Genomic DNA, 120,551 nt, shown 5'->3' on the forward strand with positions numbered 1-120,551 from the left:
AAATTTTAACTATTACATTTTTAATAGTAAAATTGTAAAAATTAATTTCCTTTCCAAGAAAATTCAGATTTTTTTCCAGAAGATCACTCTGTTATGGCGATATTTTGATTCAGAGAATAGCAATTTTTAACTATCAAACATTCACCCTTTGACCAAAATATACATTCAGGTAGACTTCAAATTACATGCTGCAGGCGTAGCTACAGTCTAAAAATAGCTTGTATGCTCAACAGCAGGTGCCCCGACAGGATGGTTCTCATACTTTTGTGATTTATAGATACTTTGACTGTTATGGACATTGACTTGATTCATTTGTTGAAATACAGGTTTGGGAGGACCTTGATTCATGATCACATGCTCGAAACGAGGACTGTGCTGGAAACTCCGGGTTATGCGGTTGTCTTACCAGAATACACACTCTGCCAACCTCCACAGATAACACTTGGTTCTTTCCCGTAACCTCAATCATCCGAGACATAAGGAGGACTGTAGAGTTGTGGTCCTAACACGGGCCACGTGGGATGTGAACCGCTTCACCTCGGCAGCCACATGTGCAATTTCTGCAAACGACGAACGTCTTCTCCATCCCAGACGCGTGCCTCTCGGTCACTCACTCTAACCCACAGCTCCCTTGGGTCCGGCCTGCCACCCGGATCTCCCTCCGCCGTTTCCACCTTTCTAGAACGGGCTGCCCTCCCGCCCGGGCGCCTCCCATCAGGCGGTCCCTGCGAACTGGGCCGCCAGGAAGGACCACTGCGCAGACGAGCCCTGGTTTGGGGCCCTGAGCTCCCATCTGGGGCGCGTTCTCGGGGCGTGCCAGGAGACAGGTCCCCGTGGAACCGAGCCCGCCGCCGGGGCCGAGCCGACCTAGCCGCGGGGCGGAAGTGGCCGCCGGGGCCGGCAGGGGGCGCGCTGCCGCGGCCTGCGGCGCGTCTAGGCCCGAGCCGTTCCGGCTGCGCTCGGTGCCCACAAAGCGCCAGCTGAGGGGCCGCTGCGGCCGAGCGCGGCTGAGCCTGCCCGCCCCCGAGCTCCTCCGGCCGGCCGCCCCGCGCCCCTGCCGCGCCCCCGCGCCCGAGCACCGGGCCCACGGCCGCGCGAGAGCCGGGCGGGCGCGCCTGCGGAGAGGCCGGGGGCCGGCCTGCGTGGGGCCGCGCGGCGGCGGCGGCGACTCCGGCCGGGCCGGGCCGGGCAGCGCGGGGCCATGGCCGAGGCAGCGCCGGCTCCGGTAAGGCGGCCCGCGCACGAGCGCTGTGAGCCCGGGAGGGTTGGGGCGCCTGGGGCTCCGCGACCGGGCCCGAGCGAGGGAGGCGGGCGGAAGGCGGCGTGTCAGGCGCGGGGCCCCGAGCGGGGCGCGCCCGAGCGCAGACGGGCGCCCCGGGGGCCCCCGGGCCCGATGGCCGGGCGGGACGCCGCCGGCGCGGGGCTGGCAGGCTCGCTCCCTCCGCCCGAGAGGTCCCGCGCCGGGTGCGAGGCCCAGGGCTCCGCAGCCCTGCTGGAGGCTTCTAGCGGGGAGAGTCTGGGACGCTACCGAAAGAGGAATGAGTGAAGAGGGGCGCCTCGGCTCGGCGTCCGCCCGCCGCAGCCCGCCACGCGCAGGCCGCTGGGCTGGCGTGCCCGTCGGCCCCGGCGGCCCCGTGCTCGCAAGATCGCCCTCGGTGCCGTGCGCCCGGCCGCGCACAGCCGCAGGTGCGGCGGCCACGGTGACACTTAGGTGTGTCAAAGGACTGCGTGCGGCTCGGGAGCGCCGGGCCCGTAGCTGACAATGCCGGCCACGCAGGAGGGCCTCCGTCCGCGCTGCTGCCCGAGTGACCGGTGCGGGTTCCGAGGGTGGAGCACCGTCTCGTGTGGGTTCATTCAGCCGATGTCGGCGGCTGGCCCGCGGGTGCCGGGCGCTCCACCAGTTGCTAGTGCTGCGGAGACGACCGGGGCAGTCCCTGAGCCCAGACCCGGGTAGGACGAGCAGGGACCAGTCCAGTAACAGAGGACTGGAAAGTATGCCTTGGATTTACCGGTTTGAGAAGCCTTTGGTCACCCCAAGGAGAGCCGTTTTAGTGGGTCAGGAGCCAGACTGCTACGGAGGAGTGACATGAAAGTGAGAAAGGTGGAAGGGGAGGACGAAGAGGAAGCAGTGGCAAGGGGTGGGGAATAGAGCAGAGGGGAAAGCCATCCCTACCCTTGGACCTATTCTTCCTTTTCCAATCTTTTTTTTTTAAATATGGTAGAGATCATGTGTCTATGCTAGCCCTGCCCAGTAGAAACATAATGGAAGCCACATATAACTTTAAATTTTCTAGTAGTCGTGTTTAAAAAGTTTATAGAAATAACGTTAATTTTAATATTTTATTTAACTCAGTGCGTACAAAATATTTCAATGTGGAATCAATATTAAGAAATTAGGAAGTTTTACATTTTCTCCCCATACTGTGTCTTCAGAATCTTGAGTGTGTTTGATACTCATGGCACATCTCAATCAAAATAACCGCATTTCAAGTGCTCAGTAACCACCATATTGAACAGTGCAGGTTCATCTTATGGAGAAGAATCAAGAGATTGAAATATTGACCATAAAAGAAGAACAGTGTACCTAAAAATGTGGAAGGAGTTGGCATTCAGAGCTTAAGTGGAGAGATCAATTTTAAATAGGATGAACCTTTTTCCTGTAGGAAGAAAAGCAAGATTAAGTTACTGATCAGTTTGAAGTGGGAAGGAATGTGAAGAAAAAGAGGAGAAAATTGAGAGCGTTTGGTCTAAGTACTCTAATTTTCTTCTCAAAGTAGGAGTCCATGTCATCTTCTCAGGGAGAGGGGGCCTGCAGCGGACAAGAATCTCACTACTCAGCGCGTGTTCCCTGAGCCAGCAGCATCAGCATCACCTGGGAGCTTGTAAAAATGCAGAATCTCAATTTTCCTTCCAGACCTACTGAATCAAAGTCTACATTTTAACAAGATCTCCAGATGATCCTTATGCACATTCGTTTGAGAAGTGCTGTGCTAAAAGATTAAGGAGAGTGCTGGCGTGGGAGTTGTAGTGGCCACTGGACGGAAAGGGAAAAGAGACAGGCACCAGGCAGTGTTGAGCCCCCTCTGAGCTTAGAGACCGTTGGTGTGTGGTGACACCAGTTTACCCGGTTGTGTGACTTCCTTTAGCAGGGCTTACTAGCCTGTTTACAGGATCAGAATGAGAACCATCGGACTGATTCAAAGCTAGAGGTTAGCTGAGCAGGTGAGGCAGAAAGACACATGAGTAAAGGGGTCAAAGATGGCTGAAATGATCAAGGAAGAAAGCAAAGCCTAGATCAGGCTGACAAACCAGGAGCAAAGAGAATGGGCAAGGGTTTAGTGGGATTGCAGAGCAAGTGAAATGAGAATAAGGTGATGGGTGAGCTGGAGAGATGGGAGCTTGTGGCCAGAGAGCAGGTTATCAAATTCATAGAGTCAGAAGGCTTTGTAGGGGTCATCGTCGTCAAACCTCCTATTTTTTTGGTAGAGATTTCTTTTTTTTAAAATATGTTCTTTGTTTCAAAGTGCGTTCAATGTTGGGGCAAGCTATTATTTTCTTGGAAAGATCTAGTTCAAAAATTATTTATATAGGCCAATGTTTGCCTGCCTGAAAATTCCGTGTTGGTTCTAGTTCTGCCGTCTAGAGTAACACTGTAAGATTAAACAAGCCTGTTTTGCTTTCTGTTTTATAACCCTTAAATGTTCACAAATAGTTGTGTGTTTTCCAGACTCAACATTCTCTGCTTATTCAAGGTTTGCTGAATGGTATGGTTGTGGTTTGTAAGCAGGGTGGTGGACAGGGCCACAGCATAAGTCAATCAAAGGTTTATCAGAGGGCACTGAGCTCAGTGAAACCTGGAGAGATCCTGATGCATTTAGCCTTTTCTAGAGAGAGGGGATGCAGCAACAGTTGAGCCTCTGGACGCTGGCTCTAGGGCTTTGCATCCCAGGGAGTATGCCGGGCTGGTTCTTGATCCAGCTTCACTCATTCGCTGTCTTGCCTAATCCATCCCTGAACCACCAAAGCAGCTCTCTTGGCTCCTGATGTCGATGAGCTCCATAAAGAGGAGGCTTATACAGGTGGTACTAAAACTGTATTTAGATTAATCTCAGTTGGCCAGTTAAGCGGTCCTTATCTGATTTTATTTTGGATTAGGGCTGCTTCTAACACTCAGTGTCTTGTCTCATCTCTCCACTGCGCACAGACTTCTGAATGGGACTCCGAATGCCTTACGTCCCTGCAGCCCCTTCCTCTTCCCACGCCCCCAGCAGCAAATGAGGCACACCTGCAGACTGCAGCCATCTCCCTGTGGACAGTGGTGGCCGCCGTGCAGGCTATAGAGAGAAAGGTTGAGGTCCACAGCCGGCGACTCCTGCATCTAGAAGGACGGACAGGGACAGCAGAGAAGAAGCTGGCCAGCTGTGAAAAGACAGTGGCCGATCTTGGGAACCAGCTGGATGGCAAGTGGGCCGTGCTGGGGACCCTGCTGCAGGAGTACGGGCTGCTGCAGAGGCGGCTGGAGAACCTGGAGAATCTGCTGAGAAACAGGAACTTCTGGATCCTGCGGCTGCCCCCGGGTATTAAAGGGGATATCCCAAAGGTAATACCTTCGCTTCTAGATGGAAAGTGGTCTCACTAGTCCTTAGCCTAGTAGTAAGGGATAATCTTGGTCAGTCAGTTAGGCTGAAGGAACTATGAAGTTGTTTTGTGTTTCTCTATTTGGGAAGCATTCCATGTTTAATACAGAGATCATTGGAAAACTGTTTCCAGTCCAAAGTTGGCTATCTGATAGATGGATTTTCTTCTCTTTTGCTTTCTCCTGCCCATTATCCCCCGGTCACTTTTCTCTTTGTTAACCTGTCTGCCACGATCTTGGTGTGGAAACTAAATATCATTTAAATCAGTCAATTTGAATTTGTTGTCAATTCTGGTGAAAAGTTAGAGGGAAGACAAGGGAGGGGAGGTAGAGTAAATAGTTAACATAAGGGTTTGGGACCATCTGTGGGTCTGGGGCTGACGTAGATCCTGCCCGTCAGCATCCTTTGCAGAAGTGTGCCGCAATGCTGGGGCCCAGCCTTTCTGGAGGGAATAGCCCATAAAACAAAAGGGAAATAAACACTATTCCTCAACTGTGGAAGACAGCCTCGAGCCAGCTAGTTTCCAAGCATGCCTGCTTATTTATTCCTTCATTCAACAAATATTTCTTGAACACTTACTATTTGCTTGATGTCTACATCCTGAAGGCACAGCAGTGAACAATTCATGTAAGCTCCCTTGGAGCTTAAATTTTAGTGGATAAAGAAAGATAACATTAAAATCCATTTAAGCGCTTTGGTAAAAATATAAGTGCTATCTGATGATTTATTTTAGATTGGCTATCAGAGAAGTTCTCATAAAGGAGCTAATATTTAGGCTGAGACTAAATAACAGGAAGGATCCAGCTGTGAGAAGATCTGAGGAAGAGCTTTCTAGGCAGAAAGAATACCTAGTGCAAAGTCCCGAAGGCTCAAAGGGACTAGGGACACTGAGGGGAAGGAGGAAGGGCAGCCGGCTGTGTGCACTGAGTAAACAGGAGGCAGATCGTTTAGGGCAATGTGTTTCAGCCCTGGGTGTACATAGGATTCATCTGGGGAGCTTTTAAATTTTGATGGGCATCACACCTAGAGATTCTGATTTAATAGGTCCAGGATGGGGCCTAAGCATTAATAATTCTTGAAGCTCCGTAGATGATTGTAATAATGCAGCTAGAGTTTTGAACCACTGGGTCAGGCATTGGAGACCAAGGTAAGCAGTTGGGGTTTTATCTTAGGTGTAATGGGAGGAAATTGAAGGGTTTTAAGCAGAGGAGTTATACTGGTGTATATTTTGAAAGAACCACTTTGGCTGCCATGTGGAGAATGCATCATGGGGGTAAGAACAGGAGCAGGGAGGAAAACAATAGGCAGCTGTAATAGGGGTGAGAGTGGCCTGGATGAGGGTAGCAGTAGTGGAGATGGAGATAAGTGGACAGATTCGGGATGTTTTGATGGTAGAATTGACAGTAAGACTTACTGATGGGAAGTAGGGAAGGAGGAATTAAGAACAACAATAATTGTAAATTTAATGTGTGATAATTTACTTAGAATTTTACTGTTCTGAGTGCTTTAGTTATTTCATAAGAACCCTAACTTGGGTTCATATAGTTACTAAATATAAATAACAGAGTTGTCTTGTAACCCAGTTGGCTCCAGAGCACATGCTCTTAACACCTTAGGTTTAGTGACTCTTAGGCTTTTGGCTTGAAGAACCGGATGGATGGTGTTGGCATCTACTGAGATGGGGATATCTTGAGGCATGGGAAGGAATTAAGAGTTCTCTTTCGCAGTGTTAGGTTGGAAATGCCTGTGGCACATTCTGGAGAGATGTGAAGTGGTCCCTGAAGCTCAAAGGTGAGAAATATTTGGGAGTCGTTGATGTCCAGGTCATGTTGTAAGTCAAGAGGCTGGAAGTGATGACCTCAGGAAAGAAAGTGGGAAAGCAAGAGGAGTCCCAGGGCTCAGCTCCAGGGAAAGGAGGAGCCAGCAAAGGAGACTGAGGAGGAGTGGCCAGGGAGGCGGGAAAGGAAACAAAACAGGAAAGCATGTGGGGTCACAGGGACAAGGAGAAAAGCATTTCAAGGAGAGAGTTGTCATCTGGGTTGATATGTTACCGAGAGGTCTAGAAGGAAGACGATGGTGAATATGATTTGGCAACATAGACGTCGCTGGGAACCTTGCAAGAGTTGGTTCAGTGCAGTGAAGCTGGGGATGGAAGGCTGAATGGAGCTGGTGGAGGGGTGAATGGGAAGAGAAAAGGGAGAATGACAATAAAGGACTCTTTCAAGGGTTGTGAAGGGGAGCGGAGATGAGGGAGTTGGAAGGGATGTCAGAGGCAGTATCTGACAGAGAACCTGCCCCAGTGTTTTTATTTGTGTATCTGGAGCCCCCTAGAAGTTCTTTGGGAAAGTTTAAATTTGTATTTGCCGTAAGAATAGCAGAAAAGGGAAGTTAAAGTTACTTATGGTATTACCCGGATAAATGGGTAACATTCAACCTGTCCATCTTAAACTCCAAAATCATATAAAAATAATGTTGTGATTTCTTCATGAAATTAGAATATATTGAAGATTTACTAGATTGAAATACAGGAAGTAAACTTTTGTGTCCTTGCTTTGTTGCAAATGCTCTTATTCTGCCCTTACTTTGAATTTTAATTTTTTTTAATTTTGGTAAATATACATAAAATTTACCATTTTAACCATGGTTAAGGGTACAGTTCAGTGGCATTAAGTACATTCACATTGTTGTGCAAGCGTCACCACCATCCATCCCCAGGATTTCCCAAACTGAAACTCTGTACCCACTAAACAACTCCTCATTCCCGCTGCCCCCAGCCCCTGGCAGCCACCATTCTGCTTTCTGTCTCTGTGAATTTGACTACTCTAGGGACATCATATAAGTGAAATCACACAATTTTTGTCCTTTTGTGACTGGCTTGTTTCACTTGTGCATAACATCCTGCAGATGAATCCATGTTGCAGCAGGTCAGAATTTCCTTCCTTTTTCAGGCTCAATAATATTCCATTTGCCCTCAGAATTTTAAAAGTGTTGGTCCATTATCTCATAACACCAAATGCCATTGATAAAAAGTTTAATACCAAACTGATTATAATTTGTAAGAAACCCATTTTTTTTTCCCTGGAAGTTTTTATCTTCTATTTATATTTTTCTAAAATTTGTTGGCTATGGCTGGATATAGGTCTTTTAAAATTTGTTTTGGACCCTTGGTGTGACCCTTCATTCAGAAGAGTGGTATCTTTTCAGCTCTGGGAAATTTTCTTCTATGAATCTATTTTTATAATATTTCACACACCCTCCCCCATTTTTTCTATTCTCTTTCTGGAACTGCTGTTGACAGATGATGGATTATTGTCTTTGTTTCTTTAAATTTTCCTTAATATTTTTTACCTTTTTAACTACAGTTCCTTGACCTTTCCTTCCAGCATTTCTAATTTTTATTTTTAACAATTATATATTTAATTTTCAAGAATACTTATTTTCTGCTCCTTTTTTTAAAGCAGCCTGAATTTTTTTTATGGATGCAATATCTACTAAATTTCTTTGAGAATCTGAATTTCAGAGGGTTGTTTGATTTTTAGCTTATTGATTTTTTTCCCTCTAGGATCTTTTATAGTGTTTGTTCATCTTGGTGCTGTTAGCTTTTTAAAAAAAATCTTGAGTAATCTGTGATTGTTCATTCATATTTATAAGTGAAGGATTAGATTGATTACTTTGGTTAATTACAGGAAGCTGACATGTTTTCTCTGCCACCACTTTAGTCTCTTTAACCACAGGATCTTTCATTTGCAGGAGCGGGCTCCCTCCATAGGCGCTCCATGTAGGTGGGCTTCACTTTAAGGTGCTGTGGCCAGGAGCAAATAGGCAGTGCAGGGACCACCCGGAGGCCAGAAGGAGTAAGGCAGTACTCCAAGCCGTCAGCTCCCATACTGGGGTCCCCTGCTGTCCCAGGCAGGTTGTGAAATTTCCATAGAGATATGGTCTGTCATTTCAGCTTTGGGGTAAATGCTGCCGGCTCTGCCAGGGTTGATGAGGAGGACGAGAGAGGGGGTCCTGCTTCTAAAGATAGCCCTTCAAACGGCAGTTTACAGCCACTTTTACTCCGACTCAGGGTAGCTGCTGACTTCGAGCTTGGAATTCTCTGGATTCCTCCACTGCAGTCTTTCCCTGTGCATCAGGGAGATGCAGCTTCCTCGCGCACCTTAGACCCCAGCACACGCCCATCCTCCGGGTCTCAGTGAGACTCATCAAGAACTGTCTGGTGACGGCCTTCCTGCTCATTCTTGGCGGTGTTGTAGATATGTCCCCCATCTCAGCGCTGTGGTTTCAGTGGAGTCTGGGAGGGAAGAGAAGGACGTGTGTGCTTAGCTCACAGTCTTGGACCAGAAGCCCATCTGATCCTTGATTTCTGTGATCATTTTATCGTGAGTTTTTATTGTAAGCTATGACAGATCTCCTGTGTAGTGAGGTTAGATAAAAATTAAGTATTGAGTGTTTACACTTCCCTCAGCCTGATTTTAGGTGCTGAGCAGGATGTAAAAATGAGTAATTTATGGTTCTAGCCCCTAGGAACAAAATTTCTCGTTGAGGAAAAAGATGACACAAATGAAGCAGAAAGAAATAAAACTGCCTAATAGTATTGGACAGACCTTTGAATCTTAAAGGCTATGTTAAATTTATGAAGTATGTATATTTTTATTGAATTTTTTAATTTTGGAAAAGATACATGTATATACATCTTAGGGGGCCAGCCCCGTGGTGAAGTGGTTAAAGTTCCAGGTGCTCCGCTTTGGCAGCGCGGGTTCATAGCTTGGGCGTGGACCTACTTCACTGTCAGCCATGTGTAGAGGCATGCTACGTACAAAATGGAGGAAGGTTCGCACAGATGTTAGCTTAGGGCTAATCTTCCTCAAGCTAAAAGAAAAAAAAAAAGGAAGATTGGCAGCAGATGTTAGCTCAGGGCTAATCCTCCTCAGCGAAAAACCAGAAAAATGACAGTGTCCAAAACAAAGAAATCTACCTGTCTTTTAGGACTAGCTGAAGCCCCATCTCTTCCAGACTCATCCCAGTCCCATTATAGCTCTATTTTAAAAATTTCTTGTCCATGTTATTAATTTGAATACAGTCATACATTCCTTTTGGGCAGAAACCAAATTTTTTTTTTTTTTTTTTAAGATTGGCACCTGAGGGGCTGGCCCCGTGGTCGAGTGGTTAAGTTCGCGTGCTCCGCTGCAGGCGGCCCAGTGTTTCGTTGGTTCGAATCCTGGGCGTGGACATGGCACTGCTCATCAAACCGGGCTGAGGCAGTATCCCACATGCCACAACTAGAAGGACCCACAACGAAGAATATACAACTATGTACTGGGGGGCTTGGGGGAGAAAAAGGAAAAAAATAAAAATCTTTAAAGATTGGCACCTGAGCTAACAACTGTTGCCAATCTTTTTTTTTTTTCTGCTTTTTCTCCCCAAATCCCCTCAGTATATAGTTGTATATTTTTTTTTAGTTGTGGGTCCCTCTAGCTGTGACATGTGGGACGCCGCCTCAACATAGCCTGATGAGTGGTGCCATTTCTGCACCCAGGATCCGAACAGGTGAAACCCAGGGCCACCAAAGTGGAGCACGTGAACTTAACCACTTGGCCATGGGGCCGGCCCCCAGAAACCATATTTTTATAATCTTGGTGCTTCAGATAAACCTTGTACTCAATGGATATTAATATGTTGTGCTTTGTGAGTTAAATACTGCTTTGCATTTGTACCTATGTCTGCAAATGACTCTTTACATGTCCTTCACCCTCTCAAAACGCACAACCCTAAAGTTTATCACCTTTCTCCTTGAAAATATTGTCAACTCCCGGAGGTTGGATCTGTCTTAAGTTTTTCCTGTATCCTTTTAGGGTCCCGCACAGTTTTTTGTACCTAGTAGGCACTCAGTAAAGATTTCTTGAATGATTGAATTGCAGTGGGAGGGACTAACCCCGGTGTGATTGTAATTTCAGGTACCTGTGACATTTGATGATATCTCCATCTACTTTTCCACTCCAGAATGGGAAAAATTAGAAGAATGGCAAAAGGAACTTTACAAGAATATCATGAAGGGCAACTACGAGTCTCTCATCTCCATGGGTGAGGCTAAGTTGGCCCCTTGTGAATGAGGTGACAGCAGCTCCAGGAGGGCTCAGAACAGTCCCTTTTCCTCCAGTGGTCTTCATTCTCACTCTGTCCTCACACCCTTCAGATTCTGGTTCCAAGCTAAAGATTTCCAATTCACCCTTGCTAAATAGGAAATCAGCATCTCTCCTTTGCCAATTCACGGGATAGAGAGTGAAGTTCAGAGTTATGGGTGTGCCAGCTGCAGTGGTTTCCATGGGTATCCTTCACTTTGAAGGGTCCTTGATCTCTCCCCCTCTCCCCCACCCGAGGCACACTGTCGCTCTTACCCAGTGAAAGCAGCAGGTGGCGGTGCTGAAGTCGTACATGTACCTTTCCCACCCTTTACCTCTCCTCTTACCTGCTTGCCTGATAGATCTCTTCCATATTGGAGGTGGATGGATGGGGAAAGTGAAATAGAATATAAAAGTAATTCCCTGGGATTGTGGATCTCAAAGTCCTCAGCACAGCCTTCATGACAATTAGTAGCATCCTCATTGATCTCTTTGTCATACCCCTTTTCCCTTCTTCCTCTCCTAGATTATGCCATGAATCAACCTGATGTCTTATCTCAGATTCAGCCAGAAGGAGACCATAACACAGAGGACCAGGCAGGGCCAGAGGAAAGTGAGATTCCCACAGACCCCAGTGAAGGTAAGTGGGAGAAGAGATTATCTAGTCCTTGTCTCTCTTTCCTGGTCAGGGATGATGGCTCAGCACTAAGTAAGCAGGGCTTGGGGTCCTCGAGCCTCTTGGTGCTAAAGCAACTAGACTGTGAATGGATCATCAGGCATTTAAATAGGAGGGGGAGCTTAGAGATCACCTTGTCCAATGCCTTCACCCCCCAATACCACACATCTGAGGGCTATGACAAAGGTTCTGAGATGTAAATATTTAGAAAAAAGAATGTCCTTAGATGGCAGAGGAAGCAGTCATGCTCATCTGAAGGGAAGGGCTTGAGGGAATGTACACGTGGCCATTAAGTAGTGCTGGAGGAGCTGGGCGTCTGCGTGGTCCCTCAGAGATGCACTTAACCAGTGGACCCCGATGACATCCACCTGGGCAAAGCAGATTTTGCTTGGTTTGGGAGCCAGCTATCATTAATTAACTTGCCTTAATATTTTTAGTTGGCAGCTGCTTGATAATGTGTGGGAAAGACTACTAGCCACAGTGCAGCTGTATTATTTCTCTCAAGCCCCACCTCTGCTATCAGAAAAATCTCATACAGTTTTTGTTCTTTGCTTGATAGAAAGCTCATAGAAAGTTCATCCTGCAGACATCCCTATTAAATGAACTTCTCTTACAACCTACCTCCTGTCCCATGCACTATTTTTTTTCTAACATTTTATTATGAAAATTTTCAAACTATCGGAAAAGTTAAAACAATTTTACAGTGAACACCTACTTACTGCCTAGATTTTACGCTAATATTTTATCACATATATATCCATCTCTGCATTCCTCTATCCATCCATCAACCCATCTTTTTTTTTTTATTATTTAAAAAAAATTTTTTTTTTAAAGATTTTATTTTTTCCTTTTTCTCTCCAAAGCCCCCCCAGTACATAGTTGTATATTCTTCGTTGTGGGTCCTTCTAGTTGTGGCATGTGGGATGCTGCCTCAGCATGGTTTGATGAGCAGTGCCATGTCCGCGCCCAGGATTCGAACCAACGAAACACTGGGCCACCTGCAGCGGAGCACGCGAACTTAACCACTCGGCCATGGGGCCAGCCCCCCATCAACCCGTCTTATTTTCAACCTATTTCAAAGCCAACACAGACATCACATTTCTCTCTAAATAGTTCAGCATGAATATCATTAACCTAGAGTTCAATATTTGTGTATTTTTTTCCATTTGAGGTAAATTTTACATACAGTCAAGTGCTCAGATCTTAAGTGAACATTCTCTAAGTTTTGAGGAATGCATATATCTGCCACACATATTATTTCTAAGAACTGTGAGTGATTGTATTTAGGCAATGTAACAGGTGGAATTTGATTCATCTCTGTATCATGGATACAAATAATGATTCTAAAATCATATCACAAATAGAGATGGCTGACTTAATTCATTACTGGAAAGAACTCCTTAGTCTACTTTATTAGTTCCTGACATAGCCCTCGATAGTATAAATGAGTGTGTCATTTTTGGGGACGAATGGAAAAGATGTAGGTAAGTTGGTTTTGTAATGATACATGAAAGTGTCATTTAGCTGCCATCTTGTCAATTTATTTTTACCTTCGTTTTTATGACTCCATTTATGGGTAGTCAACCTATATACATTAATACATTTTTACTTAAAATTAACAAACACTGTAAGCATTGAATTTATTTAATACTCTGGTTTGATTCTTTAGAGTTTTAGCTTGCTTTGATGATTATCAACCTAGATATTTACCAGAACTTGAAGATAGGATTCATATGACTTGAACTGATCAATATGTAGAATTTTAAAAAAGCTCAGATGTGTCTATCCTTTAGAACCCTTTATATTTTCTCCCTTTTAGATTTAATTATATATTCATGGATTTTATTCATTTAATGCAATTTTTTTTTTTTTGGTTGCTCAAATTGTCAACTTGGCAAGTGAGAGGACTTTTAAACTGTCTCTTGTGTCCTTCCAGTACTGCCTCAGTACTTGTTTTCTTAAAAAAAAAAAATGTTCCAGAGTCTCCTCTCTGAGTAGAGTCTCACAGGACACACTTAATCCTCCAGCAAGGGGTTGTGATAACACATGCAGAGTGTCGTCTCCCAGAGAAGCTCCCTGGAGACTCAGTGCCCAAGGTTTTCACTGGAGCTGCTCATGGAAGCACCCTCTGCCTAGCACACACCACAATTCCAGACTCCCAGAAGGCAAGTGGAGGTTCAGCATAAACCACACTGTTTGTACCAACAGTTTAGGCCCTGTGAGGCACTCTTAACATTTAGGGAAAGTTTTACATCAGCACAGGGAACTGTTTGCCAGCCAAGGGCCAACCTCGTAAGCAGGCCTTTCTAAGTCTCAGCGTCTCAGGCCTGCTGTGTTGACACAGGCCTATTTTAGATTTTCTTTCTCATAACACATTAAAAAAGTCTGGGTTCCTTTCAGTGGAGAATAGTATTAAACTGTCTGGTCATTAAGGTTCATGAAAGATTGTTCCACACGAATACTAGGAAGAGGATACTAATGCTAGGCCACTTTAATGACAGAATTTATAAAATATCTTTCTGATAGATTATTCTCCACTTAACTCTAACCATTTAAATCATTTTTAAAATCTTGTTCTAATAAGGAAAAAAAGAATCAAAACTTTTATTTTTGAGCAGGCAGCTTCTCTCTTCTCTAACATCATCTTTTTTTAACCAATTTTAATACGCCATGGAATTTGTTGTTAGACCAGTGTGTTTATGTTAGAACATTGATGTACTTTTCGAAACCTGAATTTTCTAAAATACATTTGGATTTATCTATATTTCTTATAAAACCCATAATTTATGATTGTATTCCATTTTAGAGCTTTAACAACTGTGCATTATAATTAAATAAAAATATATAGGTAGAATAGATTTGGAGATAGTGATGGTACCATGTGGCATCCCCTCCTTTTTATGTCCAGATGTCATGGAATTAATTTTATACTCCAGGGGCCAGCCCAGTGGCGCAGCAGTTTGGTGTGCATGTTCCGCTTCAGCAGCCTGGGGTTCGCCGGTTTGGATCCCGGGTGTGGACACGGCACCGCTTGCCAAGCCATGCTGTGGCAGGCATCCCACATATAAAGTAGAGGAAGATGAGGCATGGAGATTAGCTCAGGGCCAGTCTTCCTCAGCAAAAAGGGGAGGATTGGCAGCAGATGTTAGCTCATGGCTAATCTTCCTCCAAAAAATAAAAATAAAAAATAGAGCATAAAATTTTTAAAATTTTTATTTTATTTTATCTCCATTACTTGAATCTGATGAGGGGAAAGAGAAATTGTATCCTCTTAGGGAATAGTCATTGATGCCTAGTATCTTAGATAAAACTGCAAACAATTAGTAGAGAATGGTAGTAAATGGGAGAATGTAGAAAAATACAAACACGAGATTTTCTGAAATTCTTTAACTCTATTACTAGGGCTAACTGCAGACCAGCTGTGTGTGTGTGGCCATTATTTGGTCACTGATAGTTTTAATATTGAACTCCAATTTTTTAGAATTTTTTGGAGAAAAAGTTTACCCAAGAAGTTCAGATAGAATAATTACTGAAAGTCCATTATCTAGGCCTTCTTCTAGTTCAGAAGCTATGGACTCAAGCCAAAATTCTAGAATGAGCCAAAAGTAAAATAAATTAACTTCTAAAACTTGTAGTCCTGGGGAGACTTCTTTGATCATTGTCATTTCAGGTACATTGTCATTATCCCATGTTTATCCCTGTTCACTCTGGTCCTAGACAAAATCAGTGATTAAGGCACATCTCAATATGATAATCTTTTTATCTTAGTTTAACCTCTTTGAGAGCAAGAATCATCCTGGACATGATAAAACTTAGGGGTTTTAACTTATTACACAAATACTTAACACATTCTTGCTATGTTACAGTTCCATACCTGTTTCACAAAAAGTTTAAAAGGTTTTATTTTTTTAACTGTGATAGTTTCATGTGTCAATTATTTTTTATTACCTGCTTAAGATGTCAGACCTCAGCACCAGTTTTAACTCGCTTAGTTTATAAACCTTCATAACATTCAGAACCTCGAGGTTCCAGCTCCTTTTTAAACAGCACGGGCCCTTATCTGTTTAAAACATACACACACACACACACACACACACAAAATCAGAGTTCCTCACAGTTAAAATAACATTCAACCAGTGTAGACATTAAAATTTTATATTTTCTTGTGATCGGCCTTTCTATTTTTCACCACCTCTCAAACCTAAAACCTCAGCATTTATCAACTTCCTCTTACTGATCAATATTGTTTTTCTCTATTCTCTAGCTTTCTCCAAAGGCTGCTGCTTGCATGAACCAATGATTTTCCCGTCACTTTGTGTCTCTTTAAGTATCCACTGTTGGGATTCCTCAGGCCTACGAGGAATGTGCTTTGGTGTGCCATTGTGGCGACCTGGCCAGCTTTTGCCCATACTGTCACGATACAGGTGTCTGTATCAGGCCATCTTAGTGTTCAAATGCTCCTGCTCCTTTTATTTCACTGCCAGAAGGTCCTCAGGTTGGACACTCCCACCAAACTGTAGCAGACACTGCTGTATTCTATGCATTCTATGATAGTAGTGCAGAGGACCAACTATTTAATAAAATAAAACTTAGTAGTGGGGCCAGCCCGGTGGCGCAGCGGTTAAGTGCGCATGTTCCGCTTCTCAGCAGCCTGGGGTTCGCCAGTTTGGATCCTGGGTGCGGACATGGCACTGCTTGGCAAAAGCTGCTTTCTTGGGTTAAGCCAGCTCCCTCCGACTGCAGACCTCAGGCATCCCACATATAAAATAGAGGAAGATGGGCACAGATGTTAGCTCAGGGCCAGTCTTCCTCAGCAAAAGGAGGAGGATTGGCAGCAGTTAGCTCAGGGCTAATCTTCCTCAAAAAAAACACAAAATTTAATAGTACTGATCTAGTTAACCGACCAGAGGCGCTTTCAGCATAATCATTCAAAAAGAGACATTAGGTTCCTGGGGCTTCCCAAGTTAACTGAAGACATACTCAGCCGGCAGGCTGTAATAACAACAGCTGCTTATGTTTCTGGAGAACTGCCTTGTTTTTTTTTAGCCCTCCATAGCTTTTACGGTTGGCTGCTGACTAATATAAGAAAAGATTGGAGGGGCTGGCCCCGTGGCCTAGTGGTTCAGCTCTCTCCGCTTCAGCGACCTGGGTTCGGTTCCTGGCTGTGGACCTCCACCACTTGTTGGTGACCACGCTATGGCAGTGAGCCACATAAAAAACAGGGGGATTGGCACAGATGTTAGCTCAGGGTGAATCTTCCTCAAGCAAAAAGAGGAAGATTGGCAACAGATGATAGGGCAAATCTTCCTTAGCAAAAAGAAAGATTGGAAAGAATCCAGATGCCCATCAGTAGGGGACTCTTGAGTAAACAATGGTATAGCTACATAGTACAGCTATAAAAAGGAATGAGAAAGATCTCTGTAGACTGCTGCAGACAGATACCCGGAATATATTGTTAAGTAAAAATTCCAGTTATAGAACAGTTTATGTCGTATGCCACATAAAGAAGGAAAATATGAAGATGTATAAAGTTTAAAATGAAACCCAACAAGAATGGTTACCTATACAGGGAGAGAGAGACTAGAGATGGAAGGTAGGGCTGTCTGAATGTACCTTATTTTATAGTTTGATTTTGGAGCCTTGTAAATATTTTACATAATTAAAAAAACAAATTTAAAAAATCAATACATGTTGAAATAACTAAACCATATATCAAGCTGGTGACATAAACACATAAAGTAGATTTCTTTCAAATGACTTTAAAACATAACTATAAATCCCTAGATGGATGTGTCCTAAAGACTAGAAGAACCACAAAACATCTTAAATTGTGTTCATTTTTTTGTTAATAATATTGGTATTATTTTGAAACATATATTCAGATAAAGCAAAGATTATGTTAATCTTATTATGAACCAAGATTTTCAGGATAAGAGAGAAAAGATACAAGTATAAAATCAAAAGATTTAATTAAAACCTTGTAATCTTAAATATGAATCATAAATATTAATATGAACTCAAATGACACTTTTCTTTTTCTAAAAGGTATGTATTTTATAGCTCTGTCCATTGAAAAGACTTAGAAGCAACAAGAACCTATTAGCGTTAGTATGCTTATCCCGAGTGTGGTCTCTAAATTCCATTTCTCAAAGAGATTGTTGATTGTGTGCTTGGAGCAGGAAATGTACCAGATGAACCTGGGACGGTTTGTCGTAGCAAAAATGAAGGAGACTAGGTGTTTGATGACATGAAAAGACATAGAGCTGATCTGAAGGGGCTCCTACTGGCCAAAGAAGGAACAGTTTGAGCACTAAAAAGAATGGCTGCAATGGATTGAAACTCATCAAATAACATTCTATGAGTTCATAATGATAAACAAACAAAAAATCAAAACCACGTGAATCACTTTTGGAGGTTTCTAAGGCACTATCATTATTCAGAAAATTGATGAAGGAAGCAGTTAAGCATTTTAAAAGTCTCATGTTTTGCATGAATAGAAAGTTCATCCTCTGGATGTCTGTTAAAAGAACCTCTTCCTTATACACAGTCTCCCCTGCCTGCTTTTTTCTTTATATATACGTGTGTATAAAAGCTGGGAGAAAAAAAAATAAGGTGGGACTATATTTAATACACTTCAGCCTTGTGGCTCAGAGTAGGAAGCTGAGAGGCAACCTGCCACGTACACTAAAACCTGTGTTTTTCCATCTGTGCAGTCTGACAGTCTTTGAGGCCTTACTCTTGTCTAACCTCTTATCTCTGCTTTGGGCACACATTTAGGTTTCAGTGGTCTCTACTTGATTTGAAAGGCATTGGGAAAAACAGTGAGTTCTGTTCATTTTCTAGGAATAAAACCATAACCTGCCTACAAGGCTTTTTTGAGAAATAATATAGAGAGCTTGAATTTACTCTTTGGACCTTGTCAGCTTGCCAGCTTGTCCTTTTAGGCCAAAAAAGGCTATATATGCCTCGGCTGGAATAGCAAACACAGCTGTTTCTGTGCTGACCAAATGAGGCATGTTATGTGCAAAGCCTTGAGAGGCTGTTCTTTTTTCTTTCCAAAAGAATCCCCAAGGCCTGAGGAACTTGCAAATACTATTCTCCACCATCCCAGGGTTCAGGAAACAATGACCTGTATCATTTTTTCTTTAAAGATTGGCACCTGAGCTAACATCTGTTGCCAATCTTTCTTTTTTTCTTCTTCTTCTCCTCCCCAAAGCCCCCTGGTACATAGTCGTATATTCTAGTTGTGAGAGCCTCTGGTTGTGCTATGTGGGATGCCGCCTCAGCATGGCCTGATGAGCGGTGCCATGTCTGCGCCCAGGATCCGAACCACTGAAACCCTGAGCCACCAAAGTGGAACTCGAGAACTTAACCACTCGGCCATGGGGCCGGCCCCTGACCTGTATCATTTGATAGGCAAAGGTAGTAGGATCTCTTGGAAAGAGCCCAGAATTGGGAACCTGAAAAGTATGTTTCTGAGCAGTCAGATCTGTGTTTAAACTGATATAACTTTGTAATTCTGGAAATGTATTTGTTTTTTTAATTAACATTTAAGAAAAACTTTTTTGGTCAATTTTGTTTCTTTTGCTTTTTTCTGCTGTATTTTATTTTATTTTATTTTTTTAAAGATTGGTACCTGAGCTAACAACTGTTGGCAATGTTTTTTTTTTCCTGCTTTTTTTTTTCCTCCCCAAAGCCCCCCCGGTACATAGCTGTATATTTTAGTTGTGGGTCCTTCTAGTTGTGGCATGTGGGACGCCACCTCAGCGTGGCCTAACCAGCGGTGCCATGTCCACACCTAGGATCCGAACCCTGGGCCGCCGGAAGCGGAGTGCGAGAACCCAACCACTCGGCCACGGGGCCAGCCCCTGTCTGCTGTATTTTAAAGCAGACCTTTGATAATATGGCGTTTCACTGTAAATACTTCCTTATTGGCCACTTAAATGGAGAAAATATTCCCTGCTTCATTATTTCATAAAAAAGCTGTGAGAGAAAAAAGTGAGAACATTTTGAAAATAAGTGTGCTAATGAAATGACAGGTACTGTTGATTCTAGATTATTTCAGGTGTCACCTCCAAAATAAAAATTGATTTCTTTTGAAGTGGGCTCACTGAAAATAGTGAATCAGGCTGAGTATATCATATAAAAATACATCAATTTGGTTTCATTTTGAACTGGTGCTCTTGATATATGCATTTTTTTAAAAGGCTGATTCAGTTTTGTTGTGATGGTTAGTTAGAGATAAGTATTTGTACAAAACATAGTGTTCAACAAACCCACATGATTATTGTCACTTTCTGAGTCAGTCCCCTGAAGGGCATTCTCTTTTTCCCCCACAAATAGAGCCTGGCATTTCAACATCAGATATTCTTTCTTGGATTAAACAAGAGGAAGAGCCCCAGGCTGGGGCCCCACAGGCGTCCAAGGAGAGTGACGTATACAAAGGCACCTATGCCGGTGAGTAATGGAGGAAACATCCATGCCTAGAACAGCTTACACCAGGACTGACCGCAGACAGCAGGTGAAGGGGTGTGGGGGCAGAAGTGGGAGAAGAATGGAGAAAAAGAGGGGTGGGGGGAGACACACTCAAGTAAGCTAGAAATGAAACTAAGATAAATTTTAAGTGAGAAAACACTCTTAAATGTAACAACAAATTAGAATTGTCAGAGGAAGAAAAATAAGTGCATGCAGATGGACCAAAAGTATGAAGATAAAGAAAGAAGAACATTTGAAGATTGTGTAGAAAGGATAGAACAAAGTGGCGGGGGGGACAAGCAGTGGAGACAAAAATGTCATTGGAGAGGCGCAAATGGGAATGTTAATGAAGAGCTCTCCCTCAGGAAAACATGATGGGAGAAGAAACAAATATCTTCCTTCTAAGATATTTAGCACCAGCTGTATTTTGCCATCTGAATTATAGAAGAGAATCTCAAGGTCAGAAGGGACCCAATTGTTTCTATAACTTAACGCAAGCTGTTTTTTAATATCTTCTATGCCCTGTGTTCTTTTAGGCTCTAGGAAATAAAAATTAAAATATTGAGGACACACATATCATTGCTAGGCACGCCTGTTGTTAAATGTCAAGGGTGAGTGGGATGGATGACTAACGTGAAAGAAATGAGAAGTTTGGAGAACATGCATCAGTTTTAGTTTAGTATTTAGATAAAGCCTAAAGAAGGATGTGAAGCCAGAACTGGGCCTTAGAAGACTGGTATGATATGGTTGGGTATAATTTGGGAAGATAGGAAGAGAGGGGGTGCATTCCACAAAAGAGGACAGAATGAGCAAAGATGTAAAAGCAGAAATGTATACTTTACTTTCAGCGAAAGTAGAGAGACAGCTGACTGCAGTGAAGGAGTTACCTGGCAGAATGAAGAGGAGTAGGAATAGATAAGTACGTGATTTTAGGCCTTGTCACACTAGGCACCAGAGAATCGCTGAAAGGTCGTGAAGAGGAGAAACAGAATGAAGTACTGCTGGGAAGCTTGATGCGCAGGTTTTTCCTTTTCCAAGCAGGGAGCGTTGCAGAGGTGCAGTCGTGAGTTCTCTGATTTGCCACAGGGACCACAGACGCCTTGATGATTATCTCAGCCCTCCCTGAGCTTCTTATCAGAGCCAGCGAAGGGCTCAGGCAGTCTGTTAGAGCAGGGCAGGAGGACTAAGAGTTGCCACAGACGGTTGTGGACAGGCATGACTCTGAGTCCTTTCTTTCAGATGAAGAGCTTGTCATCAAAGCTGAAGGCCTTGCTAGAGCCTCCTTGTGCCCTGAGGTTCCGGTCACCTTCTCTTCTCCACCAGCAGCAGCAGCAAAGGATACTTTTTCAGATGTGGCTTTCAAAAGCCAGCAGTCTGCATCCATGACAACTTTTGGACGTCCAGCCCCTGACCTGGCTGAAGCCCCTGAGGGACAAGTGACTTTTACTCAGTTGGGAAGCTACCCGCTCCCGCCTCCAGCGGGGGAGCAAGTGTTCTCATGCCACCACTGTGGCAAGAGCCTCAGCCAAGACATGTTGCTGACCCACCAATGCAGCCACACTGGTGAGCACCCCTTACCCTGTGCCCAGTGCCCCAAGCACTTTCCGCAGCAGGCCGACCTCAGCAGCAGCTCCCAGGCCCAAGCCGCGGAGACACCCCCCACCTGCCCCCACTGCGCCAGGACTTTCACTCACCCGTCAAGACTGACCTACCACCTCCGGGTCCATAACAGCACTGAGCGCCCCTTCCCCTGCCCCGACTGCCCCAAGCGCTTCGCCGACCAGGCCCGCCTCACCAGCCACCGGCGGGCTCACGCCAGCGAGCGGCCCTTCCGCTGCGCGCAGTGCGGCCGGAGCTTCAGCCTGAAGATCAGCCTCCTGCTCCACCAGCGGGGGCACGCGCAGGAGCGGCCTTTCTCCTGCCCGCAGTGTGGCATTGACTTCAACGGCCACTCGGCCCTGATTCGCCACCAGATGATCCACACAGGCGAGCGGCCTTACCCGTGCACTGACTGCAGCAAGAGCTTTATGCGCAAGGAGCACCTGCTGAACCACCGGCGGCTGCACACGGGCGAGCGGCCCTTCAGCTGCGCGCACTGCGGCAAGAGCTTCATCCGCAAGCACCACCTCATGAAGCACCAGCGCATCCACACGGGCGAGCGGCCCTACCCCTGCGCCTACTGCGGCCGCAGCTTCCGCTACAAACAGACGCTCAAGGACCACCTGCGCTCCGGCCACAACGGAGGCTGTGGGGGCGACAGTGACCCCTCTGGACAGCCGCCTGACCCTCCAGGTCCCCTCCTAACTGGGCTCGAAACCTCTGGCCTAGCCGTTAACACTGAAGGTCTGGAAGCCAATCAGTGGTATGGGGAAGGGAGTGGAGGGGGAGTTTTGTGAATCCCCCACCTTTCGTGGTTATCCAGGCTTGCAGCAGGGCGAGAGAAACGCCCACAGCCCCTCTACCCCCGCAGTAATGACCATCTGGCACGTCGTTGAGTTTGGGGTCCTGTACGCTTGGCTAGTGACATGCTTGTGTTTCGGAACTTCAACAACATTACAAGAGCACCACACCTTGAAACCCAGAAAGACCTGGAAAGAAGCCCAGCATCCCCATCTTTTCAAAAATATTACCTAAGCAGAAGTTATAAGAATGTTGCAGAGAGGTTGGAAAGCAAGATTTGGCCTCTGGTAATCCGTCACAGGGTAGTAGAGTGATACTAATTGTAGCTCCAGGTAGAGACAGGTGTGTGGGAAGAGCCTCCAAAGCTAGAAGCCCATGGTGAGGGCCGGGAATGTCTGACTGAGGCTTGTGTCAATTCATTGATGGTAGGATGGTTGCTAGAAGAAAGTGCTCAAGCCTGGGTCCATGTTCCTGCTCCTCCCTGACGCCAGCTCCTGTTTGTTCATGGGCTTATGTACTGCCTCTCCCCAAATAACACCAGATGGCCTTCCCAGGTTTCCTAGATTAATTCTCCTAGTAGATTTTGTTTAATATTGGGGGAGCAAGAAATCGGACTTTAAAAGCTTTTTAAGGAGGACAGTTCTTAATTTGCACCAGCTTGATTTGAAGCATTCAGGCTCTTCCTGGCACTTATACTGCTAGAAACCTTTGTCAAGGTCCTGGTTAAAAAATTGGGAGCAGTGTTCTCAGCCCCAGCTTTAAAAGCTAGAGATCCCAGAGAAATGACAGAACAGCCTAAAACTTGTGCCTGAACCATATTTCTTAGAGTCATTTATGTCAAATTCTTACTGTTTCCAAGCCAATAAGCTGGTTTTTCCATTGCTGGTCTGATGTTCTTGACAGTTGTCAGCAGAAAAGATCATAGCACTTTCCAGAAGCATTACAGTTTCAGAAAGTGCAGCGGACTCAGCTTTCATTTCCTCAGTCATGAGATAGTGTTATAACGCAGCTTTCTTGAGCCATCAGTGTGTGTGCTCACTCCCTCTGGCTCTACCCCGTTGGCAGTGGACAAACTGAGGGACTTGCTTGATCACAGAGCTCAGCTCCGTGCACACAAGGACAGCCTCCTCTTGCTTGTTTCGCTCCTAGGGTGGTGGCTACCATGTGTTCTTTTGCTGGGGTAACTCAATCACCTGGAAGCATCTGAGCCTGGTCTCACTCCTAAGTGGCTTTGCAGTTGGGCATAAGTCCCTTTCCGTTTACAGATATCACATTGTCATCTGCAAAGTGAGGCTGATGAAAGGAAAAAAGTGAGCCCTTAGAAATTTTTTTAAAAAAAAGGAAAAAAAATGTTGTGATACATTCCTTCTCCTGCCAAAATCCTGTCCCTATTCTGGCTTCTATCCAGGCAAAGCCAAATAAGACAGCATAATCAAAGCGGAGACATTCTTGCTGAAACTTGACTGAAATCAATTTGATTTGTTGTTTTACTCTTGCTTGGAGCCTGAGGTAGAAAACAGAAAGAGAATGCAGAAGCCCTAAGTCTTGGGCAGAAAAGCTGTTTATTCCTGTACTCTTGTTTCCCCTGAATCTTCCCAAGATGCCTGGAACAAGGTCTGTGAGTATTTAGACAGGGCACTTTCTTGATGAAGTGATAAGACTCATTTTTTCCTTATCACCTAGCCGAACCTTCATCCTACCTAGTCGTGTGTAACCACACTAGGAAAAAGTGTTACCCTGGCTAGCTTTGCTCCTGGGCAGGCTCTGTCTGAACATGCTGCTCTGTAGGATCGTAACATTTATAAAACATATGCTCTGTGACATTCACAATACTAGGGATCGTGGGAGACCTGAGAAATGTATGTAAGAGCTAGTCCACTGTCATAACTTAGTCTGAAGGTGATGAAAAAACCCAAGGGTATAAAACAAACCAAGACAGATGATGAACAGAGCCCTGGCATATCGGGATGAAGTTTTCTAACTAGAATCTGGAGCCATATCGTGGTTAAATTTGGGTGTTCTGGGAATCCCAAAGCCAGGGTTCCAGTTTCACTAGAGTGAACCCACTGAGAACTTGAGGGTGAGATCCAGCCCTGTTTTACACCTCGATCTCCCTAGTGAAAAGGGAGAAAAATCAAAGTGCTCTCTTTAGGTGGTGAGCTCTCTTTTTCTGAACAGATTTGAGCATTTGCCAGGGTGTGCTGGAGAAGGTGTTCCTACACTACATGTGATGTTGGACTAGATAACATGGGAGATTTTACTCAAAGATTTACTGAGGACACAGCTGATTAATGGAAGAGCCCTGTGGGTTAAGATGCTGCCGATAGATCCCACAGTCCCTTCTGCGAGGCACTGTAGCCAACAGGGACCCAGACTTTGGCAAGAAGTGAACACAGTTCAAGTACCAATGGGGCAAGAAGCTGAGTGAAAGGGGCTGGGCAGGGCCATGCCAGAAAGATGGAAGTAGGTGTTATCCTAACCATCAGGCCTCTTATAAACTAGGAGATTCAGCTATTGTACATTCTGGTCTCTTTTCCCTCCAGCAGTCCTCCACCAGGTAGAACTCCAGGCTAGCTCTAAATCAGAGGTTGTTTGCTTAAGATTCAGGGTAGGGAAGTAAAATGGACCAGTGGAAAATAAAGTCCAACAGAAAGGTTTCGGTGTGTGGAGGAGAAACTGTTGGCCCATCAAGGGCTCCTGAGAGAAACCATGCATTTAACTCTGCAGTTGAAGAAGTACCTGAGGATTGGTTGTCATGACCAGACATGATATGAAGGAGGAAAACCCAGAAATGTGCCCTTCATCAGTCTGCCCTCTGGGCTAAGAAGTCTGTGCTGTCACATGTAAATGGGCACCATCTTCTGAGTGGATCCAGGTGTTGACTATAACCAGATCCACACGTCGCTTACCAGGCTTTTCATTGTCACCATTAGATGAACCTCTGATTCAGCCACAGATATGAAAATAAGTGGAAGTTGATTGCTTATCTAGAAAGTGAAAGAAGATAACTCTGCTCCTTTCTGCTGGACATTTGATATTGGCAACACCATAGCTGAGCTCCAGCCAGAGCAGGGCCTTCCATCACTTCCCTCATCATTGATGATAGTCTGCAGAGTTCCCATTGGGAGACTCTGCTGGGCTGCTTTTTGGAGCATTTTTGAGAGATTTGAGTGTCCATGCCTATCTCAGTCACGACCAGGCCCTGTGGCTTGCTGGGGAATAACAAATGTTCATTGTCTCAGTCCACAAAAGCCTTGTTGATTAAAAAGGACCCGAGTTCCTTTATCTGTTCATTCCAAATGGGATGGAGAAGCCAAATTTCTGCTCAGGTTTCCTCTTGAGGAGGGGCAGGACACCGCATCCCTCTTCTATATCATAGCTTCTTAGACAACAAAAAGCATCCTCAACAGCTGCCTGAGGGGTGTTCAGTAGCAATGAGTAAAAACAAGTCTTTCCCCAAAAGGTTCTTATAGACCAGAGATTCTGTCATCGTCAGGTCTATGTCTGCTGTGTGCGTGGTGGATCCCTTTGACCCTCCTCTCTTCACTCTGCTTCATCTGTAGCCAGGGAAGCAGTCAGGGTTTGTACATAGGACATTCTTTGACTGGGGAAGTCTCAGGCTTTTACAAGCAAAGGGTGTTCAAGTCAGGTCAAGTTGGGGCATCGGGGATGGGGACTGCACGGGGTCTTAAGGACTAAAGCGGGTTAGTACAGCTTCATGGTTTAGAGCATGGACTCCGAGTCAGACCTAGATTCAAGTCCTGGCATCATCGGAAGTAACGTTATATAACCATCACAAGCTTGGGTTCCTTATCTGTACAACAGGAGGTGTTAAGGTTTAGGGGGAGACCTAGGTGGAAGTGCTTAGCATAAAGCCTGACATAGAAGGTGTCAGGATGGCAGCCATCAGGAAAGGTGTACGGGACCAACCAGCGAGAGGGTCGTAAAGCCAGCTGAGCTTGAGGTGGGAAGTCAAGAACTGAGGCTGCTCTACAGAAGCACGTGATTGCTTGATGTCTCAGCTTTTTCCTACCATCTCTTGCTTCCGTTGAGCCTATTTACTCCATCTTTTCTGTGCCTCCTGGCTCCCACAAGTTTCTGTGTGCTATGAAACCATGTGGCTCTGATTCTCTTGGTTTTTCTTAGTTCAGATTCTAAGGTGTGGCATCTGGCCCAGCTCCTCTTTCTAAACCAGGCCACAAGTTTCCAGCCAGCCCTTGGATTGGCTGCCCTTGGGTTACATGCTCATCTTGGTTCACTCAGCCATAGTCAGGTGGGAAGGTCCTATGGTCCCTGCATCAGGATCTCTGGGCCTGGTAGATTCACTTGGGAATGGGCAAACGGTGGCACAGTTTGGCATTTCTAGTGCTATCAGGATAGGAGAGAATCTGTTTCACCTGTATCAGGGTTCCATAAAAGACTTCTGCTTCATCAGCACTAGCAGACCAGAGCTTATTGTCCCTTGCATAAAGCACCCGGAAGGTGCTGTTTTTGTATCTTGCAAAAGGAGTAATTTGTCCCTTTCTAGGATGTTATTCCTCCCTTTCTGTCCTTGCTCCAGTTTCTTTCTAAATGTGTAACTCTGGCCATAATTATATACACACACACACACACAATGACTTTTGTCAACTTGGTCAAATTACCTCTTCAAGACAAAAACTTATTTCATACCTCTAAGACCAGCCCCCGGTGAAAGAACGCAGATAGATACAGTCCAATCAGAGGAGCCTCAAAAGCAGTGTGCTACAATGCTGTAAAAACTGCCAGGTTACGTTTCAAATAAAATGTTGATAAAACCTCATTGGGCTATGTGGCTTTGTGTGTGTTTATTAACAAAGCCAGTATTTACTGTAAAATCTTGAAACTGGTCTAACAGTTAAGCTACCCGAGAATGGAGGTCATGTCTGATTTTGTATCCCTCATGGTGCCACGCGCTGTTAGGGACATGGACGCTTGATGAGTCATTGTACAGTGGGAAGACCACCTGACTAGGGTTAAAAACTGGATTCTGGTCCTAGCTTAACATTCTATACCTACTTGATATGGAGCAAGCACTTAATTTGTGTAGCTCTCGTTTTCGTAATTCTAATGTATGTGCTCATTGAACAAGATGATAATAGAAGGTCCTTTCCAACCCTAAAATCATAGAATTTAAGATTTTACTTCTTGGTCCTGTTTTCCTTGTCTGCTTTCTCTCCAGATTCTGCCCTATTGAGTGATTGCTTTGACAGCAGAATAAACACCTTGGAGAGGTATGCATTCTTACAGAATAGTCTCATTCTAACCATATTATAATTACTCCAAAGCCACAAACTGACAAAATTCTAGCAAAACTGTAAGATTTTGTTTTAAATACACAGTATGCCTTTGACTGCATTTTTTAAGCGTAGGAAAACACACCAAATAACAATGGTTGTTCCAGGGTGCCAGGGTCATTTGGTGATTATTTCTCCCTGTAAATTTTATGTAATGTAAAACATTTTGTGTATAGCATTTTTAATGGTTTTATAAGAATAAGGATTATTGTAATGGAAAAGGTCCTGGAAAGGAAGTCAGGAGGCCAGAGTTTTAATCTTGCTTTGGTTTTCTTGTAGTGTGAAGATAATACACGTTACCAAGTTTATGTAGGTCTAGTGAGACTCAAATGAGGCAAGGTCTTAAGAAGTGCTTTGAGACATTGTAGGCCTAAGAAGAAAGAGTTGATAAAGTAGGTGCAGGAGAATTACTTGTTGGCCAGTTAAACAACTTCCTGGATGTTGTTGGTGTTTCTCTTCATTCAAGACTGGGCAGTGGTCATTTCTTCACCTCCAGTTTGCTTGCCTGTGCTGGGAAGAAGCTAGCCTGGGATTGCAATTTGGGGAGGAGTGGGAGAACAGAAGTGTAAGTGAGCAGAGATTGAAAACAAAGTTTGATGCAGAAAGTATCAGGTTAACTTACATAATGTGTTGACTTCTACCAGCAACTTCTGCCAGATAACCAGTTTTATGTATATGAGGAATTATAACAAATTAGGAAGGCAGACACATTACTAGAAAGGTTGGGTTAAATAAGCAGAATTCAAAATTTAGGATGTACTTAAAGCTATGTACATCAAGTCAGTTCTTGGCTTTGAGTCTATGGTTTAAAAACATTGTATAAGAAAAACAATATCTACAAGCCAATCTCAATGAGTAAACAGGATAAAAACAATGAACCAGAACAATTAAATCAATCTTTTTATTATTAGCCAGTAAGTAGCAATTTATGATGTTCATTTCCCCAGGGTGATCTTGTGGGGTTGAAAGGAGGATATGAGGAACAGAAGGGAGTCTTTGCGACACTGGTTTCTTCTTGACCGAACATTAGAATAACCCACTGAGCTTAAAAAATGTTTATGCCATAAAATCTTAAAAAAATAAAAGGGGCCGACCCCGTGGCCAAGTAGTAAAGTTCGTGCACTCCACTTTGGCGGCCCAGGGTTTCGGTGGTTCGGATCCTTGGTGCAGCACAGACATGACACTGCTCATCAAGCCACACTGAGGTGGCATCCCACATGCCACAACTAGAAGGACCCACAACTAAAATTATATACAACTATGTACTGAGGGGCTTTGGGGAGAAAAAGGAAAAATAAAATTAAAAAAATTTATGCCAGGGCCTGTCCTGGCATGATTTAATTCATCTGGGATGGGGCCTGGATTTTTTTTTTAAAGTTCCCCCAAGTGATTCTAATGTGCCTGGAAGTTTAGAAGATCATGGAAAGAGAAAGTGAATTATTGGACTGGAAATGACCAGTTAGCCTGCTTTAATGGAGCAGGGAGCTGTAGACTGGAGATTAAGAAAGGGTCTTTGAATCCACAATGGGAAGTCACAATTTGATTCCTGAGGCAGGACCCAGGAGGAAATGAAGAGATGGGAACAGTTGTTGAAAAGTTCTGACTGACCTCGGTAGTTAAGTCAGGGCTCTGGAGGCAGGGAAAGCAGCATTCACTTCAGCTGTGCCAGCTGCGGGCTCTGTCCAGAGACCCAGGATATAAAACACAGCAGGATTCGGGATGAGCACAGATGGGAACAGTACCAGTGCCTGCGCCGTGGACCATGGAACCTCTGTCTGGGTGAGCCTGCTGGGGCCGGCTCTGTGGCCGAGTGGTTAGGTTCACGTGCTCCGCTGCGGCGGCCCAGGGTTCGGGTCCTGGGCGCGGACATGGCACTGCTCGTCAGGCCACGTTGAGGCGGCGTCCCACATCCCACAACTAGAAGGACCTGCAACTAAGATATACAACTGTCTACAGGGGGGTTTTGGGAAGATAAAGCAAAAAAAAAAAAAGATTGGCAACAATTGTTAGCCCAGGTGCCAATCTTTAAAAAAAAAAAGCAGTTTGCTGAAGAACACAAAGGGACCTTGGTGGCGTCATTACCAGCTTGTATTTAACAATAATAAATGACTTTAATACCTTATTTGTTGCATTTAGAAAAACATGAGCACTAGACTTTATTTTGAATGAATTTTGACCAGTTTTAGCAGTTAAATCCACACTTGAAGGGTTGCCCATTGAGAAGATTCAAGAGAACATACTGCAATTATTACTAACCTAAAACATGTCTTCTGCATAAAGGGTTTCTAAGCCCTAGGTGCCTGTTGCATTAGAACTGTTGGGTAGCTTACTCATCTAGTCACCCAAGCAATTACATGTTTATTAAGACTGACGAAAGTACCATAGAGTCATTAAGAACTAAAGAGGAGCCAGTGAACTTTACTCATCTGCTGTGAAGACTTACAAAGAAGGTGAGGAAATGCCTATTAGAAGTAGACAGAGTAAACTCGAGGGAAAAAGTAGAATTTTCTCCAAACTTACATAGGTTTAATGCAGAAATTTGCAGAAGTTAGTGAGAGAGAGAGGGAGAAGGAAAATGCATATATGTGTTTCGGCATTTAACTTTGAATAAAAATGTTGGCAAAAGGTGGATCTGAAAAAGGCAAGGATGTTGAAAACTCATTAGCAAGAGCAAATTGACCTTAAAACTGTATAATACAAAATATTTGACTAGGATCCCCACATTAACACTTTTTGCCTTTTCTGAGTAGTCTTGGCACTTTATCACCTTATCCCCAGCCCCCACCTTTTCATAAAGCCCTGCCTCTGATTTTTAGTCACACCCAGGATGTCAGTGACTTTGAAACCTAAGGAGTTACCCTTTCTCGGAGTTTGGCCTGTCTAGGGACAGTGTCCTAAAGTGAAGACAGGAAGTTGTAACCATGGACATGCCAGTGCGTGAGGAGGACTTGAGGATCTGAGGCTGCCCTCTTTTCCCTCTCTCATCAATAACATTGTGGTTCTTAAGTCGGCTTGTTAAATTAGGCATGGGGAGGCACCCAGATAGAAGTGCAAATCTGCTTACCCTCGTCACGTAGCTCAGAGTAAGTCCACAGGTTTTCTTCCTCAAATAAAGCTTGCAGTTGTTGAAAGGAACTGGAGCGCACAGGGAGCACCAGGGGTTCTTAGGAAATGAGAGATATGTGTATTAGGGTTCTCCAGAGAAACAGAACCATCAGGACATATGGGGATATATAAGAGGAGATTCATAGTAGGAGTTCACTCATGCAAGTATGGAGGCCAAGAAGTCCCATGATCTGCCATCTGCAAGCTGGAAAACCAGTGGTGCAATTCATTCTGACTCCAAAGGCCCAAGAACCAGAAGCACCTATGTCCACAGGCCAGGAGCAGCTCAAAGAAAGAGCAAATTCATCCTTCGCCTGCCTTTTTGTTCTATCCAGGCCCTCAACACATTGGATGATGCCTGTCCATGTTGGTGAGGGCAGTCTTCTTTACTCAGTCTATTGATTGAAATGCTAATTTCTTCTGGAAACACCCTCACAGACACACCCAGAAATAATGTTTTACCAGCTTTCTGGGCATCCTTTGGCTTAGTCAAATAGGTGCTTAAAATTAACCATCATAACACGTAAGTGTTGTGGTGTTTATGAATTCCCTCTCCGTTGGCCTCTCCTACAGCCTTTAGTTTGGCATCTATCACTTCAAATACCCTGTCCAGAGCAGTAGCTATAGAATTCCTAGGTGAGGAGATGAAAATCAGTCAACTCCCGCCTGAGAGACTGAGGGGACAGCCTGGGTCATTCCCTTACCAGAAAGTTTATCAGTGATGATACTTGACTTTTATACTCCACTTTATCCAGTTGCTCATTCTGCTTCACAGTAAAGTAGATAATTGCCTCACAGTTACCCAGGGGTTCATAGAAACAAGTCTAATGACCAGATGCCTCTTCCAGGTACAGGATCTCTCCCACCCTAGCATATGTCTCAGCCCCATCAGCCCACTGGTCTCTGGAGCACCCACAAGTGGGTCCATGGCCTGTGCTGCTACAGCAGCCCCATCCTCATGGCCCTTCTTGTTTTCCTTCCGGGAAGTGCCTCTAATCCCCCCATTCACACCCTCCTGCTGTATCCTCTACCGGTTTCTGTGTCCTGTGGTTGCTAGGCTTGGGGGTTATAAAAAATGCTAGTACAATGAAGCCTGTGCACTTATATTCTGTTTGAGTTGAGTAGCTTTGCTCATATGACAGTGAGCTGAACCTCTGCCCCTGGGGAGCCATTCTCTAGCTGCAAAGGGTGAAAGCGTGGCTGGCCATGTGAAAATCTGCCCTCTGTGAAGGAGAAACCTGAAGTGGATGTACAGCAGTGGTGTCCTATTATGTAAAAAGAGAAGTAGTTATTATAAATAGTGTAATGTTTAGGAAGGGAATTAATTTTAACTGCTTTATACTGAAAATATAGCTTAAACCCTTGGGACTAAACTAGCCTCTCTTTTCCATCTCCAGGAAAGAGGGAAGATGGTTAATGATCTGTGGGTCAGAAAGTGTGCTCTGAGATGTCTTGCTGGTGAAGATGAATTTATCTGGATATGTCCAGCTCCACTTGCCTGGTCCCCCTAATAATGTGGACATGATATTTACAATCACGAGGGCAGCCCTTGGCCAGGGGACAGAGGGAAGGAGAGCCCTGACTTCTGGGAACATAACCTTCACTAGCCTGTAAGCTCCCTGAGGATGGTTCTAAGTCCATGAGATACTCATTCTGTGTCCTGGAAGGGTGCCTAACAGAGAAGGTGTGTGATAATTGTCCTGCATATGGCACTCTAAGCGCATGTCTCACTCGGGCCAATAAGGCCCTTTATTATTAGGTGCATTGGAACACAAGGGTACCACTCTAGGGTCGTTCTGTGGCTGGTCTGCCTCTGCACAGGGCGATAAGCCTTGGAGGTCTCTGTCGTAACAAGGCAGGGCCTAGTCATTTAGGAAGACAGAGTAGACACTATTCTGAGGATTATTACAAGGACTTGCCTTTTGGGGGTAACTACCCTTGTTGAGCGCCTACTATGTAGTGTTCTCACTGTTCTCATCTCATTTGATTTTACAGCTGTGGAACAGGCATCAGAAGAGACCTACTGAAGCTCAGAGAAGTTAAATAAATCGCTCACAGTCACAGCTAGTGAGTGGGGAGTTTGGAATTTAAACTCAGGTGTATCCACCTGCAAAGCCCACCCTCTGCCTGAGCAGCGCCTGCACACAGCAGGTACTCAGTAGACACTCCTGGAATGAATGCATGACCCTCCCCCTCCCCATCCTCTCCATCAGCCTACCCTGGCCTCTCCCTGGTCTCTCCTCTGCCTTGGCCCTACGCTTGAAAGTGATGTTGACCTGTATTTAAAGATTTTGGAAGAGGCTGCTCTTAAAACGCAGCGCACCTTATCTGGGAGGGAGAGTTTGGCCCTCTTGTGACACATTAGCCCAGATCACTTCTTTATCATCCAGACCAGTGCAAAGGCCTGGAACCGATCCAGGTAAATTTGGCTTGGGAAGAGGAAGAGTGGGGAGGTCAAGCCCGCAAAGGAGTGAGGGAAGGGGACCGGCCAGAAGAATCTGGAGACACAATTACTCTTGCAAAATTTTCAATGGTCAGGCACCATTTTCCCTTGGGATGCCCAATATGTATTTGCAGCATTAACAGAAATCAAGCCCACGGTTCAGGCCCCTGCATTGTTTGGGACTTCAGGGCAGGCCATCCCAGACTGAGGGGCTCTAACGAGCATATCCGCCCAGGGCCACTTTGGAGGCCCCGGAGCGGCCCCGGCAGTCCCCGCAGGAGGGCAGGAGCTCGGAAGCCATTGGCTGGCGCGCTGGCGGCGGAGGGGCGGGGAGCGCCGCCAAAGGGGACTGTTTGCTCCTACGGGCTGTAGATGGAGCTGTCCGGCCCCGGCGAGGGGGAAGGCGCCTGGAAAACGTTCTTCCTCTCCCTGGCCGGCCCGAGCGGGGAACAGCACTCCCAGGATGCAGTTTGTGTCAACACGGCCGCAGCCTCAGCAGCTGGGCATCCAGGGCCTGGGGCTGGACAGCGGGAGCTGGAGCTGGGCCCAGGCTCTGCCCCCGGAGGAGGTCTGCCACCAGGAGCCGGCGCTGCGCGGGGAAATGGCCGAGGGAATGCCGCCCATGCAGGTGGGTGCAGCCCCCGCCCAGCGCCATGGCCGCGCCGCCGGGCCGTGGGGGCGGGGCGCGGGCTGCGGGCACCGGCGCGGGGCGGCCGCGGGCGCCAGAGGGCCGTGGCGGGCGGCGTGGGGCGGAGGCCCCGGGGGCCGGCCGGGCAGGGCAGGGCGGGCTCGCGCCGCAGGCCCGGCCCGCAGCCCGCAGCCCACAGCCCGCGCCCCGCGCCCCTCACCCCTCGCTCCTCGCCCCTCGCAGGCCCGGCCCGCGCGCCGCTAAGCAGCAGGGCCCCGAGGCCGCGTGCCGGCCGGGCCCGGCGCCGGCACCGGAGGAGGCCCCGCGGGGCGGGAGCCCGCAGCGCGCGGGGCCCGGCAGCTGGCGGAGCCGCGGCCGCGTCACAGCCCGGCCCGGGTTTGCGGCGCGCTCGGGCCGGGGCCGGCTGCGCACCGAGTGGCCCTCGGGTGTACACTGCAGGCGCTCCGACGGAACGGGATTGCCCTGCTGTGTTGCCAGCTTTCACCCGGTACACCGAAGAATTCACTTTTCCCTCGCCCCGGGTGTGGCAGGGAGAAGGGGCCATCGAGAGGTGGCTTTGCCTTCTTTCCAGTGGTTGGCAAACTTGGCTGCACGTTAGAATCACCTGAGCAGCTTTTAAGAATCCTCACGTCCAAGCCTTGTCCCAAACCAGTTACATCAGCCTCTCTGGGGTTGAGAGCACGATGCAGTCATTTCTTAAAACTCCCTGAGGATCTTAAGGAGCAGACCAGTTTGAGAACCAGTGCCCCAGAATCTTGTGTAAGACACGAGGAGTGAGGCCTGTGGGAGCTTTCCCACGGGGAGAGCGTGGGAGCTGACCGCGGGCTGGACGCGTGCTGGTGGCCTGGTTCTGACAAGTCGGCCAGGAGTTGCTGTGTTGTATTTGATCGTTTTTCAGCTTTAGGTCTCCAAACCTGCGAGAAGGAAACTGGGCCCAGGGACTTTCTAAACTTCCCCTGCCAGCCCTTGTCCCCTTCTGTGGGCCAGGCAGGAGTGAAGCCTGAATTAGCCCAAGTGGGCGGCTTTGATGGAAATACTGCTGCCTCTGAAGTAGCAGGGTCTGGGGCCCAGGGCCCTGCTCTCCTCTCACCCATGTCCTGGAGAGATTCCCTGGAAGCTGTGGGGTGTCCCTCTGTGGCTGTCACAGCTGCTCCAGGTTGTGGAGGGCAGCTGGCATGCCTGTCCCTGGCCTGTCCAGGTCACCTCTAAGCAGCAGGCCTCCACTTTGCCCAGCCTGAGGGCCTCTTCAGCAGCAACAGGGAAAACAGAAAATGACCCCACCTCGCAGCCCACGTGGCAAGGAGAGGCGGTTATCAGCCCTGCTGTTGTCCAGTAAGCTGGTACAGTACAAGGCCAGTTCCCAGGTCACCGGTGAATTGTGACCACCCTCTCTTGGTCATAGGGCTCAGCTCCCAACCTGCACCTTTCCCTTCCAGGATGAGGGAGCTGAGAGCTGGGGGGAGGCCCTGGGCCATGGGGTACTGCTCCCCGAGGAAGCAGGGAGGGGGCTGGGAGGTCTACTCTTCCTCTTAGGGATGTCCCCTCCTCCTTTCTGCAGTAAGTGACAGGTTTTTGCAAATCTATTTTCACTTTGGAAAATATGAGTAAATAGTTGTATATGGAAGAAGGCTGCTTGTCTACTCTCTTGCTTGGGCTCTCTGGTGTCTCCCTTGGCCGTGGCCCTGCTGGAAGTGGTGGCAGCACACTTACCTGAACTGTGCTTTTTGTTACCTGCAGCTCATAGGGCTGCTCCAGTTGACATGAAGTGAGATGTTGTGGAATGACCAGCTCCTTCTCTGTGCCTCCATTTTATCATCTTTAAAGCGGAGATAATCATTCTTGCCTTAACTTGCTTAGAGATTGCTGGGAAGATTAGGGTCAGATGACTTCCATGAAAATTCTTACTTTGAAACAGAAAACACTAGGCACCCTAAAGAGTCCATCACTAAGTCTAGCCTTGAAGAAAGCAGCTGTTCTCATCAAAGAAAGTGGTATATGATGTTTTAGGCCAGGGTCCATGGCCTTGACTTGCCAAGGGTTGAGGTGGGTAAACAGTGACCAGCCTGACTCTTGCAGGCAGGAAATGCGGAGGTTGGGTGGGTGGCTGCTCGAGCTGTGGCTGGGACATTACTGAACACCACAGCCTGAGAGGCGGGGCTTGGCAGAAGAACGAGAATCTGTGGCATTTGATTAGTTGTCCCCTGCTCTCAGGCCACCCCCCCCCCCCCCACAGGGTCTCATCCCAGGCTATCACTTTCTCCCTCTGCACACAGGCTCAAGAATGGGACATGGACGCCCGGCGACCAATGCCTTTTCAGTTCCCACCCTTCCCAGATAGGGCCCCCGTCTTCCCTGACCGCATGATGAGAGAGCCCCAGCTGCCCACAGCAGAGATCTCACTCTGGACCGTGGTGGCCGCCATTCAGGCCGTGGAGAGGAAGGTGGATGCCCAGGCCAGCCAGCTGCTGAATCTGGAGGGACGGACGGGGACAGCCGAGAAGAAGCTGGCCGACTGTGAGAAGACGGCTGTGGAGTTCGGGAACCACATGGAGAGCAAGTGGGCCGTGCTGGGGACCCTGCTGCAGGAGTACGGGCTGCTGCAGAGGCGGCTGGAGAACATGGAGAACCTGCTGAGGAACAGGAACTTCTGGGTCCTGCGGCTGCCCCCGGGCAGCAAGGGGGAGGTCCCCAAGGTATGTGGCAGTCCCTAGGGGCAGGGATGGAGGTGAGGACCAGCACATGTGAACAGAACTCTTGATCTGATCCTGTCGGTCCTTCTCATGAACTTCTCTAGCTCCCTGTTGTTTAATTTCAGTGTCTTCTTAAAGCCTGTCTCCACTTGAACAGCCTAGTCTAGAATGTTCTACCTCGGTGAGGCTGGCATCCACAGTGTCCCACAGAGCCTGCATGTCTCTGTCATTGAGTCTTTACTGTCACTGTTTCCAGCCCCTCCCTGAGGTGGCTGGGTGTCTGCAAACTCCTGCAGCTCTTGGTGCTTGGGTTTTCCACTTGGCACCTACAAACGACCATTTGTCATTGGTTAGCTTTGTCTATGCTCGTCTGAATTTGGTTGAGACAGACCCAAAACCACACTGTCTGGAATCTCTTGAGAGTCACCACCACGACCCTCTGGTGGGCCCTGTCACAGTTCCTAATTCCTGCTCCATTTCCTCTTCCATTCACTCCCCTACTCCCCCCGGCTCATCTACACTGCCCTCTCAGTCGAAGACCCTTCTTTCTAGTCCACTGAGAAACCGGAGTCACTCAAAAGGGACTTCACATGTAGCTACCACATTCCTCTGTCCACCTGCCTCGTGTCCCCTGCCCTCCCTGGTACTGTGGGCTCGTCCTCCTCCCTGCACTAACTGCAGGACATCGCTGGGGGTTTTCTACCTTCTCCTCTGCATCGTCAACTTTTCCCTCTCTACCGGTTGCTTCCCACCAGCCGACTGTGAGAAGACGGCTGTGGAACATTGCCCGTCTCTAAGAATAACCCTCCGCAGACCCTGCATCTCTTCTGCTTAGTGCCACGTTTCTCTGCTCCTCTTTAGCACAGAATTCCTTAAATGGGTAGTCTATGTTTGCTCTCTCCAGTTCTTTCTTCCCCATTTTCTCTCCTATCCTTTTTTAACCTTTTTATTATAGAAAATGCAAACATATGCAAAAGTAAATAGAATAGTGTAACAAACCCTCATGAACCCGTCATCCAGCTTCAATACTTATCAACTCTTGACCAATCTTATTTCCTCTAAATTCCCACCCATGTTCCCCTTCCATTTTATTTTGTGAAGCAAATATTAGATAGAAATCATTGTATTTGTAAATATTTCAGTATGTAGCAAAAAGGTCAAAACTCTTTTTAAAAAATAATAATCTCAATATTATCACCACCATAACAAAAACCTCAACCTACTCCAATATCTAATTGGTGTTTAAATGTTCACTTCTTCCAAAAATGTTATAATTTTTTTTTTTGGTGAGGAAGATTGTCCCTGAGCTAACATCAGTGCCAGTTTTTCTCTATTTTATATGTGGGATGTAGCCACAGCATGGCTTGATGAGTGGTACACAGGTCCACACCTGGGATCTGAACCTGCAAACCCTAGGCCACTGATGCAGAGTACGCGAACTTAATTACTATGCCACTGGGTCGGCCCCCAATAATTTTTTTTTCTATTTGTTTGAGTCAGAACTTAAAGTCTACAAATTGTGATTTCTATGTCTCTTAAGTCTTTTTTTTAGTCTATAGGTTCCTCCTCCATCTCTTTCAGTTTTCCTTGCAGTTTCTCTGTGGAAGAAACTAGGCTGTCCATCCTGTTGAGTTTCTCACTGTCTGGATTCCACTGATTGCATCCTCTGTGGTCTCATTTAATGTGTTCCTCTATTCTCAGTATTTCAGTAAATTGGTAATCGGATCATTCTCCTTGGCACCCATGCCAGTCACCCACCTCTCCATCCTATTGGTCTTGCCAAAGCCCTAATGATGTCCATGGTATTAAAGCCAGTGGTTGGTTCTCAGTCTTCATCCTCCCTGCCTGTCAGCAGCATTTCGTGCAGGTGACCAGTCCCACCTTGAAAAACCTTCTCCGGTGACTCCGGGGCACCTCTCTTGATTCTTTTCCCACCTCACCAGCTGCTCCTTCTCAGTCTTCTTCGCTGGTTCCACCTCCTTTTCCTGACTTCTTATGTTTGCAGTGGTCCAGGGCTTGGTCTTGAGGTTTTGCTCGTTGTCTACACTCCTTCCCTTGTGATTTCATCCAGTCTCAGGGTTTTAAATGCAGCCTGTGTGCTGTCAACTCTCAAATGCAGTCTTTTCTTCCCACTCTTTCTCTGTATCTTGCTCAGACTTCCTTCTTGATTCACATTCCCAACTGCTAATTCAGCATCTCCATCAAGACATCAGTAAATAGCTTACGTTTAACGTGACCAAACTGACCCCTTGATCTTCCACCTGAAACCTGTTGTATACAAAGTCGTTCTCATCTCTGCTGAAGACGGCTCCATCCTTCCAGTTGCTCAAGCCAGAAGCCTTGGAGTCATAGTTGCCTCCTCTCTTTCTCACGCCCTTCTTCCAATATATATACTTCCGATAAACACTGTCTGATTTTTCTTCAAAATATAGCCAGTCTGACCACCCCTCCCCACCTCCACTAATCCTGCCATTGTCTAGTCAGAGACACCATCACCTCTCATCTGATTATTACCGTGGCCTCCTGCCTGGTCTCCTTGTCTCTGTCCTTGTCCCCCACCCCATATAATCTATTCTCAGCAGAGCAATCGGAGTGAGCCTTTTTTTTTTTTTGTGAGGAAGATTAGCCCTGAGCTAACTGCTGCCAATCCTCTTCTTTTTGCTGAGGAAGCCTAGCCCTGAGCTAACTCCACGCGCATCTTCCTCCACTTTATATGTGGGACGCCTACCGCAGCATGGCATGCCAAGTGGTGCCATGTCCGTACCTGGGATCCGAACCGGTGAACCCCGGTCCGCCGAGAAGCGGAACGTGCGAAATTAACTGCTGTGCCACCAGGCCGGCCCAGAGTGAGCCTTTTAAAATATAAATCAGTCATATTACACCTCTGCTTAAAACCCCCAAATGGGTTCCTGTCGTATTCACCATGAAAGCCCCTGTTCTGTCAGTGGCCCTTTCTCTCCAGCCGCACCTTTCCGTCCTCATCTCCACTCCACTCCCTCTTGTCTACTCCTCCAGCTCACCGGCCTCTTGCGGTTCTGCCAGCACACCACACAGTCCCACCTCAGGGACTTTCCTCCACTGTAAAAGCTCCTTCCCTGGGTAGCTGCTCGGTTGTCACTTGATCAGTGTGTCCTTCTGTGGCCACCCAATACAAAAGAATGATGTCACCCCACCCCCAGGACACTCTTCCTTGTCCTTGCTCTCATTTTCTCCAAAGCACTTGTGCCACAAGCCATCTTAAATATTTACTTCCTTTTTTGTCTTCTTGGTTGATTTTCTGCAACCAGAATGTAAATTCTGCTTGGTTCACTGATGTGTCTCCGTGGCTGTGATGGTACCTGGCTTATAGTCGATATGCAAAAAATATTTGCCGAGTGACTCCTTCCAGCTGGACAGCTCACACTTGCATGTAAGGAGCCGGGTCTTCTGTGTCTTTGAATCTGCTGAGGCGACCAACCCAGTGATTTTGCCGAGGACTTGTTTAACAGTGATTGATTGCGGCTTCACGGAGCTGACTTGCAATAGTGGCTCTGGTTCCTCCCTAAAATGCTCCCTGCCCCTGCAGCCCACAGGGCCTCGTTTTCCGTGTGGTTTGGCTTATGTTGCTTGTCCGGCACAATCAGGTCTCCTTACACACTGCCCTTTCCTCTTGTCTGTGTGGCATGTTGTAACTGGGCGCTGTGTCCTCACTTGGCACCATTGGGTGTTGTGTGCATTGGATCAGGCGTCAGGAGTCTTGAGTTGACGTGTGCCCTCACGGAATGATGGAGTGGTCCTGGGATCTGGAATCAGAGGACTGGGGTGTGAACCTTGGCTTTGCCATGCACTGGTTTTCCTGGTCGGGTATGTTTTTTGTTGTCTCTGAGCCTCCTCAATTCCTCTTTTGAAAAAGGTGAAGTATAAATAAATAATTCCCAGATGGTCCCTCTGAATTTCAGCGTTCTCATCTGTAACGTCAAGATGATGATATGCTTACTGGATGGAGTTGTGAGGATTAACTGATTTTGTTGATGGGACAACACCATCCTGTTGTATTATGTGTATTATTTATCTCTTGCTGTTTAACAAATTACCCCAAAACTTAGCAGGCTAAAAAATTATTATTTATCATTTTGCAGTTTTGGTGGGTCAGGAATTTGGGAGCAGCTTAGTTGGGTGATTTGGCTGGAAGTCTCATAAAGTTATAGTCAAGCTCTTGACTGGGGCTGTGGTCATCTGAAGGCTTGACTGGGGCTGGAGGGTCCACTTCCAGGATGGCTCAGTCACTTGGCTGTGGGCAGGAAGCTTTAGTTCCTCACTGTGTGTGCCGCCCCACACAGCTGCTTGAGCATTCTCATGACATGGCAGCTGGCTTCCCCCAAAGTGAGTGATCCAAAAGAGAGAGACCAGTGTGGAGGCTGCAATGTCTTTAATGACCTAATCTCAGACGTTGTCACTATCACCTCTTCATTTATTTGTTAGAAGCGAGTCACTAAATTCTGCCCACACTCAAGGGGAGGAGAATGAGGCTCTGTTTTTTGAAGGGACTATCAAAGAACTTATGGACATAAACCATAAAGAATGTTAATTATGATTGCTGACAGTAGTTCTAATTCATTGTGTACTCTTGGCCGTGCTAGATGCATCCTCCTTGTCAGATTCAAGGAAGGCTGATCGTCTCTCAGATCCTCTGTGCCTCTTGGATCCTGTTGTGTTTGTTAAGTGGTTCACAGATAACTCATGGATAGTCTTATCCGTCCAGCTGGACTGTAGGCTCCCTGCCGTCTTGGACCACGTCTCAGACTCCCACTGTATCCTGGCATGGGGGCTTTTTCCAAAGTGATGGCTATTCCACTGTGAGAATGTGACTCCACAGTTTTGACCCTCCACAGAAATGGTGAAGTGAGGCAGAGGAGTTGGCATGTTGGAAAAGCTAATGAACTTGGTTTTGGGTACATTTAGTTTGAGGTACTTAAAAGATGATTAGATGGAGCCACGCAGAAGGCTGTTGAAATGTGGACTTTGAAGGGAGCAAGGAAAGTTGAAGAGTGTCATCTGCAAAGAGGTAATCATTGAAGTTGTGAAAGGAGTGAAATTGCCAAGGAAACAGTGAAGGAACAGGGAAGGGCAAGGGCAGGACCTTGGTCTTGGGGGAGGAAGAGGAAGCAGTGAAGAATTTTGGGACTTTTATCTAGCAGCAGGGAATTAAAATGAGGAGAGTGGTCAGTTTTCCCAGGTTGGGGATTTGCCCAAGTCTGGCAGAAGGTCCAGGGAACTAGAAATTCTGGTTCTGTTTCCAAAGATGGCTGATGAGCCAGCAGTCAGTAGGTGGCAAGCGGTGTGCATAGGATGCCCTTAAGGCATAAGCACCTGATGCAAGGGCTGGCGTTTCTGACCCATGTAAAGGTGTTGCCCACTCACCCCCCTGTGCACCTGTGGGCCTCGTGCCCAGAGGACTGTATTTTTCTAAGAAGTCGGACAAGGTGCCATATAGGTGATCTTTGGCCTTGTATGTGCAGGTACCAAGACTGATCAACTAGAATTAGGGCTTGAGGGAGAATTGAGGGGTTGGATTTCAGAGTGAGAGTGAAGGGCTGGTCCAGGAGGGATGTGAAAGTGGTGGGAGGTAAGGCTCTGTGGTCGGAGAAGGGAAGTTCAGTTATTAAGGTCATGGAAGTGAAACCATTTTGAGCCACTTGGTCCAAGTTGAGGCCATGCTGGTGAGTGACTGATATGAGTACAGACAAGGATCCTTGTCAAATTGAAATAAGAGCTTTCTGTAACAGATGAGACTACCTGGAATAACAAGCCACCAACGTTAGATGATGGCTGACTCAGGCTGCAGTGGAACTTCCTAGTATTGGTGGTACTATTCAACCCACCCAACAAATGTTTACTGGCTCCAAACTGTGTGCTTCTGGATGCTTGGGATATGGCGGTGAACAAAACAGAGCCAGATCCTGGAGTTTTCGCACATGCCTTTAGATTTTACATGTTTAATGACAAAAATATTACTGTTTACCAGAGGTGACCTGACCAGAAATACAGTTTTATAACAGGGTTTTATGTCTTTGGCTCACTGATACCTACTGAGATCCTACCACGGCTCTGTCACCCTGAGTGCCACAAGCCGCACACTGACTTCAGGTCTATGCTTAGGGACCCAGTTTACCTAAAAGTGAAATTACAAAGGATATGGTAAAATGTTTAAAAATAAAAGGCAGTGTTGGCCATCATTGTTTTGGAAGCACGAGAAGATCGGGAATAGGGTGGAGCGACTCCGTTGGAATGGACGGGGCTGGGATTTGGAGGATGGGGGGCCCTGGACAGCAAAGGCAGGTTCTGGGGCAGAATGGGCCCGTGGCCTGTGAAGGGAGGGTGGGGGGAGAAGCAAGCAGGAGGGACCCGAGTAAAGCTCTTGTTGGCCTAGGTTCCGGTGACTTTTGTCGACATTGCTGTTTACTTCTCTGAGGACGAGTGGAAGAACTTGGACGAATGGCAGAAGGAGCTTTACAACAACCTTGTGAAGGAGAACTATAAAACCCTGATGTCCCTGGGTAAGGACACCTTCCCTCCTCTGTGGTGAGCAGCCCCTGGAGAGGGGAGTGAAATGCTTATCAACCCATCTTCACACCACCTGGGCAAGGTGTTGCATGTCTATACCTAATGGAAACTCAAGAAACTGTTTGTTATAATGCTAGGAAGATAGAACGATTTGTAATAGGATGAAAATTAAAAACCCAGTTATAGAGCCTATCACTATAGAATTGAACGCTATGTTACTCCTTATTTTGGAATACAAATAGCATCATTTGCACTTCACTACACACTACATCCCAACAGCCTTGGATGAGCCACAGTCTGCTGTTGGCTTTCAGAGACCACCTTTTTCTACACCACAAATTGGGGGATCTGTTGACTTGTTTTCAAGGTTCCTCATAAGAGGTCACCTGACACACTCACATAATTGCTACCACCTAGAGGGGCACTCCGGCGGGCAGGGAGAGTTGGGAGAGGGGAGAGTCCTGCCACTGCCCTTCATTGGGACCCATTGGTCGACTTCACTCAGTCCTTCCTTCCCTTCCAACTCATTCCAGACTCGGAGGGTCCAGTGCCCAAGCCAGATGCTCCAACCCAGGCTGAGCCCAGGGAAGAGCCTTGCATGTGGGAGCAACGAGATCCAGAAGAGAGAGAAATCCTAATGGATCCAGACACAGGTGATGGCAGCTGGAAAGGGCCCTGGGTCCAGGGCGGGGCAGGCTAGAAGCCCTGCCACCCCTGTGTGAGTTCAGGAGGGCTTCTCTTGAGTTGCTTGTGGTTCTGCTGCTATTGAAATTTGTCAGGGAGAGATTGTAGGGCTCGGAAGTGCACATGGATGTTTGTCTTTTGGGTTAGAGCCATGCAGCTCTGGATGCCTAGGTGAGCTGGGTGAAGAGAAGAGGAAGGCCAGGCTTGCAGCCTCCCAGGCCTGGCAGCAACCAACAGTAAGTGACCCGAGGCCTGGGAGCAGCCTGGGCCCAGCCCAAGTCAGGTGGACAAGAGGGTGGAAGGGAGTCTGCACGGACACAGTTTGCTGCGGCCTAGTGCTTCCTGCTTAGTTAGTATCTCCATATCATCATCCCGTTCTCACACAGACCCGTACATCACAGGCAGACTTACCCCTCAGGGCTTTCTCCTCACTCAAGAAGGAATCATTTGTCTTGAGAAAATCCACTTTCTGAGAGCATTACACTTGGTCAGCATTTCCGCCTGGGATGGAAGGTGCTAGGGTTCCAGTCCCAGCTCTGCCCTTGGGGTCTTTTCTCAGGGCCTCAACTCTCTTGTGCAGAGTTGGACCGGGTGAAATGTGGTACTCTCACTGTATTCTCTCCCTTATCGTATGAACTTTCACCTGTCTGTGCCCTCTGTCCTCCTCCTTTCTAAGAGGAGAGCATTGTCACTGAAACTTCCCTTAGAAGTCAGCTCCAGGACAGCCCCCTCCCTCCCAGTCATTTCTCTTTATTGAGATATAATTCACATACGTAAATTCACTCTTTTAAAGTGTGTAATTCAGTGGTTCATAGAGTTGTGCAACCGTTATCACCATCTAATTCTAGAACCTTTTCATCATAGGAAACCCCATCCCCATTAGCAGTCCCTCTCATTTCCCTTTCCTCCCCAACCCCTGGCAACCACCAGTCGACTCTGTGTCTGCGGATTTGCCTCTTCTGAACATTTCATCTAAATGGCTCGGTCCCCATCTTCAAGCAGTGCAGGTGTTTGAGGTCAGCAGCCGTGGTAACCTCTCACACTTAAAGCACTGTAACCTCAATGGTTCCGCTGAGTTATTATCCATCGCTGTGTGCGAGATGGAACAGGGACCGTTATGCCCATTTTGTGGATGCAGTGAGCACACTGAGAGCCAGACCGGTCAAGTGACTCATCTGCTGGGCTGGGGGTTGAAACCAGGATTCACGTCTTCCATTTCTCATCTAGTCGCTTTCCTGCTGCCTGAGCTGTCTCCTGCCAGGCTAGTACGTCACACCATAGACCATCATAAGAGGAAAATGTCCTTTTTGTCTTGTCTTGGGGTCTACATAGAAGATATGTCATTGTCTTTCATGTATAAGGATGCTGTGCATTATCCATCCAAAAATGAGGCTGGGTTGCATCTCTTTGCCCAGTCTAACTTCTTACTAATCACATATGTATGTGTGAGTGAGTGCGTATGTGTGTGAGCGTGTGTGTCTGTGTCTGGCCAACTCTTTCTGACTGGGGTGAAAAACAAGGACAGATGACTCCTACACAGAGGTCAAACTTATGGCCTCATCCTGATTAGCACCCAACACAACATGGGGCTGTTCCCAGAACTCTCTCCCCACCTTATCTCACCTCATTTAGTTGCTTGGCCTACGCCTTTCAAACATTCATTTGTCCTGAATGTTGATCACTTCTCTGCAAGTAGGACCTTCTGCTCCTTGGGGTACCCTGCAGTCACCCACAGGAACCCGAGACCCCTGTGCTCTTCCCTGGCAAGTGCTGTCAGCTGTACTCCTGACCCCAAGAATGTCCGGGTGACAGTCATTCAGAAAAAAGACACCAGGTGATGTGATTCTCTGTCTCCAGGAACAGAACCCCTGGTGTCTGCACAGGACGCATCCTCTCAGGTGAAGCGGGAGGAGTCCCTGTGTGTCCGGGGCCAGCGGGTCCTGGAGGAGAGGGCCATCCCCACAGAGGCCATTTCTGGTGAGTGACTGAGTAGCCTCCCAAACCTGGACGGGAGAGGCAAGGTCCAGCAGGTCTGCAGGCCCCCAGCTCTGTCTGTCGTGTGTGCCAGGCCGACGCGCGAGCTGGGAATGGAAGAGCTGTGGATCCAGGAGGGGCAGAGAAACAGGATTTTCCCATGGCACAAACATGGCACACGGCACTGATGATTTGCAGGCCCATCTGGGCTTAGCTTGTTCTGTTTCCTCTTTTCTTTGTAATATCAGTTTTTAACTATTCCTTCCTCTCCTCGAAAAGCAATATCAGGGCAGAAGTACTGAGTATAAGGCGCTTTACGCGGCTCTGTGGGTAAGGGAATGTAGTGGTCCATAAGACCTGCTCCTGACCGGGAAGAGCTGTCGCTGTTTTACACGAGTATTTACAGGCTGCTGCCTCTGTGCCAGGCACCCGCACGGCTGCAGGCCTGCGGGGTAGACCAGATAGTGTGTCTTAGATGGCATGCCAGCTGGACTCTGTATGCGAGAACTCTGGTAGAACAGATGTATATTAGTCAGAGTTCTCCAGAGAACCAGTAGGGGGAGGGAATGTGTGTGTGTGTGTGTAGAGACAGATTGATTGTGTGTGTGTTTGTGTGGAGAGAGACAGATTGATCGATTGTCTGGTTTTAAGGAATTGGCTTCTCAGATTGTGGAGGCTGGTATGTCCAGAATCCGCAGGGTGGGCTGGCAGGCTGGAGACCCAAGCAGTCTGCTGGCTGGATTCTCTCTTCCTCGGGGGAGGTCAGTCTTTTTCTATTAAGCCCTTCAGCTGGTGGGATGAGCCCCACCTGTGTTATGGAGGGTAATCTGCTTTATTCAAAGTCTATCAATTTAAATATTAATCTCATCTAAAAAAATGCCTTCACAGAAACATCTAGAATGTTTGGCTAAATATCTGGGTACTGTGCCAGCCAAGCGGACACATAAAATTAACCATCACAGATAAATGAACGTACTGTAGCTCTTTACTTATCTACAGGTGAGAGCTCCACAAACCTCACCCCCCTTAGTCATAGGTCAGGGACAACAGACTCTAAGCAGAGGAAAGCCCATGCTGTTGTTATCGGGCATGTTCCTGGAAAGCATCATGGTGTTTCTGTCTTCAAAGAGATCTTTAAGAGAGAAGGAGGCAATAAAGGGCCAATGAGGTTTAATAGACTGCAGAAGAAAGAAGATGTAGGATACATCTTAGAAAAATCTTGTTAAAATGTTTAGGATCAAAGGCTTTGTGGAGGGTGCTGCTTTCCTGGAAAGTCACCTCGTGAGGAGTACCTCTTTCCGTGGTGGTGCTCAGTACTCGAGCATGAACCTCACTCTAAGGATGTCAGTTTCTGAAGCACAGAAAGATGTTCCTGAGGTCATCGTTATGTCCCTCCCCCATAGTATCCACTTATTTGCAGCAAAAGTCCCATTAATTGGGGCCAAGCTGACTTAAACCTATAATTAATTAGCATATAATTTAATTATACCTGATTTTTAAGGAAAAGAAATAATTGTATGAAGTGAGAGATGTATTGAAAGCATCACCTTGTGGGCCTTTTCGTGTTCCCTAACGCCTGTGCTGCTCTGTCCCACAAGCAGACTCACCAGCCTCTGCCCAGGACCTCCTGTCCCGGATTAAACAGGAGGAGCACCCGTGCGTGTGGGATCAGCAGGATTTGGCAGAGAGAGATATTCCAACGGACCCCAATTCAGGTGAGCGAGATGCCAGAGTGGACATCAAGGACGGGCAGCCCCTTGGCCGCCTTTCGTAAGTGGTGGGAAATCAAGCTGACTGAGTCATATTTGGTTAAAGGTCGATAAGAGGCTCAGAGAATAAAATACAACATGTTCCTCAGTTAGTGACTTTGTACAGATTTTGGGATATAGCCATTAGTAAAGTGGAGGGGATCTTTTTAAAGAAATCATTAAATTGATAATTTGTTGTGTCAGTGTAAGTGATACTAAAATTATTTCAGCATTGATTTTTGAACAATAAATATAACCAAAAAGCCTTTTAAAAGTTGTGTATATTTCTGTGACAGAAAGAAAGAAATTGCCATTTTTCTGGAATTTTTCTTAAATAAATACTAACTAGTTAGATATCTTCCATGAAACTTGTAGGGAGGGTACAGGCACATAGGGAAGCATAAAAGAACAATAGGACAGCTGCACCCGCCTGGGGCCATGTGTATGTGTGTGTGTGTGTGTCTGTGTGTTCACATAGGCTCACAGAGCTGGAGAAATCCAATGTCATCTCACTTGCTAGTTATGACCCCAAAGTCTCATCCCACCCCACATCCCAGGAGGAGAAGACCAGACGTAAAGTCTAGCATCCCTTGTAGTTTGTCAGTTCTGCCACTTTACAATGAGGAATCAAGGGGCCCAGGGCAGAAGGGAAGGCCGACCCTTGCTGATAACGGGCCGCAGTCGCCACTGCAGTTCTTACAATGACCTTTGCTCGCTGCTTCTGCCATTGCTGATTCTTAAGTCCTGCCACTCATCCACAAGTCCCGTGGGCCTTCAGAGACCAGACTTCCCCCACCTGTCCTGGACCACAGGTTGCTCTGGGGCTCGGTGACAGAGCTGGAGGAACTAGGTTCTAATCCCGGCTCCAGCGCTGCACAGACTTTGGGACGAGCCTCGTCTTCTCTGGCCAATTTGAGATGTAGCAAGCACAAGTGAGATCCCATTTATGAAGGCATTTGACAGGAGGAGGACGGCCGGTAAATGAAACACAGACACACAACCGCCACGTGCCCTGTGAGTCGGAGCGGTGGCGTTTGCATGTAGTGGTTTTCAAACCTTTTTGAGAGGATGCTCAGCGGAAATGAACAGAATCTAAGACTGCCATCTTTCCATGAACAGAGTCTCTGATCTCAGCACATGACATTTTGTCATGGATCAAGCAGGAGGAGCAGCCGTACCCGTGGGGCCCACGCGACTCAATGGAAGGAGAGCTTGGATTAGATTCTGGCCCCAGTGAGTAACGCGCCCCCGGGACTCTTGGGTATTTTGTCCAGGGGGTTGGTTCTCACCTCAGCCCACCCCCTGACAGGGTGATGTTCTCTATGGGAGCCTTCCAGTGGTCTGCACCAAAGCACTGTCCCCTTTCCTTTTGGAGGATGGCAGCTGTGTTCACTTCCTGGGGCTGTCTTAAAGGACCGCAACTGGGTGGCTTACAACAACAGAAATGTATTGTCTCACATTCTGGAGGCCGGAAGTCTGAGATCCAGGGGTCAGCAGGGCCCTGCCCTCTCGGAAAGCTGCCGGGGACTCCTTGCTTGCCTCTTGCTAGCTTCTGGTGTTTGTTGGCAATCTTTGGCATTCCTTGGCCTGTGGGAGCATCAGCCCAATCCTTCGTCTTCATATGGTGTTCTCGCTGTGTCTGTGTCTTCACCTGGTAGTCTTATAAGGACACAAGCCATACTGGACCAGGGCCCACCCTGCTCCAGTGTGACCTCACTTTAACTAAATACATCTGGAAAGAGCCTATTTTGAAATAAGTTTGCATTCTGAGGTACTGGGGGCTTGGATTTTGACTTATCTTTTTGGGGGGATATAATTCACTCCATAGCAGCAGGGAAAGGAGAGTGGGCTGGGAGAGAGCTGAGCCACTGGTGCCTGAGCAGGAGTTGATGACAGCAGGTGGCTCACATACTAGGAAACGCTGGCCAGAGGACCCAAGGCAGCCCTGAGCTGACATCCTAGCATGCCTGGTGAGATACTGATGCTCAAATAGGGAGAGGGGATTTCTTTTCCCCCAACAGGTATGGGACCAAACATCTCGCTGACTTTGGTCTCTTGGGTCTTTCTTGATGCTCTATTTATTGGCCAGTGACCTCCGACATGTGTTCACAGATTATTTAACACTCTCAGCATCAGGCTAGCATTCCTTGCCAGACCCAGTACCATCGTCTTGCCCTCAGGACAGCTGACTTAGTGTCTTCTGGTCAATTAGAGTATTGAAGGGGCAGCTAAATATATGTTCCTTTTCCATACTCCTGACACGTTCCAGGAGCTTAAAAGCCATGTAAGAGCTGAGGACATAGGTTATTTCTGATCTGAAAGGCCATTTTAGGCTCAGGTAAGAGGATCCCACCCTCGGAGACAAGTTAGTTCAGTCTGGAGGAGCAGGGTAGGGCCGGAGGAATGGGCAGGGATGGGAGAGGAACAGTGTATGCCCTTGTTTAAAATAGAATTTAAAGTGGTCCTCTTTCTAACCTATTGGTGGGCTGGGATGAGACAGGGAAAGCCAGGAGACTAACCATGAGGACAGGAAGAAGTGACAGCCGTCGATTCCACTTCATTCTCTAGAGTGCCCAGGCCACTGTTTCTAGCTGTGGCCTTGAAGGCGTAGGTACCAGTTCGTGAAACATGCCAGGAAATTCTGCCCCAACCTTTGTCTCTCAGTGCTGCCGGATGGACTTTGGGTAAGACACGGTCTCATGTGGCAGGGTCTTCTGGAGAGGCTTTGGAGGGGGAGAGGGCAGTGCGGGTAGAGAGTAAAACACAGAAATATGTGATGTGTGTCCCTGCCAGCCTCCTTCCGCAGCCCTGGGATATGCAAGAGAAAGACCTAGTGTCCTGTTTTTTTGTTTGTTTTTTTTTGTATATGTGAGGAAGATTGGCCCTAAGCTAACATCTGTTGCCAATCTTCCTGTTTTCGCTTGAGGAAGATTGTGCTTGAGCTAACATCTGTGCCAGTCTTCCTCTATTTTATATGTGGGATGCTGCCACAGCGTGACTTGACGAGCAGTGTAGGTACATGCCCAGGATCCGAACCTGTGAACCTGGGGCTGCCAAAGTGGAGCACGTGAACTTAACCACTATGCCACTGGGCCAGCCTACTGGTGTCCTGTCTGACTCAAAGTCAGACTTCAGCCTAACTGGACATTACATTTTAGTAAAAAGGATTCTTCATTTTATATATCAATAAGCATGTATTAGTCTCTAACTGCTCTCTGACAGTTAGTGTAAGACAGGAAAATAATCTAGTTCACCCAAACTTAGTGTGCATGAGGTGCCATCGAAGCAGGAAGTATGAGTAGGACATTGGAGTCCAGTGGCTACCAAGTGCTTCTGGAGTGAGTGGTGGTCAGGAGCCTAGAGCTGAACCACCCTACCTAGATGCCAACACTTACAGAACCTGATTTGAAAGCGCCCTCCTGAAATTCCCACATTATTGACTTCCTTGGGTTAAAACAGTGGTTCCAACCTTTTTTAGTTTCTATTATTTAACAAATATCTACTTAGTGCCTACTCTGTGCCCTGCAGTATGACAAGCACTTGGAATAAGCAGTGAAGAAGGACCAGGGACCTTTCCTTTTGTGGGATGGTGATGGAGAATAAGCAAGCCAACAGCAAACAAGATAAAGTCAGAGGGTGCTAAATGAGAACGACTTAGGGAAAACAGGAGGATGGGAGTGGGGGCAGGAGGGCTAAGGCAGGAGTGACCTCACTGGGGAAGAAATACTATAGTGTGTTGACCATAGGACTGTTTGAGAAGAGAAGACCAGAGAGGGAGGGTGGGGGCAAAGGCCATGTGGCTTCAGGGGCTGAGGTTGGAGTGATAGGCTGGGAGGAACCTGACCACTTATGACCTATGGGCCAAGTTAGAGTTTGGATTTTATTCTAATATGAAAGGAGCCTAACAGAGGGCTTAAACAGGGCAGTGACATGATCTGGCTTACATTTTAAAAAGAGAAGTTCAGGAATGGACTGGAGTAGGTTGGGGAACAAGAGCCAGAAACAGGGAAACGATTTAGGAAGCTAACGGAGTTGGTACAGACCAGGTGGAGACGTGACAGTTGGTCAGAGTTGGATGGTAGCAGTGCACATGGAGAGAAGTGGACGGATTCAGGATGTACTTTGGAAATATAACTGATGGATTGTATGTGGTGGATGAGGAGTCAAGAGTGACTCCTAGGTTCGGGTCCTGAAGAACAGGGTGAGTGGAGGTCTCTTTGCTAAAATTGCGAGCCCTTGAAAAGAACTACTTAGGCTGTGTAAATCAAGTGTTCTACCTTGGACCTGTTAAGTTTGAAATGACACCCAAGTAGCAGTGTCAGGTAGCAGATCAGCATGGGAGTCTGAAGTTCAAGAGAAAGCTCAGGACTAGATTGGTTAGGGAGTTATAGGTTGCAATGACTTGTGACACCAACTACCTGGAATTAGGTCAAACCAGCCAGACGAAATGCCCCATCCTCCACAAGACTACTCTCACCAGCTGCAAGTTCAGGGGTCCCCAGACCACCCTCACTTCTCATCACCTGGCACAAATTAACCCCTCAGGTTCAGTAATCCACTAGAAAAACTCACAGAACTCAGGAAAGCACTATACTTACAATTAGTTTTATTAGAGCAAAAGGATTCAAATCAGAACCAGCCAAAAGGAGAGATCCACAGGACCAACCCTGGGAGAGTCCTTAACACAAAGCTTCTGTCGTCTGTTCCCCCTGGAGTAAGGCGTGTCACCCTCCCAGCAGTGACTTGTGACAATACTCAGGATATTGCCTGCTAGAGAAGTTTATCCGAGCTTCTGTGTCCAGAGTTCTTATTGGGGCTTCTTTACATACGTATGATTGATTGAATTATTGGCCATGAGGTGGAACTCATTCTCCAGCCCCTGTTCCCTCCCTGGAGGTTGGGCTCCAAGCCCCAACCCTCTAATCATGTGGTTGGTCTCTGGCATGTCCAGCTCCAATCTGAGTCATCTTGTTAACTTAAACTATCTAGGGGCCCACCATGAGTCACCTCATTATCGCAAACCATCAGGGTAAACATCAGGGCCTACCGCGAATAACAAAGACACTCCTACTGCCCAGGAACTGAGGACACAGACCTGCCAAATTGTTACATGGAGGTTATTTTAAGGCTGAGGATTGTATGAGATCTAGGGGGAGTGTAGACAAAGAATTAAAGAGACCCCAGGTGTGAGCTGGGAGCAAACCAGAGGAGCATGGAGTCACAGAGGCCAGGAGAAGAGAACCTCTCAAGAGAGAGGGAGGGGTTAATTATGTCAAACGGGATGAGGGGTTGAGTTTGCAGGACAGGAAGAGGCATTTGGATTTGGCAGGTTGGAGGTTGTTGGTAACCTTGACAAAAACTGTTTCAGTGGCGTGCTGGGACATGCCCGATTGTAGTAGTCTCAAAGAGAAGGGAGGTGAAGAAGTGGTGAAAGCAAGTATAGATAACTCTTACAGAATATTGCCGTGAAAAGGAACAGAGGAATAAGATGAGATGGTAACTGGAGCAGGGGAGCCACGGGGTCAAGGGAGGATGTTCTTTTAAGGTGGGAAATACTGGACCATTGTGGCTGGTAGGATGTTCTCAACCACTCTAGAACCCTGATTCAAATTGCCTGAAAGAGTAAAGACGTTTGTTCTCTTACATAACTAGAGGTTGTTCAACTGCAGCCTCAGTTGATTCGAGGACACAACTTCGTCATCAAGGACCCAGGTTCTTTCCAACTGTCTGCTCAGCCATCCTTGGCGGGACTGGGCAAGATGGCCGCAGCTGTTCCCAGCAATCACACCCAGACCCAGAGGAAGAGGAAAGGCCATCCTTTTTCCTGTGCTCTCTCTAAGGAGTGAGGAAACTTTCTCAGAAGCCTCCCGGCCAACTCCTCCTCACATCTCATCGCCCAGAATGTCGTCACGTGCTTATGTCTGACGCAGTTACTAAGCCAGTGAGCTCCAGAGTAAAAGTCCCTGAGTGAGAGGCTGGAGGAGGTGTGACATAATCCTCGCAGAGTGGGAAAGGGGGACACACTGAGAAGTGAGGTGGGATGCCAGGCTGGGGGGGGGGCCCTTCTGAGATGTGTGTGATTTTCTGTAGCCATCCTCAGCTGCGTGAGTGCGCTCGCAGTGTTGGGGTTCCCCAGGCAAGCAGAACAGAAGAGAAGGGACAGAGGCATTAAGGGTGTTTCATAGCAAGTGACAGCTGCGTTGACCGCAGAGCTGGTCAGGAAGGGAGAACAAAGGTCAGGGGGCATGATGGGACGGTAGCAAAAGGGGACTGATGCTCACACCGAGTTTGAAGAATTATCAGAGAAGGATTAGGGTTGTTTTGAGTTGGGTTTCCTGGGAAACAGTCCCTGAGATGGAGGTTTCCTTGCACGTGGTTTCTGGGAGTCCTCTTGAGAATAACGCCTTTGAAGGAGCAAGAGTAGCAGGTTGGGTAGAGGGGGAAGCAGCACCCACAGTGCAGCTGCCCCAGAGGCCAGAGCCAGTCCCAGAGGACCGAGGGATGGCATCCTGGATGAAGTCAGGAGAGCCACTTTGGCCTCTCCCCTGGCCAGTGTCCTGTGGAGCTGGTTCTCTGCCAGGTCGGTTCTGATTGGGATAGAGAGGGGCTGGCTGGGCCCAGTCTATTTAGGGATGTCATGTAAGGAGGACAGGCCTCAGTCAGCCTCCCACGAGCAGGGGGGTTGGGTGGAAGCGTGGCAGATGTGGCCTGAGGAGTGGCCTCCAGGAGCAGACGCCAGGGTCCTGGGCAGAGGACTGAAAGCGATACTGACAAGAGATGGGGGACAGAGCGCGAGCGTCACTTTCTTGACCCTTCTTCTGCAGCTGCCCCTAAACGGGGGAGGGGCTCCTCCAGGGAGGAAGGACTATGACCAGGCGATCCGGGAGCTGAGGGAAGGTTTGGGAATGAGAAGGCTCCCGAATATAGTCAGCAAACAGAACAGTTCCTCAGTCAGCAGGCGGAGTCCTGGGCCCAAGGTCCCTGCCCTGATGCTCAGAGCCTGGACTTGTGACCCCTCAGTAGTGGAGAAGTGTGGACTTGGGGGCGCAATGCAAAGGCATCACTGCAGAAGCAAGATCAGTGCTTCCTGGGGAGGCTGGCTGGGCAGCCACTTCCACACAGGGCTACGGAGAGCCCCAGGCTCGTGGGGTCGGGGACCAGGGTGGGACTCACACCAACCCAGCTTACCGTGCTGCTGACAAGTCTGAAGGCCACGTGCTTAGTGGAAACCCGACTGCAAAGGGAAGGGTGGTCATGGTCCCAGCTCCCTGCCTTCCGTTCCGGTAGACCTCCAGACCAGGCTTTTTACCTTGGAGAAGTTGTGGCAAATTCTTTCTCTTCAGTCGAGAGATTCTCCTTTGATAAATTAGCCTGGACGTCAGAATACAATAAAGGCTTATTTCCAGGCAGTTCTGCCTTCCGCATAGCCCCCAGCCACCCCCGCCCCACCAATGTGGAGGGGTTCCCTCTCCTAGCTGGGGGCTACCTGCTGGACCCGCTTCTGGTGCTCTGCAGCCGGCTGGTGCTCTGCAGCGGGCGGCTTTGGGCAGGTCAGAGGGTCAGGGAGCCCTAGAGCCATACAGGACACGACCCATTGCCTTGTTCAATCCCCTCATTTTTTAGAGAAACTGAGGCCCAGATAGCCTGTGACTCACACGAAGCCACAGAGCAAGTTAGTTAAGGACCTGGGCCCCCTCGCAGGGACGGCGGCAGAGCACCGTGAGCATGTCACTTCTTCGTGTCTCCTCCTCCCCAGGTGACAGCCTGCTGATGGTGAAGAACCCCGCCCCCGCCCCGCCGCAGCCGCAGCCCCAGCCCGCTCCGCAGAGCCTGCCCCCGCTCCCGGCGGCCGAGAACCCGGGCGGCGCCCCGAGCCGCGGCGCGGCCGGGCTGCTGGACGACGGCTTCCCCGCGCCGGCCCGGGAGCGGGGCGCGGCCGGGGCGCAGGCGGGCGGGGAGGGTGGCGGCGCGGGCGGGGGCCCGGGCGGGGGCGGCGCGGGCGGCGGCCCGGGCGGCGGCGGGGGCTGCGGCAGCTGCTGCCCGGGCGGCCTGCGGCGGAGCCTCCTCCTGCACGGTGCGCGCAGCAAGCCCTACTCGTGCCCCGAGTGCGGCAAAAGCTTCGGCGTGCGCAAGAGCCTCATCATCCACCACCGCAGCCACACCAAGGAGCGGCCGTACGAGTGCGCCGAGTGCGAGAAGAGCTTCAACTGCCACTCGGGCCTCATCCGCCACCAGATGACGCACCGCGGCGAGCGGCCCTACAAGTGCTCCGAGTGCGAGAAGACCTACAGCCGCAAGGAGCACCTGCAGAACCACCAGCGGCTGCACACGGGCGAGCGGCCCTTCCAGTGCGCGCTCTGCGGCAAGAGCTTCATCCGCAAGCAGAACCTGCTCAAGCACCAGCGCATCCACACGGGCGAGCGGCCCTACACATGCGGCGAGTGCGGCAAGAGCTTCCGCTACAAGGAGTCTCTCAAGGACCACCTGCGCGTGCACAGCGGCGGCCCGGGCCTCGGCGCACCGCGGCCCCTCCAGGCGCCGCCGGAGCGAGACTAGGGCTGGGCTGGGGGCGGGGAGGGCCCGGCGGCAGGAGCAGGGGGTGGAGGCGGGCCTGGGGGCAGCCTGAGGATCCACCGTCCTGCCTGTGGTTCTCCCCCTCCCTCTGCCCGCCACCTGCTGGAAATCGGGAACAGGTATTGCACTCCAGACAGGGTCCCCCGAGGGTTGGGCAGGGGTCCCCTAGACCTGTCTGGCCTAAATGGACAGCCCAGCTCATCTCATAGGGTGGACCAAGGGGCCGGCTGAGCAGCTGCCCGCGGGGAGGGTGCCAGAGGGACAACGACGGGGTGAGGGGCCTTGGGCACCCCCCTCAGACAGCTCGTGTGCCCATTTGGCCTTTGGGGTCACAGATTGTGATCAGGGGAAGCAACGGGGGAGTCTGGGCACCCTCTGAGATAAGGAAGTAAGGTCCTAGGGTTAAGGGGCGCTGCAGAAGGAAGCGGAAGGTGACGGTGAGGTGAGGGATGTGCTAAGGGTTACTAACATCTCCGATGACAACACTGCCTCGCGTTTGAATAGCGCTTTATACTTTTTTAAACGTGTTTTCTATCCGTTATCTATTTCGCCCTTAGCCTATCCCTCTGAGGTAGGTGGAGTAGGGTTTTCCTGACTTGGTAACTCAGGAAAGTGAGCTGCAGCTGAGATGGTTTACCCAAGGTCACACAAAAAGAGTGGCAGGGCTGGGCCAGGCTCTGCACCCCAGCGCAGTGTCCCCACCACACACTCTGCCTACCTCCGTGGTCTGAGAGACCTCTCTGGCCTTGCCTCTTCTGGTCTCTCTCCTCTCTCTGTCCCCTGACCCACCAAAAATAATCAGAAGCAACAGGGGGCCAACTCATGTGCTTACTTGGAATGGGGAGCAGATTGGCGACAAAATGCCCCAAGTTGTGCTTCTGAAAGGCTCTTCTTATGTGGGCACTCCTGGGCAGAAGGGCCCCCTGCCCCCAGCCTGCCCTCCCCCGCTCCAGTCCCTCATCTGGTGCAGCAGCATCTTTGCACTGCACAGTAGTGACCTGGCCCTCCAGAGGCAGCTGGCGCCCTGGGTCAGACCTCACCCTGATGATTTATTCCAGTTTCCCAGGGCGGAGGGGTGAGGGAGAGGCTCGTGCTGCAGGAGCAGCCATCGAGGAAGTGAGTCTCTCCAGGAGGGCCAGGCAAGTGGGTGCTAGAGTCTGAGAGCCCTCAGTCTCTCTCCTGCCCTGAGCCTCCCAACTGGTGCTATCTGTTAACTGACCATGCTCACGGACATGGACACAGACCCTACCATGCTCCAGACCCTGCAGGCGCCCCAGGAGGCGCCCAAAGGACTCCCTTTCGTGTTGGTGCATCTGCTCCATGGTCCCAAGGGGACACAGGCTCCATTTCTGCGTCTTGCATGGCCAGGCACTGGGGTGGAGTGGCATGCCCCAGGACTCTTGTTTGTGTCAAGAATGACTTTTCCTGCTCCTCCCATCGATTCTGCTTCTCTCCCAGCCAGGGAGCACAGTGGGCAGCCAGCACCTGGCACCACGTTCGTGAGCGCTCTGCTTCTGCCCTTCCCCTCATCTGCACCGCTCTGCTTTCCTCAGACCCCTTTTGGCCATGCAAAGGGAATTCTTGAAATTAAATAAAAGGTGTCCAGATTGCAGACTGCATGTTCACGAGCCCGGAGGGTTCTCCAGTGTGGCTTGGTATGGGAAAGCCCCCCTGGACTGGAATCCAGCTAACGAGGATTTCTTCTTTTCTTCATTTTTGCTTTTTGAAGGAGGCAAATCTTAAGAAATCAAGTTGAGATGAGAAATTAAACATAGAGAAGTTCAGTGGAGTTTTGTTAGAGCAGAAGGGGGCACTCCAGTGTTTTGGTTGGGAGGGGGCGGTATTCTGCTTTTCAAAAGCATATGCAGAAAATTAGTATTTTCATAATCTAAATCATGGAAAATAAGACCCACAAAATTTTTTTTGGCTGTTGAGAGTATGAAGAAGGGGGGAAAATCACTATTGAGACATGGGTTTGAAACATTTGAGCACACAGCTCAAACCTATCCCTTTATTTTACCCTGAAGGAGCTGATTCCCAAAGAGCTTTAGTGACTGAGTGAGTGGGAGAGCCAAGACTAGAGTCTGGTTTCCTGCGTCCTGTGGTGGACCCACTGCACCCGGTGCCCATCAGCTACACCACGAGCCTCCAGCACCGGCCCCGGGAGAGCCCTAGAGTGCCCTCCACCTGGAGCTCAGCAAAGGTGGTGATACTCAGTGTGGACCTCTCCCAGGCAGCAAGGATCCTCTCTGTGGACCCTGCAATCCAGTCCACTTACTGAAGCAGGACAGGGGTCTTGCTTTGGGGGTGGATTTTTATTTTCCTTCTGATAATGTGTTAATTAAAATTAACTATTTTAATTAAAAATTAATGCATGCAGTAAAAATTCAAATGGTAAAAAAAAAGACACAATGAAGAGTAAAACTCTTTCCTACCTGACTCCCTGTTGGGAAGCATTTGCTGCTAAGAGCTGCTTGTATGTCTTTCCAGAATTGGAGAAGTCAGGGCCTGAAGGGTGCATTGCTTGGGGCAGGGGAAAGGAGGGGGGAAGCAATGTGGGATGAGGATGAAACATGGCAGCGAGGCAGCAATTGGGATTGTAAGGCAGGAGGCTGGAGTTGCCAGTTGAGTCACAGCCCGGCCACGGAGGGCCTTGAATGCCAGAGCCGTTGCATAGATAGGCTGCCAGTGAGCCTGAGATCCACTGTGCCACAGAGCCCCTGAGAGCCCCCTTAGAACTCGATAGAAGCAGAGTGCATAGCTCTAAAAGAAGGTCAGAGGATGAAAATGGAAGTCTTGAGAAGGCAAGTTGAAGCTACACACCAGTGAAAATGAAAAACCACAGGTAAAGGTATCTTACGATCAAGGGTTTGGGTACCATAACTGGCTCTCTGAGATCTGGTTCCTGGATATTGCGTTTTGGCAGAGAGTAAGGGGGAAAAGGAAATGTCACACCAGGCCCAAGATGAACCAGCCTGTGCCAAATTTTACAGTATTGGTCCATCTGATTGTTGTTAGAAAAGCATGTAACAGCGTCCTAGCAGGCCGGGGCCCTGATGGGCATGGTTGGGAAAGGCCATGGCATTCCATGTGCCACTGACTCCTTAGGGAGCCATTAAAGAAGGAGATTTCTAAAGCAGTAATTCTCGGGAAGAAGGGTCCTGGGTGTATGTCAGAATCTCACCCTACCCGACCCTGTGAGGTTTCCTTAGGTGCCCTTCCATAAAATCTAGCGAGGTGCTGGCACTGTGTCCTAAAGGTTGAGAACCTCTGTTCAAACCTCTTTAGGCATGTTTTAAACCCACGTCATCCCTCAGCATAATCATTTCAGTAGGTTTACTATCTCCTATTCTGAAAGAAGACTGTCGTTGAGTTGTCTCCCGTTCAAGATTCAAGGGAGATCCTATATCCAGACTTAGAAGTATAAGCCAGTGTTGGTTACCTGACTGTTCCTGCTCCTTCCGTCCCTATGGGGTCCATATCCTTTAACAGTAAACTGGCTTGAGTCCCCATCCTACATGTAGTGTCAAAACCAGCAGCCTGTGCCCCACATCTCAAGGATTTGGGGGTGAGGAGAGGTTTGTTTTCCTTTGTTAACTCGTGCTTTTTGGATTCTCAGATTCACGTGTCTCTGCCTTCACGCTGCTGGTGCTCTCAGCTCGGTGTTGCCCCAGGTGGTGGAGCTCTGTGCTTTTCCTCTGTTGCCTTCCCCAGATAAGATACTTCTGCGTGGTAGACTATCCTTCAGAGGCTACAGAGAGGGTCTCATAGCCTAGTGCACGGTCCCTTAAAAGACCTTGAACCATTCTGACCGTCAGGAGTTTCTCAGAATTCGCCTCTCCCCTTCTCAATCTTGTATCTTCCCTGCCTCTCCAACGAGTAGCTCCTCTCTCCCAGGATACCCAGGGAAATCCCCAAATCATCACTTACTATGGAGAGCAATTTACTTCTACCTTTGCTCACCTTCTGCCTTTAAAGCCTTGCCCTGGGGTCTCTTCTTCCATAATTAAAATGGCCAGTAAAACTCTTTTGCTAAACAAAACACTGTTTTCTCCCTCTGAGGAATTCTGTACCAGTTTTTAATCAATCAATTAATGAAGTTTTGAATAGATTTTTACATTAATATATTCAAGATTTTAAATGTATAAAAGGATGTGCCATAAAAAATCTTGTCACCCAGTCATCCAGTTACTCTACCGGAGGCTGACAGGCCAACCAGGAAAAAGGAGAAGTTTCTGGAAGGAGCTTGGAATCATTCAGACTCAGGAACAGTTGCATAACCAATCCGGGACAGAGATAAAAGTTGTCACTCATCTCTGCTTCTTTGTGTGTGTTGGGATCATTCTTTCAAACCAAGTTACTCCAAAAAAAAAAAAAAAAAGGAGGAGACAGGACTGTTCCTGACTAATATTTACAGCTTCACCAGAGAGGAAATTAACTTGTTCCCTCAGCTCCACTTAGAAAAATCCCAGGGAAGGGGGGGAGGGCCGGAAAAAAAAAAAAGAAAGAAAAATCCCAAGGAAGAAATCTGATTGGTCCAGCTTAGGTCATATGTCCACCCCTGGCTCAATTACTGTGGCCAGGGGGCGAGGGTGCTACGATTGGGCTGGCTTGAGTCAGATGCCTGCCCTTCAGTCACTGTGACGGGGCTGGAATTGTCATGGAACAAGATGGCAGCACCCATTCAAATTACAAGGCTAGGGCCCAGGGGAGAGCTGTCCCCAAAGAGAAGGAGGTGCATTTATGCCCAGAGGAAAGGAGAAGTGCACAGCTGACAAAGTGAACAGATATCCACTACACACATATATACAGCAGGGGGCAGCTTGAGCCAAGGTGTGTTCATTTTAGGATTCTCACTGACCTGGAAGCCTAGAGGGGCCTGCTCCCCAGGGGGTTATTTATGCAAAAGAAGGAGCACAAGAGACATGGTCCCTGCCATCTAGAGACTTGCAGGATAGCAAGGGGAACAGAATAAAAAGGGTCTCAACTAAGTGGAATAAAGCTGTGGTCAATAAACTTTCCTGAGTGAAAAAATGTTTGGCCATACATATATGTTAAAATATATTCTATAAGTCATACACAATAGAAAATTTAAAGGACAAGATAAATATCTTTAAGGCATTTTTAATTTTATATTATTTATGATTCAAAGAATACTTTTTTCTGTCACAAAAAATGAGGGTGTGGGTGAGATAATGTCTAAGGTGACCTTCAGCTCTGCATGTTACATGCACGTTCCACAGATGTAGAGAGGACAGGATGCAGGTACTAAGAGTGTATTTTCTTGACTCCTCTAATCTCTACTACGACTAATGAGAATAATTATAACCTCATGTAAAACTTTATTTAAAGGCATGTGTCAAGATCTGAGTGTCATTGAGAAAGGACAAATGGGTAGCTTCTAGGAGACACAACAAGATGACATTTATCTTGGTGAATTCATTGCAGTTCAAGGCTTGGGCCTTGCCAAAGCAGAAACAAACCAGAAACGAGAAATTGCCTGTCCCTGAGTGCTTGTTATATGCCAGGCGTTCAGCTACGTAAGCACTTTACTTAGACATGTTATTTTTTTAAATTCCATCAACCACTCTAGGATGTGGTGTTCGTGTTCTCAGTGGGAAGACACTGAGGCAGAGTGAGCCTAAGCCACATCACTTAGTAAGCAAAGGAGCCGGGATGCAAACCATAATAGCGATAGGAGTGCTTCTTGAGCGCTTAACCTGTGACAGGCACTGTTCTAAGCACTTGAGTTGAACTAACGTAATCTGCACAGCAACTCTTTGAGATAAGCTACTATTCTTTCCCGCTAATAGTGCGGAAATAGAGGTACCGAGAGGTTAATGACTTGCCCAAGGTTCACATCTGGTAAGTGGCAGAGCTGGGCTGGGGACCTGGATGGTCTCACTCCTCAGCTCCACTTTCTAAATCACTGTGCTACACCATCTCCACAAGCCCGCGAGACTGCAAACCAGTGCCTGGTGCTGCCTCCCTTGCTCAATGGAATTTTGATCTAAATATTTTTCCAGAGTTCCAGACTCAGAGTCAGGGATGCTCAATCATGCTGACTCTCCTGAGATTGATGGATAAGCCAGAGTATCAGTTAAATAGTTCCTAGGAGTACACCAGACATTTGCATCAGCCTGACCCTCATATTGTTTCCCAGTAGCTACACAGGAAACTGCATCATCCGAAGGCTGCCTGGTGAGCACAAGAAACAGAATAGAGGGCATGAGTTCTATAACTTAATGACCTCGGTATCCTATGTTCTGACCTGTCTGTCTCCACAGTCGTGATACATTTTTTCTCTGTATCTGACAGTAAGTTTTTGTTGGCCTGAGACAGTGGATCAGGCCCTGGACCGTATCTCTGTGGCTGTAGTTACCTCAGCCTGGCCCATTCTTTCTTTAGATGAATTAATGATTCAGTCAATCCTCTGTCTTTTCCTGGAGTTGACTTTTCCTATTCTTACTCTCTGATTCACCATCCAATCATTCAAAACTACTTACGAGCACTTTTGTGTGCAGGAAATAGAGGATATAGTGGAGGGACATTTTAGTGAAGGAGACAGAATTAACATGTAAACTAATGAAAAACGAGATTGTTTCAGATGGTGATAAATGCTACGAAAAATTTCAAAGACGGTAGCTAGATTGAGCATGGGGATGGAGGAGGTGTTGGGCTGTAGACAAGGTGAACAGGGAATGTCTCTCAGAGGAGGTGAAGTCTGAACTGAGCCCTGCATGCTAAGAAGGAGTCAGTCGTGTGAGCTTTCTGTGGATCTTAAGAGTTTAGTTCTCAGGGGAAGCGCTTCATGCCTATCATTCGAGGTGGCAGTCCATTGCCTGACGATGTGACACAAAGTAGGCAAGTATGGCTGCAGTAATGTTGTGTATTGGGTGATCAATTGGTAATGCAGCCATGCCTTCCAAAGCAAACTGTGAACTCGTCGTCTAACAGGTAGGGTACTGGCTGGATTAAATATTTGAAATCGGGGCTATCTAGGATTTTCCAAGGAATGTGATTGCCATAATTAATAGGCTACAGTGGGTTGGCCTGGGCACCTGACCCTACACTTTGATATGGGAAGTACGTCTCCAGCTTCTAAAAAGCCAAATAACAGGTAAAATTTTGAAATAAAACCACTTGCCATTTGGGACTAAACTTCTTTTCCCCAACTAGATTATATGTTCTTCCCTCAGAGCAAAGTCTGAGTTTTATACATTGAATCCCTCAAAGCGCCTAGCAGAGTGGTGGGTTATATATGGGACACACAAAGGCCAGTGGGTTTGCCTTAAATTTTGAACCTGCGCTGGACTTGGAGGGTCTCGCACGCTCTGGCCCGGAGCGCCGAGCTGCTGTTCACCCTCCTGCCGAACGGGGGCGCAGTGGGAATCCCGCGCGGTGAGGACGAGCGGCCGGAGCCCGTCTTGGCCGGGGAGGGCCGCACTCCCACAATGCACCTTGTGTCAACACGGCCCTGGGGGCGTCTTCCAGGAGGCTCGGGGGCGCCCAGCAGACCCGGGCGCGGCCGGAGGGGTATCAGGCGGGGCCGGGGTGTTGAGGGGCGGCTGGCAGCCATGGCGGAGTCGGCGCCTGCTCGGGTAAGAGTCCTGCTGGCGCGGACTCGTGTCGCGTTCTGGATGGCGAAGCCCCTGGCCGGGGCGGGGCTTCGAGGTCCGGAGCCGGCGGGCTGGCCTCCCGGGGCGGCTGGCGCGGGCGAACAGCGACCTCCCTCGTGACCCCGGGGCTCTGCCGCCTCCTCTCTGCTCCAGCGCCGCGCGCCTTCGCCGGGAAACTTCTCGGAGGCTCGTGTCGTGTTCGTGGATTTGTGACCCTCCCCGCACGTTTTCTCCGTCCTGCCAAAAGAGAGCCCGTTTCCAGGCTGGAGAGGGACCGCGGGTTGGAAAGCCTGCGTCCCCCTCACGGCCCAGGGAGCTCACCCAGTGCCCCCGGACCCCAGGACTCGTTGCCTCTGCGCGACCAGCTCGTTCGTAGCCTGAGGTGTCTCGCGCGTTCCTTCTCCCGCGCTCTCCTGCTACAGACTTCTGTCCTCGGGTCGCAGCCACAGGCTGAAGTCAGGCTGGCTTCCTCTCCTTGGGGACAGGTGTTACTTCGCGGTGTAGTTGCTGGGTTTTGTTTGTGAAGCTGTGCTATCTCTCTGCCTCTCCCTCTTCCTCAATCCTCCCCATTCAGAGAATGTCAAGACACAGAGCTTGGGGTGGGGAGAATCTTGGGCATGGAGTCAGGAAACTATTTCAGCCATAACTCAGCTCTCAGTTGTCCAGTTTAATGATTTTAGGCAGCTGTGCTCACTCTCGGCCTCCGTTTCCTTAGCTATAAATCAAGAGTGTTGGACTAGTTGCTAGACGATCCGTTAAGGTTCCTGCCAGCTCTGACGTTATTCCAAAATAGTGGCTAATTTGATAATACAAGAGGATTTCCCTGGAAAGGGCAGATGGAATTTCATTGGCTTTTAGTGCAGCATTTCTTGGTCTAGAAACACTTTCAGAATCATGAGAGATCTTTGTGAGAATTGGGAGGTAAGGAGATCCTGTGATGAGAACTTTACCATGAGCAGGATGCACTGTATTTGATTATTGTAGGAAGAGGGTAAGAACTAAGAGGGGAAGGGTTGGAAAACTTAGTGTTTGCTTTCAAGGAAGTTTCAGTTGGATTGTGAAGACAAGACACTAATGTTTACAGTATTTTCCTCATCTGACTCCTCTAAGCCAAGGCGATCCAGTCAAAGACTTGGGTTTTTTTCAAGACCAAATTAGTACTCAAGTGGGGCAGGAGGACAAGTTACTAACTTTCAGAGTACTTCTTCCTGACTGGTCAGTGCAGCTACTTATGTGTCATCAACAGAGCTTATTAAAAGGAAGCCTAAAAAATCCTCCCAAATTCCAAACTATGCTTTAAACAACTGTGGATCTGTCATTGTAGAAGGTATTTAAATCATCCTTGAGCATATTTCTGTTCTCAAGCATTCTCTCTTCAGATGAGGATTCTCTACCTCTCATTTGACAGTATGGCCTGATGAAAACAATTAAAAATGCTGGGGAAAGAACATAAACATATTTGAAATCTATGTTAGTAAAGAATACTTGGAGCCCAAAAACTAAGTGAAGGAGGGAACTCTTAAGAGGTAAGCAGAGTTCTGAAGCCAGCTTTGAGGGCATTTGATAAACATTCATCTGTGGTGTTTATGACCTCAAGGGGCCTGCAAAATAGAAGGCAAAACTCAGGGCCAAAGACAGGCAGTCTAAGAAGCCTCCTACCTCTGTCCCATAAAGCTGAGACTTCAAAGGGCAACATTCAGGGTGGAAAGCTTACCCCCATGGGATTGCAGAGAAAATTATGTCAAACGTTGGTGCTGAGAGATGCATACAAGGTGCCCTTTGAGAATTTATGGTGACCCTCAAGTGGCTTTATTGCCTGAATACTGTTGCCTGGATGGTCCGGGAAACATCAAGCCAAGAATTTAGTTTAAAGCAGTCTCCAGGTATCACAAAAACCCACAGATCTTCTCTGGAGGAGTCTACATTTAACTCAGACTTCAAATAATTCTTGTAGATAAAATCCCAAGAAAAGTGAATTCACAATGAAAAATTGCCAAACAAGCAATGAAAGGTACAAGGAGAAGCCAGTAAAAGTAACAGACAACAAAAATTAGACCTTCACAGATTTCAGATATTGAAATCCCAGAAGAAAAACATATTAAAATTCCAGAAGGAAAACACACACGCCCAATCTGTACTAGAGGCCATATTTGATGAATAGCTAATGGCTGAGAATATTGTAGGACTGATACAAACACTAATACATAGAAACACAGTAGATCCTAATCAGGATAAACAAAAAGAAATCTCTACCTGGACACGTAATAGTGAAAGTACAGAAAAACAAGACAGACAGAATTCTTAAGAGCAGCCAAAGAAAAAAAGACATTGCCTCCAAATGAACTGTATGGAGTCCAGCTTCTCAACAACAACAATGGAAGCCAGACAACAATAGAATGATATCATCAATAGACTGAGAGAAAATAATTGTGATCCCAGATTTTCATATTCAGCAAAAGTATCTTTCGAAAACAAGGGTAAAATAAAGATATTTTCATACAAATTAAAACTGACAGTTTGCTACCAATACACTCTCATTAAAGGAAATTTTAAAGGATATACTTAAGGTAAAAAGAAAATTATCCCAAATGGAAAGCCTGAAAATGTAAGAAGGAATGATGATCCATAAAAATGGGTAAATCTAAACAAATATTGATTGAACAAAATAGTAATAATCTCTTGTGGGGTTAAAAACAAAGGCAGAATTAAAATACATGGCAGCGTTGTAAAAGTTAGGAAGAGATGATCAGAATTTTGATGTTTAAATGTCTTTGTAAGTATGCTCCTGTAATTTCTAGGATAGTCACTAAAAGACTAGAAATTGGCTGTGTAACTTACAAATTAAAAGAGGGAATAATAGAATAAGAAAAAATCATCTAAAAGAAGGCAAGAATGAAGATGAAAGATGGGATAAATAGCACCCCCATAAAAGGTAAAGGTAAATAAAAATAGATCAACAATGACAATAAACGTAAATGGACTAAATACTCTGGTTAAAAGGCAAGGATCATCAGGATGAGGAAAAATCCAACTATATGGTTTATAAGAGATACAACTAAAAGATAAAGCTATAAAAATGGTTGAATCTAGAAGGATATGAAAACTTCTACCAGGCTAATACTAATCAAAAGGAAATTGGCTGAACTATGTTAATATTGCTAGAGATAGAAGGCTACTACTACTTTTATAATGGCAAAACACTCAATTTACCAGCTTGATATGACGTTTCTATTATATGCACCTAATTATATCGCCTCAAAGTGCATAAAACAAAAATTGATAGAACGACAAGGAAAATTCACTATCCTAGTAGAAGATTTTACCACAACCTTAGTAGTTTATCAAGCAGAAAAAAAGTAAGGGTGTAGTGCATACAGTAGAACTTTCTGAGAGGATGGAAATATTCTCCCTGCATTGTTCAATATAATAGCCGTAAGGTACATGTGGCTATTGAGCACTTGAAATGTAGCTAGTATAACTGAGGAACTGAATTTTTAGTTTAATTTTAATTAATTCAAATTTAAACAGCCACATTTTGTATATTGGACAGCACAAATATAGAGAATATGATTAATTATTTTATCCATATATCTGTCAATATATAATTTCAGTGTGTAGTGAAATTGATGAAGAAAAAAGAGAGGAGGTAAAAAAGCCCTGTTAGGAATGAACGGGTGTTCACGCGTGTCTGGTGGTTGATGCCGACTGTAAACTGGGACCTTAGCAGGGCTGTTGGAAGGGACCTCTCCATGTGCCTTGGGATTCCTGGGGTGAGTTCAGCCCTGCCTGCCTGTGATTTGTGCCACTAGACACAGAGTGGAGCAGAGACAGACTGTCCCTGCCAAATCCTTCTTTAATTGCAGATTCGTGAACAAAATAGTTGTCTTAAGCTGCTAAATTTTGAGATTATTTATTATACAGCAATTGACAATTGGAACAAGTACCTAGGAAATATGTTTAAGTATCAAAAGATATTAAAAATACCATAAAAAGGAGCGTTTACTATATGTATGGTTTGAAGCATTTTATTCTAATGATGTGACTTCTTAAATTTCTCTGTGGATTAGATGCAGCTCCAGACAGAATCTCTGAAGATACTTTTGTGAAACCTTTCAAGTTTGTGGAATATCAACATGCCAAAAATAGTCAAGATACTCCTGTAAAACAAGGAGGTGGGACTTGCCTCACCAGATATCAATAATTATTAAAAAGCTGTGGTCATTAAGTCAGTAATATTGGTAAAGCAATAGAAAAATTGACCTGTAGAACAGAATAGAGATGCCCCAAGCAGACTGATGTGTATGAAAACTTGACGTATGACACAGATAGCATTATAAATCAGTGGGTAAATGATGGATTTTCCATGGTGTAGGGTTAGATCTGTTGATTTCACATGTGAAAATTGAGCCTTGCGCTATACACAAATATCAATTCTACTTGAGGTAAATACTTAAATGTGAAAGTCAAAATAAAGTATTTATTTATTTTTTTCCTGTTTCTCCCCAAAGCCCCCCAGTACATAGTTGTATATTCTTAGTTGTGGGTCCTTCTAGTTGTGGCATGTGGGACGCCATCTCAGCATGGTTTGATGAGCAGTGCCATGTCTGCACCCAGGATTCGAACTGACGAAACACTGGGCCGCCTGCAGCGGAGTGCGCGAACTTAACCACTCGACCACAGGGCCGGCCCCTCAAAATAAAGTATTTAGAAGGCATTATTGCAGGATATAGCTTTTTTTACACCTGATATGAAAGTTCAAACCATAAAAGAATTAATACTGGTAAAACTCAACTACATTGAAGTTAAGAACTTTTTGTCAAATGATAATAGAATAAAAGAAATGAGGCAGAAATAAGAAGGTATTTGCAACATATATAACTGATAAAGATTAGTATTCAGATTCTACAGAGAAATGTTATGAGGACAGTAAGGAAAAGTCAGATAACCCAAAAGATAAATGGATAAAAGACTTTAGCAGGTAGTTCTCTGAAGGGGAAATTTGAATGGCCAATAAAGATAAAAAAGATGCTTATCATTTGTTGGTAATCAAGGAAAGTCAGATGAAGATCATGATGAGGTATCATTTCAGATCTACTAGAGGGATAAAAATTTTAGTATCAAATGTTGATCAAGTTGTGGAACAGCCAGAATACGTATGTACTTCTGACGGGAGTGAAATTGGTACAACTACTTTAGAAAACATTTGGTGTTATCTGCTTAAGTTTATGATGTGTATGTACACTATAAGCCAGCAATTCCCTTCCTGGGGCTATACCCCAGAGAAACTTGCTCATGTGTACTAGGAGCCACATACAGTCTTGTTCATTGTAGCAGTGTTTATAATGACAAAGATGGGGAAACATCAATAGTGGAATGGAAAAATAAATTGTGGTACAGTTCACATGATGGAATATTACACAGCGGTGAAAATGAATGAATTACAGCCACCTGCAATTACAGGATATTCCCAGGAATTGTAGAAGAATGATTCCACTTATATAAAATCCTAAAACATGCAAAACTAAAGAACATGTTGTTTTGGAAACAAACATATGGTAAAAAACATGAAAAAATGCAATTAATAGTGAAAAACCAAATTCAGGATAGTAGCCACTTCAGAGAGTTGCGCAAAGGACTGCAAAGGTGACATATAAGTATATATATCTGTGTGTATATATATGTGATACATATGTATTTTTTTAACTGAGTCGTGGTTACATGGAGATGTATTGTCACTACATTATATATTTTATGAATTTTGTAAGTTTTTTTAACTATTCAATATTAAAAAGTCATCTTTTATCTTCAGAAGTCACCTTTTTTTTTTTTTTTTTTTTGTGGAAGATTAGCCCTGAGCTAACATCTGCCACCAATCTCCTTCTTTTTTTGCCAAGGAAGACTAGCCCTGAGCTAACATCCATGCCCATTTTCCTCTACTTTATATATGGGACGCCTGCCACAGTGTGGCTCGACAAGCCGTGGATCTGAACCACATAGGATCTGAACCGGCGAACCCTGGGCTGCCAAAGCAGAACATGTGAACTTAACCGCTGCGCCAGTGGCCGGCCCAAGAAAGTCATCTTATCTCAGAGTTGGAAGTGACCTTAAATATCATAGTCCAGCTTAATCAAGTATCACTTTAGAATGTTGTATAGGGGCCGGCCCCTTGGCGCAGCGGTTAAGATCACACGCTCTGCTTTGGTGGCCTGGCGTTCGCTGGCCCGGATCCCGGGCATGGACCTCTGCAGTGCTTATCAAGGCATGCTGTGGTAGGCATCCCACATATAAAATAGGGGAAGATGGGCATGGATGTTAGCTCGGCGCCAATGTTCCTTAGCAAAAAAAGAGGAGGATTGGCGGCAGATGTTGGCTCAGGGCTAATCTTCCTGAAAAAAAAAAAAAGCAAACGTTGTTTAATTGCTTTGTGTTTACTCAAGCAGATTGTAGTTTCCTTAACAGCAGGGTCTGCATCTTGTACTTAGTGGTCATAAGTTATGGTCATAAGCCATAGCTGCAGGCCCACTATATGACATGTGATCTGACAATACAATACAATATTCAAGAAGGACTGTCCCATAAAATCCAGAAATATGGTAGTGTAAGTATCCTTTTTGTATTTCTCACTCCTTTTAGGAATACTGTTAAATATGGGATTTAAGGGAAAAAATTATGAAAGAATACAAGTTTATTGAAAAAGTCAAACAAGCAGTAGTTTACAATCAAAGATTTAAAATCCCTCGCTCTCATCCCCCTGAATGTAGCTCATGTTAACAATGTACTTTGGTGAATATCTTTCCAAACCTTTCTATGTGCTAAGGCAAACATATCCACATATATTTTCTCTTCTTTAGGAAAACGGGATCATAATAAATATATTTTCCTAAAAGTGAGATTTTTAACCTACTAATGTATGATGAACACTCTTCCAAACCACACATATGGATCTAACTCATTCTTTTCAACAGTTGTGTCCCATCATCTTTGGTCGTGCCATAATTTAATTAGCTGTTCCTTATTAATAGGTGTCTAGATTATTTCCAGGTTTTGGCTATTCCAAAGAATGTTACCAGTAATCATCTTCGTAGGTATGTTTTTAAATAATAATGCCATTCATTTTTGTAAGATAGATTCCCATAAGTGGGATTACTAGGTAAAAGGGTTCTTAATGACTTTTTTGAGATTTTTCTTCCCTAAAAGTTTGTAGTGTTTTTCATTCCTCCTAGGAGTGTTACGACAGTGCCAGTTTTACCAAATCATAGTCAGCTCTGAATATTGTTGCTTGTCCCTCTTTTTCATGTTTCTCAACCTGGTGGGTGAGAAGTGGTTTCACTTGGTTGTATTTGCATTCCTGATGGCTAATGTGGTTGCCTTTTCATTTGTTTATTGACCATGTGCATTTCCACTGTCACAAATTATTTGTAGTCTGCAGTTTTATATTGGGGTTATTTATCTTTTCTTTCTATTTTGTATTCCGTTTACAAATATTCTCTCCCTGTTTTTTAGACTTTGTTTATGACAGCTAACATTTTCTCCTCCCTTGACATTCTAAGTCCTGTTTACTGAGATACAGTTTACATACAGTAGAATTCACTCTTTAGGCATACAGTTCAATGAGTTTTGACAAATGTGTAACCATCATATTGCCAAGATATGGAATATTTCCATCATCCCAGAAAGCCCTTTTGTAATCAGTCTCCCTCCCCTCCCCCCAGCACTGGCAGCCATGGATCTGATTTCTGTCCTTGTAGTTTTGCCTTTTCCTGAATGACATGTAAATGGAATACAGTATTTAGCGTTTTGTGGTCTGGCTTTTCACTTAGGTTTTGAGATTCATCCCTGTTGTTACGTGTGTTAATGGTTTGTTCCTTTTTCTTGCTGAGTGGTATTCTGTCATATGGGGGATCAGTTTCCTAGGGCTGCTCTAACAAAGTCCCACGAACTGGACAGCTTACACAACAGAAATGTATTGTCTCAGTTCTGGAAGCTGGCAGTCTGAGATCAGGGTGTCCACAGGGTTCGTTCCTTATGAAGGCCGTGAGGGAGACCATTCCGGTCCTCTCTTGTAGCTGCTGGTAGCCCCAGGCACTTTTTTGACTTTGGCGGCACAACTCTAACCTCTGCCTCCATCTTCACATGGTTATCTTCTCCCTATGTGTGTCTTCCCATGATCTTTCCTCTGTGCTTGTGTCTCTGTGTCCAGATTTCCCCTATTTTATAAGGACATCAAATCATGCTGGATTAAGATCCACCCTAATGCCCTTGTTTAACTTGATTACTTCTGTAAGGACTATCTTCAGGACATCAGAGTGCACCGCCTCTGCTGCCACCGCCATGAACAGCGTAGGGGAGGTTTGCATGGACTTGAAGCACAAGTGTGACCAGTGCTTCAATCGCTGGTTGGCGAGAAGTTCCTCAAGGTGGACGGCTCTGGGGACCCGTGCACCAACCTCTTCAAGTGCTACCAGCAGTGTGTTCAGAAAGCAATAAAAGAGAAGGAGATTCCCATTGGAGGACTGGAGTTCATGGGACGTGGCAAAGAAAAGCCTGAAAGCTCTTCTTGACCTTGATGTCTCCTTGAAAGTGGGCTCCTCAAGTCAAGAAATTGAGGACTCTGGATTTTGTCACTTAAGGCTGTGAAGATAGCCATTGATTTGATGAGTTTAGGAGGGAGGAGTTTCCTTTCCTCCACTGTTTTCCTCTTACTTGTGAAAGATGAACCATGTCTCTGCTGTGAGATGATTTCCCACTTGCTCTGGAACCTTGCAGAAACTCACTGTGCTAAAACGGAATGGTTTCTTGAGATTATGGTTGCAGTCCTTGATCTGGCTTTAAATATGCCTTGTATGTAAATAGTGATAAACTTGTCAGGATGGTCAGGGTTGCCTGACCTCTTGAGTTATGCTGCAAAGGACGTTTGGCACACTGTACTGGAGTCATTGTTCATAATAGCAATTGGCTAGGATGTCTTCTCTCAGGGAGCTAATGCTCTGCGAAGGGATCCCAGTACAACGGTTTCAATCAGTGCTTGAGAGCACAGTTTGATTTTTATATAGTAACTTAACTGTTAAGATTGCTGGTGGACTGAGCTAGCCAAGAAGAGGACAGATTTTAAGTGTTAGATCTCAGATTCTGACGTGAAAGCTTCAAGAATGTTGCAGTGAACACCATTTCAGAGCTCATAGTGGAGAATCAGGAATTAAGATCCTTGAATTAACTATGGAGGAAGATCCTAAATTATAAAGATTTGCTGTTGCCAGCTTTCAACTCAAGCCAATGAATTAAGTCAACCTGTATATCATAAAAACGCCAAGATGCTGCAGCTAGTTAAATGGGAGATGAGTTTGATTTGCCTTGTGTGCCCACCCTGCCGGGTAGTGTCTGTAATCGTGAAAATGGAATAAATTGTAACATTTAGTTTCTATAAAAAAAAAAAAGGGCTATCTTCAGGTAAGATCACTTTCTGAAGTCCTGGGGGTTAGGACTTCAACATGTTTTGGGGGGAGACATAAGTCAACCCACAACATACGGATGAACCACAGATGGTTTGTCCATTTACCAAGTGATGGACATTTGAATTGTTTCCATCATGTTAGATAATTCAAAACAGAGGAGAAGTAGAAACTGGGTTTTAACTACTCTTTTCAGCCTTTTACTGTGTGGAAGAGGAAGACATTATTCTGCTCGGATCCTGGCCCACCTTCCTGTTTGGAAAAAGTTAGCAAGCAACAAAATGCTGGGCCACAGCGAAGAAAGAGGAGACTCCGAAAAGCTAAAGACTTCGAGACTTAAAAGCAGAACATGTGATGAAATGAATTTATCTAATGATCTAATGTTTTGTTTCATTTGCGTTTATCCTTTACGTTAAACTTTTCTTTAGATCTTTTTTTAGGGGAGATATTTAAGCTTTTGACCCGTATGTTTGCTGATGAACTGAGAGGGTAGGTTAACTGGAGTAGGTCATAGCTAAGCTTAAGTGTTCAGTTCTGTGCTCATCAGTTTCCTTGTGTCCCGTTCTCCAGACCGTAAGCCTGGCCCAACAATTCTTCCAGAGACATTTCCTCTCAGTGTCTTGGTCTCAATGTCCTCATTGTGGTTAGAGAAACGGCCTTGAATGAAGTATGTGCCATATAAGATAATACGAAGCTTTGGGTGGGTTAGGGCTGAAATGAACTGGCAGTGGGACAATGTGGGCAAGAGCGCAACTTCGAGAAGACTGCCCAAGGGTTGGTTTTAGTAATTTTGAGCTTCTTCCTCAGTAATTTTCCTACTATCAGGGACAGACCATAAAAATGAGAAGTAAAAAGAAAATGTCAGTAGATTTAGTCATATTGTTTCATAAATGCTTATTAAGGATTTAGTAAATGTTATCGACTGTACTAGCTGCTAGGGTGCAAGGATGAATGAATTGTCTTGTAGGTCCTGCTAAGGAATTTTGTCTTTATTGTAGGAAGCCATTGAAAGGTTTTCAGTGAGGGTGACATGATCAACTATGAAGTGTGGCAGGAAGGTGGAGTCAAGAGTGGATGTAAATTAAGTCATTTATTGCAGCAAAACGTTACAAATAGTCCAGAATATCAAATAGAAAGAAATAGGTTTGAAAAATGAATACTGACACAGGAGAGTTTCAGATCATATGCTAAGTGTGAAACGTAGGTAACAAAACATCACGTACAATAGGATTTCAATTTTGTTGAAGAAGAAATAAGTTAAAAGATGAAAAAACTTATAGAAAATACACCAAAATTCTAGCAGCGTATTTCTGGATGGTGGTATTTTATATAACTTTTTCTTTCTGCTTGTCAGTATTTTCTTAATAGAATGTACGTGTATAATTTGCACTATCAGGAAATAAAAGAACATGCTTTTTTTAAAAAAAAAAAAAAAAGTAGAAACTAGGTACTCTTTGTGCTCCTGGATGTACGTGGGCATTATTTTCTTTACGTGCTGTTTGTAAGTGACACTGACTGGCTGACCCCGTGTCTGATTCTTCAGCACAGGAGGAAGCGCCGCTCCACACCTTTGACTTCTTCCACGCTGTCCCCACAAGCAACAGAGAAAAGCTCCTATTTGCAAACCACGGAGATCTCACTCTGGACAGTGGTGGCTGCCATTCAGGCCGTGGAGAAGAAGATGGAGTCACAGGCCGCCCGGCTACAGAGCCTGGAGGGACGAACAGGGACAGCTGAGAAGAAGCTGGCCGACTGCGAGAAGACGGCCTTGGAGTTTGGGAACCAGCTGGAGGGCAAGTGGGCCGTGCTGGGGACCCTGCTGCAGGAGTACGGGCTGCTGCAGAGGCGGCTGGAGAACATGGAGAACCTGCTGAGGAACAGGAACTTCTGGGTCCTGCGGCTGCCCCCGGGCAGCAAGGGGGAGGCCCCCAAGGTAGTCCCCCTGAGGATTAAGTTAGACGAGACAGGGAGCCCAGGCTGTTGTTATCTAAGATTCTAAATTGCTGGCTTTTCCTTCCTGGCTGTGATTGGAGGGACTCATTGTGTGACATTTGTGATTTCAGGTGTCCAGGTCACTTGAAAATGATGGAGTCTGTTTTTCAGAGCAGGAGTGGGAGAATCTGGAGGACTGGCAGAAGGAGCTTTACCGGAATGTGATGAAGAGCAACTATGAGACTCTGGTCTCTCTGAGTAAGCAGCAGTTTTCCTCCTACAATGCTCTCTCAGACATCCTCCAGTTCCTGCCAGGAGCTGCGACCCAGACTGCACCTGAGGTTGTGGTTGGCCTTGGATCCCCTGTTGGCTTGTGCTGGGCTGAGACACGGGAGTTTCTTTTGGAACCTGTGGAAAAGTCTTGCTGTTGTGCATTTTGTATTTCTTCTGTGTGGTCACATAGTCAGTTCTTGATATTTACTAGTAGATAAGATGCCATCACATGCATTATGGTGTATATTGCTAGGGTTCCTCATGCTGTTTTTAATACTTAAGACTGTTTGACAAAAAATCCTTTACCTGGGATAAGGCATGCAGCACAGGCTAACCAAAAAGCTTTCCCTGGCATTTGGCTGGAATTACAGCCAGTCATTGTCGTCTCAGTGTTTATTTTGTGATGATTAGAAGTGCTGCTTAATAGACAGCATCTTTATATGTAAAGTATTAGCTATTACATAATAAATGCATTTTGTATGGTAGCCAAAATCTGTTAAAACATAGGTTCATGGAATTGTGTCCAGGAGGCCAGTGTACTGGAGCCGGGGCGGGGTGGGCAGTAGCAGATGGGTGTGAGAGGTGACCATGTGCCCTTGGCAGGGTCACGTGCTCTGCGAGTGGCTGTCTCCTTGTCTGCTGCCGCAGGGCTAACGGTGCGCCTCATTGCAGAGCTTTAGCATGGAGGAAATTGGATACCCTGAAAGGAAGCGACACTGAAACCACATACATGTGAGGAAGTGGTGGTGCTGAGAAGGGTAGTGGGCTCTGGAGCCTGACCGCCTGAGCCACAAATGGCTAATGAAGGCGCATCAAAGGCAGCAGCTTGCTGACTGGATCATTTGAATTGGCCATAATTTTTTGATTGTCCCAAACTGCTAGGGGAAAGTGACAGGTAGCTTTGAATCTTTTGAAGTTTTGATATTAACTCCCTGACATGGGTCACCCTGTTCATTGGCAACTGACCAGTGTGCAGTGAGCTCTCTGCTGGGCTTATGCTGTGCTCTTTCCAACCCAGAGGTCCTTGGCCAGCCAGAAGAAGAAGTGGAGTTGGGGACAGAGATGCTGGGTGACTTGGAGGAGGAAGGCCCTGGTGGTGTCCACCAAGGTGAGTGGCTCCAGAATATTCCATGCCTCTGCTCCCTGCAGCTATAGTCATCTTTCCCACTGCTAAACTGCTCAGCACTGATTATCAGTAACCTCATCTGGCATTTACTTATCCTAGACTTCTTTATGATTATCATTACTTCACCTCTTTCATGTGTGTCTTCACTCCTTCCCACTGTGTGGAGTCCTTAAGGTTCCTCACTGTATCATACTCCTTCATGCCCCACACGGTAGAGTACATAATAGGCTTTAGTCAAAACTTGCTGGAGAGTAAGAACAGGGTTGGTCAGATCTTCAGGAGTGAAGCTGGCTGGGGAGAGGCAGGAGAAGCATTTGTAAGCCAGGTAATTGGGAGAATTTGCAGAAAGAACAGAGCTGGATACACGAATTTTTAAGGTATAGGTTTAGTTTGTTTTTTTAAAAAAATCATTCACATTTATTATTTTAACACTCTTAAATTAGTGTAGTTGCAGTATATTTTGCCATTTTTCACAGGGATTGAATATAAATGTGGACAAGCTTGGAGAACTATCATTTATAACATTGTTCTATAAACGTAATATGTTTATAACATAACATTGTTCTACAAACATAATATGTTCAGATTTCCAACTAGCGTGTCTCTACCTGAGTACAGGTTTAGTCTTCAGGTCTTAGAATCCTGTCGGTCTCATCCGCCTCCAAATTGTCCTAATTCCCTTGATGTTGGGATGCTTTGAATTTGAAACAAATTCACACGTTTGTTTAGCTCCAAAGAAACTGAATGTGATCTTTCTGTTGATTTTCTTTCTCTTGGCAGCAGAAGGGGTTATGATCAAGCAGGAGGTACAGTACACTCAGGAAGGCTCTGTGGATCTTTCCGGAGAGTTCTCGGGCATTGCTGAAGAGCAGGCTTTCCTGAGCCCGGAGCAGGCTGAGCTCTGGGATGGTCAGGGCAGTTCTGTCCTCTTGGAATTAGGTCCTGGGAACACTAATCTAGAGGAGCCCACTGGGGGCAGTAGAGACCCTAGCAGTGGCAGAACTCTGGGCTGCCCCCAGAAGCAGAAGTCTAATGGGCAGGTGCAACTGGGTCAGGAATGTGGGCAGGGCTTGAAGCTGGAAAGGGACACTTCTGGCCCCTATGAATGTTCTGAGTGCGAGATCGGCTTCCGCTGTAAGCAGCAGCTGGCCACACATCTGCAGACCCACTCAGGGTGGGAGTCTTACTCAGCCTCAGAGCCGGAGGAGAGCTTTAGGCCCAGGCCACGGCTTAAGCCCCAGTCCAGGAAGGCAAAGCTGCATCAGTGTGCCGTGTGCATGAGGAGCTTCAGCTGCAGGGTGAGCCTAGTGACCCACCAGCGCTGCCACTTGCAGGAGGGACCCAGTGGTGGCCATCGTGTCCAGGAGAGGTTCTCGCCCAACAGCCTGGTTGCCCTGCCTGGCCACATCCCTTGGAGGAAAAGCCGGAGTTCCCTCATCTGTGGTTACTGTGGCAAGAGCTTCAGCCACCCGTCTGACCTGGTGCGGCACCAGCGCATCCACACAGGCGAGAGGCCCTACAGCTGCACCGAGTGCGAGAAGAGCTTTGTCCAGAAGCAGCACCTCCTGCAGCACCAGAAGATCCACCAGCGGGAGCGGGGCGGGCTGGCCCCAGAGCCTGGAGGGGCCAGTGGCCTGCTTTAAGGGTGCCAGCCCCTTACCCGTCCAGGGGCGGAGGGGGCTGGCATTGGTCCCCCTGAAGAGACACTGTGCAGAGTCAGGGCCTGACTTCTTCCTGGGTGGAGTCACTTTGATTTGCCTTCTCGTGACCAAGCACCGAGCCCAAAGGCTCCTGAAAACCATGTGGAAGAGGAAGAGTCTGGGCCAGGCGTCTCCCTGCTGTCTTTACCCTGCTGCTGTTTGCTGTCTCTTTGGCACCTTCATGTGTCTGATTTTCCATCTGTGCTGGGTCTCCTGGGCTGTAGTTGGCTCTCTGACCCCACTGGGACTGGTGGCTAGTTCCAGGCATTTCTGAATGTCCCAGCATTTCAGGTCTTCCCACGAGGTTGAGTCGGCCAAAGGAATGAGCAGGTGTGTGGAAGAGTTCTGGGAAGCATAACCCTCTATTTCTCTTCTTTTGTAGTCTCTTTGTTAATGACAAGTAGAAGAAATAATTTAAATGAACTGCTTATCCTGCTCTGAAGAACCTTTTTTGGAATTAGATTTTAGTTGATTTAAAAAAAAATACAGTCCGACACTTGGTTTTTAATTTTCAAGAGTTGTAGAAGTTGTTCCTAACATGGGGACAGGGCCTACCCTCTAGGAGGGAATCGTTTACGGGGCTCTTTTAGCCCACCCACACTTAGTTAGGCCAGAGATCAGGGGCATAGTCCTGGGGTGCCCCTTGTGGGGGTCCAGAGGGGGCCGACTGAATCAGAAGGGCCGAGAGGAGGAGAGGAGTTGAGCTAGACCCAAAGCCTCTGCTGAGGATGCGGAGCCCTGTAAAGAAGCTGAGAGGACGGAGCTGCTGCGGGAGCTCAGGGTTCCCACCACAGCCCTCTCCGTCTGCATCCCTGCCCTGGCTGTGCTTCTGCAGCCTCTCAGGGTAGAAGACGACTTTGTCACTTAGGGTCGCTCAGCTTATACCAGTGGTTATTTGAGTTTGTCCCTACTGCACCCGTTGTTTCTTGAGGTGGTTCAGATTACACGCTTTCCAAATTAGTTCTGGGACTGACTGTTCTGGAGATGATGGAGAAAAAGCACACAGGTGCTTGTCTGTCTGTCAGTGTTGAATACCTACCCCACTCTTGTTTGGGGAGATGGGAGTGGGCTCCCGAGTCCTGTGTGAGTGTCCCCTTTGCTGATTTTCAGTTGCCTAAAATAAAACTTGCTGTTAGCAAAAATAAAAAAGTGCTCATGTCGGTTTTTCTCCATTTGTCAGGAATACCCTGCTGGGGCCAAGGTGGAGGAGGTGCCTGATGTGGAGCAGTGACAGCCTGACCTGCATTCTTAAGCCTAGGACAGATGAGAAGAGGGCGTGTATGGGAAGATTCATGGGACCCTCTTTGTGGTGCTCGAGGGCTGCAGGCAGTCTGGGTGTCGGTTGGTGGAAGGTGGGAGGTAGAGAGGGCCGGTAAAATATGGTGGGTGCACCCGGAAGTACTGGGTAGCGTTAGGAATATTGGCTTAGATGTGCGTGTGGCCACATGGGTCAGTCTTGAACGTACAAAGCTGAGTGGGAAATGTAAGAAATTGGATGATATCTATAACACAGTACCATTTATGTAAATTTAAAATGCACGTACACGAAACAAAACAATTTGTAGGGACACAGAAACCAAAAGATACACATTAAAGGCATTACAATTGCCCATGGGAAGAGTCAGTGGGATATGAGGATAAAAAGGAACAAATTAAATAAATAAATAGATAAAAATAAACTCAGGTCGATGTAAGGCATGGGATTGTCTTGTTCCAGAAATTGAACATGGAGGGAAGTTGTCATAAGCAGATGCTGTGCGAGGCACTCAACCTCGTTACATGCAGGAAACCAGCTGCCTTCCTAAATTCCTTCTACAATCTCCTTCTGCCCCCAAGCCTTTGCCTTATAGATACCTCTGCAAGGCGCTGTTTTAAATTCTTTACATAAAAACAAACTTACTCCTCACATGACCCTATGTGGTAGTACCATCATTACCCCATTTTGCATGAGTTGTGGAAGAGACCTGAGAAGTGAAGTAATAGGCAGAGGTGGCCATAAACCTAGATCAGTCTTGCTTCAGAGCCCACACACTTGACCATGGGTGCTGTTGCTTCTGGTTGACCACCATTAAGTACCTCGTGTCCTGGCTGGATTCTAAGTCCTTGTTACCCAAAGTGTGGTCTCTGCACCAGCAGCATCAGCATCCCCTGGGAGCTTGGTAGAAATGCAGTCTCTGAGACCCACTGAATCAGAATCTGCATTTTAACAAAACCTTGGTTATCCTTTGCACACAGAGGCACTGTTTTAAGTGATAGGCAAAATCAGCCTCTTGCCTGTTTCACCTGTCCACTGAAAGCCTGCTCTGCCAGGCACTGAGAAGAAAATAGGAAATGGAACTGTGTGAAGGACAGGGACGATCAAGTGAGGTTTAAATCAACACCTAGGGAAGAATTAAATGCCAAACATGAGTGACTCTAAGCTGCCCTATCTCCTTCCTTTTCCTACAGGTGACGTTCCAATCATTACCTACCTGACTCCTGAATAACCTACCTGGTCTCCTAGCCCTAGTCACATCCTTTTTGCTGCCAGAGTTCTTGTCCTGGAACACAAATTGGACATGGGCTTTCCTCAAAGCCTTGCAATACATTCAGCTGGCTGCTGATGAAGAGCAAGCTTTTAGTGTAGAACTCAAGACTTCAACAACCTAACCTACTCTGTTCCTTCACCTTTCACTCTTTCTAAATTATCTATGCTGCTGCCACATTGGGCTTCCTGTCACGTAGTGAACAGGCTGTTCTCTCCCACCTTCACGTTGAGCTCATGCTTCCGCTTTCCCACGAATGCCCTTTGTGACCCACATACTGTGTTTCACTGCTGGGTTTATGTGCCCCTTCTTCGAAAGCTTCGCTCGTCCATTTCTTTCATTCAACAAACACGTATTGAGCACCTGTTATCCAGGCACTGTTTTAAATACTTGGGGTACGTCAGCGTAAAAAACAGACATCTTTGCTCTAGTTGAGTTTATGTTCTACCAAAAGCAGTTTTCTTCCCATCCTGCACATTTGCACAGCCCTTTCCTAGCCTAGCACAATATTCCATTCTGGCTAGAGTTTGTTCAGTCCCCAATATCCGAGCAGCATCCATCTGTGAAGTCTACAGAGGGATACCAGGTGAAATCAGCTTGCTCTTGAGCTTACAGGCTGTTAAGGGAATCTAATACAAGTTGGAAAATTATATATCTCAGAGAACAATTACATTTAGTTGTAGGACATTGGGGATGGCTTTAGGAGAGATGACTTTTGAACTGGACCTTTAAGGATGCAAAGAAGGACATTCTAAATGGAGTGACATAACCAAAATAGAAGACATTATGGGCCTATACAAATACCGATTCATTTGATTTGGCTGGAGGATGTGGCTGGAAAGAGGTTGGGGCCAGACCAAGCAGTTGGGATTTTATTGAGTTAGTAATGGGAAGTTGAGAGTTTTGAGCAAGAGGGCAACCTGATTGTAGTTGTGATTTGGGAATATTAACCTGATAAGAGTTATATCATGCTTTTTTGGTGGGGAGGAGGTGGGGGGATATGTTGGGAGGTTTCGAGTGAGACCAACAAGAGCCCATGAGGACCTGATCGGCTGCAGTGGGACGAGAGCGAGTGACAGAGATGGACAAGATCGCCAAGGCAGAGTCGACAGCATGTGATGCCTTTTGAAGGCAGGGACTATGCGTTAATCTTACCCAGACAGCTGCAGGCACAGGGGCTTCACACATAGGTGCTCGCCACATGTTCGTTGAATGAACAGGTATAATAGGTATTCACAGAATAGGAAACTCAGTGTTTGAACTCTGGAAGGCTTCAGGGAGGAAGGGGTACTTGGTTATACTTCTGGTCTCTCTTTACCAACACTTCCCCTCCTAATGCTTTATAATTCTGGGTGGGTCCACTTCCTAATTTAATTTAAAATTAAATGCCTGGATTGTAGAGTAAGGGTGGGGGCACATGAATTCTTTCTCTGAGCTGCCCCTATCCCTTGGCTGAGGATGTTGTCGTGGGGATAACGAGCACTTGAATATCTTGACCCCACTTTGAGTGACCCCAGGTGTTGTTTTAGTGGCCCTCAACCTCTGATGACCCCACCTTCTGCTGCAGAGGCTGCTGACAGGCTGTTTCAGTGACCTGCACTTGGCAGGGTCAGCCCTATTCCTCCAGGGTCTGCGCCTCCACTTTGGAAATCCAGTGTTGTCAGTTCACTCAGAAGTAGTCAGGCCCCGGAGATCTGATCCAAAAAAAGAGCAAACTCACAAGAGACAGATTAATAATTAAGGATGCGGGTAATTTTAATTGATATTAGAACAACACCTGGCCTGATACCCAGGCTGGCCTGCTCAGCAAACCACATTAGGGCGTAAGGTGGTTGTGCTTTTTGTTCGATATATTCATAAAATCAGAGCATGGGAACGGGAGGCAGCTGTGGGAGCTCGATAAACAGGGCCTTCCTTCTCACAGTGCGATGCCAGGCCAGTAGAATCAGCATCAGCTGGCAACAAGTTAGAAATGCAAATTCTGGTCACCCCCACCCCCTCCAGCCTCAGACCTGGAAGCTGGAGACTGGCGTCCAGCAATCTGTATTTTAACGAGCACTCCAGGTGCACAGGTGGACATTAAAGTTTGAGTACCACTGACACAGAAACTTTTTTCTAAAAAACTAACACCAGCTGTCAAAAATTAGAGCAGTGTTCACTGAACAGAGCTTGTTAAATACTAACGTTTTCTTCCTCTGCAATCCATTTTCCAGACGCTTTCTGCTTGCATTGGGCATTAACTCTTATTTTATAAGATCGCCATTTACCAGTACTTTATAATCCTGAATATATTGGCCTGACTGACCCCTGATGAGGTCCTAGGGGTGCTCTTAATGTCTTCAGCACACATTTGCAAATTGTCAGGTTGGGTTACTGCAACAAGGACGTCCACAAGGAAGAATGCCATACATTGATTTGATTTCTTCTTACCTTAAAGTAACACTTCCTAAACCAGCCACAAATTCTAGGGGTGCACCTTACTTGGAGAAAGTATCAGTGTCTTTATGTTTACTTTGTTAATTGACCATACTTTTGCTTGGATCAAACATATGGGCAAATAATTTCCTCCCCTCCCACTTCACCCCCACCCCCAAAAAAGAGAAAATACTTGAAACAAAACACACACAGGAAGCAACAAAACTGCAGAGTAATTTCTAGTGGGAAGAGTTTGCAGGCTTATTGGACAAACTATAAAATGAATGGGAAGTGCAGAAAAGCTAGAAAATAAAACAAACTGCATACAATATATTTTGCTTTATATTCAGTGATTAACTCTGGTTTTCCAGAGTCAGGCTCTTGGGTTACAGCTGAGGCAAATGGGTCTCAGATTGAGCGGTTTATTCAAGATGCCTCCGGGCCTGAATCAGTGATGGGTTTACTCTTGCTGCAAACCCAGCCTGGAGCCAAAGCTACAGAGGATCTGCGGTTGGCTGACGGGCCACTGAAGACTGGGTGTGGCAAAGAGAGCTTCAGAGGGCTCTGCAAAGGGTGCCTGAGCAGGGTGTCTGCTCGGGAGGTAGGCCCCAGGAAGGAGGAGACCCAGGACCCCACAGACGGTTGCGAGAGGGAGGGCTCTTTTTTAATGAAATTTTTCCCGAGGTCTTTCTATTAATTCTGGAAAACTGAAAAGAGTTTCGAAACCTTTATCTGTCCTCTCCCACCCCCTGGCTTTTCCCGGGCATAATGTGTACCCAGCTAACAGTCACTTTAGGTCCACCGGAGGTGTTAAAACGGTAAATCTAAACACACTTGCGATTACCCGGCCCTGACTGCCCTTCTTCCCCGATACACGCGGAAACTCCCGACGTTTCGAAATTTCCTGCGCGTTTTCTTCCTTAGCTCCTCGGCCCCATTTCCCCGTGTGGGACGCGGGGGTCCCTCAGCCCCAGCATCCTGGAGAGGGGTAGGGGCCTGGGCTGGGCCTCCAAGCTGCCCCCGCTTGTCGCCCGCGCCCGCCCGGCGCCTGCCCGAGGGTCGCCTCTGCCCTACGGGAGCCCGGCTGGGGGGGCCGGCGGCGCGTCCGCCCCCGGCGTCGACTCCCGCGGCCCAGGCGAGGGCGGGCGGCCGGCCTCCCCCGGGGACCCCGCGGCCGCCAGGGCGGGCAGGCGGGCGTGGCGGGCCGCGGGCCGCGGGCGTGCGGTCCTTCGGGCTGCAGGGGGCGCTGTGCGCGCCCTCGGGCCCGGCCGCGAGCGCAGCTCTTGTTTAAAGGGCCGGCGGGGCACGTGGCTCGGACGCAGCTCGCGGCCGCCCGGCAGGAGCTCCGAGGCTGGGCGGCTCCGCTCCGCCTCTGCCGCCGCGCCGCGCCGCGCCAGGCCCGACAGGCCGGCCCGAGGAGAGCAGCGGGAGGGACGCGGGCAGCCATGGCCGAAGCGGCGCGCGCCCCGGTAAGCGCCCCGGCGCGGACGCCCGGACGCCCAGACAGGCCGGGCCGCCGCCGCCGCCGCCGCGTGGGCCCGCCAAGCTCTCGGCCGGCCGGCCGCCCGGAGCGGCCCCGCGGCGCGGCCTCCGCGCCTGCCGCCTGCGCCCGCCGCGTCGGGCCCGCTCTCAGCCGGCCGCCCTCGTCTGGCGCCCGCGCGGGCGGCGTTCAGGCCCACTGCCCGGGCGGCCCAAAGGCCAGGCCGGCGGCGCGGCGGGCGGGCGGGCGGCCCGACGGCGGGGGCAGGCCAGGCTCCCAGGGACGCTCAGGATGACAGGCCTTTGCATTTGCTCAGCGTGGCTGTCCCCCTCCCCCGGCCGCGTCCATTGTCTCCTGTGAGGCCCCCGGCGGCGGCGGGGAGGGCGGGGCGCCGGCTCCATGCGGTTCTGACAGCTGGCGCCTGGGGCTCCGAGAAGGGACCGGCCCAAGGTCACTCCCTAGTCGAGGCCAGAGCCTGACGCCCAGCCGGGGCTTTGGAATCACACCCCCTTTAAGGGACCCAGCATTCTGCTCTGACCTAAGAGAAAGGTGTTGAATGCTGTTTGCCAGAGGGATTGTAGGGTTTTTTGTTTTTGTGTTTTTTGTTTAGCAGATTTTAGAATGTTGGCTAATGCAATATGTCCACTTGGGAGAAAATAATCCTTTGGCCACTTTTGACCTACTAGGAAAACACCTGTAAAGAGCTCAATAAATATATCTACTATTATTAATACATCTCAGGTTTTTGAAACTTTGATTTTTATGGATGCTTTTTAAGAAGGAATTTCTTCTCTTTAATTAGTGAATTTGGTGTGTGCTTTTTTGGGGGGTCCCCTGAGTGCAAGGGAGGGAAAGGGGGTGGGAGCCCTTCAGGCTTATGGCCCTGTTCTTGGGGGAAGCCCCCCAAGGCCTGTCTGTACAGGTGACATCATCAGCTCCCACCCAGCCCAGGAGCCTCCCTCAGCATTCTCCCTGACCACTCCTATCCACCCACTCCCTTCCCTCTGCCCTCGTTCTTGCACTGCTTCAGATTCCAAGAAACTCCCCAATATAATCACAAGGGTCATTTGGGGTTTTTTTTTGTGTGTGAGGACCATCGGCCCTGAGCTAATATCTGGGCCACTCCTCCTCTACCTTGCACTTGGGATGCCACCACAGCATGGCTCGATGAGCGGTGTGGTGTCTAGGTCCACACCCAGATCTAAACCAGGGAACCCCCACTGCCAAAGCGAGCACACAAACTTAACCACTATGCCACCCGGCCAGCCCCCCAAGAAACTCCCCAAACAGGACAGATTGGCCCTCAACTTTTGTTAGCCTATGGTATCACACTGTTACCATGTATAGTGACAATTAATAGTGGTGACTATTTCTGTACAGAATTTTTCTTCTGGGGAAGGAAGAACCACATAATTTTTTCTGCATCCCTGTTGTACCTTTACTATCACAGGTGTTCAGTAATGGTTATTGAATGAATGTATTGTTTAATTGTTTAGTCACTCATTCATTCAACAGGTGTTTACTGAGCATTTGCTATGAGTGAGGCACTCTTAGAAGCTGGGACTACATGGGAGCTTATGTTCCCATGGGGGAAACAAACCATAACACAGGCCAACACATAGAATGATCACAGATTATTAGTGCTATGAGGGAAGGGACTAACAGGGGACTGTTTTAGATGTGTCTGTCAGTGAAGGTCTCTAGGAGGCGATGTTTAAGCTGGAGCCTCGTGTGAGAGGGTGCCAGGAGTGGTGTGGGAAGAGCTGACCGCAGGTGGAGGAGAGCTGGGTGTATCCTAGACATCTGGGCAGGCCAGGGTGGCTGGAGTGTAGTAAATACCCGGGAGGATATAAGGTCTGGGAGGCAGGCTGAGGTATGAAAAGAAGTTCAGATTTTATTCCAGGTACACTGGGAAGCTATGGGAGAGTTTTAAGCAGGGGACTAAAGTGATATAGTTTGTGTTTTTAAAAGAGTACTGACTGCCCTCTGGAAAGTGTATGGTGGGGGAGAAGGGTGAAGTGGGGAAGTCAGCGGGGTGGAGTTGCAGTGGCGGGGTGGAGTTGCAGTGGCTCAGGTGAAAGTTGATTGGGGCTTGGCCTAGGTGATCGCAGTGGAGAAGGAGAAAAGAGGACAGATTTGAGATACTTTGAGAAGTCATATGGATAGGACTTGGTGGTGATTTGGCCATGGATGATGAGTGAAGTGGAGGGGTGAGATGTCAGTTCACATTTCCAGCAATGCTTTTAGGAAGATGCACTGAGACTGAGGCCTTTGTACACGCTCAGGGACGGCTTGTGCATCGGTCACCAAGGAGCTGGGGTGCTCCAGAAGCTCTTTTCCAAGGCACTGAAGGACAATGTAAAGAAAAAGGGGGAGAAAAAAGTTCCCATGAACTATTTCACCCTGCATCCCTGAGCCAGAAGCATCTTCATCGTCATCACATCCTCCTCGTTATCAGCTTAGCTCACATTTGTTGCATATTTACCACGTGTTAGACATTCTGTTAAATGCTTTTTGCAAAGATTGTGTCAATAATTCTCACAGTCCTATCATGTAGGTACTCTTATCAGTTCCATTTCTAGATGTGGAAGTGAAGTTGAAAGATGTTTCTAAAACTTTGCCCAGAGCCAGCCAGCTTATGAGTGGCAGAGGTGCTGGTTGCACCCAGACTGTGTGACTGCAGGGCTCACGTTCTCTGGGTTTCAAACCTGTCCCTTCTTTTTCAGAGGAGGAGACTGAGAACGAAGCAGGGAAGTCACTGGAGACTGCAGACACTTTCTCTCTTTGGCTATGTTTTTCCTCCTATTTCGCACATGCTAACACCTTGGTCCAGGCAGTGTCTCCTGTCCTGAGGCTGGACTCCTAACTGATGTCCCTGCCTCCCCATGCCCCCCACAGCTGCCTGACCTGCCTTCAGGATCCCAGATGAGGCTTTACCCGGGCAGGTGACATTCTGAGGTTTCTTTTTAAGGTGGACATTTTGATTGTATAATTCTGATAACATCTCTCCTTTCTCTTGTGGACAGGCTCCAGAGAGAGACAAGCAAACAGGAGACGAAAGGCCTTCGACACCTTCTCCGTCGCCCCAGCTGGCTGCTGAGAAGAACTCATACCTCTACTCCACGGAGATCACGCTGTGGACTGTGGTGGCCGCCATCCAGGCCTTGGAAAAGAAGGTGGATTCCTGCCTGGCCCGTTTGCTGACTCTGGAGGGACGAACAGGGACAGCCGAGAAGAAGCTGGCCGACTGTGAGAAGACGGCCTTGGAGTTCGGGAACCAGCTGGAGGGCAAGTGGGCCGTGCTGGGGACCCTGCTGCAGGAGTACGGGCTGCTGCAGAGGCGGCTGGAGAACATGGAAAACCTGCTGAGAAACAGAAATTTCTGGATCCTGCGGCTGCCCCCAGGCAGCAAGGGGGAGGCCCCCAAGGTAACCGTGGGGCACCCTGGGTGGGACAGCCTGAAGGGCCATGCCTGTGTGTGGGTGAGCGTGTGTGACACTGTGGTTCCAGGTGCCCGTGACCTTTGATGACGTGGCTGTGTATTTTTCCGAGTCGGAGTGGGGCAGGCTGGACAAGTGGCAGAAGGAGCTCTACAAGCACGTGATGAGGGGCAACTATGAGATGCTGGTCTCCCTGGGTAAGGCTGCGTAAGTGAGGACCTGGGCCTCTGTCCACAGATTGGCCTCCCACAGTCTGTGTCTTTGCGTTAGCTTCTGTTCCTCTGGTGTCTCTGCATCTCTGTGGCAACTAGGTGGCAGGTGTCCAGTCCTGACCCAGCTCTCTTCATTCCGTATGCAGATTATGCCATCTCCAAACCGGACATCCTCACCCGCATGGAGAGGGGTGAGGAGCCTTGTCCTGACGGCCCATGGGGCCCGGAGGAGGGGAAGGAGAGAGAGGCAGCACGCCCGAAGAGGCCAGGCGCTGGTGAGTGCGGCACGGTGGGGAGCGGCCAGGCAAGCTGAACCACAGCCCGCTCTCTGGGCTTCCCAGACGTGCTGTGAGGCCAGGAAGGGAGGACAGCCCCTTCACCCATGGTGGGCCCGCGCTGTCTGAGGCCCGCCCAGGGAGGGGCAGGGCAGGGCTTTTGCCCTAGAGCCATCCAGTTTGTACGTCTGTGCGAGGGGACAGCCGTGCTCGCCTCACTCGGCTGCTGTGAGGACTTGGGAAGATGGCAGACAGGAAGCTAGCATTCTATAGTAAGTGGGGACCTATGACTAACTGTAATGCTAGCAGCAGCAGCATTTTTGCCGCCACCTCCTGGTGGCCCTCCACCTCTGCTCCCGACTCCAGCTGCAGCTGTGGGTCCTGTAATGTACGGCTTCCCTTTGTGGAAGTGGGCCCTCTCGGAGGAGGCCCAGCCAGCTTCGTCCCCACAGCTTGTGTGGTATAGGACGGGGGTTCCAAAGTTGCGCCTTTTGATCCCCTTCATGCATTTTGCCCACTCCCGCCTCTGGCAATCACCAGTCTGTCCTCTGTATCTCTGAGCTTGGTTTTTATTATTTTTTTTAGATTCCACATATAGGTGAGGTCATACGGTATTTGTCTTTCTCTGTATGACTTATTTCACTTGGCATAATCCCTCAAGATCCATCCATGTTGTCATAAATGGCAAGATTTTATTTTTTATGGCTGAATAATATTCTGTCGTATGTACACACCACATCGTCTTTATCCATTCATCTATCAATGGACGCTTAAGTTGTTTCCATTTCTTGGTTATGGTAAATGCAGGCATACCTTGTATTATTTGCAGATATTGCATTTTTTTGCAAATTAAAAGTTTGTGGCAACCCTGCATTGAGCAAGTCTGTTGGCACCATTTTTCCAACAGCATTTGCTCACTTTGTGTCCTTGTGTCACATTTTGGTAATTCTCACAATATTTCAAACTTTTTCATTATTATTGCTATGGTGATCTGTGATCAGTGATCTTTGATGTTACTATTGTCATGTGCTGGGGTGCCACAAACTGTGCCCGTATAAGACGGTGAACTTAATCAATAAATGTCGTGTGTGTTCTAACTGCTCCGCTGACCGGCTGTTGCACTGTCTCTCTGCCTCTCCTTTGGCATCTCTATTCCCAGAGACACAACAATACTGAAATTAGGCCAATTAATAACCCTACAGTGACCTCTAAGTGTTGAAGTGAAAGGAAGAGTCACATGTCTCTCACTTGAATTAAAAAACCAGACGTGATAAGCTTAGTGAGGAAGGCATGTCAAAAGCCGAGATAGGCTGAAAGCTAAGTCTCTTGCATCAAACAGTTAAACAAGTTTTGAATGCAAAGGAAAAGTTCTTCAGGGAAATTAAAAGTGCTACTTCAATGACCACATGCATGATATGAAAGTAGAACAGCCTTATTGCTGATATGGAGAAAGTTTCAGTGGTCTGGATAGAAGATCAAGCCAGCCACAACATTCCTATAATCCGAAGCCTAATCCAGAGCAAGGCCCTAACTTGATTCAATTCTGTGAAGGCTGAGAGAGGTGAGGAAGCTGCAGAAGAAGAGTTGGAAGATGGCAGAGGTTGGTTCATGAGGTTTAAGGAAAGAAGCTGTCTCCATGACATAAAAGTACAGGGTGAAGCAGTAAGTTACCCAGAAGATCTAAATAAGACAATGAAGGTGGCTACACTTAAGATTTTCAAGGTAGACAAAACAGCCTTCTATTGGAAGAAGATGCTATCTAGAACTTTCATAGCTAGAGAGGAGAAGTCAATGCCTGGCTTCAAAGCTTTGAAGGACTGGCTGACTCTCTTGTTATGGGCTACCGCAGCTGGTAACTTTAAGTTCAAGCCCTTGCTCATTTGCTATTCCAAAAATCCTAGAGCCACTAAGAATTATGCTAAATCGACTCTACCTATGCTCTATAAATAGAACAACAAAGCCTGGATGACAGCACATCTGTTTACAACATGGTTTACTGAATATTTTAAGCCCACTGTTGAGACCTGCTGCTTAGAAAAAATGATTCCTTTCAAAATATTACTGCTCATTGACAATGCATCTGGTCACCCAGAGCTCTGATGGAGAGGTACAACAATATTAATGTTGTTTTCATGCCTGCTAACAGAGTATCCGTTCTACAGGCCATGGATCAAGGAGTAATTTTGGCTTTCAAGTCTTATTATTTAAGAAATACTTTTCATAAGGCTATAGCTGCCATAGACAGTGATTCCTCTGATGGATCTGGGCAAAGTAAACTGACAACCTTCTGGAAAGGATTCACCATTCCAGATGCCGTTAAGAACATTCATGGTTCATGGGAAGAGGTCCAAATAGCAACCTTAACAGGAGTTAGAAAGAAGTTGATTCCAACCCTCCTGGATGCCTTTGAGGGGTTCAAGACTTCAGTGGAGGAAGTAACTGCAGATGTGGTGGGAACAGCAAGAGAACTAGAATTACAAGTGGAGCCTGAAGAGGTGACTGAATTGCTCCAATCTCATGATAAAATTTTAACAGATGAGGAGTTGCTTCTCATGGGTGAGCAAAGAAAGTGGTTTCTTGAGATGGAAACCTCTCCTGGTGAAGACGCTGTGAAGGTTGTTGAAAGGACAACACAGGATTTAGAATGTGACATAAACTTAGTTGATAAAGCTGCGGCAGGGTTTGAGAGGACTGACTCCAATTTTGAAAGAAGTTCTACTATGGGTGAAATGCCATCCAACAGCATCGCACGCCACAGAGAAATCATTTGTGAAAGGAAGAGTCAATTGATGTGACAAACTTCATTGTTGTCTTATTAAGAAATTGCCACAGTCATCCCACCCTTCAACAACCACCACTCTGATCAGTCAGCAGCCATCAACATTGAGGCAAAAAGATTATGACTCTACCAGCAAAAAGATTATGACTTGCTGAAGGCTCAGGTGATGGTTAGCATTTTTTAGCAATAGAGGTTTTTTTTTTAAAGATTGGCACCTGAGCTAACAACTGTTGCCAATCTTCTTTTTTTTTTTTTCCCGCTTTTTCTCCCCAAATCCCCCCAGTTCATAGTTGTATATTTTAGTTGTGAGTCCTAGCTGTGGCATGTGGGACACCGCCTCAGTGTGGTCTGATGAGCGGTGCCATGTGTGTGCCCATGATCTGAACCAGTGAAACCCTGGGCCACCAAAGCAGAGTGCGTGAACTTAAGCACTTGGCCACGGGGCCAGCCCCCTAAAGTATTTTTTTTTTTTTTTTAAAGATTTTATTTTTTCCTTTTTCTCCCCAAAGCCCTCTGGTACATAGTTGTGTATTCTTCGTTGTGGGTCCTTCTAGTTGTGGCATGTGGGATGCTGCCTCAGCGTGGTTTGATGAGCAGTGCCATGTCCGCGCCCAGGATTCGAACCAACGAAACACTGGGCCGCCTGCAGCGGAGCGCGCGAACTTAACCACTCGGCCACGGGGCCAGCCCCTAAAGTATTTTTTAATTAAGGTATATACCTTTGTTTTTTAGACATAATGCTATTGCACACTTAATAAACTATGGTATAGTGTAAACATAACTTTGATATGTACTGGGAAATCAAGACATTTGTGTGACTCGCTTCATTGTGATACTCGCTTTATTGCAGTGGTCTGGAACCTAACTCGCAGTATCTCCAAAGTGTGCCTGTAATGCTGCAAAGAACATCATGGGAGTGTATATATCTTTCTGAGTTAGTTTTAATTTTCTTAGGCTAAATACCCAGAAGTGGAATTGTTGGATCGTATGGTATTTCTTTTTTTTTTTTTTCGAGGAAGATTAGCCCTGAGCTAACATCTGCCAATCCTCCTCTTTTTGCTGAGGAAGACTGGCCCTGAGCTAACATCCATGCCCATCTTCCTCTACTTTATACGTGGGACACCTACCACAGCATGGCTTTTGCCAAGCGGTGCCATGTCCGCACCCGGGATCCGAACTGGTGAACCCCGGGCCGCTGAGAAGCGGAACGGGCACACTTAACCACTGCGCCACCGGGCCAGCCCCATGGTATTTCTATTTTTAATTTTAGGGGGCCCCTCATACTGTTTTTCATAGTGGCTGTACCAATTTACATTCCCACCAGCGATGCACAGGGTTCCCTTTTCTCCACATCCTTGCCAACTCTTATTTCTTGTCTTTTTGATAATAGCCATGCTAACAGGTGTGAGGTGACATCTATCTCATTGTAGTTTTGATTTGCATTTCCCTGATGATTAGTGATGTTGAGCATCTTTCCATGTACCTGTTGGCCATCTGTATATCTTCTTTGGAAAAATGTCTATTCAGATCCTCTGCCCATTTTTCAATGGAATTGTTTGGTTTTTTGCTGTTAATTTGTATGAGTATGTATTTTGGATATTAACCCATATCAGATATATAATTTGCAAAGGTTTTCTCCCATTCAGTGGGTTGCCTTTTAATTTTGTTGATGGCTTCCTTTGCCGTGCAGAAGCTTTTTAGTTTGATGTAGTCCCACTTATTTTCGCTTTTGTTGCCTTTGCTTTTGGTGTCAAATCCAAAAAATCATCACTAAGACCAATGTCAATGAGCTTTTTTGCTGTGTTTTCTTCTAGAAGTTTTTTGGTGTCAGGGCTCACCTCGTTGTCTTTCTTTTCATGATCGTCAGGCTTATCCTTCTGTTAGAAAGTTTCCCATCCACTTTTCACACGATGATTTAATAATCATTGAAGATTGTTGCCTGCATTTGTTATTTCATTAGGAGTTGCAAAATGGTGAAATTCTGTCATTACTTCTGCACTTAATAGCTAAAATTCTTTTATAAAGAATAATTTCCCGAATCAACTCTTTGTTATCCTCATATACAGTCTGTACAGAAAGGGCAGCCTAGATGCTTAATTCTTTCCCCTCGTTGGTTTTCAGAAGGAAGAGTTATTGCCTTCGAAGCCTCCAGTGATGGCTGCTGCTTGGCTTTTCTTCTTTGGGATTATTATTATGACTTCATAGATTGTTAAATGTTTTATACATGCAGTCCTTTGCAGTCGTTATTTTCATGCTTAAATGGTCCCATCTTTAGCTTGTGGGAGCCCCTTCAAGTTGGCCCAGAGGTCATTTTGATGTGACTTCAGTGAGGTTCAAACACTGTAAGATGTTCTAGATTCGTCTTGTAGGTTTCCTGGCCCAGACCTGGAAGAAGAGTTTCTCCAAGGAATTTTGATTCCTTTCAGTGGGGAGTGATATTTAGAAATTGCAGATAAGTGCCAGTAGTTGCTAATTTTTGGCATTGCTTCTGCGCCTTTTCAGAAAATATGTATTTTTGAAAAGAAAAAATATCAAGAGTTTATAATGATATTTCTAATTCGAATTTAATGTTCTTTGATTTTATACTTGCATGCGACTTTTACTTGGAAATCTTAAATTCCTAACTATAGCAGCATAATTACTTTTTTGCATTATCTTATGTCCAAATCCTAGTATTTCATTATTCACTTCAAATAATGAATTTCAAAATAATGAAGCCAATATTTCTACTAACACTTATACTTTTGATTGAAATCTGAGATTTCTTTGCAGCCGTTTTTGTCCTCTGAGTACATTCCATTCAGGACTTATAGACAAAATAATGCTTTTTAAAGTCACTTGGAATAATTGTTTTCTCTATGTGGTTATGTCAGCAACTTGATATACGGTGAAGTTTGTTTATTTTTAGATTTTTAGAGATGGCGCTTTTCATTTTTTGATTTAACTGAACTTTTTGAATATGTAAGACATGTTATGTTTGCAAAGTCAAATGCTTTAACAGGGAACATTCAGGGAAGCCTCATTTCCATCTCTGTCCCCTCCCTCTCCCTGCAGATAACCATTTTTATTAGCTTCTTGTTTATACTTCTGATGTTTCCTTTTGAAAATGTCAGGGACACGTAGATACCCCTGTCTTCCCCCATCCCTGTCTTATGTAGTTTGTCCTGGGGTCACTTCCTCTCAGTGTGTAGGGATCTCCCTCGTTTCTTTCATGCGTGTGGAATGCTCCATGGTGTGATGCACCACCGCTTGTGGAAGCAGTCCCCACAGATGGACATTTGGGCTATTTCCAATATTTTGCTGGTATAAATAAATAATGCTGTAAGGAATACTTGGTGCATAAGTCAGTTCATATTTTTGCCCATGTATCATTGGGATAGGGTCATAGAAGCTGGACTGCTGGGTCAAAGGTAGATGAGTGTGTAATTTTTCAAGAATTTATCACCAAATTCCCCTCCGTAGGGGTTGTATCATTTGCATCCCCATCAGCCTTGCCTTAGAGAACGTGGTCAGACTTACAGCATTTTTGTCTGCCTAATAGGTAAGAAGAAGTATTTCAGTGTAATTCTTTTTAAATAACAGCTTTATTAGATATAATTCACACACCATACAGTTCACCCATTTAAGGTACACAATTCAGTTGTTTCTAGCATATTCATAGGTCTGTGCAACCAACGTCATAGCCAATTTTATAATATTTTCACCACCTCAAAAATAAGCCCTGTACCCTTCAGCTCACCCCAACCCCTACTCAGCTGCCCCACCCTAAGCAACAACAAATATACGTTTTGGGGGGGGTGAGGGGGGAGATTACCCTGAGCTAACATCTGCCGCCGATCCTCCTCTTTTTGCTGAGGAAGACTGGCCCTGAGCTAACATCCATGCCCATCTTCCTCTTCTTTATATGTGGGATGCCTACCACAGCATGGCGTGCCAAGCGGTGCCATGTCTGCACCCGGGATCCAAACTGGCGAACCCAGGGCTGCCGAAGCAGAACATGTGCACTTAACCGCTGCACCACTGGGCCATCCCCCAAATATACTTTCTGATTATAGATTTGTCTATTCTAGACGTTTCATATAAACGGAACCATATAATATGTAGTCTTTTGTGCCTGGCTTCTTTCACTTCATGTAATGTTTTCAAGGTTCATCCATGTCGTACTGTGTATCAGCACTTCTTTTCTTTTTTTTTTTATTATTGTGGTTAAATACACATAATGTAAAATTTACCATCTTAACCATTTTTAAGTGTACATTTCAGTGGTATTAAATACATTCATAATGTTGTGCAACCACCACCATCCATCTCCATGGCTCTTTTCATCTTGTAAAACTCAAACTGTATGCCCATTAAACAATAATTGCCCCATTCTGCCCTGTTCCCTGGCAGCCACCATCCTACCTTCTGTCTCTGATTTTGACTACTCTAAGTGCCTCATATAAGTGGGATCATACAGTGTTCGTCTTTTTGTGACTGGCTTATTTCATTTAGCATAAGGTCCTCAGGTTTCATCCATGTTGTAGCATATGTCAAAATGTCCTTCGTTTTTAAGGCTGAAAAATATTCAGTTGTGTGTGTGTGTCTATATATATATACACCACATATTGCTTATCCATTCATTTGTTGATGGACACTTGGGTTGCTTCCATATTTTAGCTGCTGTGAATAATGCTGCTATGATCATAAATATACAAAAATCTCTTCAACACTCTGCCTTCACTTTTTGGGGGTATATACCCATAAGTGAAATTGCTGGATCATATGGTAATTCTCTTTTTAATTTTTTGAGGAACCACCATACTGTTTTCCACAGTGACTATACAATTTTACATTCCCACCATCAGTGTACAAGAGTTCCAGTTTTTCCACATCTCTGTCAACACTTGTTAGTTCCTGTTTTTTTTTTTTAAATAATAGTCATCCTAATAGGGGTGGGATGGTATCTCATGGTGGTTTCGATTTGCAGTTCCCTGATGATCAGTGATGTTGAGCATCTTTCCATGTGCTTGTTGGCCATTTGTAAATCTTCTTTGGAGAAATGTCTGTTCAAGTCCTTTGCCCATTTTTGAATCAGGTTGTTTGTTTTTTTGTTGTTGAGTTTTAGGAGTTCTCTCTATATTCTGGATATTAATCCCTTATGAGATATGTGATTTGCAAATATTTTCTCCCATTCTGTCGGTTGCCTTTTAACTCTGTTGATAGTGTTGTTTGATGCATAAGTTTACAAATTTTTATTAAGTCCAATTCGTCTATTTTTTCTTTTGTTGCCTGAGGCTTTGGTGTCGTATCCAAGAAGTCATTGCCAAATCCAATGTGAAGCTTTTGTCCTATGTTTTCTTCTATGGGTTTTATATTTTAGATCTTACATTTAGGTCTTTGATCCATTTTGAGTCAATTTTTATATATGGAGTTAGATAAGGGTCCATCTTCATTCTTTTGCACGTGGATATCTAGTTTTCCTGGCAACATTTGTTGAAAAGACTGTCCTTTTCCCACTGAGTAGTCTTGGCACCTGTCTCAAGTACTATTTGACCATATATGTGAGGGTTTATTTCTTGGTTCTCTATTCTATTTATGCCAGTACCACACCGTTTTGATTACTGTTGTTTTGTAGTAAGTTTTGAAATCAGGAATTCCTCCAACTTTGTTCTTTTTCAAGATGGTTTTGGCTATTTGGAGTCTCTTGAAATTCCATATGAATTTTAAGATGGGGCTTTTCTATTTCTGCGAAAAATGTCATTGGGGTTTTGATAGGGATTGCACTGACTCTGAAGATCACTTTGGGCAATATGGACATCTTAACAATATTAAGTCTTCCAATTCATGAACATGGGATAGTTTGCATTTATTTATGTCTTCTTTAATTTCTTTCAGCAATGTTTTATAGTTTTCGTTGTAAAAGTCTTTCACCTCCTTGGTTAAGTTATTCCTATTTTGTTCTTTTTGATACTATTGTAAATGGAATTGTTTTTATAATTTCCTTTTCAAATTGTTCATCATTATTATATAGAGACACAGCTTATTTTAGTCAGGGCTGGCCCTGTGGCCGAGTGGTTAAGTTCACGTGCTCCACATCAGTGGCCCAGGGTTTCGCCAGTTCGGATCCTGGGCACAGACGTAGCACCACTCATCAAGCCATGTTCAGGTGGCGTCCCACATAGCAGAACTAGAAGGACCTACAACTAGAATATATACAACTGTGTACTGGGGGGCTTTGGGGAGAAGAAGAACAAAAGAAAGATTGGCAACTGGGCCAATCTTACAAAAAAAAAAAAAAAGCAGACGTGCAACTGGTTTTTGTATGTTGACTTTTATCCTGCTAATTTGCTGAATTCATTTATTAGTTCTAACAGTTTTTTGCAGGATATTTAGCATTTTCTACATATGTGGTCATAACATCTGCAAATAGAAGTAATTTTACTTCTTTCCAATTTGGAGGCCTTTTATTTTTTTTTCTTGCCTACCTGCTCTGACTAGAAATTCCAGTACTTTTTTGAATAGAAGTAGTAAAAGCAGACATCCCTGCCTCATCCCTAATCTTAGAGAAAAAACTTTCAGTCTTTCACCATTGAGTATGATGTTCACTGTGGGTATTTCATATATGGCTTTTATTATGTTGAGGTAGTTTCCTTCTAGTCTTAGTTTGTTGAGTGGTTTTCTCCTGAAAGAGTGCTGAATTTTGTCAAATGGTTTTTCTGCATCAGTTGAGATGATCACATGGTTTTTTCCCTTCATTCTTTTAATGCAGTGTATTCCATTAGTCTAGTTTCATATAGTGAACCATCCTTGCATTCCAGGAATAACTCCACTTGGTCATGGTGTTTAATCCTTTTAATATGCTGCTGAATTCGGTTTGCTAGTATTTTGTTGAGGATTTTTGCATCAATGTTTATTAAGGAATATTGGACTAGTTTTCTGGTAGTATCTGTCTGGCTTTGATAATGGTATAATTTTAATGGCACCTCTCTTATTATGAGTGTGGTTGAATATCTTTTTATTTGTTTATGGGCCATTATAATTTTTAATTCTGTGAGTATTTGTTCATCTCTTTTGCCCTAGGAAGCTTTTCAAAACTGCGTACTTCCTAGGCCCACCAGAACTACTGATGAGAATCTTGGGGCTGCTCCCCAGGGGATCCTCATACACCAGCCTGGTGGAGGACTTGGGGTTGGGAGCCATGTTTTAGTGTTCTGAGCCAGGAGTTCCTCAAAAGCCAGGTCCTTGGGCCTGCATGTCATGGCCTGTCTGGTGCTGTCACGTCAGTTACTGTGCTGTACTGTTTCCTTCTCTCAGACATGGTGGCTTTAGCCTGGGGTCTAGTCACTAGGTGATCAGTGACGTCCACTCCATTATCATACCCTGTGCTTGACCGGATGCCCAGGTCCCAGTGACTGCATTTAGCCCTTGCCCAGAGGCTCCTGTCCTCAGTGTCACTGATTTGCGCTTTCCAGGCCTCCCGCCACATCCAGAGCACATCCCCAGCCCAGTCAGCCCTGCCCAGGAGGAGCCAACAGAAACGCAGGTTCCCGACCACCAGCAAGACTCAGAAACCAGAGTAATTCCACCTGAAACAAGTACCGGTGAGTGCGGGCAGCCGGGCAGCAGTGTGACTGGTGCCCCAGCAGCAGTACCAGACAAGCGGTGCTGAGAACAAGTGCTGAAGCTCGAGGGTGGGAGAGATGGCTGGGGACGGGGCTGAGCCGAGCCCGACAGGCTTCCTGGAAAAGGGGCCCCTGCAACAGGCCGTAGAGGAAGGGTAGATTTTGCTGGGATCAGAGGGTGTTTTCAGCAGGAGAAGATGGTCTGAGCAGAGCTGTGGCTCCTGCAGGTGTGGTGGGGGCCGAGCACTGCAGTCTGGCTGGAGCAAGGGAGGGGCCCTCGAGGGCGAGTGTGGGGCCTCCTCAGGCTTCTTACGATGGTTACGTTAATGGGGCGATGTGTGTCCTGTCCCTAGTGTGGTGCCCCATGTGTGTTCCTCAGTACTGTCCTCTGTCTGAAGGCCTGTGAGGGGCTCTGAGGCTTCAGGCAGCCCCTCCAGCGCTCTCTGTCTGCTTCTGTTTGAAGGAGATTCCTGTCCATCCTTTCACAGAATCAGAGTGTCATTCACAGGGCATTTGGCAGACAGTCCAGAGCCTTGTTTTCTGTCTCCAGACTGTGCTTTGCTGGCTCACCGCCGCCCCCCCCCCCCCCCCCCCCGCCCGCCACATCCCCACCACCCCGCCTGCTGGCCTGACCTTTCAGTCTCGGGGTTGCTTTCTCTCCAGTTGTTTCTGTGCATCTCCCTCACTGAACATGGGCTCCCTGAGGTTGGAGGTGACACTCCCTCCCTTCCCTGTGTCCCTCCTTCCCAGTCAGTGTTTGAGGAGAGGGCGCCTCCCCAAACCCTCTGTCGGTTTGAGGCCCATCAGGGTGACATTCAGATGAGGGATGAGTTGTTAGCACTGGCCTGCATGGGAATTGGGGGCGTGGACTTCACAGCTTCCTCCACCCTCTGAAGCGGAGGCTGCAGAGTGAGCACCTGCAGTCCTCTGGACCCAACCCTGGGGCCCCCTCTTCCTGTTCCTGGCAGGCGGTCGAGCGAATCGAGGGCCGGCTAGGGGATGGCTGTGTCACCCTGCAGGAGCCTGGTGTTGGGAAAGGCCCTCACGGGATTCTCTCTCACAGGGCCCCCAGCCTGCACCAGCATTTTGTCCTCGGTTAAACAGGAGGAAGAATCTTCCGATGGGGAGTCGTCAGCCTCCCCTCCCAGGGACATCCTACCCAGCATGGGGCCAGGTGAGTGAAGGGAGGAGGCCCCGTGGTCACAGCAGAACCTCAGAGGAGCTCAGGGGCCCTTTGGGAGTGGGGTGGGGGTTGGCGTGAGGGACCTGGTGAGGGGTTTCCTCCTGAGGGGTCCCTCCCTCACCCCTCAAGCTGTATTTCCCTTGGGGCTCTGGGGACCCAGATCATCTATGGTCCTGGTCATCCCCCTATGGCGGTCTGTCCTGGCTGGAAAGGTGCTGCTTGAGAACAAGTGGCACACTGCCAGGTTTGTGGTCTGGTGGCACAAAGGCCTCACGGCAACCCTGTGAAGTACCATGCTCACAGCCTCACATCTTACGGTTTGTGTGTGGTGGCCTGCGATTTAAATTTAGTTCCCCCTCTTAGAGTCTGTGCATTTTCTGTAAAGTGGGCTTATCCCCTGATGAGCAGGAGAAAGAAAGTGATTCTTGCCCATTCTGGCCTTGGGGCAGGTTTTCTGTCCCAGTAGAAAGGGGTCCAGCTCTCCCTGGTTCCATCCTGGTTCCTGCTTTGGTGGGAGGCAAAGGTGAGATCTGGGTCCCCCCGGGGTTGTGGCGTGGCGGGAGACCCAGCTGCACATGGGCTTCAGACGAAGAGGTCGGGAGCCCTGGCCTTCACAGAGAACAGGCCTGAGACCCCCATGAATCCCCAAGTGCAGGGATACCACGGGGGCCCAGTACACGCACCAGTGTACCCCAAAGTTTAGATGATTCGTATAGACTCTTAATGATCCTGTAGCTGAAGGACTGACTTAGAAACAGTGGTCATTTCTAACATAGAAATCACTTCCTGTCCTGAATTATTTGTGGGGTTCCTGGGCGAGCTGCAGTGAGCGGGAACCCCCAGGTCTTGCCGTTGGGTGCTGCCCTGGAGGTTCACCCGGTAGGGCTCTCCTCCTCCGCAGCCTCCCAGCTCGTGGCTTAAGTTCAGGCTTCAGCAAGATTAGAAATTACTCTGGTCCTAGACCTTGGAAGTTGCTCGTAAAGGGCTGAGGGCTTTCGTTTTAATATGCAGAGGGCAAGGTTCGCTGTTGGCCTGTGAGCCGCCTGTGTGGTCTAGCTGCTGAGGCTGCCGGCCGCTGGGGGAGGTCCGAGGAGAGCGTGGCTGGGGGCTGGCTCCAGAGCAAACCAGGGGTGAACAGCAGCTGGAGGATTTAGAAGAAAGCACAGTGTTCCAGGCTGGGCTTGCTGGCCAGGACCTGCCTTCCCAGTGTTGGGGACCCCTGGGAGCTGCTGTGAGCCCACCGGTCGCTGCCTCAGCCCTTCCTTGCCACTGCTCTGTCCCAGCAGCTCCTTTGCCTCATGCTCCCTCAGAGTCAAGCGTGTCTCACACTGAGGCCCAGCTGGGAAGCCCAGGTCCTCGTGGCTCCTCTGTTGCTCGAGAGCACGGTGCTGGGCAGGTGGTGGACGCTCCGTGTGGATTTGTTCGTGGATGAGTAGCTCTGAGTGTGCTAAGCCACCCACCACCTCCAGCCCTGAGGTGAGGCCTCTTACCTGGTCTGGAGGTGGTCAGGGCCCACAGGGCTCGTGGTCATTCATAGATCAGAACTACAGTTGTCAGAACTCTTGAGGGTCCTGCAAAGCCAGTGTATCTCTGGCTCCAGGGGCTCTGCCTCTCTTTGTCTCCCCTTCATTTTCCCACTCATCTGTCTCCCACAGGTCTGGGCCCTGACCTCTGACCCCCTGGTTCCTGGTTTTGTAGCTTTGTCTCCTCTCTCCTGATGTCCTTAGCTTGGCCTGCAGGAATGGGCCTCATGGCAACAAACAGACCAGCTGACGTTAGGAGGCAGTGCCTGCTTGGTGGGGCTGAGTGAGCTGGACTCCTGCTCCGTGCTGTGAGCACCAGGAGGGGAAAAACATTCAGTGAAGGCAGGAGCAGGTGGTGCTGCCCTGGAGGCCAGGGCTGGGTTGAGTGGCCCAGGTGGGCTGGGGCAGCCCACTTGAAATCAACGGAGATTGCTTTCCCCAGGTGGTGGTGTGGTCATCAAGACAGAAGCACAATCTGAGGACGAGATGATGCCTGAGCAGCTCTTTCTGGGGAAGTCCCCCAGCCAGACCCAGTGTAGACTCCCCAAAGGACCCAGGAGCGGGACTGGGGGCCCCGGCGGGCTTCATGCCGGGGGCGTGCCAAGGGTGCGGGCAGGGGCCCCTCGGCCGCCAGGGGGCCTGGGAGAGCCGCCCCGCATCCTCCCTCGCAGGCGAGAGCGGACCTTCCCGTGCCCCGACTGCGGGCAGAGCTTCCGCCTGAAGATTAACCTGACCATTCACCAGCGGACCCACGTGGAGGAGGAGCACAGGGAGGCCCGGGGCAGCTCGCCCCCCGCGTGGGGGGAAGCCCACTCCACGCTGGAGCCGGGGGAGGTGGTGGTGCCCGGCCCTGTCATCCGCTGGCTGCCCGAGGAGCCTGAGGGCCACCGCTCCCTCTCAGGCCGTTCCTTCGTGGGGCGGAGGCCGGCTGCCACCAAGGTGTACCACTGCAGCGAGTGCCTGCGCTTCTTCCCACAGCGCAAGAGCCTGCTGCTGCACCAGCGCCTGCACACGGGCAATGGGCAGGGCTGGCCCGCCTGTCCCTACTGCGGCAAGGCCTTCCGCCGGCCCTCCGACCTCTTCCGTCACCAGCGCATCCACACCGGCGAGCGGCCCTACCAGTGCCCCCAGTGCGGCCGGGCCTTCAACCGGAACCACCACCTGGCGGTCCACATGCAGACTCACGCCCGAGGCCAGGCGGGCCCGCACTTTGCTGCTCCCCCCGGGCGCCCGGGGAGCCCACCCCTGCGCCGGCCCAGCCGCATCGAGGAGGGCTGACCAGGCAGGGGCCTGCAGGGGCACCCCGGGCAGGACCTCTTCTCCACCTGCGGGGCCTTTCCCCCTTGTGCCTGGCGCTGCTTCCTCTTTCTGGGATGGCTTTGAACAGAGTTTTCTTTTCTTTGAAATGAGAAGCAGCAGAGTGACAGAGTGTATGTGTGACCAGATGCCTCAATTTCCTCTTTCCTAAGTTTGTCCCTCTTTGCTGCCTTTTCTACATTCCTGACTTATAAAGGATCCCTAAGGCTTAGGGGATGCCAGGTTTTGGTGGGGGTCTTGGCAGGTACCACGGACAATTGAGCAGACCAGAGACTGTGGCCCTTCCAGTGGGGGCGAGAGAGACATTGAGGGCCTGGGGTTTCGATTTTGTACAGAGTTCTTGTGCCTGCTGTCAACAGCGAAACAGCAGAGTGGACACACAGCCTGAGGAATAGGCACTGGAAATTTGAGTTTTCTATTTTATTTTGCAGCTTTTTTTTTCTCCTTATGGAGCTTTTCTAGTGCTTTTGTTTTAAGTGTTGTGTGTGATTGCAAAGGGGACCAAGAGCTCCTGAGGGACAGGAATTACTCTGCCATCTCCTTGTGTGTGGGAGTGCAGAGGGGCTGTCCAGACCAGCCTGGGTGTGGATGGGGATGCCGCGGCTGCTGCCCTGGAAACCAGGTGTCTTCCCAGGTGTGCGTTCCTTGGTCCAGACTGGTTCCCAGTATTCCTAGTCCTACCCCCAGCAGGTATTCACATCCATGATTGATGCTGGTTATCAGCTGAGATGGGGAACCTGAAGCCTGGAGTGGATGACACTTCCCCCAAGGACTCAGTGTTCACAGGAGTGCGTGTTCCGTGGATGACCCCATACAACACCTCGAGGAGGGGATGCAGAGCAAGCCCAGGAAGCTCCTCCTGAGAGGAAGATCCTGGTCTGGGTGAGGCTGGTCAGCTAACCTGGACTCTGGGGCTGCCGGGCCTGATTTGTACAAAGGAGGGGCTGCCTCTGAGAACATGGGGCTCTGTGGCAGAGTTAGGGCAGATCTGAGTGACTCTTCACCACCTCCAGCAAATGGGGTGATGACCCCAATGCTTCATCTCTCACCTTAGGGTTCTCAGGGTCCTAATAGATCTGGAGGCAACTGGACAAATAGGGAGCCTGGTTTTGTCCTTCCTTTCAAGTTCAGGAACCCCTTTCTCTTCCATGCAGATCTTCGGTCCTTTTTCCCCCAGTCAGAATCCCTCAGGAAGGACCTTTGTTTTCTAGAGTGGGTGGAGGGTGCAGAGTGAGGTCACTTTCCCTTGGGGCTGCATGTCCCAGGAGCCCTCCGTATTTCACGGAACAAATTCTTACCAAAGCAATGAGATTCAAAGCATGTAAGTTCAGACAATAGTTCCAGGCTTCCTGGAGAAGTCTAGAGGGCAGCCAGCTCCTTGTGCCTATTAAGTCACACCACTTTGGGTGCTGCCTAGAGACCAGCCCTTGGTGTGGGTGATTTTGAAGCTGGAGTGATGGGTGATTCTGATTCTTGTCTTATTTGTCTGGCACCACGTGGACAGCGTTCAGGCCTCTCCCAGGTGCCTGGGTCCCTGGCTGTGCCACATCCTGTTGCCGCCTCTGACCCTCACTCCTCTCCCAAAGTCATGAACAGAGTTGGGGGCAGATGGGAACACTGCCATCATCTCTGGGGCCAGAGTGTGTACAAGTCAGTGACAGCTCAGCCAAGTCGCCCTGGGCTTGGGAGGAAGAGCTGCCACCTGTCCCTGCTGTGGATTCTGCTTGTTTGCTCTGGCACCCCCAGCCCTCGCCAGGGGCCCCACAAGTCACGGCTGGGCTGTCACCAAGTGCTCAGACAGGATATGGTGCAAGTGTAGCTGCTCAGAGGTTAACCCTCAGCTGCCAGAGCTAGTCTCAGGTGTTTCCTGGGGATGCCTCGCTAAGAGTTCCTAGGCCTGTATTTCTAATGCTAAATGCCCTGTGTAAATACAGGTACTCTTAACAGAAGCGCAAACCACGAGTAATCGCGAGGCACTGGCTCCCATCTTTTCTTCTTCCAAAGTATTCGATGTGCCTAGGCTCCCAGCTAGGCCGTGCGGGTTTGCCTGGCACTCAACAACTGAAATGAGTCAGCGGAGGCTGCGTGGTGCAGGAACAGAGCTGTGCTCCGCGCCCGCGAGGCTGGAGCCTGATTTGGCCTTAGACTCACTCCCAGCCCTGGGTGTCAGCTTCCTCATTTGTAAAATAAAGGTGGAGTCCTGGTGTTGAAGGCCCTTAAGCACTATGACGGCAGTGGTCCCTTGCCCCCATCGGTGCTCAATAAATGTTGGACTCAATGAGTGCGTGCACGTGATCTGGTTCCTGATCTCCAGTAGACTAGCCCAGGGCACGACGCGTTCCCGCGCGCAGGCTCACGCCCGCCCGGCGCCCAGAAAGCTGGGGCAGGGGTGGGGGCGGAGCTTCCCGGTATAGCCAATGGGAGTCCTGGGTGCTGGCTGCGCGCGCGCGCGGGCGGGGCGGAGCTTCCCTGCATGGCCAATGAGGAGCTGGCTCTGGTCTACGGGGCGGGGCCCAGCTTGCTGCTTGGCGCCGCTTGGCGCCGTTTGCCGCAGCTCCTGCGCGGTCGCCTGCAGCGTCCAACGCTGCCGCCGAGAGCGGGGCAGAGGCTGCGGAGAGGCCCGGGGCCGGCCTGCGTGCGGCCGCGTGGTGGCGACTCCGGCCAGGACGAACAGCGCAGGGCCATCGCCGAGGCAGCCCCGGCTCCAGTGAGGGCGGTCCTCAAGGAGGACGTCCTGCCTCCGCCCCTGCCCCCTCTTGGAATTGGGGAGGCTCAGCCTGGGTAAAGGGACGAGGACAGGGGCACTTGAGGCCGACGGGCCCGAGGGGAGCTGCCTGAGTTCACACGATAAAGTCCCCTCCCCTTTCTTGGCCCTGGATTGCTCCTCTATGGACTTAACCACAAAATTTCCGAGGTTCCCGCCAGCCCGGACTTTTGGTGGACCCAGCTGTGTGGGTCGGGGTGTATGGAGGATGGACTGTGAACCTCCTTACTCCAGGACGCTCCAGGGCTCCTGTCCTGTCTTTCAGCCCACACCCAACCCCCAAACTGACCGTCTTAGGGAGACCATCACCACATTGTCATCCCCTTTTCCTAGGTGAGACCAGTGCTGTTGTCTGGGAGGTTATTTTCACTCCAGCCTAGGCCCTCAGCTTCCTCCTGTGGCGCAGTCTGGCCTCTGGCTGTGAGGGTCCCACAAAGCCCTTCTGGATCTGAACTCTGATTCCAATTAGGATGCATTCTGGTGCCTGCTTGCTCTTTTCTGAAATTCCCTAGGAATTGCAGAAGGAATTTCTCCAAGTTCTCCAGCTGCCTCTGCAGTGGCCGTCTGCCTCCAGCAGGGTCCCCAGCACCGCCCACTTGCTCTCCAGCTAGTTCCCCAACTGCAAGGTCATAGACTCGCAGTCCCTGTCTACCTCTCCAAGTTCTGAAATCAGACAGCCTGGGACTCCTTCTTCTTGTCCACGGCCTGAACGGCAGCCAAGATGGCCCGAAGGAGATCTCTGCAGACTGGATGGGGGCCTCTCTTTGGAGGTCAGTTCCCATATACCATTTCTGTGACTAGACACAAAGAGGTGAGTCAGCCACCAGGAGAGGGGCCCAGAGTCCTTCTGAGATACAGGAAGGTCAAGATCCTCTGGAATAGGGGGAAACTTCTTCCAGGTGCCAGAAGGCCTCACTCGTCAGATCCCCAAACAGACAGTAGACGTTGGACCCCAGAGAGCGCCCATGGGAAGAATCCTGAACTAAGACCCAATGGAAAATGGACTAGCAAAGCATTACCATCATAAATGGACAGAGAGTGTAATGGATTTGAATCCCAGCTCTACCATATAATAGTCATATTAGCTTACCTAATTACTTAACCAACCACTTCTTCTTCATTCAGGAACACAGCCCAGCAGGAGACAGGAAATGAGTGAGAAACTCGGGTCCAGAAAACTTCCCAGGGCCCCAATGCATACCCAGACTGCTATTTCAGTCTCCAGTGTTCTAGAGCAAACCCACCCTGATTACTGGGCTGAGGTGACTAAGGCCCTGTTGTTCTGGCCTTGGTGATCTCTTAGGCCCTTCCACCCTGACATTCACTGGGGTGTGACCTTCTGAACTGCCTGAGATATCGGTCCTGTGATGCAGGTGCCTTGCCGACCAGCCCCAGGGTGGCATCCACACCAGGATGCCAGGTTTGAGCTGCCAGGAAATGGAGCCAGAGAAAGTTGAAAGCCAGAACTTAAGAGTAGTCAGAACAAGGAAATATTTCAAAGAATATCCTGCCATGGGAGGTGGAAAATGTAACATGCATTACTAGAAGTAATACAATAAGAAATTCACGATTGCCTCAGTGGGAACAGCTGCAGTATAATGGAAACCCTCCTGGAAATGGAACTCTACTAGAACTTGACTCAATGCCTATCCTGCCATTTGAATCCTGTGCACGGTGGGGTTGCTGTGAGTATGACATGCACTGAAGGTATGGAAAAGCACTCAGGCTGTGTTATATTGGCACATATTCTATTAGTGAAACAAATATAAAGACCGTGGACCAATAATCAGGAAGTGTTATGAATCAAAGACTGTGATTATCCAACTCTGTGCAACTGAGGTCCCCCAACACCTCCTCCAAAAAAGCACTTAGCAAAGTATCCCACACATACTAGGTACTGGTCATCAGACACCTGTCCCTTCCTTTCTTCTCTCACAGCATACCTGTTCCATCTCCAAGTCTGGCCTCCGACCAGTTCAAGGTGTAACCTGGAGGAGGCAGATCCAGTCTTCACAGATGAGGGATGAACATCTTATCTCTTTGCAATGCTCTGTCACAAATCTAGCATCCAGGAATGTATCTAAAACCATTTCAGTGCTGTTTCTACTAGATGTCTCTCCTACTCTCAGAGACGTAGGAAAATCTCAACAGTTCTTGTCACCCAGGCCAGGGACGGACTAGGTCATCCTAAACCTGAAACACACCTGACCAGAAGTCCTCTCTAATGCAGACCCCTCCCAGCAGCAGCTGCTGTGAAACAGGAACTTCTGGGTCCTGCGGCTGCCCCGGGGCAGCAAGGGGGAGGCCCCTGAGGTACAGGAACTGGATGTGGGTGGAGAGGACCTGCTTGGGTTCCTCAGGGTCCTCACCTCATAGGAGGGAGTCCCTGTGGCTGCTGAAGCCCGACCTCTTGGCTCCTAATGCCAGTCACCAGTTGACTTTAAAGGGCCAGAATGTCAGGAGTGAAGTGTGACACACAGCAGGGATGTCTGCTGTGGCGGGTGGAGGGGGTTGGTCGGGAGGGGTACAGTTGTGCAGCAATGCTTGTGCCTGCTACCCCAGAATGGCCTCTGAGGGTGAGGACTGGCGCAGGTCGGGGGAATCACAGAAGATATGTGTGCACCTAGGAGAAGGGATGGGCGCCCAGGAGCCCTGATCCTGAATCCTCCCAGGCTGTGGTCCCTGCCCTTATCTGAGGCAGCTGTGGCGGAGATGAGTTTGCATTTGCCCAGTGGTCTGGCCAGCAGTGCCCTCTGGTGTGGGGGTGGGGAGAGAAGAGACGAGCTGGTTTTAGCTGTTATTTGGAATGGCTGTAACTCATGTTGGCGTGGGCAACCTGTCCTTCCAGGTGCCCGTGACTACTGAAGATGTGGCCATGTATTTCTCAGAGCAGGAGCGGGGCAGCCTGGAAGACTGGCAGGAGGAGCTCTGCAGGCACCTCCTGTAGGGGAATGAGACACTGGGCTCCCTGGGTAAGGGGCTGGCCCCTGGGGGCTTCCTTTGTTCCCGAAGTCTTTGGTTTTATTCCTTTATTGACTCAAATGAGCCTCGTGGGTCTGAGAGCCAGAAGCACTTTGAGATCATTTGATCAGCCCTCTGTCACCAGGCAGGTAGAAGGTATCCTTAATTCTCATTTTTAGCTTTTATGAAATGAAATACAGGGAGGTTAAATGCCTTGCCCGAGGTCTCATGGAGACTAAGTATGAATTGGCATGGGCTCCTCGCTGTACTGCCCTTCAGTGGCGCACGCCACTTACGCACACAGCTTCTCTCACTCGCCTGCCTGTTTATTCTGCTGAGCTGGGGCCTCCCCTAATTTATATTTGCACCCCTGGGACTCCCTGAGCTGTACTCTGCACACTGTGGTTTTTCAAGAAACTTCTCCTGAATGAAGGATTTTTTCTGGGCATGCTTTTAAGGGTGGCCCAGGTCCGGAACATAAGGTCCAGTCCCAGAAGGTGAAGTTCTTCAGGTTGTGGATAAAGAGCAAGTGTGGGTGTGCACGCGTACTTGTGTAAGACGGGATGAATCTAGATTTTGCAGCTACCCCGCTCTAGCTCTATCCCAGCTTGCACATCTGACTTCTCCCACTGCTTTAAGCAGGTAAGCAGTTGGCTTTTTTGTCCCCTCCTCGGGAGGCTGAGGGCCAGGACAAACTGCCTTGCTTCCCTTTGCCTGGCCACAAAGTTCCGTCTTCCAGAAGCGGGTCCCCGTGTGCTGCGAGGCAGTGGGGTGAGGCGGGGGAGCACATGGAAGGGAGGGCAGCAGGAGGCCTGCACTGCAGAGGACGGTGCACCAAAACGAGAGCTGACTTTCAGGGATGACTAACTCCCCCTTTTGGGCCTCAGTTTCCCCAACTGTCAAACGAGGAGGCTGGACTAGGTGACTCTGGGTTCCTCCCATCTTTCTTGGATTCCACTTCTTGCCCTGTGAGGGCAGCAGGACGGGAGCCTTCCTCCTGGCTTCATCACCACACTGCCAGCCTGGGGAATGTGGGACGCTCTGCTCTGCCCCAAACTGTGCTTTCCTCCGTGTGTCTTGAAGGGGGTCAGATCCTGCTCCAAACCCCTGGCAGGCACCCTCGCCCTTCAAGGCCTGCAGAGGCGAGCCCCATCACTGCCCTTATGGCAGATCAGGCCCCTTTTCCTCCCTCACAGACTGTGCCCCCACCAAGCTAGAGCTGCAGACCCCAGTGTGGAGGGGAAGAGAGGCGGGCAGCCACAGCCTGCCCAGCTCGGAGCTGGGCCAGAGCCCTCGGAGCCTGGCACCTCAGGATGAGGGTGGGCCCGGCCTCCCACCTTCGCCTGCTCAGGGCAATCTGGTGTCAGGGGTCCCCATTTGGAGAAACAGAGGCAGAGGAGGGTGGAGTGAACTGCTTGATGTGACACAGCTGACTGGTGGGGCCAGGCACACACGTTCTGGTGCCCAGGGTATGCCTGTGCCCCTTCCCACACCACACGTCCCTTTGGAGCTATCATTGTGGCCTGCGTGCAACCACTCTGGGAGCTTGGGGGAAGGACACGAGGCAGACCAGATACCCAGGACCCAAGATTGAGAAGGCTGTTGTAGAGCGGGCAGAATCCTGACAGCAGATCTAGGTTGGAGGGTGGCCTTCGCCTGAGACTGTCCCTCATCCAGATCTGTCCCCATGTCCCTCAGCGCCTGCCCTCTCAAACCCTCCTCATCCGTGCTCCAATTCCTGCTTCCTTCTGTCTTTTTTTTTTTTTTTAAAGATTTTATTTTTTCCTTTTTCTCCCCAAAGCCCCCAGGTACATAGTTGTGTATTCTTCGTTGTGGGTTCCTCTAGTTGTGGCATGTGGGACGCTGCCTCAGCGTGGTCTGACGAGCAGTGCCATGTCCGCGCCCAGGATTCGAACCGACGAAATACTGGGCCGCCTGCAGCGGAGCGCGGGAACGTAACCACTCGGCCACGGGGCCAGCCCCTTCCTTCTGTCTTATAGGCTTCAGTCTCCTTGCAGGAAGGGACGAGTCTTTCCAGAACATCCTCAGCACCTAACACAATGCCTGGCATATATGCGGGTAATAACTAATGAGTGATTATTAAATAGACGATGAACCAAATAGGAGCTCAGTTCTCTTTATATTTCAAATAATAGCATTGGGTCCGATATGCAGTTTTCAAAGCTTTTTTTAAAGCGAGGAAACTTTTATTCGAATGACAGCTGGAAACATATAACACAGGGCAAAGTGGGACCACTCTGGTTGAAGCAGGGGACAGGAACCCTGGAGCTCTGTTCTCTCAGAACACAGAGGAGCATGCCGAGACACCTGTTCCTTGCTTTCGAGACTCAGACATTTTACATGGGGAGAAAGGCCCACCTTTGAAGCAAGTTCTTTGAGTAGGTAAGGTAAGTCACGGTGAGCTCAAGCTGGGAAGAAGGTGGGTATTGATCAGGGTACCGAGTGGCTGGCATGTAGACAGATGCTAAAAGTAGCGTTTTTAGACTCCTGCAGGGCTGGGGCACAACTGAGGGCAGAGCCAAGTAAAGGGCCCCCCAGACAGTGCGGTTGAGACGGCTTTATTTACTGGATGCTTCCACAGCAGGCTTCTCCTACTGGAATTCTAGGAAAGGTGTAGATGGGGGGGGGGGGCAGTGGGCAGGGGGAGGAGGGGAGGTGTTCTCCTTCAGTGGGTCTGGCTGGGGTCTGAGCATCGCAGTTTTAACATGTTCCTCAGTGGATTCTGATGCAGGTCCAGGTTTGAGAACCAAGCCTCGGGGATCCTTCTGAACAGACGCTAACCAGCCTCTACCCTTTGAAAGTGTTTGAGGAAAAACACGGGGCTTAAGAGACAAGCATACCACACTGTGCACATCATCCTGCAGCTTGCTGTTTACACTTAGTGATGTGTCTTAAGACGTTTTACTGTCGGCGCGTTTTGATCGACTTCACTCTGAGAGCCTGGGCTGGCTGCATGCTGGGACTTTGGTTTCCAAGGCCCTGATTAATTGTGGAGCCAGCCTAGTGGTGGCAGCCAAGCACAGGTGGCCAGGCTGGCTGTCTCCCTAGCATGACTGTGTCACAGGTGCCTCTGTGCACCGCAGAAGGGGACAAGCTGTGCCCCTGTCATCCTAGGGACAAAGTCTGGCTCAGTGTTGAGCCATGTGGATAGCCATTAGATATTGGTGGCCTGGAGTCTTCTCCATTCATTCATTTAACAAAAATTGTGTCAACCCTGTGTCAAGCCTGGGGCGGGAAGGAGGAGCAGTAAGTATTCTCTCTTCTTAAGGTGGATCTTAAGAGATAGGTGCAGTTGGTGAGGTCACTTAGCCCTTGAAGGACCCTTACCCAAGGTCACTGTATTATGTAGGATATATGATTGGCTGCTGTAACAGAAACTAACAAAACAAAACAAAATAATGACATAGTAGCTTAAACAAGACAGTGATTGGTTTCTCTCCCCTGACAGGGCTCCCAGTGTCACAGACCCAGGCTCCTTCCAGCCTGTTGCTCCACCTTTCCTAGGGTGTGGCCTTGTTGCCATGGCTCAAGACAGCTCACTACCATGGTTGTAGCCATTAAGGAGGAAGCAAGAAAGGGGAAGGAGGAGCTCTTTCCCATTAAGGACGACACATTTATTTACTTCTTATTTAATAAATACTTATTTAGTACTTATCATGTCCTTTACCAATATTGACCCATTGACATCTCATTACAACCTTTATTTTCCTTGTATTGTAGATAGAGAAAGCGAGGCACCGAGAGGCTAAACAAACTGTCAAATTTCACGTAGCTGTGGGAGGCAGAGCCCCTTGTGTCCCATTAGTCAGAATCAGCCGCACGGCCACATCTACTTGCAGAGGAGGACCAGAAACATGGTCTTTATTCTAGGTGGCCATGTGCCCAGCAAAAAAATGCAAGAAGGATGGCAGTGGGTGGGAGGATTCCCGATGGCCTCTGTCCCAGCTCACGGCCTGTCATTTGCAGGCCAGGCTCCCCCAGCGCCCCTGACAGCCCACCCAAGCCTCTTTCCAGCCACATCACATGTCTGTGTTCTTAGAAATCCCCAGTATCTGTTCTGCCTTTACTGGAACTGGTAGTTCTGCTGGGAGTGCCTTGTGGTGTCTGGTCCCAGACTGGGAGTTTGAGAGGAATGAAGTCTGGTGGCATCTGGTGCCCTCAGGGCCTCCTCCTATCTCCTGTAGCAACAGGCCAGCTGCATCTCCTGCAGGAGTTCTGCCCTGGATCAAGCAAGAGGAAGGGGCTTGTGGGAGGCACCAGCAGGGCCCACGGGAGAATGCCACCACGCACCTGTGCTCAGGTAAGGTGTAGAGGGCTGCAGGGTGAACCCCTAGGCCTCAGGAGACAGGAGATCCCATTGGGGCCTCCAAGCACCTCCCACAGGGCCTTCTGCAGGAGTGTCCTGAACGGGGGCGGCAGCAGCCATCAGCCTACCTGGGTCTTCGTATGTTTGCTGCGTGGTGTCTTCGCACACAGCTGCTCTATAGGAGTCTCCTTTTATTCCTTAAACTGTTTCCTGACTGCATTTTATGAGCACGTCCGTAGCCAGCACACCCTGGGCATGGCAGGGACTCGAGGCAGAAGACACAGGTCCCCCTCCTGCCCCAAGGAGTTTGCAGTTAGAAGGAGGGAGGAGACTAACACAGACAAACTGTCAAATAAGAAGAGAGAACAGCTGCTTTTGGAGCCAGAGAGCCCTTTGGGGATCTGCTGACAGTTGTGGGCCGTGTCCTGAGGAAAAGCACACAGGCTCGCAGGGTGGAGACAGGTGAAGGAGTCCGGTAGCTCCACTGTGGTGTGAGGATGCCTCGTGGTCATGGGTGCAGTCGGGAGGGAACTGTCACCGTGCCGGGCTTGGGAGGCTCCACCGGGAGCTGAGACTGGAGTGAGGCCGGAAGCATAGGGCAGAGGCAGAGGCAGTGGAGGCCTTCTGGGTGGGGAGGCCCCTTGAGCTGAGGCAGAAATAGGGTGATCAGGGTGTTTGGAGGAGCGTTACAGAGAAGAGCATCAGGTGGATCACCAGCAGAATGTCAATAGGAAATCCAGTAGGCTGGGGCCACAGCGAGGGCCTTTAGTGACAGGCCCAGCCTTGAGCCTCAATGCGAGGAGAGCAAAGGGTTGGTGTGGCCTGGCTCCAGAGCCGGTGGCAGAGGCGACTCGCTCACTGTGCCTCTCTATGTCCCTGCCCAGCAGGGAACTGGCTGGTCAGCAAAGAGAAGAGCCCAGAGGGAGAGTCAGAGAGGCCAGAGCCAGCCTGGGCAGCTGAAGGGGGACCCGGCAAGGAGAGCTTAGCTGGTGGGAGAGGGGCGGGCACCTGTTGGGATCTGCCTGTACTTAGGGCACCCCCAGCACGGAGCAGCGTGGCCAGAGCTTTGCTGGGAAGGAGTTCTGGGCGCAGCACCGGCGCGCCCACCGCGGCCCGGCCCTTCGCCAGCGCTCTGCGTCCCAAGAACCTCGCGCAGCCGGCCACCCTCGCCAGCCTGCGCGGCGCGCACACCGCCGAGCGCGCCTACGCCCAGTGCGGCAGGAGCCGGGTCGCCCAGCCGACGCTCCCCGGCCGGCCGCTGTCTCCCGCGCGCGCGGCGGAGCAGCCCTGCCAGCGCGCCGAGGGCCGGAAGCGCTGCGGCGGCCCCTCCGCGCCGTGGCACCGGCGCTCGCACGCGGCCGAGCGGCGCCTCGCGCGCCTGGCCCTCTTGACCGTGCACCTGACCGTGCCCCCGACCTGGCCGGGCGAGCGCGCCTTCCGTGCGCCCAGTGTGGCAAGCGTCACCTGTCGCTCCTGGCTGGTGCACCGCCAGGGCAGCCATGCCAGCCAGGCCTTCCCGTTTTCTGCAGCTTGCGAGAGGGGCTCCCAGGCCAATGAGCCACCCGCGGGCCTCCTCCGAGGTGCAGTTTTGGGGAAGCCTCCCAAGGACCCTTCTGCCGCACCAGGATCTGAGGGCGCCAGGCCCGAGCAGGGCCACAAGGGGCGCCCCGGGGGCAAGCAGCTGAGTGGCAGTGATCAGGAAGGCCTGAGGGGCTCTCTGCTCAGCTCTCTCCCCCGTCTGAAGATGGAAAATGCGGGGTAGCACCTAGAGGGTCCCCTAAACGGGCAACTGGGGGTAGAGGGGTGCTTGGTGCCCCCGAATCCGCGTCTGCTAAGGGGAACGACTTGGCCGGGTCAGAGAATCTCTGTGCTGCCTAGGCCTCCAGGGAGGGCTGGTCTGAAGTGGCGCTTGAGGGGTGATGGCCTCACCTGCTCGGGATGTGCCCACAGGGGTGATGCTGCCTCGGTCTTAAAGAGTGAGTGTCTCAGGGGAAGAAATGGTCTCTGTAGAAGTCTACGTAGCATGAGCTGCGTGTGCAGGAAATAGGAAGTCACAGTGATTCGTTAAATCAACAAGTATTTGCCGAGTTCTGGGATGTGTGATGAAAAGACAGACACAGTCTCCGATGTCATGGAGCCGGGTGAAAGGCCTTGCTTGCCCGCCCTAGGAGATTCAGAATTATCATGGAGGCAGTGGGGAGCTGACAGAGGCCTTTAAAAAGTCAAAAACGTAACGCAAAATGGAAAATCTTTAGAGGAAAAACTCCTAAACCAGTCACTACTGTAATTTTGATGTCATTTTTCCAAACTTTTTTGTGTCTCATGCTTTTACACATACGTATCTAAAATATAAATGTGTTCCACTGTCTGCGCTTAAAATAAGCATTTTACATGCTGTTAAGTAATCTTTCCCCCCTACATCCTTCCTTTTCATACCTGTTAAAGTGAGTGATGGAAAATAGAAATAGGCCATGTCACTCCCCAGCTTGAACCTTCAAGGAGACCCATGGTGAGAATAATGTCAGCAGTCCTCAACTGCCAACCTCTCCCTTCTCGTCTGCTACCTCCTGTGCCTCAAACGTCCACCTGTGGCTGAGACTCACCTGGGGCTTAGACTCACCTGGGGCTGAGACTCACCTGGGGTTGAAACTCACCTGGGGCTGAGACTCACCTGGGGCTGAGACTCATCTGGGACTGAGACTTACCTGGTGCCTACGTCATCATAGAGATAAAGTGCCTCTCCTCCCTTTACCCAGCCACACCCAGCCATGCTCCTGCCTCTGGGCCTTTGCTCTTGCCGCCCCCCCGTGTCTGAAAGCCCTTCCCCTAGACATCTACATAGCTCACTCCTTCCTCTCTTCAGATGTCGTTCACTCAGCATACAATGGCAGCCCTCCCCTCTGCCCCGGCCCTTCCTCTTCCCCTTGCTCGGCCTATGTTTCTTCAGAGCACAGGTAGTCACCTGACGTGTCATTATTTGTTTGTGATCGGTCCCCTCCCCGAAAGTCAGCTCTTTGAGACTGGGGATTCTGTTTTGTTCCAGCTGTATGCCCAGTGCCTAGAACAGTGCCTGGCACATAGCAGGTACTTACTAAATATCTGAATGATTGAACAAATGTTTTGTGTCTCTTTCTACTAAAAAGTAAATTCTTTGAAAGCAACCATCATTTTCCTCCTCTCTGTATTTATCTTGCTTAGCACAGCGCCTGGCATACAGCAGGTGCTTAATGAAAGTTGAAGGATCTCTTAAAATGGCTACCTTCAATTGGGTGAATGTTGTTAACCATTCTCCTGTTACTGGGCATTTAGGGCTTTTCTGACTTTATAGGTAACAGAGTGACGATCTTCCTAGGTTCATTATTTTCCATGGATGTCTATCTCTTTAAAATAAATTCCCAGAAGTGGCGTAACTGAGTCAATATTATAAATACAGTATTGCCAGACTGCTTTCCGAAAAGGTTGTGGAGGGCTGAGGGTGTGGGAGGTCCCATTTTACCAGGCTTGCCGTCTCAGAAGGTTTGTATTCTATAATAAACAAACACAAAACAACAACAACAAAAGTAGCTTATTGATCAGGAGAGGTTTTTGGAAGGCAATGGTGTGACCAGATTAATTTTTTAGATGTTAGGGGCTGAATTGTGTCCCCCCCCAAATCTATATGTTGGAGTCCTAACCCCCAGCACCTCAGAGTGCATCGTATTTGGAGATGAGGCCTTTAAAGAGGTAATTAGGTTAAATGAGGCCTTCAGGGTGGGCCCTAATCCACTAGGACTGGTGTCTTATAAGAAGAGGAAGAGACACCAGGGACGCACTTGCACAGAGGGAAGACCACGTGAGGACACAGGGAGGAGGCTCCATCCGCTGCCAAGGGGAGAGGCCTCAGGAGAAACCAATCCTCCCGGCACCTTGATCTTGGACTTCCAGCCTCCAGAACAGTGAGGAAATAAACTTGTGTAGTTTAAGCCCGCCAGTCTGTGGCCCTTTGCTGTGGCAGCCCGAGCAGATCAAGGCAGTAGGTGAATGCTGATGGCTGTGCAGAGGGCAGATGGCTTACAGGACAGAGTACACAGGCAGAGGCGGGGGCAGTGGGGGGCGGCGGGGGTGCAGTCGGGGACCCCGAACCTCTTCTCTCCGTGGACGCTCCACCAGGGTTTGTTGCATGTACTGGAGGCGCTCCTCTCTGCTTGCTGAGCCTGAGAAGGTTTCTGTCAGGACTGGCCTTTGTCATTCCTGAAAGATTCGCTGAACCTGAGCGATGTGCCAGGCACCATGTTGAATGATGGGGTTGCAGAGGCAAAGGAAGCAGAGCGCTTGTTCTCCAGTGGCTCAGTCTAGCAGGGGACTCCTATAAACAAACAAGTTATCACGCTGGCACTAGAGCCAGCATTCTGTATGTTTAATTTAGGGTGCCTAGAAATTGCAAATGTGAGTCCTTTTTTATGTATTTTATTATAATTTACACAAACAACTGGGTTTGGGAACTGTATTACTCCTAGTATCTTTAAAACATTGTGGACATTTTAATAACTTTTATATTTATTTTTTGTATTAAAAAACGTACATGTTTATGTGGAGCATGGATGCCCAACAAGAGGCGGTGGAGGTGAGGGAGTGTCACAGAAATGGTGACACGTAGGCTGCACTATTTCTGTTCTTGTTACATTTTCTTCTTTTTTTTAGATTGGTAGTAAAGTATTGAAATAAATAATATATTTGCACAGTTCCAAATTCCAATGGTACAAAAGGGGTGCTTTTCAGCCCTGCCCCGCTCCCCTCCCTGCAGGCAGCTAACCTTGCCAGTTTCTTGTTTCTCTTTCCAGAGCTTTTTCAAGCATATATAAGTAGCTATGCTTTCTCGCCTTTTCTCCCTCCACTAATGGTAGCCTGCTATGGGGTACACACACTGCGTGCAGCTTGCCTTTTTGTTTCTTCTTGGCCGTCTTTCCGTATCAGTGCATAGAGAGCATCACCACTTTTTATGGCTGCCTATTAGTATTCAGTTGTAGGATGTGTCGTGATTCATTTCACCAGTCCTCAGATGAGGGGCAATGGGGTTGTTTCCAATGTTTGGGAATTACAAATAGTGTTGCAATGGAATAACCTTTCACAAACATCATTCCACAAATGTGTGCCTATATCTCTAAGTTTCCAGAAGTGAAATTACTGGGTCAAAGTTATGTGCTTTTGTAATTTTGAGAGTAATTGCCAGATTCCTGCCACGAAGGTGTTTCAGAGCATGCTCCTGCCAGCAACGCTTCAACGTGCCTGTTCCTGCACGCTCACGCCACCTTGGTGAGGCACCAGACTCTATCTGGTGTCTTCAAGACGTTTACCTGGACTTCTCTGAGAAGGAGGCCTGGTGAGGAGGAGGAGCTGGAGGAGGAGCTGTCGTTGATGAAATCCCAAAAATAAGGGAGGATTGACCGGGCACCAGACTCTAGACTGTCCAGTTCACAGGGCTTGCTCTCTCTGTAAGAGTGACAGCAATGGCAACATTGCAGCAACTTGTTGTTAAGCATTTGCTGTGCATCAGGTACCACTCTAAGGACTCTAAGCGGGAGTCAGCACATTTTTTCTGAAAAGGGACAGATAGTACCTATTTTTGGTTTTATGGGCCGTATGATCACTGTCACAACCACTCCACTCTGCCCTTGTAGCAGGAAAGCAGCCACAGATGGATGTGAGTGGCTGCGCTCCATTAAACTTTATTTGTGGATGCTAAAATTTAATTTTCGTATAATTTTTCAAGTGCCATGATATATTATTTTTTTAAATAACAGCTAATTTTATTGAACACTTACTTTGTAACATTCCCATCTACCCCTTCAGCCACTTAGAAATATCAAAACCATTCTCCACTCATGGGGCCGTACTCCCGCAGTGGGCTATAGTTTGCTGATCTCTTCTCTAAAGGATCTCATTGAATCCTCGCACTTGTAGGGCCTTTTATAATTCCCGCTTAGCAGATGAGGAAACAGGCACAGAAAGGTTACGGAGAGAAAATATCTGAGTTCATACATTCCAGGATGTGGCTGCACTTGCTGATCACCACGGCCGCCCACGCAGAATGAGGAGCCGGCCACACTGCAGATGGGCCCTGCCCACCCCAGGCCTCCCCATTCCATGTGCTCCCTGCAGCCTCCCCCTCACCTGACCTCCTCCTGCAGGTGAGAGGCCGTGAGCAGGACCTGAGAGGGTCTGTCCACCTGCTGGCTTCCCTGTAAGCAGCCAGGTTTGTGTGGCGCGTGTGCTCGGCAAACAGGCAGCGTTCCTGACCGCGGGTGTCGGCTGTCCTCACCTTCACCACACACTGGGGCTGCCTTGATTTTCTCCTGGTCTGGGTTGAAGATTTCTTTCCCTTCGCTTACTCAGCCCTCCCCCTTTCCTTGGGGAGCAAAGGTCTCCAGAGAAAGCTGTTTCCTGGCCGGAGAAGCTGCAGCCCTGGCAATTCCAGGGACCCCTGCATGGGAACCGGTCAGCAAAGCCGGAGGAGATGGTAAAACAGCCTGGAGGTGCGCAGCTGAAAGGGGCCAGTGCACTCTTCCCTCTACAGGCCAAGGGTCTGCCCTGGACGCAGGGCCTAAGCACCCCCTGCATGGGGGCTGGATCAGGTTCCTAGGGCTGCCGGAGCAGACTGCCGCAACTGGGTGGCTTCACAACTGAGGTCTAGTGTCTCACAGTTCTGGAGCGTAGAAGTTTGAAACCAAGGTGTTGGCAGGGTCGTGCGTCCTCTGAGACTTTGGGTAGAACCCTTCCTTGCCTCTTCTAGCTTCTGCTGGTGGCTGACCATCCTTCGTGTTCCTTGGCTTATAGATGGTTCACCCCAATCTCTACCTCCATTGTCACCCTAATGACCTCATCTTAACCTGATGACATCTGCAAAGACCCTATTTCCAAATAAGGTCACATTCACAGGTCCTGGGGTTAGGGTTTCAATATATCTTTTTAGGGGACTCAATTCATCTCATAACGGGGACCTTGCCTCTTGGCAGACATGCACAGTGAAAGCACCCCCTGTCAGCACCAGATCTTGTCTCCCAAGTGGGCTATTATGTGAGTAAAACAGGAGGACATTGATGTGTGAAACCAGAATAGGGAGAAGGCACCTGCCCGGCTCCTTGACCTGCAGCCAGACGCCCTAAGCTCTAGCCCTGGCACCTTGGCTGGTCCCATTATCCCTTTTCTCTCTTGGACTTACACTCAGGGCCCACGTGGCTTATTAATCCTTTGGGGGTCCTGCTGTGCTACAAACCACCCTCGGGCCTTGATACCCTCTCCCCAGGCCCCGCTCCCACCTCTCACCAACACTATGGGCAACCGCCATCCGTGAACCTTGTGAAGAGCTGCACCTGATTCCTTCGCTCTTCAGGCCATTTTCCCCTGGAGTTCCTTCCTCACCCGCCCTGTTTATTAAGCAAGCTCCTCAGTGTGCACGACCCCGTTCACAAAGGGAGCGTGTCATTTCCCCAGCCTCTGGCCAGGGTTCTAATTAGTGCTCTCTCTTCTGTGTTCCCACAGCACCTGGCTCACACCATGTTCTTATCATTTGTTGCCACGTCAGGTATTTCCACCAGGCTGTTAGCTCCTGAGGCCAAGAGCTGTGTGGTTGTTA

General features: G+C 48.2%; 4 protein-coding genes and 1 pseudogene across 7 annotated transcripts; all 5 read left to right on the top strand.

The window, feature by feature from the left end:
• The first annotated feature begins 952 nt into the window (after positions 1 to 952).
• On the top strand, positions 953 to 27,111 carry ZNF398 (zinc finger protein 398). Its single transcript, XM_023639908.2, has 6 exons — positions 953 to 1,225; positions 4,205 to 4,600; positions 10,595 to 10,721; positions 11,286 to 11,399; positions 19,779 to 19,892; positions 21,150 to 27,111. Exons 1-6 carry the CDS (start codon positions 1,202 to 1,204, stop codon positions 22,304 to 22,306), a joined length of 1,932 nt encoding a protein of 643 aa, XP_023495676.1. The 5' UTR covers positions 953 to 1,201; the 3' UTR covers positions 22,307 to 27,111.
• A 6,376-nt stretch (positions 27,112 to 33,487) lies between these two features.
• On the top strand, positions 33,488 to 57,647 carry ZNF282 (zinc finger protein 282). Of its 2 annotated transcripts, none has more exons than XM_070265156.1 (8): positions 33,488 to 33,801; positions 36,096 to 36,515; positions 42,922 to 43,048; positions 43,589 to 43,708; positions 45,597 to 45,716; positions 47,312 to 47,428; positions 48,581 to 48,694; positions 55,218 to 57,647. In XM_070265156.1, exons 1-8 carry the CDS (start codon positions 33,637 to 33,639, stop codon positions 56,015 to 56,017), a joined length of 1,983 nt encoding a protein of 660 aa, XP_070121257.1. In that variant the 5' UTR covers positions 33,488 to 33,636; the 3' UTR covers positions 56,018 to 57,647. The 2 variants fall into 2 exon arrangements, with proteins under 2 accessions (XP_070121257.1, XP_023495679.2); XM_023639911.2 differs by having other exon boundaries at positions 33,489 to 33,801; positions 47,315 to 47,428.
• Positions 57,648 to 63,469: 5,822 nt separating this feature from the next.
• On the top strand, positions 63,470 to 79,283 carry ZNF212 (zinc finger protein 212). 3 transcript variants are annotated; one of them, XM_014739267.3, is made up of 5 exons: positions 63,470 to 63,636; positions 74,647 to 75,036; positions 75,167 to 75,293; positions 76,327 to 76,416; positions 77,215 to 79,283. In XM_014739267.3, the coding sequence occupies exons 1-5, from the start codon at positions 63,490 to 63,492 to the stop codon at positions 78,075 to 78,077; spliced, it is 1,617 nt and encodes a 538-aa protein (XP_014594753.2). In that variant the 5' UTR covers positions 63,470 to 63,489; the 3' UTR covers positions 78,078 to 79,283. The 3 variants fall into 3 exon arrangements, with proteins under 3 accessions (XP_014594753.2, XP_070121259.1, XP_023495680.1); XM_070265158.1 differs by having other exon boundaries at positions 77,218 to 79,283; XM_023639912.2 differs by having other exon boundaries at positions 77,819 to 79,283.
• LOC106783104 (TP53-regulated inhibitor of apoptosis 1 pseudogene) lies at positions 71,646 to 74,243 on the top strand (annotated as a pseudogene).
• A 5,003-nt stretch (positions 79,284 to 84,286) lies between the features above and the next one.
• ZNF783 (zinc finger protein 783) lies at positions 84,287 to 105,165 on the top strand. The gene is made up of 7 exons (XM_023639910.2): positions 84,287 to 84,543; positions 87,581 to 87,982; positions 88,065 to 88,191; positions 88,353 to 88,481; positions 98,715 to 98,843; positions 99,928 to 100,038; positions 102,013 to 105,165. Exons 1-7 carry the CDS (start codon positions 84,520 to 84,522, stop codon positions 102,846 to 102,848), a joined length of 1,758 nt encoding a protein of 585 aa, XP_023495678.1. The 5' UTR covers positions 84,287 to 84,519; the 3' UTR covers positions 102,849 to 105,165.
• The last annotated feature ends 15,386 nt before the right edge of the window (positions 105,166 to 120,551 follow it).

Source organism: Equus caballus, chromosome 4 (assembly GCF_041296265.1).
Source record: "Equus caballus isolate H_3958 breed thoroughbred chromosome 4, TB-T2T, whole genome shotgun sequence".
Classification (NCBI taxonomy): domain Eukaryota; kingdom Metazoa; phylum Chordata; class Mammalia; order Perissodactyla; family Equidae; genus Equus; species Equus caballus.

Excerpts from the sequence above, each read along its gene's own strand:
- ZNF783 (XM_023639910.2), top strand. The coding sequence starts at position 84,520 with ATGGCCGAAGCGGCGCGCGCCCCG. Across the intron at positions 88,192-88,352 it reads TGAGATGCTGGTCTCCCTGG|ATTATGCCATCTCCAAACCG; the intron begins GTAAGGCTGCGT and ends TTCCGTATGCAG. Across the intron at positions 98,844-99,927 it reads TCCACCTGAAACAAGTACCG|GGCCCCCAGCCTGCACCAGC; the intron begins GTGAGTGCGGGC and ends TCTCTCTCACAG.
- ZNF282 (XM_070265156.1), top strand. The coding sequence starts at position 33,637 with ATGCAGTTTGTGTCAACACGGCCGCAGCCTCAGCAGCTGGGCATCCAG. Across the intron at positions 36,516-42,921 it reads GCAAGGGGGAGGTCCCCAAG|GTTCCGGTGACTTTTGTCGA; the intron begins GTATGTGGCAGT and ends TTGTTGGCCTAG. Across the intron at positions 43,049-43,588 it reads TAAAACCCTGATGTCCCTGG|ACTCGGAGGGTCCAGTGCCC; the intron begins GTAAGGACACCT and ends AACTCATTCCAG.
- ZNF398 (XM_023639908.2), top strand. The coding sequence starts at position 1,202 with ATGGCCGAGGCAGCGCCGGCTCCG. Across the intron at positions 1,226-4,204 it reads CCGAGGCAGCGCCGGCTCCG|ACTTCTGAATGGGACTCCGA; the intron begins GTAAGGCGGCCC and ends CACTGCGCACAG. Across the intron at positions 10,722-11,285 it reads CGAGTCTCTCATCTCCATGG|ATTATGCCATGAATCAACCT; the intron begins GTGAGGCTAAGT and ends TTCCTCTCCTAG.
- ZNF212 (XM_014739267.3), top strand. The coding sequence starts at position 63,490 with ATGCACCTTGTGTCAACACGGCCCTGGGGGCGTCTTCCAGGAGGCTCG. Across the intron at positions 63,637-74,646 it reads CGGAGTCGGCGCCTGCTCGG|CACAGGAGGAAGCGCCGCTC; the intron begins GTAAGAGTCCTG and ends CTGATTCTTCAG. Across the intron at positions 75,294-76,326 it reads TGAGACTCTGGTCTCTCTGA|AGGTCCTTGGCCAGCCAGAA; the intron begins GTAAGCAGCAGT and ends TTTCCAACCCAG.